Raw genomic sequence first — 144,179 nt, forward strand, 5'->3', positions numbered from 1 at the left:
ATGGAATTTGAATATTCTGATCAGGAACTACAAAAAGATGCTATAATATCACAACAAAAAGCATTTACAATTATTAATATAAAACGAAAAACAAATGATTACCATAATAACAGGTTATAGCACGAGTAAAACAACATTATCTAGATAGTTAACATTTTTCCCCCTCCAAATAAATTGATATCACATGTATTGTGATTTGATATTCACGAACATCTCACTTCCCAATCTCAATCGTGGTGCTGAACAGTTTTAGGGTTGTCCAAATGTATACAACAAACATCTACTTGCTGTGTTGGTCAGTGGTCGGATGTTGATGGTGATATAATTCCAGTTGTTTCTAGACCTAGATGCTGATAGAATTTGGGATGTAGTCAGGGCTTGCCCATTGGTAAGGATACTTTCTAATTTTATTCCTTTCCTCAATTTTTTCAGCAATTTCATGCAGATCCTTTTGGAACCTGAAATATTGTGTAATTTGAATTTGTTTTGTATCACAATTGATTAAACATTACCAATTAACTATGGACTGGAAATTGTAGCGATATTTTTTTATCTTATCGTAATAATAACGTTGAAATACATTATGAAAATTATTGACATAGATTCGTGTAGCATTTATGTTTGTGAAATTTTGGCGACCAGTACAATATATATGATGTACCTTCATCTAACTATTACAACAAACATCAACCTGATATACAAGGTAATACATTTTAACAATCAAAACGATCCATTTATCGATTCAGCTACCATTACTAAGGATTCTCGTATATTTCCGAGAGCGAATTGACCCTCTTATCTCCCTTGCAATCACAACTGATTTCGTCTTCACATGCTGTACATACTATACGTTCCATGAAATTACGGAAATTTCGTCATTTTATTACCTTAAATTTAGCGGTAATCTTATTTTTGTACTAGAATAGGATTGCGCTAATTCCAGTTTCTGTATGTTGCTTACAAATCGACCATTGCACAAATCATTCAGAAAATGTAAATGGGCTATATCAATTACGTTTACTGTATTCAAACTGCGATAGGCTGTCAAAATGGAAGTACAGTACTGCTGGTCATCTTGAAAACAAATACTTACTGTGTTACCGCTGCGTCGCAAGGGAACGGAATAATGTCTTTGTCAAAATTACCCAAGAGTTTGGTGTTTCTTGTGCTTAAAAACTTCATTATTAGCATTTCAAGAAGGCAAGTAACTTTTGGTGGAATTGCGTTGATGATGGCTGTCGCAGTCAGTTCAGCTTTCTTTGTTCAACATAGGAAAACATTCAGCATTTTTATTTTACGAATCAGTCATTATATCATATAACGTGCAACTCTATTCTTTGTTTGCTTTTCACAATAATTGGTGTACATACATTGTAACAGAAAATACGTCCTCCGAAATCGGATTGAGATCACAAAAATAACGATAATTGTCTAAGGGGCCATTTTGAAGTGTAGTGTCTACTCAACCCTTGTGCAAAACTGAATATGGGAAATAAGCAGTTTTGCAATGCCGATCAACGAACCAATCCTTGTAGAAAAAAAACAAACAAACAAACAAACAAACAAAACAAAACAAAACAAAAACCAAAAAATCAATAGAAACTGTTGCATCAAGAAAATATTGCACTATAGATATTGCTAAATTTAGAATATCATGACTCTCGTCGCAATTGTGAGACAGAAAATGAAATTAATCATTATCAATATCAATACTAGTTCGAATAAATGCATTGCAATATGGCATGCGTATATGTCTTTCTAAAAGATATTCTCTATGTATTGCTAACTTTGAGCTATATTAGAGTTCATATTGACGATGTTCATAATACAAGCAACACACTGTTTTATTAATATCAAGCAAATGATTATCATCTTGCTATAAATCACAATGAAACAATTTTGACTGAATCATTTTTTTAGTTACTTGAACAAAGTATTGATAGTATTGTACTGAAGTACTTCACCAATCGAATTCCTTAAATTTATGCAACAAGCTCTCTGATTGGCAGAGCCAAGTCTAGATCGATTGTGGGTGGAGCCAGGTGAAAAAATACTGTGCAGACATCGGACGAGAGGTTAATTGGAAGAGTCCAAGTCACAGGTGGCTTCAGATCAGACCTAATTGGGTTGTCCCATTTTTTTCGTTCTATACCCAATGATACCTTGCTTTTCCATCGATGGTACAACGAGAAAACGAAAGTTACTCAGATACTGAAAAAAACGAGAACAACAAAATATATATCAACTAATTTACATACAAAATATATATCAACAGGGTAGATCACTGGGACCGGAGAATTCATAACATCTTAACAGTGAATATAGTCATATAGTCATTCTGTACTAGTTTTATTTATTTATTTTATTTTTTGAAAGGGGGGGGGAGGGTTGGCTCAAAATATTTCGGTTTAAGCCCAAGCTCTATTATATTTAACAAAGAATTACGAATTACCTGCTGATATATGCCGATAATTCATACTGCATTAAAAAATAAAGGAATTCTGTGGTCCCATATATTTTTTATTTTATTTTTTATCTTTCCATCGAAAATTATACATATCCGCAACATGTGAAAAAACTTTGAAGTTGGTTGGGCGGAATATATAGAGCATTTACTACTGCAAGTTGAAAACAATAAACGGATTCAAGAGGATCGATATCTCACAATTTTGACTGAATCATTTTTTTAGTTAAACCATGTGTATAACTTTCATGTTTTGTCCGACAGGCAGTAATCGCCAACATTCTATGATTCTTTTGACTTAGATGAGTTAAGTAAACAAGTTCATTCTCATTTTACCAAAATTATAATTTCGAAAAAAATGCAACGAGTCACATTTTTCAGTCAACTTTCTCCGTTTTCAAACTGTGAATGATGACGTAAGATAATTAGACAATAGACTTTACTTAACTATGAAATGTTTCGACTATAAGAAATTCAAACGAATTTGTTTACAGTGCAATGAAAAGTCCATTTTCCACAAGCAAAATTGGACTGATAATAAAAGATACAGAAGAGTCTCGACATATGTAGAAAACCGTACCGGATCCTGAGGTGGAGTGCCTCTCATGCCAACAGGGTAGGCTGGCTGGAAGCCGTACTGATCGTACTGTGGAAAGTTAGTGACGGCATGTCTCACGCTGCATATGTATATAATGCAGGTAACGATTTCTATCAGTTGACCACATGTAGATATGGTCTCACCGTTGTCGTCCATTGGAAGACCCTGTAGAGCATCATTTACAAATTTCATTGTTACTGCAAATTAAAGATGTTTACAAAATCTTCCCCATCCTTCAAAAATAATGTTTTAAATTGACAAGCAACGAAAACAATTTCCTTTCTCTAGCCTTTGGTAGGTGTATCCACACTGTTACCGGTGTAAAGTTTCCTCGTCTCATCCTTGGGGTGCGAAGGGGATTCTCCTAACTATGGCGTTACATAAATAATACTTAGAAATGTGCTAACGGAATCATTTAGGCTAGCAGGGTATAAGAAAAAAAACTTTCGTTCCCTTAACTCAGATATTTTATTCCTCGAGGAAAGATGAAAAGGTGCAAACACTCGAAAAAAACCTCGTGGATCATCAAGGCAACTTAATTATCTTTCCGCTCGGATTAAGGTTTTCTCAACATCAAGGAAGTATACAATTCTATTTGTTTTTGTTATCATGATGAGATTCAAACTTATACCAGTATTTCACACATATCACCGACTCATGCCTGTATTTCACAACCACCACCGACTCATACCTGTATTTCGCATCCACCACCAACTGGTTCTCTCTTGGAAATGATAGCCAAAACCCAGTTCTGTAGTTGTGTATCATCACTCACACGATGTCGTCCGTTGTTGCCATAATCTGCATATGAATTGGACAAAAGACACACAAGTGAATTTTTTTAATATAAAGTTGGAACTAACGACAGAATGAGTTAATTTGCATAAAAAGTGTTTCCTAAATGATGCGAGGGATTTTTAATGTATAGAAGGTGAATTTGGGAAATAGAAATGGGCCGAAATAGATATCAACACTGATGGAGAAATGCGATAACCGCACAAATCAATATTTTCCATACTTTTGCATTATTTTAAACTGACGTCAAACACGTATTTATACGTTTGAATAAAAACGCGATATTACTCCGGTATATAAGAGTAAGTAATCTAAGTAATCTTTGAGATTATTGATAATTACAAAACAGAAATAAATTCAATCTAACAATCATATGCATTATGTTTACATTTGAATATGTATATGTTTTTCTTTTTACCGACTCTTAATTTACATTAATTTTATGATACGTTAATTGGTTTTGACGCTAGGGGTTTTTTTCTCAACTTACCATCATAGTGTATCTCAACACATGTCTTCACGTACTTGTGAATAGCCTCATAGACAAGTAGAGCATCGTCACGGTAATAATACCCAGGAAGAATACCGTCATCTATCACCTAAAACATATGTTAACAACAGTGAGATCTGTTTTCAATTACCTGAAAGAAACACCGCTTAAGGAGAATCCTTAGTTATCCTGTTTGAATGTGACATGAATACCTAATTTGGAAAATCTTCCTTTCAAGAAATTATTTGTTTTTTTATTCGTAAAAAAACTGAACCGTTAGTGCTGTATCAGATACGTTGTAAAAATTTCGAATAATATTTGTATAACCTTATCACTTATCACATACTTATCATTGATGTTTCAATTTTTTGACAAAAACTAGGTATTCGTATTGTTTTCAGTTGCCAGGTACTGTCATGCGATTCAATTTTTTTCGTGTGGTATTCTGTCGCCGCTGGAATGGTCATGTTTCGGTTACTAATAGTTAAAAATTGATTCCGTAGTAATCAACTTCAAATAACCGTGATAATGTATTGCATAAAGGCATGGTAAGTAACCAGCTTCCCGCCAACTTGTACGTGTATGATATTGTACTCCATTGATCGTTGATTCCTTAAGACATACGACCTCTAGCCGATGTAGGCAATGATTATATAATGTATCAACAGACGAAATCAGCACCAGGTTTGAAGCAATACCCCGGCAATATCATCATAACACAATGATAACATTCCAATGTTAAATAATTACTCCGATTCTACTACATATATCAATTAAACTAGGGAACAGCAGTATTCACCATTCATGCACAAAGGACATATTCATTTATAAGTAATAGTTATACATTCGATTGTTGTGTTTTTCAGTTTTTCTTACCCCTCTTTTTTTAAGATCAGTCGGCAATATTCCATCCGTATCCATCCTCCACTCCACTAATCTGATATATAAAAATTGGAAATGCATAAATGTTCAAGAAAATAATCATGATATGCTTCTCATGATTTTTCTCCAAAACTTTTGAAAAAAAAAAAAAAATGAAAACCTGTTCCAGCGTTATCAATATTGAATATTGGAATTACATTCCAGTTTGTATCTATGTGTATGTATCTGTGTTGCATACTGAAAGCAACGTGCCATAAAACGAGTCAAGTTTTTATATTCTATAGAATGAACATTGTTACCGTCGTCTGATGATCTCGATCATTCCATCTCTACCGATCGACAACGTCTTGTCAACGATTCCATTCTTGTTGATCAGCAGACTTCTCGCTTCCCTACGAATGAGATTGCTTATATCTAACTTTGAAATATGTTGGAAATGTGACTGTTTTACTTAGTGGTCTTTTATATTTCGTAATATGGCGTATTTCTCTCACACAAAATATTTGCAAATACATGTTCCTTTTACTAAATTCTTCATCATTGGGGAATTTAACTTATGTAGCTTAAACCTGAAAATAGTATATTGGATTTTGATCCCTTGAGCATTGATGCCAGGTTCTAACTGGCTTATCCATTTTTTTCTTTCATTTTGAGACAATTATATTTGTATATTTATAAAATATAGTATTACATATATATTCTGTGTTGGTAATGCGCTTCATATCACCAACGTTATGTCTCACGATATGTACTCACGGAGTTTGTACAGCACGCTCACAAGATGAATAATTATGACAAGGTTTTCCATTCTTGATCGTGTAATTTAGATGAATCATAAACACATACTTTCAAATTTATTCAAGTACCGATTTAGGCATATGATATAAATTTACATTGAAATGTTTTTGTAAGAGCACATGCATGTATACGCTCAAAATAGATTCAAAAGTTAGATAGTAATTGATTATTCTAAAATTCGAACAACTGTCGAAACAAGAAAAGGAATGCTACCATTTCGAAAGAAGTCTGAATCTTCAATTTAAAATGTTTTCGCCTGCTATGAAAACATAATAAAATGCAAAGCATAAGTGTTCATGTAAACTTTTAAGAAATACGGCATTTACGTGTTGATGGCCAGGAGGTAATGAAAATGTGGAGCCAGGATTTCAAACACCGGGTGGGATGGAGCCAGATTCTGGTGTGTCACAACATCAACACTCTCCATCAGCAGATGAGTGACACCTACGACAACAGTTGAAATGCAATCCTTTTAACATAGACATTTAATGCTAATCAACAAGAGTAGGTAACGCATGCCATTTTGGAATATCTGATTTTATTCTCCGTGTACTAAAAAGTCTGTGGAAGTCACTGTGGTTTGTTTTTATTTTAACTAAGTTTCGATTCTTAATTATAATTTATGTTATCAATATGTCTTTTTTTCCATTGTTGGCGAATGAAAATAATGATATGCTTCACCTAGATGAGAAAACGATTCCTGAAAAGAGCTGTCCGCGTGATTGAACCACAATTTTGCCATTAACCAGCTTGGGTCGTTTGGCAGGAACAACTGAAAAAAATTACATTTTTTGATGATGGATGTTACGCCAGCATAAAGAAATAAAACATTGCATTCATTATTCATATACTTTCTTTCATTTGGTGAGCAATTTAAATACATGTTGCTGCATATTATACCAAAATGCGTTAGATAGTTTTTTCGGATTAATTTACATGTATATTTTAAAATTAGAAAGACAATCTCTCAATATTTTGATGATATGTATAAATATTTAGTATATCTAGTATTTAATTTGTTCCCGACGTCCACTCGATAAACTAAGTACATTCAGATTTTTACTGAATAATGTTTTGTTTACTCGTTTTCACTGATGAAAGATATGATTATTTTTGTGGAGTTCGGATAAAAAAAAACCAATTCATTCATTTTCTTGGTTTATAGACACAGGTAAATTCTTGAATAAATTAACCAATCAGAATTCAGGACAACTCTTACCGGGTTAGATTCCCCTGACTGATGCAATTGTATAGCGATGGGCATCAATTCTTTGTTAGCATCCACGAGGAACAAGGCGATAGGAGCACAAACCTAAAAAATCCAGTATTATCATTAGACCCAACGCATGGTGAAGTTTTACTTTTGTCATTTATTAAAGTATAACCAATACAATGTGATAAAACAATGCTTGAATTTCGATGATAAAAAATATAATACATACTCTATTTGACATGTCCATACTGATATATAAATAATGAAAAAGTCCGTTTACTCCGAGTTATATTTTTATCATTAGTGCTGATGTCAGTGCAGTGCAGTGCAGTGAAGTGCAATGTATTTATGATGACGTCTTAATAATGAAATATTTTATGCATGCTGTATACGACATTTCTATACCAGACAAGTAAGATATAAGCAAAGAAAAGGGAGACTTCTTACTCCAAATTGACTGAACATTCCGTCAAGAATTGTGTAATTGACGATGAAAAGTCTATTTTCTTGTATGGCAGTCTCCAGGGTGAAATCTGCCCTCCCAGATCTTTGTTGTAAAACTGTCTTAAGCGAAGCCTCTCGGATATTAAGGTTTTCGGTCATCTTTCTAAAATAGAAAGCTAGGGTTTTCAACTTTTAACGATATAAAGCTTGAAATGTCTGATGCTGGTTAGTTCTCTTGTATGTTCCCTTGTTTTATACTACGTTCTCTTATGGGAACTTGACAAGATTGGCCAAGGTTAACAAGGCGGGTTGCGGCGACGAATCAGAAGACATATACTCTTCGGAAACATCTGGCCTTACTCCTTGTACGTTGTAAATCTTTGTTTCATGATTGGCCCTAGTTTTAATGAATTTGAGTTTGGATTATGATTATATTGACATGTTGGTATTTTGGTTGTTTTATCGTAATGCTTGGGTATAGCTGTAGAGTGATTGGTTTGCATATTTGTATGAATGTCGTTCACAATGCAATAATACTTACTTTGGTAGCTCTTTGCAAAGTTCAATGACGAATGGGTTAACACCAGTTAAACGTTGTCTGGCAAAAAACGCATCATCTCGCCAAATTTCAGCCTGAAAACACAGCGATTCGTCCAATTGAATATTTTTTTTATCTTACATGTGTACATGTTCTTATCTTTTTCAATTAGATTGATAAGAAAATATGTAAATCCAAACTCATTGACCTGGCATATCGGAACAATAATGGATACAAATTACTGTTGCACATAATTCATTATCATCGATTAAACATTTTTACCGGAACTGTAGGCATATATCTTGAATACAGCAGTGATTTTATGCAATTCCAATACATCGTTCCATATTACTAATTATTGTGGAATTAATGAGAATATTTATCAATTGTATGTTTTTGTGATTACTTTCTGCTTTTGTTCAATAAATGTCCTGTAATTACCGTTGAAGGTTTTCGAAAGATCAAGCCGTACACATTAAAAAGGTCTGGCAACTTCTTCCAAGCTCGAGTGAAAAATCTATCGATGGCGTAGCCAATGGCCAACACAAGTAGCAGACCCCGTATGCGAAACTATGTTGAAATAATAACCGGTTATTGAATTAATTAAGCAGCAATATTCAACAATACCTGTTACTATGTGGTTGAAAGGTATGAAATAATTTGCCGTTGTATCAATACTCGTTTAAGGTTAAGGTATAAATTATTTATATATATGAAATACTAATTCAAAATAACCAGATGTAATTAAATGACTGGTAGATAACATGTACATTCAATAAAATATATTGATAAAATTGAAATAAAGAAAATTGATAATGTAAGAAATATTTACGTATTCAAAGAGGCTAAATTTTTCTTTCTTTGGCAACGTTTTCACCTGTCAAAAACAAAAGAACAAAACCTACAACATTAAAAAAAGAAAAAAAATATAATTAAATAATTAATGATATTCTTCATTCGCAAATGAAAATGGCGGAATAAAGTTACCGGTGGAATATGATAGTTAGCTCTCTTAATGCAATATTTATGTGTCGATGACGTTTGTTTTCGATTATTTTCTTTTCTGCGTATTAGTGAGTATCTAAACTTTCAAATATAAAGTGTTTCAATTGTATCTTAGATCACATAATTTGGTCTTTAAAGAGTACTTGTTTCTTGTTAAATTTACTGCCATCTTTCAATATGAAAAAAGGCTGATTCTCTTTCCGATAATGGTGTTAGGATTTCAGCACGTAACTGCATCCGGCAAGAAATAATTACTGAACTATCAAGCTCATATAATTATCTGATCGATTTTGTCACATGTATGGATGCTAGATATCTCCTCCGCTAGAAATGAAACGGGGTATCTATGTGTCAACTCAATTATATCTATATATGTACATCGCATCCACAAATATGTTGTGTTAATCTGACCTTGTAAAACTTAAAGCCCCAACACAACATCTATCTTTCTATGTCAAATATTGTTCATTATTGAAATGTCGCGTCCGGAAATATAGCCATCTCTAATGAACCAAACTTTCTGATTTTACTCTATTTACGCGATCCATACAGCTACAATCTTGGTCAATACCTTTGAATCTAACCCGTAAACAAAACTTCTGTATTAGATACTTACATGGGATGGAAGGCCATGAACATACTCCACCAGTTGGTAATCCTCCTTTGCAGTACGGAGATCATCTAAAAGGTTGTACAAAAGACTCACAAATAGATTACACCTTTCAATAATAATTTAGAATCAGACGCAGTGGAGTCATTAAGTATTAATTAAACTGCAGCCTAAATCTTTTTCGTCCTTTTAGGACTTGTCAGTGATCTTAATGGTCTAAGTTTTGAAACATTAGGACGACTGAAGAAAAATATAACCACACGTAACATCACAATTTAAGTGAGAAGGTTTACTAGCACTCGATTTAATGAATTTCGTAATTTTTTATATCTGATATCTCAAATGAAAAACAAAAAATTGTAAATATGATAGGTATGATAGAAAGTGTTTTAAAGGCAATATATTCATATAATAAGGTTCCATACATTACCAAACACCATACCATATACATTGCTTACCAGTAGACAAATCCCTAAAATATAATCAAATCATGCTATCCAAAAATCATCTAATACCACCCTTTTTCATCCACATATAGTTCCCGGTTCTTTAATTGTGTGCTTTATCTCCTAACACTAAATTACCTATGGAATCTGGACTATCCGGAGCCCCATTGCGAGAAGTCCAATTCACTGTTGTTCCTCGGCGTCTGGTTGTAATTGTCTGAAATGACATTAATGATAACTTTTCTCCCTTTAAAATCAACAATATGTTTTGTACAAGAAAACTTTAGCCACTGTAAAACATTTTGCCACACCTTATCTTGAGCCAGATGAATGTAAGGTAAATGTAATTCATATATTTTAATCAGTTTAGGTCGAAGTTAATGTTTGGCGAAAACGTTTCCACTAAACACTATCGGTTTTGCTGCGTTCCCATGTTTTAGTAATTACGTATATAATGTACATCTACCTTGTTAACACATGTTTATTGATTGGTGGAAAAGAGAAAAAGTATATACATATGTATACATATACAAACAGTGTATGCCAAAAATGGTTGTTGAATAACATCTTAGACAGTAAATAAGATCCTAACAAAGAATAATAATCAAGTAAAAACAACCAAATGATCGTGGAAAACGAAACGATCTGTAGGACCTGATTAAAAGAGAAAAATGTCTGTGTCCATTTGAATATTGATTCATCCGTATCAGAATTATGCCAAATATCCATTACTGGTATCTATCAATCACCTTATCCCAGCATGAATACTGTAAAGTTTTGTGGTTTTACCAAAATTTTCAAAGACATATAAATTTAATTTTCATTGAAATCAAAAACAGATTGATAAAGTTTCTATCAATTAATTTTCATGTTACTGTGACTTTACAGTTTTTATTGAGCTTTACTTATTCACAAAGTGCCGATGAAATATTAATTGTTTTGTTAAACCATGAAAATTGAACTCTACAAAAGTACATTATACAGATTTCCCCTAACTTTATGATTTTCTCAAGATGACCACCTTTATGGGATTAAATTTCTACATGATGGTCCTTCCTTCCATTGCATCATTACCAACTGCAGGATTAACATCAACATACTAAGCATGCATAGGTGATACATCTATTGTGTAACCTCAAACTAAAGTCATCTCGATGAGAAAACTATTTCATTGAAGTCTCAAAATACCTTCTGTATGTCATTGTGGTGTACGCTTCACAATTGAGACCAGTTTTTGAAGTCTTCGATGTCAGTTTTGTATTTTGTGTCATCTCACTAATCACACCAATGATTAGTCACAAAGTTACACCTGTAGTGTATTTTACTACGTACTTCTGTCTGATGTCACATCAGTCAGCAGTTTTTACATGTCAAACCCTTTACTCGGATACAGCTGTGGCGAGTTTAATGTTATAAGACATACATTCAAATTTAATAACTGTGATATATAGACAAAAGTGAATGAACGGGAAGTCAGGCCATTTGTAATTGGTCTAAAAAGTTGGCTGTAGTTCAAATTTGAAGGATAGATGACATAGATAACACTATACATGCATATTTACATGTGTGCTACATTCTCACTATGTAAACCTCGTAAATTATGTTCCGGGTTATGACACAATAGGTACCAAACCAGCGCTCGCTTGGTTATATTTTAATTAATCGAAGTTCGTTCTCCTTTCATTAATTCGCGACGTCAATATTTTTTAATTTATGTATTTTTTCTTAGTTTCGTCCTTAAAATATCTTAATCATAAGATGAAAGCAAAATAAAAATTAAAAACGAGATGAATAATCCAGTATCAAAAATAATATTTCACACTGAGATAAAGTGGTTCATTGCATTGAAAAGAATTACAAACTAACATTAAAACGTATAGCACGTGAGACATTGACAGAAATATCTTATCAAACAACGTTCAAAGCGAAATTGAAAGAATAATGTACTCATATATCAACATTGAACAAGAACATACATATCTTATACATAACAATAAATAAATATATACTTACGCTCATACTTGTTATAGAAAGCGTCGCCAGTGTATGTAAAATCAGCAAATGCACGGGTATTTATAGGTTCTTGTGGAATGTAAAGCTATTTGGGGAGTGGCTGTAGATATTATTTTTCACGCTTGTTGACTTTGCTCACTTATGCAGTTAAATGCAATAACATAAAGGTATATATATTTGTCACGCATTAATAACAAAGTAGGATATAATGTTTCCTAGAAATTCTTACTACATTCTCGGGTCTGGTATATTGCTTCACATCTCAAGTGTTATAGAGTTCGTATTCAGGATCAAACACATTCCGTTAAATAGATAAAACGAGATGATACATCATTGCATAATTGTCCTGAGTGGATTCTAGCAATCTAGTGCATCATCATCACTAGAACTGAACAAGAACTAGACCTTCAACATTTAACAGAATTATACATTTCAGTATCAAAGAATAATACCGAAACGTATATATTCGTGATTCCGATGTAAAGACCAAATTTAACTTGACTTAATTTGAGATATTCCCTCGTCTGATAGGTATACTATTCGAAGTGTCAGAACCAGCTTGTGTGTCCGATTAATTGGTTACTACTTTCGAAAGCATGACATTGCCTGTATTGTTATGGGCTTGCATTGTTTTTGTCGTAGGTAATGCAGAGATGTTTTAATAATGTACTTTTTCAGGGGTTGATTTCGAGCTCTATTACAGGACACCAATTGAGAGATAAGTCTTGTCTTGGTCGTTGGAAGGTGTTTTGTTGGCACGATCTGCTGCATCCTCAAGTGGAGGATTCTGGATTCAATTTCTTCTTTCTGGGTTATTAATGTTACAGGCAATCAAGTGGTGCCACCAGTGTTGTCGCCATACTTACCACTTTGCTTAGAATAACATGCGACTGGTCTCATACGTCGATTAGCGAAGCCTACAAGATCTCGTCTCCAGATGACCTTGACTGTTCAAAGGGCGTTAAAATCAGCAAACAAGCAAGCAGCAAGCAAACACACAAACACACAAACGTTAAAGAAAGCTATTTGTTTAAGCTTTATAATTCACATACATGTATGCTTATTTGTGAGATTATTTAAATCTATATTGCTTCCGAACACTTGGCCATAAGTTAGGGACCAGTCATATCTTAGACTGGGCTTGATTTTGTTCGCTTTTTTATTTAAGAAGAAATATTCAATGAAAATTCAAAACTCAAAAAGACATATAGGGAGGTTTGAATGTTTAGGCGTCTGACGAAATTATACACAGTCGATAAGAAAAGAAATGTACAAAACCGTAAGAGCTTTATCCTCTTTAAAAGACGTGCTCGAAAGGGCATCCCCAAACTATATGAAAAAGATTGATATCAACTGACTTCTATAAACAGATACATTATCATATCACCAAAACATTTTGCTTGGTCAAAACGTTGAACTAATCAATAAGTTGTATTGGGTATGAAAATGTCAATATCGGGTGTAGCCATCAGGCTTCTGGTACAATTCCTGTGTCCGTTGTCTCATAAAACTGACAGGAAGCCGAAGCTTGTTGTGAGGAAACATCTTTGATTTCCGTGCATTGGCATTGTTTTGTGTCCGAGATTTGCAAACATGCTCGACCGGGTTCATGTCTGGTGGCATCAGGTAATACCAGCATCTCTCTCACTTCTTGTTGATATAGTCTTGTATAAGACGGTCTCTGTGTGATTTGGCATTGGCATCCAATAAGATAAGCCGAACAGCCAATTAATAGGCATCGAAATACGAAACAACTTAAGGTTGAGGGATCTGTTTACGGTACTTCCGCCCATCAAGTTCCATCAAGGACATGCAAGTCTAGAGAAAAGTAACCCCAAATAGTAACACCGCCACCACTCAATGCTGTTGTGTCCAGTATGCGAACCTGATAGTATGCCGTAGTTACTGGTCTCCAAACAAGATTCCGCTGTCTGTCGGATTAACTACCCATCGACTTTCATCAGACTGGAGGAATCTTCGTAAAGACATAATTTTCCATGTCCGGTTAAGACGTTTCCATTGCAGTCCTTCTTGTTTGTTTCTTCCTATCAACGTTTTACAGGTGGCGAGAGAAAAATCGCATATTTATCAAACGTCTGTTTACGTTACGATGCCTGCCATTACGATAACTGATGTTCGACTTACCCCTGAACCTGTTGGCAGTGGTGAATGGGGCTTGCCTTACCCGTCTATATAGAAGCCTTCTGCCAGACCTGGAACGCTCGTCAGCATGCCCGATTTGGTTCAGACGCTAAATTAACAGAGATATAACAGAATGGCTGACATTGAAATGTGCAGCTACTTGCCTGTATTAAATGACGGTTTGAGCATGTGTATGATTTACCATTGATACATGTGCAAACGCTTTTCTAAGTAGCAAAGCAAACTTGTAATTTTGTTATAGTACTGCTTACAGCCAGTTTAATCATGGTTATCGTTCAGTTGGACGTATGTCTTGGCGGCATACGGCACCAAACACAAAAAAGACACGGCAAGGATCCGGAGTTTTATGTTTAACAAAGGGAAAACAAAGTTTTTATTAAATTGATAGTATCTAAATGATGGTCAAATGTACACTTTGAAGGTTGGTTTAGGATGTTCATATAAATGTCTTTTTAATCGATATATTCATATAAATGTTTGGTTAAACTTATAATTACTAATGTCCTAATACTCGGGCTTATTGTTTGTATTTTGCATGGTAATGAAAACCTGCTTGATAGCGTTTTCCGAAACAGAAATTTCCAATTTTAATATGTCTGGTCGAGAATCGCTTTTAGCATGCATGTGGGATCGACAAAAAGCGTGCATTTCAAAGATGTTTGAGATTACACAACGATTGACGTCTTAAAATGTTGAACTAAATGAAAAACATTTGATATATATATCTGATATGCACATTCTCAGTCAATGTATGCACTTTTCCACGAAAGATGCATCAAATTACATTGCTAAATAACCAAAATTATATTAAATTACAGTGTAAGACGTGTGACAAAAACATCTCGTACAAATTGGAGATGTTTACTGTGTTCACATAATGCAAAATTGTCATGATGAAAAGTACCTCTAAACCAAAACCCATTTAGAATAGAGCCATACAATGCCTATACTGCATCATACAACTTTAATTTGACCTTATTGTAAAAATAAAACAGGCCATATAATGTGATCTGAAGACCGATCAAAATAGAAAACGAATGCAATTAACATCGACTCACAAGATAAAGCCTTTTCCCACCCGATATCCTATACAGTTTACTGTGAAAGGCTGGTGATTTTCGCGGGTCAAAATTTTCAAGATTTTTTTTAATAGATCGGATTAATATTTCACATTCTGGATGTAAATGGACATTTCTACACACGTGTCTCATCATTTCACTGATTAATTTTTCCCGATCTCTTTAAATGTACAACGAAGTAACAAAAATGCCCCCCCCCCCCCCCCCCCCCCGCCCCGCGAAAATAACCGGCTATATGGTATACAAGTTAAAGTCTGACACTGTTTTATACCTTGTGTACCTTATGTGCATGAAAACAGAAGTTACTCTTACCTAGTAACACATGTGTGAACCAAGTGTACTTTTCAGAGACGGGGAATAATTCTATCAAGTAGGTCAACTGCCCTGAAAAATATGATTAAATGTACGACATAGATATATGCCGGTATGGATATTTCGCGTCAACATCTAAGAAGATTTCGGTATCTAGAAGAATTCTCGTAAAATGTGCATTCTCGAATAAGTAATATACCAGGAACACACTCAAGCGAAATACCTACCTGGTCCCAGAAAGACGTGTTCATTTTTGACATATAGTGATTGGTAATCAAAATATTTTCCATAAAGCCACAATGTATTATTTGTATATATGTAGGTAACTCGATTAAAAACATCATCCATTTCTTGAAAAACGGAGTTAAAGTCGGTTCCAATATATATAAGTTCTGCTTTGCTCTCTAGATCTTTAAGTACGTCATCAACTTTATTGTATATGATATACTACAGTAATAAAACAATACCTAGATGAACAAAGAGGATTAGAAAACAAGTACATAACTGCTTATATCAATTAGTCTCCTATTATTATAACTTGGCGACGACAGGACGATGTTGCATGTAATTTCTCTTTTATAATACTTGAAACAAAATACTATCAAGGAAAACACAGAAAATTTTGTAAATAAACGACATTCAATTTAACAATATCATTCATGGGTATTGACCCTTCTTGAAAGCAGGGTTTTTTTTCATTATTACATATTTGTAAAGATATATCTGTATCTAAAGAATTAGTTACGGCGTCCTCGGACAACGCTGGGTACATGATATACCAACACAGATGTAAAAACATTTACACTGCATTCAAAAAACTACTCTGGGCTATAAATTACATGACCAAGCACGATATATTTACTATTTCGGAGAATCATTGTTGAATTTCTCGACATGTCGGGTGAACTGCTATAGAATATCAAGGAAGTGTAATCGTATATACTAGATAATCCTAGATTCTATTTGTTATCATATATCAATTTGTGAATGAATACTGCACAGAAATTGCTCATCCATGGTAACATTTGTATTTACGAGACAAATATGAAAGTTATGTAAGCTTCATTGACAGATTCAGAGCTGTGTTTTACGATAGCTTAGTCGGTTAGATCGTTGGTCCACGTAATCTCAAGTGAAGATCCGTGGTGCGTGGTTCTACTCTCACTACTCGTTTGTGTTTACCAGGAAACTGACGTCTGTGCTGATGTCGTCGTGTCCATGGACAAGACACTTTCCCCTAATTGCTCCGGATGGCATGCGATGGAACTTCCGTATATTCAGATTCCATGTCATTAATAGACAAAGAAAACATAATAGATGATAAAGTTTTCCCCTGTAACAGGTCGATTTGTAAGTCGATCATTGGAGACAATTTACTATGCAGCTTTACACAGGACTTGGCAATTTCATATATATAGATATAACAACATTAAATAAACGCCCCAGAACACCAGATTTCCACAGTGTAAACCATAATCTATTATGTGAAATGATATCAAAAGCTTTTCTGTACTCAACACAGTAAAGCCTTTTGTTGTTTTACAAAGATTTTGTAATTAAACTATGTAGTACAAAAATCGCATCTCTAGTACCGCTACCGGATTTAAAACCGAACTTAGCATCTGATAATACATTATCACTCTCACTCCACTTAAACAAATGTTTATTTAAAAGTGACGCAGACAATTTGGCAATATGACTGATCTATGTAATACCCCTATAATTGCTCGCATCATTTTATCGCTTTTCTCAAACAAAGGTATAATGATCCCTTCTGACCACGTTCAGTATGGAAATAGCCTACATGTAATGTGGTATTAAATAGTTTTAGTAAAACTGGTGCAAAAACTTCCTTCTATTCAATAAAATATTCATTTAATACTATGTCAAGTCCTGATGCCTTGTCCCTAGATAGCCCCTTAATTGTAACAGTTCATCAAGACTAAAATCAGGATATATGTGTTCATTATCTGTAACATGTTGTTCGGTGTCTTCAGCGGTATCAAAGGACATATTAGAAATTAATTTGAAGTATTCTGAAAAAAACTGATCTAGACTTAAACTTCCAGCTTCCAAACTCATGAACCTTGAAAAATGATAATAAAAAGATTTTGGGTCGTTATTTTTTAATATGTTTAACATATCACCTACCATCTGAAGATAATTTCGCTTCATTCTTGCTTCATACAATTTTGTAATTTTTCCTGAAGCGAACTAAAACTTCTCTACCTTCATACGAGTCACATCGGTTAAAAGAAAACAAGGCTCCTCTATACGCCTTATGTAGACGTTTACATTGATTATCACACCAGGGCTTATCTGGTTCTTGAGTCTTAAATTTAGACCATTGGTGGCGTGAACAATAACATGTATTTACAATTCTATAATTAGAACAAAACCGATCAAATACATAATGGATGTTGTTTATCAATGTCCGCTTGTCGATAACCTATGTACAAGAAGTATTTTATTATAGGATGAGGACCTTTATGATCAGACGAAGAATTGGATAAACCCGTATTGAAAAAGCGCTGCTTCATGTTTGAAAAAATAGTGGATAAGCAATCAAAATAGATTTACATAATTATTGATTTAAAAAAAAAAACTCTGTACGCCAGAGCTACAGATCGAGAATCGCTTTTAGCATGCATGCCTGACGTGGGATCGACAAAAAGCGTGCATTTCAAGATGTTTGAGATTACACAACGATTGACGTCTTAAAATGTTGAACTAAATGAAAAACATTTGATATATATATCTGATATGCACATTCTCAGTCAATGTATGCACTTTTCCACGAAAGATGCATCAAATTACATTACTAAATAACCAAAATTATATTAAATTACAGTGTAAGACGTGTGACAAAAACATCTCGTACAAATTGGAGATGTTTACTGTGTTCACATAATGCAAAATTGTCATGATGAAAAGTACCTCTAAACCAAAACCCATTTAGAATAGAGCCATACAATGCCTATACTGCATCATACAACTTTAATTTGACCTTATTGTAAAAATAAAACAGGCCATATAATGTGATCTGAAGACCGATCAAAATAGAAAACGAATGCAATTAACATCGACTCACAAGATAAAGCCTTTTCCCACCCGATATCCTATACAGTTTACTGTGAAAGGCTGGTGATTTTCGCGGGTCAAAATTTTCAAGATTTTTTTTAATAGATCGGATTAAAATTTCACATTCTGGATGTAAATGGACATTTCTACACACGTGTCTCATCATTTCACTGATTAATTTTCCCGATCTCTTTAAATGTACAACGAAGTAACAAAAATGCCCCCCTCCCCCCCGCCCCGCGAAAATAACCGGCTATATGGTATACAAGTTAAAGTCTGACACTGTTTTATACCTTGTGTACCTTATGTGCATGAAAACAGAAGTTACTCTTACCTAGTAACACATGTGTGAACCAAGTGTACTTTTCAGAGACGGGGAATAATTCTATCAAGTAGGTCAACTGCCCTGAAAAATATGATTAAATGTACGACATAGATTATGCCGGTATGAATATTTCGCGTCAACATCTAAGAAGATTTCGGTATCTAGAAGAATTCTCGTAAAATGTGCATTCTCGAATAAGTAATATACCAGGAACACACTCAAGCGAAATACCTACCTGGTCCCAGAAAGACGTGTTCATTTTTAACATATAGTGATTGGTAATCAAAATATTTTCCATAAAGCCACAATGTATTATTTGTATATATGTAGGTAACTCGATTAAAAACATCATCCATTTCTTGAAAAACGGAGTTAAAGTCGGTTCCAATATATATAAGTTCTGCTTTGCTCTCTGAAAAAAATCCTGTGCGCCAGAGCTATAGATTGTTTTCACGAATTTAATTTCTCCTTCCTACATCTAGTTATTTATCTATGTGATTAATTCTATATAATAATCGTCAAAAGCAGAGCCACCATAGCCTAATCCAGACAGATGCTTTAAAAACAACTAGAATGTAGCATATCTCTTACATATAAGAATTTAAAAATTGATTCGAATTGAAGAATCTATTTTCTGAAATTATTCTCGGAATGAGAAATAGATATAACGGAAAGCATGCATAAACTCATGAAGGAATACTCTTATAATCAGCACTTTGCCGTAATAGAGAACAGCTGTTAATGCTTATGAAGATGAACAGCATTTCCCTATTCTTCCGGAATATTTGCCAGTCATCGCATCCCATATCCGTCAAATTAGACAAACCGGAAGTACGTAGAAATGTATTATGGCGACAGATGAAAAGGTACAAACTTCATTTCAAAGATAGCAGTGATAGTATACTGGTAATGCGGGCGTATCAACTTTAAATAACAGTACAGGCCTCTACCTTCAAATACGAACTTTTGAAATACCCAGAGAAGCAGAAATGTAATGTGATGTGAAACCGTAATGGCAACCATAAATTATGCCATCACAAATCCCAACATTACCGGCGAGGGACAGGGTGCCAAACACAGAAGAAAATGTTCATTATGTCAACTTAATTTGAAGTCTGCCGATGATTTCACGAGACATTTAAGAGATTTTCATTGTTCAAAAGAAGGTGGTTCTTTTGTATGCAGGTATGGACTGAATAATGTATGTCCCTCCCTACCGTTAGAGGGGGTGAGTAATATGGACTACGAAAATCACATAGCTCGGGACCATGTTCATTCGTACCAACAACATGGTATAGGTACGTACAATATCAGATACCCGAATCAGCATCATAATGATGGTGGTGGTGTAATACTCACATATGACAAGTTTGTTGATTAAAAGTCGAAGACTTGTACAGGTTGAGAACATCAATTTACTTTGGATGCAATTCAAGTTATGCACCAGTGTCAACAGGTTCCCTGCGAACGCTATTTAGTATACAGTATATCGCCCGTATATGGGCGTGACGATTTACCCAAATATACCCATATACACCCAAATATTTCACAAATATACCCAAATAAAGCCAAATCTTACCCAAATATACTAAAATCTTACCCAAATACATCTAAATAAGGCCAAATTGTATCCAAATATACCAAAATCTTGTATAGCCCAATATATACCAATTTGGCTTTATGTGGATGCATTTGGGTAAGATTTTGATATATTTGGGTGTAATTTGGCTTTATTTGGATGTATTTGGGTATATTTGGGTAAATCGTTGCGCTGCAGTATATCACCCAAGTAAAATGCCAGTAGCTTTCTACTGATTCAGCATTTTGATAAAAAGATCAGGGGTCATAGGAATTGGATGTTCTTTATAGAGGATATTTACCGGTAATGCTTTCCTATTTAATATCATAGATATTTCCAGACTATAAGAGTATGACAGATATCTATATTTTTCACAATTGCGAAGCATTTTGTTGATGCCAGACAGATATGAAATTAACTGGAAGACCATTAAATTTTCCTTTCATTCATTACATATTTAAAGGAAAAAAATGAAGAAAACTGATCCAAACATAGAATTAAATTGGATGGTGGTAAAAAAAAGTTTTGGAAATATTAGTGTGCTTTTTGATGACATCAGATATTCTGACATTACAATTGACAACAAGATGGTGACATTTTTAGTTATTATATACCAAAGAAGTTAAAACCAGGAAAAAAATTTGGAATTTTTTAATGGAAAATAAACTTATTCAACCAATGCAATTTACTTTGCTTCTTAAATAACAGGAACCATGTATAAAACAGCAAAGAACCCTGTTATTTAAGTACTAAAATACATATCATTCACATGTAGAATGTCCAGTTTCTTTGCAGCCATAACAAATACAGTATAACCCAGGTATAATGTCAAACTAGTAACGCTAGCAGCTGTTGCACAATTTTTGTTTTATTAACACCATGTTGTAGAAATTTGACTGGTATACAAGAGGAAGTCCTTATTAAACAAATTGATTTTCATTAGAGGAGTCAAACATAATAAACTCAGATACCATTGGCTCTGCTACAAAGACATTGAACTGAGAATCTCTGGCTTACTGGCTCACTCATACCAAGTGAACAAAGGAAACAATCTCTGTGGTTGATAGTATGTAGCTTATGTCTTATCAAGGTCACATAATCACCTCTTACACAGATTTTATTGTTCAGGATAGATATTAAAATTATGTGTTAAGAGATTGACAGTGAATTATAAGATCTTCAATAATTGATGAAAATAAGGTATTCCATCACTTATCTAAGGATACAGTCATGCCTTGCCAATGTACGTAGAATGATAGGTTTGACTTAAACATTGAACATTAGGTTATCATGATATTCTACAAATCTTAGTTGTGCACTATCACAAGTGAGATGCTGTTATCGACCTGGGTGTAAAATTAATTTGTAGCGAATGTTGACTACATCAGATGTAGGTGCTTGCAGTTATCTCATTGTAATGCACATAAAATATAAGAAGTTGGAGTGATCTGGTTCCAATTGACTAAGAAATTTTGACAAATACTTTATAATTGTCAGACATTTTGTAACATATGTGAGCACTGTAATTTGAAGAGCAGTCATATGCTATGGAACAATATCATTTTAATTGCATATTGATATATTTGATAGTAAAAGATATTTTTTTAATATATCAACTTCATACATTTACCATTATGTAAGAAGTTAGTTAAAGGTAGTAAATTATGACATCTATACACAGTACCTGCATCAGAAAAGCTAAAAGTTTGGTTATGTTGACTAGGATGAAAGATTGTACAGGAGTTGTAACAATGAGATTATATATTTACTTTTGTTACATCTATACTTAATGTACATTTTAAAATGTATCTTTACTTCGAATACATTCATATTTTGTTCAATTAAAAAAAAAACATTTTTGTACCTTCAGGCCAAAAAGACAGTGCAGGAGTGATGGCATCATATGTGTCTGATCAAAACAAAAAGGAAGAACCAAGTGTGGTCCAAGATCAGCACAAGTGGACAATATACAAGTCATGTGTGAACCTTCCAGCAGCACTTAATGACCCTTTGCGTTCAAAAAGGGAATATGACTTTTTCACAAAAACTTGGGGCCAAGATTTTTATGAAAAGACAGATATTCCACCTTCACCATATTTGGTTCACATTTCAAGAGAACATTTCCAGAAGTATAGACATAGAATATCAAAGGTATTACATCACCTGAATAATTAGTGTATGTGATCATATGATCAGAAACAAAAAGTGAGGAAGAGTGTGAAAAATGTAGTTAACTGTAAAGACCACAGATTCAGCTATTGAAAAATTACCTCTTTTCTTCTTCTGAAGATTTCTGATGTCATATTCTAAAGAGGAGAAAGAAATCGGTGAACTTTCTTTCACAGGAATCAGCAATTTTATCTTTGAAAAATTTTAATCACATTAGTCAGATTTGCTTAACAATATACACTTCTCAGTCTTGTTTAGAAATGAAAATTTGTTTTAACACTAATATAAACTCACATTTTCTTTAATTTGTGGTGGCCTACTTCAGAATAAACCTAGTATTAAGAATTATGAAAGAGTTATGGAACCAGGGCACCTTGATCCCAATCTATATTAATGCATTACTTTTGGATAGTTGATTTTCCTAAGTTGTCCAACACCACCAACTTCTTGATTAAATAGTAATATATTAGATATTGTGATTTTTATGCTCCAATTTAATACTTAACTTGTTGGATCATTACTTTACAGAGATACAAGAAACATGTCCATAAAACTACTCAGTTCTTTCAAGAATCTCCTGGTGGGGAAACCTTCTTACAACAGCTAGGTAAGTTGTAAACTTGCCAGTACCAGTACCATGGAAACTGCTGTTTGGAATGAAATAGCAATGTGCAAAGAGATTTTTGGAGAAGCTTAATTGATATGAGAAAAATGTTTGCTAGCCATGATATAAATTCTGCTTTCTGACTTTTGTAATATTTATCACAGGGTTAAGTTAAGTACATTTAAGTTAAATGACAGGAAATTTGAAAAAATCTGACAGAGTTGTTAGTATGCTTTTTGCTTCATTATAATTCATTTGTGTTTGAAATTCATGGACAACTCATACAACCATTGGCTGCTATATTTAGGGATACATGTATCAGTATTAGGGAATAGGGTGTGTGTGTGTGTATATGAAATATATGTAATATGTTGGCACTGATGGGAAATATAGTCGATTTGTTAACATTGGGGGTAAGTGCAAAATGGCGTAATTTTATAAACAGTGTGAATTGTGGTACATTGGATGTCTCAGATGGTATATACATTTTAGTACTTGTCTACAATAACATTCATTTACTGTTAATCTTGTTTTGGCAGAGAAGAACAGAGCTGAGTTGCAGCAAATTCCAAAAGTAAGTCGTGTATTTTTAAGTCAACAAAGGAACTGTAAATGTTTTTTGTCATGTCTTTATTACATGTGTATATTGACATTGCATATATATGTCGATTCAGAAAAGACATGTTTTACTGTAACACAAGCTAACGTTGGCAAAATGGCTATAAGGTGTATATTTTTCACTACAATGAAGATGCTACGTAAAATTAATGGATACTTTCTGTCCACGAAATAGTGTGAAAATCATAAAACCAAAGATTGTGAGTAGCATAGTGCTAAATAAACACTGGACAGTATTTATGTCACTAAGCATTAAGAAAAAAGGTTTCACCACGTTGTTGCTTTAATGATATTTGGTGACAACTATTGTATAAAATGATCCAGTAGATAACAAAGTCCTTGTTTATAGTTTTTAGAACATTTTCAGAATATACCTCAAAACATGATATTCAAACACTAGAATTTCTTAGATTGCCATTATGGTTTAATATGAAAATAAAGGTAGGCAACTCTACTGTATGTTATCAGACTTGGTTTGAAAGAGGGATTAGATCCCAATGTGATATAGCTGATAAGGATAATAATTCTCTTGACTCTTAAGAAGCTTTTTCCACGGTGTATGCTTTTTGACCACCATGTATATTGTTTTCTGGTTGGAGCACTGTTGTGATGTCTATATGGCATTCATACACTCACAGTGCTGTAGGGCTTTTTTCAGCCTTGTAGATGTGTACCTATTACATTTAAAGTGATAATTAAAACAGAGGACTGAAGAGATATGTATGTCATATCTATAGATGTTATAGACTTGCACAACAAAAGATGTTACTTTAAGGTGGTTTCAGTACATAATTTACACATAGGACATTGGTAACCAATAGTTTTAACAAAAATCAATATTTCAGATAATTCCTTCTGTACAATTAGACAGAGGAAACTAATCTATATTTTTTTAATGTGAACATGCTGAAAGATTTTGGAACTTACTTGGTAACTGGATATTTTTGAAAACAGTTGTGTTCATAAACTTTACAAAAACAAAAGATTCTTTTTGGTAAACATGGTAACTATCAAGCAAAAAATCAAACTGTGTTGATTGTAAAACATTACATTAACAAACAGCATGTAGAAGGTGACATGATATATAAGTGTTAAGAAAAATATCAAGAATTACTTTAACACTGAAATATATATATCTACATGTCATGGTAAACTACCAGGTAATAAGATTCCATCAAAGATGGAGATTATTATCAAATATAGTAAAAGACTGGTACACTTAATCAGTATATATTAATGTCAAATACCTGCATTAATGTGAGTCAGACCTCATAATTCTGTGAAGTCTGACTGAATACTGTATGTTCCATATCATGTACTATATAACAGATCTGGAGAATGACTTGTTCATTTACAGTAAAAATCTATTCAGTTTAGGATGTGAAGTAATGTAATGTGTATTGTTTGTTATATATATGTGAAAGAAGCAAATAAACAATATTCAAGGGAAAAAATGTCATAAATAAAGATAATGGACTGGATTGATAAGAAATAACTTTGTGTCTTACCACAGTGTGTAACTTTATCATCATTATACTTTCAGCTTTTCCTTTTACCAAATTTTGAATTGGACAATAGTGATACATTCAATGCTGTATTTCCATGGCAACAAATTGAATCCAAAAATCATTCCAAACCTTCTAGTCCTTCTTCTGGACCACAGTCATCCAAACTCCTCCAGGAAAAGGTGAGTCACAGATATCTCACTTATATAGTTTGTAAATAAGGAATGATTAAAATAGTATTATAAATATTTTCCATTTATCTTGCTATATAATGAACATTTATCATGTTTATAGCTTCACGATTTCTACATACATTTCCTTTTTTTCTGAATGGTAGAACTGATGGCATTTGGATACATATATTACTACAATGTAACTATTTTCAGAGAAAGCTCTTTATGTAAAATTACTGTAACAAGGTCTGATATAACACAGATACAGGAATAATGGAAACCTTCTTATTACATAAAAAATTATCACACCCATGCCAAGTTTCATTTGATTACACAAATCTGAATACCTGACCTGCAAACAATTAAACAGTATGTGCCACTTTGTATGTCATGAATGTAGTTTTTGACCAGTAACACAAAAGAAAGTTTAATTTTATCATAATTCTTTACGTTAAGTGTATAATTGCTGTCTTTTTTGTTTCAGTTAAGTCATTACTTAGACATAGTTGAGGTACACATAGCCAAGCAAATATCGACCAAATCAGATGCGTTCTTCCAGGCCATGTCTCGTCAGGACAAACTCCAGGAAAACATGCTGCAGACATGTCAGACTATCAAAAGACTGAGGTATGTGTAGATCAGCTCTTTCAGTTTTCAGACACCAGGCATTCCTCTGTCAGATTATTAATCAGTTGAGATATGAAGAGGAGAGCTGTTTTAGTTTTCACACCCCAGGTATTCTGTCATATTATTTAATAGGTGAGGTAAGAGTATGCTAGCTGTTACAGTGTTAAAACACTAAGTATTCTTCTGTCAGACTGTCTAAAAGGTGAGCTGTTTTTAGTGTTCAAATACCAGTTATCCTTCTGTCAGATTATTTAATAGGTTAGGTAAGTGTATGCCAGCTGTTATAGTGGTCAAATACTAAGTTTCCTATTGTCAGACTGTCTAACCAGGTGAGGTAAGTGTATGCCAGCTGTTATAGTGTTCAAACACTAAGTATTCTACTGTCAGACTGTCTGACCTGGTGAGATAAGTGTATGCCAGCTGTTACAGTGTTCAAACATTAAGTATTCTTCTGTCAGACTGTCTAACCAGGTGAGATAAGTGTATGCCAGTTGTTATAGTGTTCAAACATTAAGTATTCTTCTGACAGACTATCTAACAGGTGAGCTGTTTTAGTGCTCAATCAAACACCAGTTTTTCTTCTGTCAGATAATTGAACAGCTGAGGTATGTATAGGTTAGCTGTTTTAGATTTCAAAAACCATGTGTTCTTCTGTCAGACCATTAAACAGCTATGGTATTGTAGGCATGGTCGTTATGTTTTTAAACACTAGATATTCATACCTGTGTTCAGAAAGTAATTTGTATGTATCTCCAGGGATAGCAAATTTTCACCTCTGCTAGTAAGTAAACTTTTTGTCTCTGCTTTAATACTAACATTTGTATCTATAATTGAATAATATTTGAATCTCATATTTGCTGAAATAGTTTCCATCTGTTAGAGAAATAATAACATTTACATTTCTGCTAGGATGAATAAATGAACATCCCCCTGATGTTAATTCTGAACATTGGTCATCTTTTCCTTCTTTCCATTCAGAGACAGGGTGAAAACTATTGACGAATATCTGGTGAAAGGATCTTTAAAGATAATCAAATTATATCGTACAAGAGCTAATTATGCACAGCTGTATAACAAAGTAAGTACAATCCCATAGAAGATAATTAAACTAATAACCTGACCTTATACATGCCTGCATACATGACAAAAACCATTGTTATTCTTTGTAAAGTTAGGATCTGTTAACAAAGTTTTATTGAGAAAAAAATCGTCTTGATATATTTATCATTTTTGTCATAAAAAGCAGCTTCCAAACATTTATGGTTGCCTCAAACTTTAACATTATGAAATATCAGTGAGACTCTGGTTGTTTGTAATACTTTCCACGTTTGTATGTTGTATGTTATGTACAGTAGGTCACTGTAATAAGTATCATACATCATGTAACCACCATATATCATACATTGTTATATATGTAATTTATATCATAACTGACAACACATGTCAAACAACAAAGGAGTACAATATGCAATATACTTTACAACATTGTTAACCTGTTGTCATGAATTTGTTGATTTCCAGCTTAAGATGATGGCTACAGTGCATCAAACTCAGCCCACCATACAGATGCTTTTGTCCACTAACGAGTTTGTGGGCGCCCTTGATCTTATCTCCACTACACAGGAAGTTCTGTCACAGGAGCTAGCTGGTGTCCACAGCTTTAGGTGAGCTATGCCTATCTCTGACACCAACAATTTATTCCATTTTGAAATTTCGCATATGACATTATTTCAGAGGAGTTCCAAAATCTCAATGATATTGAAAATATAGAATATCTTTCATGATGATGCAAAGAATACCGTTATTTTTGAATAGGTACAAAGCCAGATTAAAAATTAATCAAACCATTGATAATTACATAGAATTTTACTGCATCAAAACAATCAGGTCATCATTACTATTATGTTTGGGATCCTGTCAGCAATTTTTAATGGACTACTAAATATGAAAAAATAGTTTTCTGCAACAATTTATTCAGGTTCAGCCAGTCCTACCATTTCAACCGCTTATGTGAAAATAACTGAAGACATATTATTTAAATTTCTTGTGTATTGTTTATCAAATGGCATCAAAATATGATAAAAGTAGTTTATTGATATGTTATACCTGTTTTGTGGCAGACACCTTGGTTCCCAGCTTGCTGAGATGGAGAAGGTGATTGACCGAATGTTGCAGGAAGATTTTGCTAAATATGTGTCTTCTGACCTCAATCGACCAGTCACAGACCCTGAGCTCCTGCAGGAGGAGGTAACTTACTAAAAATGGGTAGCTTGTAAGACTAGACATCCTTTGCTGATATCTAAAGCTTAATTTTTATTATCAGATATCTTTATCAATATCACTAACTTTTATAATCGTAAGATCTTAAAAACAGAACATTATCTTTAAAAAAAATTTGAGGAATTAAAAATTTTGATTTTTTTGTAAAACAGAACATCACTCCAGAAAAACTATTATAAAAAAACCATCATTCATATTACATAAGGTTCTCATTGCAGATGTCTTTTATTTGTGTTGTTTGTTTGTATATGACCAACATTGCATTGGAAGTAATGATTGATTTGGTATTTCACTTCACATTAATCTTTATTGTTTCCACTATAGGCTTTTGTTGTTATTGACAGGAAAAACTTGTATCCCTGGTGTTTGGTATGATCCGGCGTGGGCGGTATAATTTTGTGGATGTGTACCGAGAGGAGGCTTTAACAGCTGTACGCGCCACAGTTAAACAGGTAAGGGAGACAACTCATTTAGTAAACGGCAGGGATTAATTAGTAGTTCTGAGAATTAAATAGAGCAATTGCCAAACTGTGTATGTGGGCTCAGATGTCACTCATTACCAGATTTGACAGGAATATGAAAGTGTCACTTCGGGATGTGTTTTAATGTTTCAAACTCAAATTTTCATATAACAGTATAACTTATGAGAAATGAAAAAAAAATATGCACTACCAGATTGGCACACAAAATATAAGTTTTTGAAAGTAAAAATGATATTGAGTGTTAATAACTAAAAAAAACATGAGGAGAATTTCATGTTACTTAATTAACATAGAAAGTAGACAAGATTAATTCCTCAAAACAGCTGTTTACTTCATGCTTTAAGATTGCCATTTGTAAATACTTATTTCTCTTCTCAGACTGTAGTTGAAGCTGTGTCATCAGCAGACATAGATGCAGATGATAATGCATCGAGGTAAGCAGACTTTCTAGCCATAGAAAAACTTCATCATATGGAAATACATTGTTTATCTGTAATTGCAGGAAAAACATTAATTTGTGATCTAAAGGTTTTATTTACAAATACATATAAGTAGTGAATCATTGGTAATTATCATTTCTATACAGTACAGGAATAATGGTGTAGTATGTACAGTTTAATGGTTTATACTTTGATGTCTGGTATAGTTTGGGAGACCAGATGCGACTGCTTGATTACAATCAGTGGATGGAATGTCTGAAGCAGATCTTCTCCAACCTCTTGGTACATCTCAACCGAGTCAAGACATTCCACGGTGTCATTACTGATGTGATTGGTATCACTGCCCGCAAAACCCACGTGCCTAGTCCTCTGCCCTCACCTACTCACAACCTGGAGTCCCTATCAGAAGCTTCCCATCTCCATGTATCTGTGTATGTTTTGTTCGTATGATAATGCTTCCTACTCATTTTTATATTTGTTTGTTTCCAAAGTCTATTAAAATAACATGACATCCCTTGTATTTTCTCCATTTGGAGCCAGTGAAGATTTTTATCAATTGATTTGTTAACTGTGCCAATCTTGATTTTAAAGTGATATTTCATCACCATATGTTAAGTGATACACATACTTTATCAGATTAAATTGAACATTTATAGTATTACTTTGATATAAAATGGGTTTCTGTAGACTACTACAGGTATAAGGACTACAGTCACAGGATTTCAGCAGTAAATAGTTGTACTGTGTAGTCACTAAGGTATCTCTGTCCTATTAGACAATGACCTTACATGTAGTCCTGCTGTTATGAATGTATCTCTGTCCTATCTGGTAATGACCTTACATGTAGCCCTGTAGTAATTTTAATGTCTTTTTTAATGTCTACCAGGAGTGAGGATGCTGCTGATTTGATGATTAGTGAAGCTGACTTTGTGACGGTCAGCTCCAGTCTGTCGGATTTACTGGTCAACACATGTGATTTTTCCCATGACCGCTGTGTCAAGGTCATCGTAGCTCGGTCAAAGGTATTTTGTGTTTCTATAATATTCGAATAACTTTCTGAATTGTGGTTTTGTCTTTATCCTTTTGGATTTAATGCATATAATTTTAGCATAAAGAGAAGTTTTTGTTGAAGTATATGTATCAACTGTTTATAGTTTATAAGTCTAGGAGTAAAAATATGTATTGAACTTCCTCCTTTGTTTTTTCATGTGCTTTTGACATCAGGATATGATGGCTCAGTCTGCTGTATAACTTCAAATGTGTTTCACCTATCCAGTTGTTCATTTTGGTACTTTGTTAGAAATTTTGTTGAGTATCAGCTAGTGTAATTAATTGACAGTTACATAACATTTTGTTAAACGTCTTCGGAACACCTTTGATAATGTCCGTCATGTAACAGGATGGTTTTCTGGAGAGGTTGTCGTCCCAAGAATTTGTCAACTTATCCCGAGTTGTAGAGGGATTTGTAAACGACTGTGAAGGTGTGTGTGGCAGACGGAGTGCTTCTTTAAGACTTAGCCTTCAGTCACAGGTATGTGATAGTCTAAAATCTGAATGGTAATATATTTGTAGTTTGATATAGATTTGATTAAGGTAAGCAAACAGTAGATCATTACCTACTACCATGCCTCCTGGTGTCCTGCTCTAGAGTGCTTGATTAAGATAGACATTGGTAACCTTGGTGATGTAAAAATTTCAATGGCAGGTAGTATCATTATGATGTATTAGTTACATTGGCGTAGCTAATTACCTGTAGGTTTGTTAGAATGTAATCACAAGTTAAACATGAATGAGGAGTAATACTCATTTTAGGGATATTCCTAAGGAAAAAATTCTCTCTTGTAAGACTGAAGATCATAACAATAAATGTATAGGATTTGAAGCTAGAAATACAAATATTTATTATAGCGATGGTAGTAAATTGCTTTCTCTTCATATTACCCCTATTGGTGGTCTAGTTTTGTTTAATTGTGAAAATGCATTTTCATTTTGTAATTATAGTATTAAAAGATCAAAAAGCCAGGAATAAAATTTAAGTTTTTTATGATTCTCATTTTTTTTTTCAGGCCTCAAGATTTGTTAATCGTTTCCATGATGAAAGAAGAACAAAGTTAAGGTGATAATTTTTTTTCTTTTATACATTTGTGTTTTTAGTTGTCATTATTTTTTCTCTTTTGAAATTTTTTCAGCTTAAATGGGAAAATGACAAAGAAAGAAGAAATACATCTGATAAATGTGTTGTTAGTTTCTATAGAGAAATATGTTTAACAAAGTCTGACGGCTTGTTTTTTGTTTGATTTTCATTATGTTCGTAACATAGTTTGCACATGTTTTTGCGAATTTAGGATGATCCTTCCTGAAGTGTACACCACTGTTATTTAAGACATCATATCAGAGCTGTACATCCTAGTACCTGCGTATAGTAATTTTAGTGGTGTGCATCACAGACTATAATATAAGACTTTATACTTTCATGAGTGACATTGTTGTAATTCAAGACTTGTAAGACGTGTACATCAGTGTAATTTAAGACTTTAATGAACGAATCATTGCCCTGAAAAGTTAGGGAAGACTGATAGGACACTGCTGCTCTTAAAACGTCACATCCTTGTAATGTTAAGAAAGTTGATTTTATAGTTGAATGTATGTAATAACCAGCAGACCTTTAGGACATTATACCAGTTTATTACAGCTTTTAACTTGTATTTAGCTGAGATTATGTGAATATCTGTCTTATTCCAATCTCAAAATTTGAAGTTCTGAAGCTCATTAAGGAAATAAAATATAGGGGAGGTGTTCATTTTGTTGGTGACATCACTTATAAAAACTGTTGACATTTGTTTCAGTTTGATATTGGACAATGAGCGCTGGAAACAGGCTGACGTTCCAGCTGAATTCCAGGAACTAGTTGACCACATCAGTAAAACAGGTAGGATGGAAAATATTACTGTGTACAATATGTAGATTTTTACATAGTGTTCTCCATGATAAATATAAACTTTACTTTACAATTATGGAAAGTTACAGGCTTATTCATGTTAATCCCTCCTGTAAAGGATAGAAGCGTGCAAAGGTGTTACCAGATCACCAGTGGAAAACCCATGTGTTGGGCAGATGACTCCGTTGCAAAATAATAACTGTATATTCTTGCTTGCTTCAATATTTTGTCGGAATTAACATAGTAAGAATTTGTAAGTGATATATATTATATGTTGTTGGTTACAGAAAAACTTTGCCTGGTTGAGAGGACAGCTGATGCAGGTGAGATAGTATTATGTATTTGTTATCCCTATACATTTGTATTTAACGTCAACTAAAGTTAACTAAGATGTTAAGTTAATTAATCTTGAAAGTATTGTTGATGTTTTTCAATTCAATGCCTTTATTCAACAAAAAATATCTTAGGAGTTTAAACTTTTTTTTTTCAGACAAAAAGCCATTCAATACCTTGACAGTAGATGGGCAGAGTTACTCAGTTGTAGGGTGAGTAAAATACTAATTAATATACAATATTCATTAAGTGGAAACTTTTGTCATTTTTGTGGCCATAGATAAACTCTGACAATAAAATGTAACAAATAAGACTAGATGAAAGGTCTGTGTATATATTTATGTGGTATCCACAAATGTTTTTAGAATGGGAAGGATGTCTTGTTCCTAAACCCTGAAAAAATGTTCCCACAAACATTTCATGTTATGCAATAAAAAGGTGAAATAGAATGTGTAATTCTAGATGATCTGAAAGTTGGAAAATTGACTAGGTCTTGTTTCTCTGCAGGAGTAATGAAAATTGTTTTAGTCAAGTTCAGTCTGATTATGTTTTGAGATACAATTTAGTCTGACTTGTGTTACAGGACAGTGCTCATGTTACTGAAAATGATGGTAGAATACTGTCAGTGTGTTGATGACATTCCTACTGCTGCCCCAGACCTACTTACCCGTCTTATAGAACTTATCAAAGTAAGTACTCCCATGTTCCCTGTGATCTATTTACCCAACTCATATCACTTACCAATGTGCACCCATGTTCCTTGTGACCTATTTACTTGTCTTATTGAACCTATCAAAGTAAGGACACCATTCACTATTTTTACAGTCCAGGTCAAAGTCGAAGAACACTTCAATTAACTTTAACCAAAAGCTATGAATTGATTTAAGGAAACTTTGTCTGCACTTGTAATTTAACATATGTTATTGTTACAAAAAAATGCAAATATATGATGATGTTCATTATTGTATCATAACCTGAAAATTTCAAATTATTGGAAATCAATTTATTGTTGTTAATCTCTAGGAAAGATGGTCCTTGAACTTATATTTTTCATACTTAGAGTTTCACATTTTATCATTCAAAAATCAACTACCGGTAAAACAATTCAAATCAATATAATAAACTACATCTACCATTCATATTTTCAGATTTTCAACTCCAGAACCTGCCAACTTGTGCTAGGTGCTGGGGCACTACAGCTAGTTGGACTGAAAACTATTACCACAAAAAACTTAGGTGCGTGTTAAGGATGTCATTATTAAACTAAGACTAATATACCTTTTGCTGGTTGTGTATTGTTATTAGATAGAGTATAAAGATGGGTATCTCACTACATACAAAACTAATGTACGTTGTGATTTGTTGTTATTTTCAGCCCTTGCATCTCGTTGTCTCCAGCTGGTTGTTCATTACATGCCCTTGGTGCGTCGACATTTTGAGTCACATCTGCTGGACAAGAACAAAACTATGCTTAAACATTTTGATCAAGTCAAAAAGGTCAGTCTTGCTATGGTATCATGTTTCACAGAATGATATACACTTAATAACTAGTCATGTTTGTGTAATGATTGTAGAGATGTGTTGTTGTTATCTAAATCAGTATCAGTGTGATTTATTGATAAAAATAAGTTTGGATAATATATTTTTCCATCTGTAAAGTCATGTCAGAACTTAATATTTCTTAAATGTATAGAAACATTTCTGGGTAAAATTGTAGTTCATTAATACTTCTACTCAGTAGTAGACCCCTACTGGAGAATTAAGTCTTTTTGATGATAATGGTATTTATATTTCAAGATAATAATCAGGATTTAAGTGTTTTGTAGAATATAGTTAAGATAGAAATATGCTTTATGATGCTATTACTTATAACTGCCCTCTGATGCTGTTATTTTGTAATTTTCATCAGTTGTTTACCCTGAAGTAGATGTAATTAAAGTATTCCAGTGTAACAACACCATGACCTATTTGACCTTTTTTTTTAATGACAGGATTACCTGGACCACATCAATGAGATCACAAACAAGTTGGTTAGTGTAATGGAAGGTGTGGTAGAGTCCCAACTTGTCAAGGTAAATAGATCTATCTCTTTACCAGCTACTTCTTTCTTATCTTTACCATTGCTTTATATTTCCTACTTATAGCCTTATTCTTCTAAACCTTGTTATAGGAAAACAAAAACATAGCTTCTGTATCTGACTTCATGATGTTAGATATGTGAATAATTTTGAGCCCTCTGTGGGACTGGATTCTTGATACATAGGAGGAACAGAGAATTGGACCTGCTCTATTTTATCGCTCATGAATGTAAAAGGAGATTTCCTTCCATGTTCTCCCGATAGGAAATCTGAGAGACCATTCTTCCATGTTCTCCCGATAGGAAATCTGAGAGACCATGCTTCCATGTTCTCCTGATAGGAAATCTGAGAGACCATGCTTCCATTTTGATAGTGCTTGGGTTATGATTTTTCTCTTTTTTTTTCTGTGTAAATTCTATTTATGCTTTGTTTCGTTATGTTGGTCCTTCCTGGTAGCCCATCTTCATATGACTTGTGGGATTTAATCTACAAAGATATGTCTTGTCCTGTCATGTCCTTGTCCATCATTATCTTAATCCTCTTTCCTCTTGCCTTTCTTGACAAGTCAGATTGAATGATGGAAATAAACCTTGGAAGACTTAATGGCTACTTCCCTTCCATCTCAATTTTGCATTTCCATGTCCTTTCTGTTTTCTCGTGTTTCATCCCCAGCCCCCTGTTTTTCCTATCTCCAACCCTTTCTAACCTATCCACTTACTTATACCCCTGATTGTCTAGTAAGACCAGATAAGGCATCATGCTGCCATATGCTGTTCAGTGTGATGGCACTATGATAGCACCATCAAGTGGTCCCAGTAAATGTTGACTTTCTCTTTATTCCTATGCCCTTGGCAGGTGAGAGAACAGAATATCCAAATCAAAGTTGCCCCTCCTGTCCTTTCTCCTTTGTTTGAACACCTACATTTATCTTCCCTGCTAGTTCCACTACCTGTCACAGATAACTCTTTAGAGATTATATCACAGCTTATTTGTTATAATGTTAACACTTTCCTAGACAAAATCAATTTAATTAAAAAATGCTAGTATGATCTTTAAAGAATATCAACTATTGTAATTTTATTTCTTGATTTAGACAATTTCTAAGAGAAACATGTACCTGGTGATATATTTCTTAAGTTCTTTGTGAATTTCACAGTGGGAAGTGAAAGCCCCTATGCCGTCAGCCTGTTTCCGGTCCATCTGTAAACAGATTACCAAGATGCATGAGGTGGTCATTGACATCCTGCCGGAGGACCAGATCAAGGTCAGTGTGGTGTTTTGTAGAGCTGTATGTAATGACATTTCTGTATAACATTTCTTGGAACACCTGAATTAATTTGAATTTGAAATTTGTTGTGTTGTCTTGCTTATGAACCCATTTTTTAAAATGAGGTGACCATTGATTTAGTTGGTTGGTAACTATATTCTCCATAATTGAAAGTAGTCTATTTTTGGCTATTCAGATTGTCTATGACTGGTCTGTCATCTCTATTACATCTGTTGTCAGTCCATCTATAAGCGATACATGTTATCATCATTACTTGAGAAGCACTGGATAGATCATATTTCATGTATAGGTTCCCCTTGGTCCATAGTTGTGTTCTTTTTCTTTGGAACTGATTTGGTACAAAAAGCAAAAGAACTGACTGGTGGCCATCTTGGATTTTGACAATGAATGTTTGTTATCTCTATTCCTTGAGGAGTATTGTATTCTGGATTTGATTTGAGTTATTTATGGATATTGTGATGCAATATACATCACATTAGTATGCAATTATATTATCATTGAAACATAATGAATTGTATAAAATTAAACAAATATTGCTTTAACAGTTGGCAAAATAAACAGATTTTACACTACGGCTGATATTGTATAGGATGATTGATGTAGTTCATCAATTACATAATCAGTTGAGTTTGTGTTAAATAGTCGTAGAAAGTGAATGCATTGCTGGGAGCAGTGATGTTATATTTTCTTTGTACCTCCGGAAAATATTAAGGTAGTGATGGCTGACTATGAAAAGTTACAATCAGTTATTGCATCAGATGAGTTGAATTTTTTCTCATTTCTACTTATGCCGTACTAGTCAGTTCAGGGCAATACATCCAGGTTTGCTGTTCTTGTATTACATATCCATCCATGTAATATAGGCACTCTTTCCAGTAAAATATACAAAACACACATTACTAAACATGTTCCTTCCCAGTTGATGTCATCACATTATACAATGTATACACACATGTGTACAAATAATTATCTGCAGTAACTGTTGATATTTAGTTTTAATTTTTTAAGGCAGACTTTGATTACCAAATCTAGGTACGGAGAATTCATATTCTATATCAACTTGTTAGTTTATTGCATAATAAAAAGACATGATATTTGTGTAATATGGTGTCCTTGGTAGTACATTGTTGATATCTGAAGCTAATATTTTTTCAACACTTGAAATGAGAAAAAAATACTGTTTCATATGTCTGGATGAAGGATGGGATATTTCACCCTCAAGGTCACAAAATGTGGTAAAACCTTCAACAAAGCCTTGGGTCTTACAACATTTTGTGACCTCTCAATGGAATTTCTTTATTCTACACCTTGACACATGAAAGAGTCTTATAATATTCGATCAATGTCCCTTTACCAGCATGCAGTCAAGGATAGTTCATGAAAGTCTTATTTCTTATGAGATTCCACTTGGTCCTCAGTTGTGCATTTCTGTTTTTGGGGCTTATCAGGAAAACAAAATGGCTGACAGGTGACCACCATGGATTTTACAGATGAAGATTATGATTCTTATTTCAAAGAAATGTTCAAATTTCACATAATTAAGAGCGTAAAAGAAGACAGGCTGGGAAAAAAAACCAAACTTTTAAAGAACACTGAACTGTTTTGATACCTGATATTAAAAAAATGAATAAAGGGTATACTATATTTACAGTGTTTATGAAAACTTGGATTTTTGCTCATAAAAAATAACTTTGTGACAGTGAGGGACCCTGAAACAGACAGCTTTGAAATCTTGCCTGAAGTTAGTTTCTTGTGATTTGTGTTTTCAGACCTTATTCCAGAGTATAAACCAAGTCTTCATTAGACTGGCTAGAATACAACTGATCAAGCTGGATGTATGTAGTAATGGTGGCCCTCAACATGCGTAAGTAACATCTCCGTCTGTAGGCCCTCGCAATGCATATTAAATGATATAGACCAATTTAAGATTTCAGATTCGTAAAGTCACTAAAAAAATTCATGTTCATCTCTTCTCCTTTGCAGATTGGTTACCTCTGACTTGGCATTTTATTCGGGGACATTTAAGACATTACGAGGACTAGAAACATTAGCCAACAATACAAATTCAGTGTGGGATACAAGCTGACCCCCTCACAACGGTCCATCTTTGACCATTTGACCTCTACAGAATGTGTGCAATGTTTACAAAGGGTTTTAAAGAACTCCTTGTCAATGATGAAATAAATATTCAGAAATACTTCAAATTTTCTGTAGGGAAAATTTATTAAGAATGAGCTGACCAAAAAAATTATGGTTTCAAACTTGATTCATTTCTGTCTATTTGTTTAACATGTGAGGCACCTCATAAAAGAAATTTATCACATGCTAATAATGTAAATTTACTATATAACTTTATGTATCTATAATAAAATCTTTCATTTCTGTGATGTCACTGAACAGTTTGATGAAACTGTATTTTACAATACTGGAAAAAGATGAGGTGTGTTCCTCTTGTTCAAATGTTGCTGTATACAAAATTTACAAGACGTGTTTTAACACTACTTTGTGTGATGTTGATGAAACAGACCAATGCTTGTTTCAGCATATTATTTCATGACATTTTCAATGAACCAGTGCCCAAAAATGACTATAGGTTTTTTTTTGTAAAGTATCAGGTTTATTTGATGAAGGGTAAAGAATGTTGGGAAAATATTGTTTTTGTTGTTGGCAGGATATTTGATCCAGATCATCATTTCATTTAAAGACACTCACATATTTGCCTTTTCTGATTTATCATTAATTTTTCTGTACTCTATGGTAAGATTCTGTTGAACACTGTTAATCCATGATAATAATGTCATGGAAATTAAAATTTTGAAATCGTCTCTAAATTTAACAGCAGTTTTTTTTTTAGCAAAATAGAGAAAGATACTAGTTGTTTTTTCTAGTCTATGTTAAAATAATGTACTCAAAGATATAGGAATTAAATATAGCCTGATGTTCACGTAATATTCCGCATATTACTATATAAATACAGCATTATTATGGTGTTAGTTCATTTTACAATATTCAGTATTACTGTCATTTTTTAAAAGAGTCTGTCATCTTACTGGAAAGAGAAATAACAAGTCTTTTTTTGATTCTTCACAACTTTTGATCTGTCAAATAGTAGGATTAATAGTTTTCGGGTAAATCAGTGTCTCATTTGAAAGGTGTTTTGAGACCACGGTTTTTGCTATGAGCAAATAATTTCAGAGAGATCAATTGAATTTGTTGTTGGGAATGTGAAAACTTTATAAAGTAAATGTGTGCTTGGTGGTATAGATTCTTCTTGAATGACCTGCTGTGGGTATTACATATTAACGTTTTGCTCATCCTATCACATTTTGTCTTGTCAGGTGCGTTCTGTCTGTAGTAGATGTCATCATTGTCTGGGTTTTGGTCATTGCTGATACAAAGTTCAAGTATGTAAATGTCTTAAAAATGTTTGTGTTTCAGAATTACAATATTTAAAGCCGAACTTGTGTCTCAGAGTTCCAAGGTCAAGGTTGCTGTCAGTATTTATAGAAATTTGCTTAGGTGCAGGACATTTATTGCTTATTGCAAACATTGCTATTAATATTGATAACAGCAAGCTAATGACGCGGGGTCTCCAGGACCTATGATGAAATTGTTTACAGCTTCTAGCTTTTGCTGGGAAATCAGTCTAGCAAGGGGATCTTTCAAAGGAAAGCAGCTTGTCTTATTAGCACTGTTTGCTGTGTAGCGTAACCATACTGTAGTTACAATCAATAGGTTATAAACTGTCAGTGAAAGTTAAAAATAACCACAGAATATTCCACGAAGTATAACTGGTCATATGTACCAGTATTGGATGTATTTAAATGGTAAACTGATTAAACCATAAGAATTATTTAATTTCTCATCTGCTGAAGTTATCACAATATACATTTATTTCTACGTATAAGCAATGATCTTTAACCATTGAGGGTATATCTACTTAACATTTAATTTAAAGAAATTTACAGACTGGAATGGGGGTAGGAATTAATTCACCCATAGATGGGAGCTATTTCACCGTAAGATAAGAGCTGTTTGACCATTAGACGGGAGCTGTTTCACTATTAGATGAGAGCTATTTCACCATAAGATAAGAGCTGTTTGACCATTAGACGGGAGCTGTTTCACTATTAGATGAGAGCTGTTTGACCATTAGACGGGAGCTGTTTCACTATTAGATTAGAGCTGTTTCACTATTAGATAAGAGCTGTTTGACCATTAGATGAGAGCCGTTTCATCATTAAATGAGAGCTTTATCATCATTAATGAGAGCTGTATCGTCATTAAATGAGAGCTATTTTATCCTTAGATGAGAGCTGTTTTATCACTAAATGAGAGCTGTTTCATTATTAGTTGGGAGCTGGATTATCATTGGCTGAGAGCCATTTCACTAGTAAACAAAACAATTTTCATTGATTATAGATTTTGCTTTGTTAATTTCTCAATGTATTAGTAAAATCAGTTGAGGAAATATTTTACCATTCAGTTATATGATGCCACCAATGGACCGTAACAGCTATGTCACAAGTGGTATTTTGTATTAAAATGTGTTTGATAAAACCGATAAACTTGGAACATTGTATTGCCTATTTATTTCTCCTGCAGCCAACATTTAACATTGGATTGAAGCATTCATGGTGCATAAGTATATGTAGAATGATGGAAGGTATGGTTTAAAAATGAAAGAAAATGGACTTATCATTCTTAGTTCATTTCACTCTTGAAAAAAACAACGTATACAGTTCATATTGACATTTATTTCACCTTTGGAAGAAAATTGTCATTTTGATGGAGAGTTATAACAGTCATCAGAGAAACAATTAAAATAATTTTGAATGAGAAAAGAGTGATCCCTTTAAAACTTTGTTTTTACCGAGTATTTGGTTGATTCATATTCTCGTATTGATGCATAAAACATTCCCAATGTGCAGTCTTTGCATCTGTTATTTGAGGTGTTGTGGATTCTAGTGCTCGTTATATTCTTGCTACTTTGGTTTACAAGATGATTTATTTTTGTATTTTCTGAGATACAAGACAAGATAGCTATATAGCATGTGTTCATTATTGGAAAGGACTTTGCATTGAAAATGGGATATTGATCTGAAATACAAAGTAAAATTTTTTGAATTGTCATTTTTCATGTATCATTATCTAGTCGAATTATTTTAAAAATAATGTTGTCACACCCATGTTTTCAGAAATATTTCTACCATTACAACATTGAATTAGATTATTTTCACAAATGTCCTATACTCTGAGGCATCTGAATGTCAAAATAATGTAATGATTCACAGGTGCTATTAATTTATTATTTTTTATTAAGTATCATAATATTACACCACACAAAGGTTTCCACATGATATATCAAGAACATTCATGTTTATTTATGCTATGACAATGGATTCAATATCTGTAATTTTATGTGGTGTCTGCAGATTTCAAGATTTCTCTCCCCTGATCTATCATTCTTGTAAACCCCTTTGTGTTCTTGCGTTCACCCCAATTCTTCCTTGATAGATTCTATCCACATTGTTAGAATGCTACCTGACTACCTAACTTTGTCTATAAAAGGTCCCTTATTCAAACTGTCCCTTTTTTGACCTCTACTGTTCTCTATCAAATGCCTCTTTCAGGACCTATTATGCTGTCCTTTTTTCCTGTAAAGCCCCTATGTTCTTGTCAGGTAACCATTATCACATAGGCTGTTTAAACTTACTGCATGAATTCTTTTAAACAGTTCCAGTTATCACAGTTTGGGATTTTGTTAAAAGTCCTGAAATAAGAGAATACACTTTATGTGACACACAACATCTGAATTATATGTATAGAAACACCCTAGAGTTTTTGATCATTTATATGCCTTCCTACATAAAGAGGGGACACAATTTTTGTTCAACATCCAGCTTGGCATTATCTTGTTTTTTTTTTTTTTTTATTTAGTGTGGAGTTTCTGTCCTAGAAATGAAGTTTATGAATTATTTCAAGCAGACAAACCAGAGACCATAAAACTGTATGTACATGAACAGCTGACTGTATGACCTTTACTTATACCAGATGATGTTAAGAGTATTATGTTATATTACTGAGTAATAACCCAATATAAGCAGTCACATGACTTGTTGGGGTGTTGTATTACTGAGTAATAACCTGTTAGAAATTGTCACTTGACTTGCCCGTTATAAGTATCATGACTTGGCGGGATGTTGTATTACTGTGTAATAACCTGTTATTAGAGTCACATGACTTGTCCGGGTGTTGTATTACTGTGTAATAACCTGTTATTAGAATCACATGACTTGGCGGGGTGTTGTATTACCATGTAATAACCTGTTATACGTGTCTTATGGCTTGGCAGGGTGTTGTATTACTATGTAATAACCCGTAATAAGTGTCACATCCCTTGGCAAGTGTTGAAGTACCTTGTACAGGTTATGAACTTAAGGTGACGGAAAGAGTCCACGGTGTGGTGTAATATCAGTAGACACCTACATATGATGTAGAAGACCTGTCATTAATATGTAGGATTAAGAAAAAAATCTCATGTTGCACATGCTTAATTTTTAGGCTGACCAGAAGAATAAAATGAGGGGGAAAATGGAAATTGAACTACCATGTTTTCTTTACTAATAACAAGGACAATATCAATTACATCTTTATGAAGTTTCAAACATAATACAAAATTGCTGTAAGTTCTATCACGGTAAGACTTTTTTATGATCTAGTGTTAAAGTACCATCTCTATAAGACTTTTTATGTCTGAATTAAGTAGAAAATTTAAAACACCTTTTAACAAATCCCACAACACTTTAATGTTCCAAACTTCGCCCTGATTGACCAAGGATGTATTTGTATCCATTGATACATCTACTTCTATAATGTTCTCTGGTACAAAACTTATTTATTTTATCTCTATTTTTTAATATCTTTTTTTTTTTGAAACATAATGCTGTCTGTTTGAATTTGTTCTTTGATATCTCTGTAAATCATTTGTCTTTGAATTAACCTGCCAGCTATATAAAATGTTTCTTGTCTGTAGGAAGACACATATTGATGGTTCACCATTATGTCCTCTCTTTGAAAATCTGTGATATCTGTTTGTTTTTCTTGTAATTCAGCCCTACTGAGGCTCTATCATTGTGGGTAAACTCTCTACACCAGCAACCGGTTTAGTTATTATGTTCTGTGTATGACATCTCTTGTCGTATACTGCTGTTTGGACTAATTATTCAAAATGTATATTTTAATCAGAAGTATGTATGCAAACCATATCATTGTCATGTTAACATCCAATTTGTTTAGTTTGGTATACATATTGTATAAAATTGTAAATATATGAAATAAATTATTTAAATAACACATCATAATGTTTGTATATATTTTTATATGTGCTTTATGTATGTTATTATTTAACCAGTATGATACACTAATCATTCCTGCATCATGAAAATTGCATGTTATCCTTTGGCAAGACACTATACCCTAATTGTTCCAGATGGCATGTGACGGGTCTCTCATATGTTGTTCAGCAATCTAGCCACCAGCTACTGAAATGAGCCCCTGCCTCAAAATCATACTGGCTATTCACAGTGAAAAACAAAAAAAGTCAAAAAAACACTTGGACATGTTCAGACATCTCTACACTGGATGTGTCTTGTTACTCAACAATTTGAGATTTAAAGTATTTGAAACCGGTAATAGCATTGAAAAAATCGCTAATCGACAGTCAGAACCATTCGAAAGTATTTCTTTCGTGTGATACATGTCCAAGACTTTCGGAAATACATGTTCTTAGTGTTTTTATGCGACCCTCCATCCTTTATTCTATAGTCACATTAAGATATGGTAGAATTAAGAAAATTATACCTATGAGGAGTCACTATATGTCTTCGTGTCAATGTCATACCTAAGGATTCGGCTGGTAGTTACAGACATCGTCAAAACATGGGCGACAAAATAACAACAGGTGACTGTAAAAAATCCAAATCAAAATCCAGGAAGCGAGATTTTTGAAAAATCTTTGAAAAGATTACCCTAAAGTGCTCCGGAAGGGAAAACGTCTTCTGCTTTTTCGACGGCTCACGCTATAGAAATCTTAGTTCATTCATGTAAGTCATCATACTTTCACGAAGTATCATATTCGCCCTATATACACCTCTTAATTTTAGTCTCAACTTCATATCAATGTGGAAAAGTCATCGAGGGTGCTATACAAATGTAGTTATTATACTACGGAAGTAGCAGAAATCATAATTTTTATAGGTATATTCGCCCTATATACACCTCTTAATTTTAGTCTCAACTTCAGCTATACCACAATGCTCATTTAAAACCTATGGAAAATCCGATTATTTTGAAGGCATACTAATACCACAGGAATCGAGGGTGCTATATGTCAAATTTAGTTATTATACTACGGAAATAGCAGAAATCATAATTTTTATAGGTGTACTTTTAATGAATGATTCCCGACCCATTTTCTCAGTGTGTTAGCTGTATTTTACACATAGTACGTCCGATTTCTGTACTATTACACATATCACTTAAGTAATACGCTGGACAACACCGGACATTCGCCGCGAAAGACCCATTTTCATATTCCACCAAAAACAAGCCTATAAGATTCCTTCATTAAATTTGGAACGAAAATGTATTTCAGGTAGATTTCTTCAGATGATTGTTTACACTACTTGATGACGTCGATTTTCTTCGCTTAGTCAGTCTGTTTACTATACATTTACATTGAGTTACTACATTTGCATTACTCCCCCTGCCTCTCAATTCTCTATCTGAAATGCTTGTATTCATTAATATCAGTCTAACAGCGCCCTTTGGTTTTAACGAACGTTTGTCCAAGGCAATATCAGTTTCCTTAAAGTATTAACCTTATGCAACTTTTGCTAATTAGCCGTGTGCAGACCAATCAAATTAAGGTTTAATATTGCAACAAAATATCTTTTTTATTTCGATAATGATTGGTATACTTCTACTTATGTCCACTTATACATAACACAATCCTAAAATCCAGCATAATAAGGGTAAACAGCGACTGGACAACCTTTCCCTGGTCTGTACCATGTATACTGTAGATTTGATTACAAGTATGTCATGGACGGGTTACCATACTTTGCGTATACAATGAAGGTTTCGCTCCATATGTGTATAGGAAACCTAGGAAGGTCAAGTATCTTCGGAAGGTCACCATAGATCATACATCTCCAAGAAGTTTGTGGAGTTGATGGTGTGTAAATTGTTTGGATATGTTTTCTCTAGAATTTCTCGAAGTTTTAATTGCAGTTGTTCTGAGTATCATCGTGGCAGCAGCCTGGTATTTGCACCAGCAACACCTGAAGTATGACCATTTACCTGGACCTCCGCGAGACAGGTGAGTACAAAAACATAGGTAGATATATGTTTACCTTACAAACAACTTAATTCTGATATCATCACTGAGTCTCTCGAGGAAAGTGGGTTTAAGATGGAAATAGTAAAATGGACAAATACCGGAGGGGGAAATACTAAGGAGTCTCGGAAGGGAAAAAACTTAAACAAACAGCATGTTATTATATATTCTAGTACTAATGACGATATGAAAGAACCCCTCCTATACGGAAGTCTATTTGTGTCATTAAAAAAACAGATCAACAAAAATTCTCGTTATCAAGAGTTAACTATCTCGTTAAAACGCATTAGTTGAAACGAGTTTCTAATCTTGTATCTCGTTGATATTAATTTCGTTTTCACATTTTAGTTACGTTTGTATCTCGTCTTAACACCTTGGTTACACTTGAATCTCGTTTTTACGGGTTAGTTACATTTGTATCTCGTTTTAACACCTTAGTTACATTTGTACCTCGTTTCAACACCTTAGTTCCACTTGCATCTTGTTTTGACGGGTTAGGTACATTTGTATCTCGTTTAAACATCTTAGTTACATTTGTATCTCGTTTTAACACCTTTTGTATTTCGTTTTAACGCGGTATTGGTTTAACCGTGGTGCTTAACGAGATCAAATACGTTTGTTGTTAAGTTTTAACGCTTTAGCTCTCTCTTAATACTGCATGAAATGTGATAAAGCGGTAATAAAATCACAATAAGCTGTAGGCCGATAGATGACGACATAGGGGCAAGCAAAATACTTTCCACTCTCAGACATATTCACCAACATACACCTTCACGTGTTCACTATAGACTTGCCATAACTTAACAATATAACATAACTTTTGAAGTAGGTTCCCTAGTCGGCTCGACAATTTCCAGAAATGCCATTTAGTAAAACATTTCAGTGTTTTTTTGGAGACTATTATTGTCGTCAATCATAATGAATTTAACCCTTTACATTACAAGTCATTTAAAACCGGTGGTCATATTCATTTTAAGACTAGCCATCCCATTTCCATAAATAGTATATTCACATAACAATATGTATTTATATATTGGAGTATTGACTTAAATTGTTAAGATGCATATTTTGAAGTCAGCAATTACGTTGTTTCAACCATGGGCCTAGGGCTTGAGATAAGGGGGCCAATAGGGGAAATTTAGCAAATTCATTAAATATTGTATTTTGTTGGAATGAAAGTATTATGACCCAATATAGTCGGAGACATCCCTGGGAAGAAGGAAAGAATTTTGTAAAAACTGTGCATTTAACATCCTTGGGAACAGAGGGTGGAGCCAAACCACATCCATCTATATCCATTTTTTTCTTCAACTTAAAACTCGATAACTATCACATTAAGACTCGATAACTATCACATTAAGACTCGATAACTATCACTTTAAAACTCGATGACTATCACGTTAAAACTCGATGACTATCACATTAAAACTCGATAACTATCATATTAAATCTCGATAACTATCACATTTAAACTCGATAACTACTCGTTCAAATACATATATATTTTTTGTCTTTTCAAATTGACCCAGCAAGCTTTCGTACTTTATATATATAAAGATGTTCTTCATTTGTAAAGATACGCTCTGTTGAACATTCGTTGTATTGTTAAAGTAGGCGTGTACTACGCGATCGCTATCAATGTCTGTGAATGTGATATGTTAACGTTTTCCTCGGCGTCTAAAGCTGATAGTGTTTCTTGTTGTGTGTGCTTTTTAAAATTTATGAAAAGTTGTGATATTGCGATCCTATCTATGGCTGATGTATGTATATCTATCGATGTCCGTGAATGTGATGTGTTATCGTTTTCCTCGGCGTCTAAAGCTAATAGCGTTTCTTGTTGTGTGTGCTTTTTAAAAGTTATGTAAAGTTGTGAAATTGCGATCCTATCTATGTCTGAATGTCTGTGCTTTCTTATACAAAAATATATAGACCATGACTGCTACACGCATACCAGTTAGGCATGAAAAGTACAGAGCTTTCTTTCTTTCAGATGTTCTCACACGAAAATAACACTATATTGCTTGATACAAGCATTATGTACTAGATCTGATCGCAAGAAACACTGTCGGGAATGAACCATATTTTTATACAACATGTTTCTTCTTTATTCACAACTATAAAATGCAATGAAATAAAAATCTTTGATTAAAATTACAAAATATATGAAATAAATAATAAGAATAGAAAATAAATTATTCACAGGTGGTTTGAGTAAACAAATAAAAAAAATAAGATAAGACAAAGGTAATTTACTACGTTTTTATGCCAGAAGAGTATATATTAGACCTTCTCAACTTATACAAATACAAATCTTTTCATTCATTTTGACAGTTTTTGGAGCGGCCATCTTCCATCCATACAGAAAGTGATATCGGATGGTGAAATTTTCGATGATTACATTCTGGAATTGTAAGTCAGGAAATATCGAATCGATGTTAACACTTCTAGTATTTATGAAAAAAACCAAACATGATAGATTTATTTCACTGGAATCATCATATACAATATTATGAACTTTAATGGTACAATAAATGACGTAATAGAGGCTATGAAATAAATTCATGATAACTTAATAGTTGATGAATGAACATACAATCAGATTAAAAATTTGATTTAAATCAGCCTTTACATAGCTTCCTTTTTACTAGACACTACGCACTTGTAAACGAAGCCATCTACCATGACATTTTAATCAGATTGCAAGTAAGTCGTATTTCATGATGATTTCCAGAATGAAATCGTATGGGAGTATTCTTCGTTTGTGTATGTGGCATCAGACATTTGTTATCGTTGCTGACCCTGAACTTGTTAAGGTAAATTCGTTTTGCTAGTGTCTTTAAACAAAAAATCTGATATTTTTAACAAACTCTGATGTCTTCAACAAACTCTCTGATGTCTTCAACAAACTCTCTGATGTCGACAACAAACTCTCTGATGTCGACAACAAACTCTCTGATGTCGACAACAAACTCTCTGATGTCGACAACAAACTCTCTGATGTCTTTAACAAACTCTCTGATGTCTTCAACAAACTCTCTGATGTCGACAACAAACTCTCTGATGTCGACAACAAACTCTCTGATGTCTTTAACAAACTCTCTGATGTCTTTAACAAACTCTCTGATGTCTTTATCAACACTCTGATGTCTTCAACAAACTCTCTGATGTCTTTATCAACACTCTGATGTCTTCAACAAACTCTCTGATGTCTTTATCAACACTCTGATGTCTTCAACAAACTCTCTGATGTCTTTAACAAACACTCTGATGTCTTTAACAAACTCTCTGATGTCTTCAACAAACTCTCTGATGTCTTTATCAACACTCTGATGTCTTCAACAAACTCTCTGATGTCTTTAACAAGCACTCTGATGTCTTCAACAAACTCTCTGATGTCTTTGACAAACTCTGATGTCTTTAACAAACTCTCTGATATCTTTATCAAAAACTCTGATATCTTTATCAACACTCTGATGTCTTCAACAAACTCTCTGATGTCTTTAACAAACACTGATGTCTTTAACAAACACTCCGATATCTTTAACAAACACTCTGATATCTTTAACAAACACTGATGTCTTTAACAATAACTCTGATGTTTTTAACAATCACTGATATCTTTAAACAAAAACTCTGATATCTTTAACAAACACCGATGTCTTTAACAAACACTCTGATGCCTTTAACAATCACTGATGTCTTTAAACAAACACTCTGATGTCTTTAACAATCACTGATATCTTTAACAAAAACTCTGATATTTTTAACAAACACCGATGTCTTTAACAAACACTCTGATGTCTTTAACAAACACTGATGTATTTAACAAACACTGATATCTTTAACAAACACTGATATCTTTAACAAACACTCTGATGTCTTTAACAAACACTCTGATGTCTTTAACAAACACTCTGATATCTTTAACAATAACTCTGATATCTTTAACAAACACTCTGATATCTTTAATTAAAACTCTGATATCTTTAACAAACACTCTGATGTCTTTAACAAACACTCTGATGTCTTTAACAAACACTGATGTCTTTAACAAACACTCTGATGTCTTTTACAAACACTCTGATGTCTTCAGCAAATGTAGATAATGAAAAAAGAACAATGGTCTTGATGACGTATAGCTGTCAGATTTTTTTTTGTATCATTTATATAAATATTGTACATAAAATACAAATAATTGTTAAAAAAACAAATGATGACTTTTGTTTTGAACAAGTGTTCTGAGGAAAAGTCATATGTATTTATCAAATTGATATGTGGCATTTTAAATGTATTAGATAATGACTTGATGGTTATTTCAGGAAGTTCTTGTAACAGGTAATCACCCTAAATCGAAAGCAGTATACTCGATGTCAAGACATTTGTTTGGCGCAAGGTATGTGTAATTTAACGATTTTGCAAATGTATTTCTGTTTCTATTTAAATTAACGATAAATTACCTCGCTTATTTCTATCTCCTTCGACCGGACACGTATCGAGAACACTTCATTTTGTTTCTTTCCTTGTTTATTGGTCAAAAATCAATAATGATCTTTTCTTCTGTTCTTTGCTTTCATTTGTTTTGGGGTTTATCGTATTCAGCATGCTGTGTTGTTTTATTTAAGATATCTCGGGAGAGGCATTGAAAGTGAGACGGACCAAAAATATTGGATAATGCAGCGCATGCATCTGGATCGCTGGTTTAAACCTCAGTACGTCGCGGAAGTCCATATCACTATTAATTGAAATATAACACATGGCTGTTGTTACATATATCATGTAGTATCATGAAACTGACAACGTCATTCCAATTGCTATTTTTTCACATTCACCAAATGACTAAGTATGATATCATACGGTGGTCAGTCGTAGAATGACTTTTCTCTGCCTAATCATTTTACTTATTTAATGTAATTTTTAAGATGCGTTCTGTGTACCCCGTGCAATCCCTGAATAAAGCAAGGTTGTAAGGATAATTGTTGGATGTTAGTTCCTGACCTTTATCATAACTATGCGTACCAGATCTTAATTTTAATCAATAGAATCACCATTTCCAAACAGACTATTCTTATATTTTCTCTGGAAATCAATATGATATCGAAGATCGACCTTACTGGTTAAATAATTGGGCCATTTCACTTCCCTTTCTGTCAAATTTTACGATTTTTTGTAGTTATTTGCGGCAATTCACCTCCGATTATAATGAGTTTGCTGACAGTCTTGTGCAACAGCTGGAGCAATATGCAGATGGAAAAACACGTGTCCCTTTGGAAAAGCTGTTGCATAAAGTCACTCTACATCTTCTGTCAAAGGTAAAATTTTTTGCCATTCCTCGAACTCCATGTTTAAGCTCTGGATTTATAGTCAATGAAGCGGTGTATGAAATACCTTTGGTGGTGATATTTTTACTGAATTGCACCAAAGAAAAGACCCAGTATGTGTATAAGTGAAACTAGAATGACCTTTTGCGTTTACCTTTAACTGCCGTATTTTGATGAAAGAGTTTTCGATAAACATATCGGGAACCGGAATGAGTAAGTTCCGCGATATGTCTTCTGTACTTCATATCCGAAATGGATATTGTGAAATTCAACAGCATTTGTAGGGAAATGAGTTTATATTAGATCTAAATTAAACTTCTGTATCTCCAACCTTGCTTTTTACATGTCGCATTTGATAACGTCACATTCCTTACTTGGATTTATCAAGGTTTACATGACGCTGTCGTCGATGAAGCAAAAGACGCTTTCTCTTCCAGAACACCTAGTCTAATTCTCCTTGTACTTTTTCAGGAGTCTCCGTGTAAATCTTTCCATTGTTTATATTTTGCCCTAGTTTGATTAAATTTGAGTTTTGATTCTGTTGATTATTGGTATTTTTTTGTTGTTCCTGTTTTTCCGTCCCCTATGTAATATTCTTATTGTGTCATATTGTTGGATATATTAGTAGAATTAATATCAATGATGACTAACTGTTAAACATAATGTTTTGACAGGTAGCATTTAATTTCGACCTTGGGAAACTTGATGAAACAGCTCACCCTTTTTCATATTACTTGGGATTTTCTCTTTCTGGATTTGCAAAGAAGGTGGTGAACCCACTTTTTAGCGTAAGTTGTTTTGTTTTCTAGTCTCTAAACCCTAAAATTGTGCAGTATAAAGTGTAAGTTCTGTATGAAAAGAAAAGAAGATTTATTTCTAAATAAAAATTAATGTTCTAGTGTGTGAACCGTAACGGAAAATAATCTTTATTCCCGGCTAAAGTCTTTCGGAAGACGATTTTCCGGACTGCCAATTTCAGTAAACCGGTTAAATTAGCCGGAGTTAACTCCCTTGCGTACATGACTCTACGGTCATCACTGTGATGCGGTTGGTTGTTATCAGAATTTGTATATATATTTTACTGTAAATTCAAGTATTTATAAATGTCTTCCATTGTCTAATAATATTTTGTTTTCGTAAAAGATTGTAAATGAATTCAAATTTACAATATGAGAGTTGCTATTCATCGGAGTCAAATATCACCAACGATTCATTGAATGTCTGACGGTATCAATAGTAATCTTTAACTCGAATACATGACATGCATGGCTCACAGTATATGTATGTTTTGACACAATCAGTCTACAATAAAATACGAAAACTAAATATAAAATGTGTAAATACATCTAACGATCTCAACACTAAAATACTGTTAAACCATCTTTTCCCCATCTTTAAATAAACATCTATAAAATATTCCATAAAAATCAATTACACTTTCCTATTGTTATTTCCAGAAACATTTGTATTAAAGTCAAATATTTGGAACTCAATAAGTGATGGGTTATTTGCAGGTGAACCCTTTAACATGGAGATATTGCATGCAGGTTCACAATGCAGTTAAAAAACTTAGATCCCATGCTAGCGAGCAGATAATATCGAGGAGGAAAACAAAATTAAGAGGCGACCACGTTCCTTATGACTTGCTTGAATGCATCATTGAACTGCAAGGTAACATATGTAACATATGAGTGGGACACAGTTCATTTAGGAGAAATTAATTATTTATGTCATTGACATTGCTATTTTATGGGAATTATATACCACCACAAGCATGACTTTTGCAATTTATTATTTAGGTAATCATTTGAGACGAGAGAACATTTCAATAGAACAGGGAAATATCTGCCTAGCTATTTTTTCATGTTTCCAAATTTATTCGACCTTAACGTTCATCAAACACTCATTTTGAAAGATCAAACAACGACGCTAAGAATAAAAAGGAATAAAAATGGAAATGATATGTCCAGTTTTCCCTTCTCGGGAGTTACCATTGTTGTTCCCAAAAGTTCCCAAGGCAATTGGTGCAAAAGGCAATCCTACACCTGGTTAGTCCGAATTCAGTGATCTCATTGAATATGATATGATATTTTTCTGAATCTAATTAGTACAAAGCTTCCTATAGAAAATAAATATGTTGAATATTTCTTTCCAGAAAAAAATCCATCCGATATTACAGATGAGATTTTGTTGGACAATTTTATCACATTCCTCATTGGAGGTAGGTACCATTGATATGACGTTATGGAACTTTATTGAATCAATACAGTTAACAGATGGATAGTTATATATGGTAGATGAAATATTTGAATGTAAGTAAATGTGGAAGTCGCAGTTAGCCAGTGAATGTGGAGGTCACAGTTAGGCAGTGAATGTGGAGGTCACAGTTAGCCAGTGAATGTGGAGGTCACAGTTAGCCAGTGAATGTGGAGGTCACAGTTAGCAAGTCAAAGTGAAAGTCACAGTTAGCAAGTCAAAGTGTAAATCACAGTTAGCCAGTGAATGTGGAGATCACAGTTAGCTAGTGAATGTGGAGGTTACAGGTAGCAAGTGAATGTGGAGGTCACAGTTAGCAAGTCAAAGTGAAAGTCACAGTTAGCAAGTCAAAGTGTAAATCACAGTTAGCCAGTGAATGTGGAGATCACAGTTAGCTAGTGAATGTGGAGGTTACAGGTAGCAAGTGAATGTGGAGGTCACAGTTAGCAAGTCAAAGTGAAAGTCACAGTTAGCAAGTCAAAGTGTAAATCACAGTTAGCCAGTGAATGTGGAGATCACAGTTAGCTAGTGAATGTGGAGGTTACAGGTAGCAAGTGAATGTGGAGGTCACAGTTAGCAAGTGAATGTGTAGGTCACAGTTAGGCAGTGAATGTGGAGGTCACAGGTAGCAAGTGAATGTGGAGGTCACAGTTAGCCAGTTAATGTGGAAGTCGCAGTTAGCCAGTGAATGTGGAGGTCACAGTTAGGCAGTGAATGTGGAGGTCACAGTTAGGCAGTGAATGTGGAGGTCACAGTTAGCTAGTGAATGTGGAGGTCACAGTTAGCTAGTGAATGTGGAGGTCACAACCAAATATGAGCGTTAGATGAAGCTCACTGTTACATGATAACACCTGACCTTGTTGTATTGTCTGACATTAGTTGTTTTATCAGACACTGTGGCTTACGGATGGGTACATCATTATTAGGAGAGCTTTACGATACATAATAATTTATTATATAAATATCCTGGTAGTCTCTAAAAAGATACACTGGTGAATAGCACCTTTTAATAATTTAGAGTTAGGTACAGTAGAGCGAATCGATGACATAAACTGCACCATACATTTGTTTCGTCTAGGATTCGTCAGTGATGCTAAGGGTCTTCGTTTTCAAGACTATGAGACGACTCAGGAAAATCTTAAGTGATTGAAAGAAAAGTCAAAATCTAGACGGGGAGGTGTAGCAGCCCAATAAATAATTAAATTTCGTAATTTTCATATATGTCAGCTTATTTTAAAAGTACAGGGTTATATTCTGAACTGTGCTATTATTCGAATGAATTAAAACGTGACATGCATGTTCCAATTGTCCTCAAGCTGACATTATAGCTTCAGGGCATCATCTGCATTGTGACGTCCCTAAAGATACAGATAAGGAGGGAAAATTGACAATTTCAAATTGGCTTTTCAAATCGCACTTTATTCGTGGTTCGTCGTCCATCCGCACTGGGTTGACCTCTCATATCTCAAATGTAGGTTCACCTGTATCCCTAGCTGAGCCCCTTTTATTGTGGGACTTATCAGAAATACAAAATGGCCTATAGACGGCCATCCTAGATTTCACCATGTAAAGTTTGTTATTGAGAAGTATTGGGTAGATCTCTCTCAAATTTCAAACGTAGATTCCTTTGGTCCCTAGATGTGCCCATTTTATTTGGGGACTAATCACAAAATTTGGCTTCTAAGCGACCATCTTGGATTTGGCAGTTTAAGACGGAATGTTCAAATTTCTAAAATAGAATAAAGAAAAGAAGGGAAATGGTCCAACTTTTAAAGAACAGATAAAGATCAAACAATGGTTGCGCCAAGATTCCTTTGGGATCTCTTGTTTATATATTGCATACTGATATAATGATGAATGTTTAGTAAATATGTTTTACACTTTTCTTACAGGATCTGAAACTACAGCGAATACTCTCAGTTTCATGGTATACCTCTTGTCACAGAATCCTCATTGTTACAAAAAGTAATTCTTATTTTTTTTTAAAGAACTTAATAGTGTCATATTGTCAACCATAAATCTTATTAATGATAAGAATCCACCTAACCACCTGGCTCGTCTATCTTTTCTACAAAAACCTTTGTCAAAACTACTACCATTCTTAGCACTATCGAATCTAGGTTACAGTCTTAATGTGATAATGTTAACTCCAAAAACTGGAATTTATAGTATGTGGATTTTAAAGAACTCTAAAGAGTTTTTGACCAATCTTCAACACCCTCTTCTATTAACATTTCTTCCCTAAGAACATTAGATTTTTCCGCTACGTGCTTTACTATACCCCATTCTGAAAAAGAACGCATTTGTTCTCTTGTAATGAGAGGGTTTTTTCCAATAAGGCGAAGGCGGTACAAATACATGGTTGTTAACTATACTTGAGAATAGTTCGTGAAGAATACAAATGTATCCAAATCAAAGAAGAAATGCACGAAGGACGAAGTAATTAACGTGAATGAGTTTCCAGTTGGCAACATCTTCGTCGCGTTTCTTGGTAAGATCTTCCAACAGATTATTCGCATTCCAATGGTGATAAACTGTGCCCCTCTGTTGGCTGACTTAATTTTGTTTTCATACAAGGCTGAATTTATTATTAAAACAGAACCTTGCAAAGTCGTTTTCTTTCATTTAAGATATATTGATGACGCTTTGTCTTTAAATAACAAGAAATTTATTGGCCATGTTCATATGGACAGCTTTCCATCAAGCTGTAAGAGGCGTTATGATTTCGATTTTTTAGCAACATACCTGCATCCCCAACCTATGGTATGTATATGTCGCAGTTGGATCGATATTCAAGGGTCTGTTCCCATTGTCAGGATTTTTAGATTACCGTTGGTTACATTGTTGTATGCTTAGTTGTAATTTAAGAACGTGACACTACTTACGCTTCCGGAACACCACTAGTTTTATTATTCTTGTACTTTTTCATGAGTCTCCGTTTAAAGCTTTCCTTTCTTGATATTTTACCCTAGTTTTATTGAATTGGAGTTTCTCATAAATCACCATAACTATAACTATTGCTTAAAATTTCGTGAATATTCCCGAATTTTTACTTGGTCCGACATACAAATATAACAAAATAATACACCATACAAGAAACAAATATCTGATGGTTTTATCATTAGCATATAATAAGAAACATAACTTTAACGGTAATCATAAATGATGCATGATTTCGATATCCTTTTTGTATTTTATTTTCAATATTTTTGAAAACAGAACTCTTTGAAAATAAAAATATTAGCATTAAAACTTTTTAAACCTTTGACTTTATATGGTGTCGTTGGTCTGGGAACGAAATAACATGCATTCGTGGTTAAGAAATTATTTTGAACGTTGTGAACACATTCTTTTATCAGGAGTACATTGTCTTATAAATTCAGAGAGAGCAATTAATTCGTTTTACTTATGATATACATATGTACACATATATGTTTGATACTTTCGTTACACATTATACTTATATTCGTTTTTTTCCTTTGTTAAATAAATACATCTAATCACTTAACCTGCCTGATTTTCAAAATGTAAGTTTAATTGATTACAGTATAAAATGAAATAATATATTTTTTTATGAATCCTATCCTAAGGAACTACTGATATCCACATAGAAATCATATCAACCTTTCTTTTTGAACGTATGCATTTTTCGCTTGCTAAAAATTGCTTCATTTCCGTATTCTTCCATAGATTACAACAAGAAATTGATGACAATGTTGCAGCCGTTTCTGTATTGACCCCTTCAGAGCTTGATGACCTGCCCTACCTTGATATGGTCATGAAGGAAACACTTCGACTTTATCCCATCGCGAAAGCAACGTACAGGGAAATGGCACGAGATTGTAGCCTTGGGGGATATCACGTTCCTGTCGGAACAGATGTAGTGGTGTGTATAACTTCAGAAGTGTAACATGAAAAATTGTACAAATACACCAAACTTTACCGTAGTCCTCATGAACCTTAATCAAAATTAGTTTTATTCATTTTTATTACCTTTGGCCACTGTTTAATGTTTTATCATAAAAATGTGCTCCTTTCCTCTCTGTTTCTTCAATACTTTTCTACCTTTACACAGAGGTAAAGTAGTTTCCCCTTAGTAGTGATGATGACGCTTGGCATATAATTCTTACCGTCCAAAGCAATACAAACTAACGTGTCTCACTGTCGTATATACGGTTTACGGTTTTCTACATTTCAACTCAAAAAATGGTTATGGTAGTTGTTTGTAGTCCAATTCCCTCAATTTTTCCGAGAATATTTCAAGTTCGAGGTTGTACATTGTTCTTTAATGTTTGTGTACAGGACACTTGTAGGGCGAGCAGTAGGAATATTGCGAAATTATTGTATGATTTGATAATATCAAGCATCGAACTTAACTTCTTTATCTTTGGGGGTGATATGAATCTTTTTACTAATCAGTGGCTGGGCTGAATGTTTGTTATACGATGATTAATGAAACTGGTAAGGCGAAGACATCGGGTATGTATGTAAAGAAGGAAACCTTGTGATCTCAGGAAGATTCAAATTCAGATTTTGGGAGAGTTGAATGATTACTGAAACTAAGTTTGGTGGAGTGAGGAAGTCGCTGAGTTACGAACAAGTGCAAATGCATGTAGTGCGATGTGCAAATATTACAATTATTAGGACGCTGTTGTGACGAAATAAGCCATTGTAATATTTGATTCACAAGTTCCTCTTAGATTTTGTTTGTATGGTAGATGAGGAGCTCTGTGTAACATTTCCAGATAGTCTATGTATATACGCTCTATAGTACATTCATTTTTCAATGCTTCCCTCCACTTATCCTTGACATCGAGTGTTTGTACTGATGTAGATCTTCCCGATGTGTCCGATAGTTACCTCATTATTTAGATGACTATTGCTTAACTTAATAATGATAGATGAACAAAATGTTTTTATATATATACATACTTGAATTTCCCCCCAAATCGACCAGTATAGTTCTAGGTGTAAGACTGAATAGCTGTGTCAATAGAATCGCCTCTGTCGAAGTCATTTCGTTCATACCTGCTTTATGTACATAGCTAAATCTGGCCAAAATATCATTACAGGTCAGTTTTTACGCCACAGGTAGATCTTCGAAGACTCTGACGAATCCGCATTTGTTTATACCAGAACGTTTTGAGCCTACGGCAAATGAAAGGTAAATATTTGGAAGAAGAACCAAAACATTCAGGAAGATGCATATTATCTTTGTAGATTGATACACTCTAACGATGTCTTGTTATTAAACAACATGTAAATGGTGATTTCTTTCAAAAGTATTTTTCTACATTATGATTTCAGAGTAGGAAGATACGTATCCACTCCATTTTCAGTCGGCCCTCATACTTGTATTGGTAGGAAATTTGCACAGGTAATCCAGTCTGTTGTATAGAGTTATCAGGAAAAAATAGCAAAATATCACGTGGAATTTTCCGGAGATATAGACAACGTTAGTTTCTTATGATGGTGTACAATATTGAAAATCTATCGCCAGGCGAAGCTTAACAATTATGATGAATTGACTTTACATAATATGACAAATGTATGAATTGCTTATGTTTTTGTCAGCTTCCACTGGATACGTCTAGAATGTGCTTCCCAATAGGAACTAGAAAATACAGATTCCGTAATATGCGGATTAATATCTCTTATTCACTTATATACAGAGCAAGCCTTATACAATATTGAAAAGGTCTTCCTATATATTTAACAGATTGAAACAAAGATCATGATGACTAAGATCGTCCAAAACTTCGACTTCGAGCTAGTACCAGACCAACCCATGGGGATTATCGATAATACAACTCTACGACTTGCAGGAGGTGCCATTTGTTATCTGCGACCAAGGAGAGACACATGAGATGATTTACCATATCCCCGCAAAATGGAAAAAATAAAATAAAATAAATCACAATACATATCGCTTCTTGGATGCTTAATCAACACAATTATGACCGGTCATCAGATATTTAGCATAAATTGCTCATATTGGAAATGTACAGGAGCTCGTCCCAGTAAATACACTTAGGATACTCGTTGGAGTATGTTAGTTCTCGTATCTGATGATTAATACTCTGAATTAATGTATTTTCGTTGGGCCCAATTTTTGTGTTTTTCGACTATAATCTATAATCCGATGAAACTAATAAACTTGTCAGTAATATATATCACACTTAAACTAATAAACTTGACAGTAATATATATCACACTTAAACTAATAAACTTGTCAGTAATATATATCACACTTAAACTAATAAACATGACAGTAATATATATCACACTTAAACTAATAAACATGACAGTAACATACATCACCCTTAAAATAATAAACTTGACAGTAATATATATCACACTTAAACTAATAAACATGACAGTAATATATATCACACTTAAACTAATAAACATGACAGTAATATATATCACACTTAAAATAATAAAATTGTCAGTAATATATATCACACTAAAACTAATAAACACTGTAGTAATATATATCACACTTAAACTAATAAACACTATAGTAATATATATCACACTTAAACTAATAAACATGACACTGAAAAAGAAACAACCTGAACAATAACACATAACCCATAAACACTAACAAACTAGACTGTAAAACATCACACATTTAAGCTAACAACCTTGACAGTGATATACAACCCATTGAAACAAATACCTTTAACAAAAATATATTTATAATACATTGAAACAAACTTGACAGTAATAACCGATTGAGGAGACAATAGAAAAACTACATACCTTTCTGAGGTGTCTCTGGCGAATCGTTCAGGTGAAAACTTTGTTGGGTTTCTCATATTTTGTTTGGCCCTGGATGTTGTATAAAAACTGACCTATCAAATGAGTTTAAATGATTTTGCATATGGTATTTAAATAACAATATTTAACCAAAGCAATATACTTGTTGACTTACTATTTGAACAGAATAACCGTCATTACATTATACTCTTGAGATTTTTATGTCGAATAAGAACTTCAAAGTATAAATAATTTAACATTCGAGAAAATATGAGACTAAAGATGCAATTTACTGCCAACATTAATTTCAATATATTTTTAAAAATGAGCTTAATGTTTATATATCAAAAAGCTACAAAAATCTGATGAAATTAGTTAAACTTACCATCATGTCGGTGTCGGCTGGGATAAGGTGACCGCACAGTATGCAATCCTTCACTGTCTCGCGAAATGTTGTCTTAGCTACAGGGTAAAGTCGTAGAGTCTCCTTTAATACCATGTCGAGATAAGGAAGTTTCTCAAGTTCATTCAGAGTGATCACCGACACTGCTCCTATGTTTTCATCTATCTCTCTTTGAAGCCTCGTAAAGGAACAGGATATTGTGTTAAATTAAATCTAGATATATTGGGGAAGTCTGTCTCTGTTAGAAAATGGATATTCGTCTCAAATTCTACATAAAACTATTTAATACTGAACATATCTTTTAAACTTTATTTTTTACTTGTCTTTTGAATATTACTATTACAATTGTCTTTTTATATGAACAATTTCAGGAATGAACGTAATGGGACCCTGTCGGGTGTCTTACTTTTCGTAACAATCTGGATTCTGACCAAGAAGAAGAAGAATAAAGCTCAATGCGTTAGCCGAAGTTTCCTGCCCTATTTAATATAAATGAAATAATGAGATGGTATTTTTCAAAACTGATCCATCAAACGGTATTTCTTTTTCAAGATAAACTATTCATACTGCTATGCAATAAGGAAACAGTATTGATATTAACGGAAGCTTCGAAGTGAACAATATCTTTTCAACAATTTCATCGAACTTTAAAACATATCGAGAACTATTCTTAACAAGGTTACATATGAACTACATTATGTAGATAAATACGTTTACCTGCAATCAGGAACGTTAAAACATTGTCCACCAATATTTCGTCTGTCATTACAGATGGGTGTTTTTCTAAAATATAACACGAAAATATAGATTTGTACCAAAATATTTTTATCTGATACTCATGTACAAGACTTCCTGAGATTATTGAGCCCCTAAGCATCACTGACAAGTCCTTGTAGGACGTAACAGCTATAGGATGCATTTTAATTCACTGCTGGGCACTTATCCAATTCTTAATTTGGAATGAAATGTGCTAATCACTCGTGTTTTCTTTGTAACATTATCATTAACATTCGTTAAACGAACAAATACATTTGATCGGTACCTTTAAGTTCCATTATGTACTCTAAGAGATCATGGGGGAAGTAGTCGCCGTTCCTTTTTAAGACTTTTCTATTATTCATCTTTTCTTTTGCACTTTGTCTGACGAAGTTTATAGCTTCTCGCACATTTTGTCGAAATTTCCATTTTAAAGGATTTATCTTGCAATAAATTTTCAAAAAAGTCATGAGACTACATAAAACTACATAAAAAAAAATTTGAAATGATAACACTATGTACCTCTACAACCGTTGTCAACTATGAAGCTTTACTCATTTGATGATTTTTAACTGATGCATAATCAAATACATAAAACACTTGATTTGAATACTTAACATGATGTAATTTCAGTGTTGAAAACATATGATGATTACATTGAAATAAATCACAAATTACATTTGAATTTGAACTATCTTATTAATCAAACTATCTGCTAAATGTTGTTTCGTGAGAGAGTATAATTGATACAAAGTAGAAATGAAGATGCCACTGTTTATAGGTTTCTTCGCAGCATTTTGACCAAACACAACTCCAATATTTAAATTCAAAACCACAAAATTCAGAAAATACCTGGCGAAAGAGAAACAGGAGATAAAGTTTAAGAAAATGAATGCAAAAGCGTATACTCACGGCAACTAAAGGATTCGAAACAGCAGCTGCAAATCCTGACAAAGCAGTCTTCATTTTGGTAACAATAGGATGATTTTCACCAGTCCTATATTGACATTGTTTGATACCTGCATGTACCAACCACCGAGTACAATTTGTTGAAATTAGACAAAGGAAAACCAGAAAAATGTAATTTAATCCCAACACATTTTGACAATGACGTCAAGAACACTGGCTAGAATCCAAAAGGCTGCCAAATTTTGATACCTGGATTTCGTAAATAATTTAGAAAATGACACTAAATGATCACCTTCGTTTGTTTAAATCTATATGAATTAGAAAACATGTAAACCTGTCGTATTTAAACACTGAAGCGGTATTTCCTGTTTATACTTATGCGAAAATATGTTTTACTGTTACACAGTTATCGACTGATCAGTTATGATATACTGTCGCAATTCCAAAACATTGAATGCTTACCTCATTATTTAACTTTTAATTTAATTTTATATCTTATATTATATATACAGAATAAATATATTGTAGATTATGAATACCAGTATTTCTGAAAGGAAGCTTCATCAATGATTTTGACACAAAGACAACTCTTAACCGTGTAACACAGATGAAAGCATACTCTTCTTCAACACTAATATTGTCAAACATGATGGTTATGACATACCAAATAGTGACATATCCTGCACACGAATTAACCTTGTAGAACAGATGCGTCGTGAGTTTGTTAAATGTATTTAGAGTATGTATCTCGGTCTCTCCGTCCGCGGGTAATTCAAGTAGCTCCGTATAACGATCGGCAAACTCGTTGAATTCAAAAACGAATTGTCGAATGTAGCTGAAAGTTTATAGATACATACTAATAGGATGCTATTCACAAAATATTTTACTTGGAAACATATTAATATAAGTTATTTAAAAAGATATGTATTTGTGTTCAGTTAACCTGTCGATTATAAACAACAAAAGTAGATAGGTTTTAATCAAATACTTTCTTTTGTCCGTCGTTTTTATATATCTATTCTCAACGCATACACCAGAGCAGTGTGTTTTTTGTATGTCTTAGAGTTGAATGTGTCTTACTGTGGTTTGAACCATTGGTCAAGATGCATTCGTTGCATAATCCAGAGCTTATTATCATCTTGAGATAAAAGACCCTCGTTCACAAACCTGAAATTATGAAAATAGACAGGATAATGACATTTACACAGAAGCGTATTTATATAAACTTTATTTATTTTACAACAATTGCGAAACAAGTTATTTTAAGAAATTTTCGGATAGTGTAATCACAGTATGGGAATATTATGACATGTAAATGACAGCTATTATATAAGATATGTATTATCAATAGTAAATAAATTGAACCTTTTAATTATTCACGATATCATTCACTGTGATCAATTTTATGTAAGTCTTTTGCATAAAGACGTGATTTCAATATGTCATAAAGCTAAAAATGATAAAACAATAATTAACGTGTAAAACGTATATCTTCATTCTAGGTTAATAGTTTTAGAATACCTTGCTCCAAATACACCAATGGTTCCAGCATATATCCTTTTGGATTTCGGGTAATTTCCAGTTACTAGAACATTCTTGAATGAAATATACTTTAATTGAGCAAATGAAAGAGGATAAAATCAACATTATATTAGTCTTTATTATCGGTATATCTGGATGATTAATTTATCACCTCATGCTCTTAAGAGCAACTTGGACTTTGTTTAAAAAGGAACTCGATTATGCGACCATAAGACGGTCCGTGATCTCTGAGACACGAAATTGTGAAATAAAAGATCATACCAGATGTCTCAGACCTTCACCAAAGGCTGTGATAGGACGGTACTTTATTAAATGAACTTTGATGATATCCTTTTTATACATATTTGTACGATAGAAGGAATTGAACAATTTAATTCAAATGTATCATAACCTTCTGTTCCATATCTTTATTAAGTTATTTGTATCTATTAATTAATGTTTTTACCTTAACCCGTAAGTTCTAGACCTGTAAAATAAGATATTTGTCAATTCGAAGATTTTTGTTTTAACACCATTTACATATTTAAAAAGAGTCTAAACAATTCTAAATACAACGTATATTGTTACAGACAGAACCACCTCAAATTCATTCAGCACATTTTATTACAATATATGAATTAGCATTCACCTAAACCATGGATGATAATTTTATACATTTAAGAAAAACCTATTGTTTTGATATTGTCTGAAAAGAAATAAAGAAATGAATTTTGTTCCTCATACAGTAAATGACATTAGTATTATTATTATCAACAATTTATCAGATACCTTCATATGTTGTTAGTACTGCTCCTTAATAAACTTACACTTCTATCAAATAGTCATCCATGATACCGCCAACAGCAATCACCTTTGCGATAGATGGGATATGTCCACTCCAAAAACTACAATAGATACAATAGTATGATACATGCTCTGATAAGAAAACAGATTAATTATGCATGGACAGAGTGTCATCACGTTCTTTAATAATATCTTGCTATCGAGTACCATATTTTCAAACAGGTAGAATCATCTCGATAAAAATATGGACACATATTACAAATATTTCCTCGACGCAGAAACAGCCGATATCCTTTCAGCAAATGTTTGATGGGAAAAATTGTTTTGAGTTATAACAAAAATACATTTGTGGCTCAGGCGTCGCATGGGTAATTGATTTCATTTCAAAACATTTTATTAATACAAAGTATTAATAGGATTAGACAGCAGGCTAGTGCCTATATAAATCTTCTCCTGGGACAACACAGGTGGTCAATTACAGTTACACTGATCAGATTCAAACACACATACATACTCCCTCTCTTTCACACTCACAAACCTACATACTTACATGTACATGTATAGCATACAGTAACTTACAGTGGATACATACATACAAACACACATATAGACATACATATATACACACACCCTCACACGCACTTACACACCCTCTCTCCCATACACACCCTCACACACACATAAAGATAAATACACAGAGAAACCTTAGAAGGGAGATAACTCTTACTTAATTTGGTATATAATTCAAAACACAAAATAATCTGATCTGTAAAATTTAGAAATATTTTAACTGAATTAATACACTTTCGGTACACTTGCTCCTCCATACTGACAGGAATATTGGGCCATGAGTGTCCATAGTAATAAAGTTGACCCTCATCCTATCTAATGGAGAAGCAAGTATACCTTAACGTGCATTACTGTAGAATAGAATTATTTTTTCCAAAATATAGAGGATTTTCTGCTTTAACATTAGAGAGTTATATCCCTGTTTTAGGAATAAATGATAACTAGAATATCAGAATTCTTCAATATCTAACCAAGTATACAAATTCATATTCATAATTTATAATTTTAAAAACTTTTATAATTTGCAAAATCTTTTTGTGCCAATAATATAGCTAATTACAGAGGCTAATATTGATTTATTAACATTAATATCACAATCTTGGCAGCCGTTAAGAATAAAATCTAATCCATAATGAGGATGATCATGTTGATATAGAGAATGATACAAATCTTGACGGTAAGTTACATATCTTGGACATTCAAAGAAATAATGTTGTACAGTTTCAAGTGGTGCACCACAAGCACATGAGGGGTATTCTATCAAGTGATTATTATGTAAATCAAAGTTAAGAGAGCTAGCTGAGTTCCTTAGCTGACAGAGGATAATATTGTATTTTCTTTGTCCATATTCTTTAAAAACAACACTAACATTAGCATTACTATTTACATATAGATTTCTATCAAGTAATTTCTTAAACTGGCCAATGGAGTGAATGTCAATCAAGGAGTCACCGATTTTATTGAATTCACAGATCATATCTGGGGAAAAACTATTGCAATAACTAACAGTGCGACAATATGGTTCATGAAAAAATTCTATTATTTCTAAGTTGGTATCTTGATTCATTAGGATTGTTTAAATATGGTTGTATGATATCATATAAATAATCTGGTGATTCTTTGTTTAAAATCTTGTACATTAAAGTCATTTTATGTTTTTTCCTTCTGTCACCTAAAGAAACCCAGCTCAGTTCTGAATACAGTTTTTCACTGGATGTACCTCTGCGTAACCCAGTTATAATCCTGGCTGCCTCAAGATTAATTGATTCTAATAGGTTCTTGGCATATTCTGGACAGTTGTCCCACACGGTATCAGCATATTCAAGAATTGGTCTAATATGGGATATATAAAGTATGGAAAGAGATTTTCTGTCAATTTTATTTGTTAAGAGTCTTAAAATATTCATTTTTTGGTTTGCCTTCTTGTATATGTAATCAATATGTTTATTCCACTTGCCATCACTACTAAAGAAGAGACCAAGATGTTTATGAGAAGTTGATGTTAAGACAAGCTCATTGTTAAAAAAGATGTCTGGATGATCTGGTTCTGATTTTCTAGAAAATATTACGGATTCTGTTTTAGCTGGATTAAAGTTTATATCCCATTGTTTAGACCAGTTATTGATATGATTAAGATCATTACTCAGTAATTCAGCTTCTACGGGCTAGTATTAATTATTCTAAAAAGTGATGTATCATCAGCAAATAATTTTATACAGCTTGTTACACAATTAGTTATATCATTTATGTATAGAAGGAAAAGAAAAGGCCCTAGGACTGATCCCTGAGGAACCCCTGCATGGACATATTTAAAAGTAGAAGCAAAACCATCAATTACCACTCTTTGTTTTCTATTAGAAAGATCATTTTTAAACCAGTTCAGGACATTTCCTTTTATTCCATATGATTCAAGTTTATGTAACAGACCCTCATGCCAGACCCTATCAAATGCCTTACTTATGTCACAAAAAATAAATCTTAATTCTTTGTTATTATCTAAGTTACTTATTATTGTGTGATATATGGAAAGCAGTTGATTAACAGTTGAGTCATTAGGCATAAAATCAGATTGGTGTTTTGATATAATTTCTGATTCATAAAGATGATTAAACAGATACTTAAAAATATTTTTTTCTATAATTTTACTAAAACATGAGGTTACAGAGATAGGTCTAAAGTTAGAAACATTATTTTCAGTACCTTTTCCTTTGTAGATAGCACTAACATTAGCAGATTTCCAAAGAGAGGGGATAGTACCAGTCTCAAGAGATTTGTTACATAGTATAGTAAGAGGAAGATAAATAGAAGGAGCAAGCATTTTAATGATTTTAGGAGAAAGATTATCTGGACCTGGTGGTTTCTTATCGCTAAGGGCAAAAAGTTGATCTTTTACATCTTGTTCAGAAATAACAATATTGTCAAGGACGAGATGAGTGTAAGATAAAACTGGAGGTAGAGGCTCAAGATCTACAGAGGAGGTAGAGGTAGAAGTAAAATAGGTATTCAAACATTCAGCTTTTGCAAAAGGATGACTAATATATGAACCATTATCATTTAAAGGTGGTAGAGAAACTGATTTATTATTAGTTTTGAATACTGAATTGGCAATCTTCCACCACTTACTTGGATGAAGGGTTTTATCGCTTAAACTTTTCTCTAGATTTTCATAATAAGTTTTCTTTGCTTTTCTAATTAAGTCAGTTACTTCATTTCTTTTTAATCTATAAGTTTCCCAGTGATGTTGAGATGAACTAGATCGAGCTTTTTTATGAATACGGGTAATTGATTCATGTAATCTTTTGATAACTATGGTATCCTGGATATTAAGTATGAAAGAAGAAAGCAGGCCGTGAGTCAATAACATTTCAGAGAAGCAAACCACAATATCATGAATCAGAAAACTTCTCCACTTATTGAAATTAACGAAAGTTCTCAATTACCCTCAATTATGGAAACAAACTTTGCGGTATCAAAAACTTATGACTATTGTTCAGTTGGGAAACAAATCAATTCAAAGGGAATTATACGTGTGATATCGTGTACACAAGTAATCTATAAACAATATTGAAAATAAATAAGGTTGTTTGCTCACCGCTGATGATACTGGTTTTATATATCTCTATTTTTATCTATAGGAGTCCCTTGCTAACGCCATCAAAGATAGCATATGAATGATACTCACCTGTCCCTTGGGGGGCCCGGCAAATGGTCATATTTTTATGTTCTCGATGAATATACCAAGATAGAGAGACGAGTGCACAAAGGCAAACAGTGACTACAATTCTAAAAATTTCCGTTAAAAGACACATTTTCTTTCGTATGGCACTATCTAGACAGAGTAATGAACTTTATTGCGACACGTCGTCACAATATATAGGTTTTAACGAACTATGGAAGCTCTGAATGACCTAATAGTTCGTTGCTAAATCTAGAATCTGACCGCGATATTATTTTTTGTTATAGAAATTGTATTTCAATTGATTCCTTTTACATTTTGAGAAAAGGAATTGCATTCAATGATAAACAGTTATATTGTTGATTTTGATGAGGAGAGAAAATTTCTCCACTATCAAATTTAGTTGTTTATTGAGATTTTCAATGGATACAATATTAAACTTTAACTTTTTCTAAATATATACTTTATGTCTGTGAAATTTCAAATCATGATTACGTCAAAGTGAACTATCATTAGATTATTTCTGTTAAAAGAGTAGAGACCCTTACATGTACATATTTCTTTTCGTAAAATGTAATATCATTTTCTTTTTTGAAAATGTACTGAACCCAGGCAAATTTAATATGTATCAGTTAAGTTGAATTTCTTTGTGAAAGAACCAGGTCAAGGCACCTTTGTTTTTGTTTCTTTTTCTTTTGTGAAGAGGCAAGATGAGATTTATTATCTTTTATACAGTTAAACATATCTTTTTTGTGAGGTGTTTTGCACAACAATAACAAAACAGATTTCGCCTAGTGCATTTTATATTAACATTACCACATAACCATTTCAATATTAGATATGCATGAAAAAGAAAATATTAATGATGTTGGAATTATTCCAATTCGTTTAGTACTTCAATTTTACTTCCACAGCAAGTAGGATAAAAGTATATAAAAAAACACCAATATGAAAGATTTTGTGTGATCTCTACACTTGTAAACATATATACTAGAGAATTGAATTGTGACACACCAACTTGCTTGTCTGGATACATTTATAGTGATATTATCAAAATTAAGTAGAGGTTATACAGTATCATGACAAAAGATGACACATTTATCATAAAAGGAAGACTGAATATATCTACTATATATACTGTATATAATAAATATTTTTAAGAATCTCACAATACTTTTTTAAATTTGGGGCTCGTTGCTAAAGAAGAATAGTTATTATATTTTTTTAATTACTATGTTACAAAAATAGTATTCTCTTCTTTTCAGCTCTCTGGCTTACATTGCACTTGTCACTCTACAAGGTGCGCAACACTGACCTTCAAAGGCCAACATGAAAAGTGCGTGCCTGACCACTGTACCGAGGTCACCCTATAAAAGACACGACCACCCGTGCCCTACGCTTTTTTGTCATTCGAAGGTGCGCTTGACAGACTGAACACGCTGTGTATGTCATTAGTACACTTAGTATTTTTGTTTGGTTGTACTTTGATTTCTTTTGACAGTTTTAGACTGTTTCGCTTTGAGCGTTCGGCCTACATGTATGGTTCGTGTAAAGGCGGTGCAGGGTAAACCTGTGTCCACCCCTTCTAGTAAGAGTACAGTAAGTTTTGAGAATGAGGATAATATTTCCCTCCATCTGGCGGAGGAAGAAGCCGTTGGCTGTGACGCTTTTTTCGTCCGTGCGGTACAGCCTTCCGAGGACGGGGTCCCGGAAACGGAGTTTTTGGTTGATGTTGTAAGCGGCGAGGCCTCTTACGTACCCGTTGAGGGTAATGCTGGAAGGAAGCGTGTCGCTTCGGCAGCGCTGGGGGGACCCGCACAGAATGAAGGTAAGAGTATTAAGGTGGGCACGTCCGCCAGAATTAAGGAATTGGAGTCTAATCTCGAGCGCCTATCTAGGGAACGTTGTTCCGTAGTATCTGACGATAAATTACCGTCTGTCACAGTTTCCTGTGACCCTGTGCATGTAAATACGAGTCCGAGTTCGGTTACGGTTTTGACAGCAGGTTACCGGAAGGTAATAACGTTGTTAGTTTAGGGCTAGATGAGATTTATTCTGATACTTTCCCGGCTGCAGAGGCCGAGGAGCCTGATATTTTTGGCGAAGTGAAATATGGACGGGAGGTCCATGAGGGCGTGGAACGTTTGGTTTGCTTGTACGAAAACAGCAGATACTGCTAAAATGATGGAGAAATATCAGTTGCCAAAGAACTGTGATGGTCTTACGGTGCCACGTTGTAATAGAGAGATTTGGGGTAAATTGAACAAAAATTTGCAGACGAGGGATGCACAATTACAGGAAGTGCAGAAATCCCTGGCCACAGGGCTTATACGTCTGGTTAAGCTAACCCAAAACTTAATGACTTTGCCTCAGTTTAGGGAGACACTTAGGCCTTTGTGTGTTGATGCATTGTCCTTAGTTGGGAATGCTTTTCAACCATTGTCGGTTAAGAGAAAGTATGGCATGAGGCCAGCCTTACCGGCGTCTTATCATGCTATTTGTGCTAAAGACATGCCGGTGTCTAAGTTACTGTTTGGCGATGAATTAGGCAAAAACGTTAAAGAACTGACAGAAACATCAAAGGCATTTTATATGTTTTCTGACAACAATAAAGGTAGAACAGCATGAAGCAACCAGAAAGGCCGGGGCGGACGTGTTCGTCCTTTTTTACGGCAGGGCCAGAATTATCATGGCAGAGGCCGAGGGTACAGGAGACAGAATGCTCAGTACCAGCAACAGAGTGTGAGTCAGGCACAGGGGCCCCGGAAGTCGAAAGAATAGATTTTAAGGAGAGTGAGAATCTACCTTCAGGTCGCTTGAGCTCAAAAGTTTCATTTTGGGAGTCCATTACGGATGATGAATGGGTGTTAGGAACAGGTTGGGGCTCAGATTAGAGTTTGCGGAGACCCCAGTACAAACTAGTCTTCCTGGTTCTATATCCTTCAATCCACAAGAAATGGAGTTGATTGATAATGAGGTACACGAGTTGTTGAGGAAAGGAGCAATTTCGCGCTCATTAAGTGAGCAGGGAGAATTTATTTCGAATATATTTTTGGTACAGAAGAAGAATGGCAAGTTTCGCACTGTTATTAATTTGAGGAAGTTGAATGATTGTAAAGTTTATCATCATTTTAAGCAAGAAACACTATAGGTGGTGGTTCTTGAGGCAGTTGAGAGAGGAGACTTTTTTTTACCTCTATTGATTTGAAGGACGCCTATCTCAGTATTCCAGTTCTTGAGCAGTTTCGGAAGTATTTGAATTAAGGTGGAGAGGTCAGCTCTATGAGTTTGTTTCTATGCCATTTGGGCTTACTAGTGCCCCAAGGATTTTCACCAAGGTGTTGAAACCTATCTTTGCGAGGGTGCGCACTTTAGGCATAACAGCGTTTTACTACATAGATGATTCTCTACTGAAGGAGAAAAGTAAAGAAGCTTGTGAAGTTAATTGTAAAACATTGGCTAGTACTTTGGTGGAGGCAGGTTTACAGGTTAATTATGAGAAGTCTGTGTTGGTGGCAAACAATATCATTGTCCATCTTGGTTATGTGATAAATTCTATTTCGTTCACGGTGTCCCTTCCTGATGATAAGATGGGAAAGATATGTTCAACATGCAAGGTCATATTGGAGACCAGGTCAGTTTGAGAGAGTTGGCAAGTTTGATTGGTTGGTTTACATCAGCTTTTAGGGCGGTGAGACTCTCTGGGCTTTATTATAGGGTCACAGAGAGAGAGAAAACTTCGTACTTGCAGGGAAATGATAATTATGATGAACGGATAGTTCTGTCACCAGAATGTAGGAGAGAAATAGAATGGTGGATTGCAAATGTTAGGCATGTGAGTGGTAGGAGCATTAGACCAGAAGACCCATCTGTCGTCATGGAAACAGATGCTTCACTCTTAGGTTGGGGAGCAAAACTGGGAGAGTTAACAACCCAGAGGGTTTGGTCTTTGCAGGAACGGCAGTTCCATATCAACTATTTAGAGTTGAAGACTGTATGGTTAGCTATTCAGGCCTTGTGTTCGGACATGTGGAATACCCATATTAGAATCAAGTCAGATAGTACTTGTGCTATTTCTTACATTGATAAGCCGGGTGGTATTTCACCCCTGTTGAATGATTTGGCCAAGTCAATATGGATATGGTGTGATGGAAGGAAAATTCATCTGTCAGCATGTCATTTACCTGGTGTGGAGAACGTTGACGCAGATTACTTGTCCAGGTCATTAGTATCGTCAGGGGAATGGTCATTGCATGTTGATATATTTGACAGGATTTGTAGGCACTATTTTACTCCTGACGTTGATATGTTCGCTAGCAGGTTAAATTGTAAGTTACAGAGATTTGTGTCCTGGATGCCTGATCCAGATGCCATGTGTTATGATGCATTTATGACGTCATGGAGTGATCTTACACCTTATCTTTTTCCTCCTTTCAGTTTAATAACCAGGGTCCTACTCAAGGTGAAGGAGGACAAGGTGAGTCAGGCAATACTGGTGGTTCCTTTATGGCGCAAGCAGGTATGGCTACCTATGCTGTTAGACGCTGTTGTGGCTGTACCAGCCAGGCTATCCAGGTGGCGGGACATGCTGCTATCCCCAAAAGGCGAACCTCACTCTGATCCCTTCAGAGGAAGGGACTTTTGAGACAAGCTGCCTTGTGGGTCGTCTCCTCCTGGAGGAGATCGACAACAAAACAATGCGATTTGGCCGGGGGAAACTGGGTATCTTGGTGTCGTGAAAGGCAAGTTGGTACCAATTGTCCTTCTGTGTCGCAGTTGATTTCTTATTTGACACATTTGTTTAATATGGGTAAGTCCTATAGTGTCATTAATACCCACAAGTGTATGTTAGTTCAGACTACAGCATTGTTAGGGAAGTTTATGAAAGGTTTATTTAATGCTAACCCCCTAAGCCTCGCTATAAATCGACATGGTATATCTCTGTTTTGTTGAAACACTTAGAGACATTGTATCCACATGCAGGGTTGACCTTACCAGTGTTAACTAAGAAATTAGCATGTCTGTTGGCTTTGGTGTCAGTACAGAGGGCTCAAACTTTGGTGAATTTAGACATTGAATACATGCAAGATTTGCTATCCTAGAGCTTATGAAAACAGCTAAACGAGCAAAGCCATTTTATAAAGTTAGTTTGGAGAAGTATTCTAATCCTAGGCTATGTGTAAACAGTATTTTGAGACAGTACATTAAGGACACTGCTAAACTTCTGAAGTCTAATAAGTTAATAGTCTCTTGCAGACAGGGTACCTCAATGTCGACATCCACTGTGGCAAGATGGATTCGTGGTATGCTGTCTGAAGCTGGGGTGGATACAGAGACATTCCGGCCACATTCAGTTAGAGGGGCTGCTACATCGGCTGCGATGGCAGGAGGAACATCTCTTCAGGCCATTCTTGAGACAGCATGTTGGAGCTCGTGTGGAACATTTAGGCGGTTCTATTTGAGGGATGTCCAGGATTTGGAACCGTCTCCGTCGTTCGCGGATAATGTGCTCAGCAGGAAGTGACTTTGTCATCCCTATGCTATGTCTGGGGTTTTCTGTCTGAGATCTTTGAATTCATATTTTGTGTAGTTCTTATTGAAAATTATAAAATTTTTGAATGAAAAAAAAATCTTGAGTTTTCTTGGTTTGTGTCGGTTTAATGATTTTGTTGTCAAACACTTTGAAGGTGCAATGTAACCGGACAGCCGGAGGGCTGAATGGAAAAGAATCTCCGCCTCATCCAAGCATCACCATGTGATGGATGAGCGGGATTTTCTGTAATGAAAGCCCGAAGGCTGGACGGTTACATTACCCGCCACAATTGCAAGGTATACCTCCCCTGGGTTGGGGTGGTTTGATTTACCAACAAAATGGTTGGTCTTTGAATAAGCGTAGGGCATGGGTGGTCGTGTCTTTTATAGGGTGATCTCGGAACAGTGGTCAGGCACGCACTTTTGATGTTGGCCTTTGAAGGCCAGTGTCGCGCACCTTGTAGCGTGACAAGTGCAATGTAACCGTCCAGCCTTCGGGCTTTCATTAAGGATATTTAAGTACCAAATTCTTTATCTAGTAAGACTTCTCTCTTTTCGTCAATATTTCATTTTTTGTTTATCTAAAGTTTTGTAATTCCATTTATTATTATAAATAAATGAAATAGAAACTTTTAAAAAAGATGTTCCCGGTTCTTTCATCCTCGGCCAAACAATCGTTAGATATTTTAATTAGTTAAACAAATAACACATTAAATACATCAATACGAAAGATTAAAACATAGTCGAGTCCGATATCTTTCGACATTGCCCTCATATAACCCTCACTGATAGCCTAAGTAAATATGTTCGGTTTATCGTCCATTCGGTCCTCGTCCCGAGATTATATCTTATAAGTCTCTCTGTGTCATCTCCGAAAATAGTTTTACGATATCCCGAGTATTTCAAACTGAACCAAACATTGACTTTTAGTACACATAATGTGTTAGAATTCAAATAAACAAGGCACTCCTTAACAATCTTTCATAAAGTTTCTCATATATGTGATGTTAAAAGTAGGTTTCACTATATAAGGTCCATTAATATAGTAACAATGGTTAAGAAAAACAACAACAACAACAACAACAACAACAACAACAACAAAATACTGAAGTGCCAACATAATGTTTATTAAAACCTGCATCCGATTAACTATAAGCAACATATGAACCAAAGGACATGTAGAATAAGACTACGTGCATAGCAAGGATGCCCCAAGTAAATCCAAATGAGGTCATACTAACGACCACATCGAACAGTACTGTTTTCATAGTGGTATAACAAACGCAGATACACCGTTATTTTCATGCTTGACATTTTGATTAAGATAAGATGAACTTGTGGTTGAAACTAAAATTTCTTTTGAATACATCTTATCAACCTAACAGTTTAATGAGCTATAAACTGCACATACATTGCTTCGAAAATCTGAAAAGGAATATTAAGACAGGCGGTCATATTGTTTAAAGTGTATTCTAATATTCACTATTCAATACCGTAAAGGACAATCCTTCATATTATAATATTTACAAGTATATACATCTTACACATTTGTTATCTTACGAATCGTAATATGTTTGATTTTTTTCCCAAATTGACATTTTACAATGTCTTCCTTTCTTGCCCTAATGGTTAAGGAAACGGTACAAAAAAATCGAAATATACGGGATTAAAGTTTAAATATACGGGATTAAAGTTTAAATATACGGGATTAAAGTTTAAATATACGGGATTAAAGTTTAAATATACGGGATTAAAGTTTAAATATACGGGATTAAAGTTTAAATATACGGGATTAAAGTTTAAATATTCGGGAATAAAGTTTAAATATACGGGATTAAAGTTTCCTTTTATTATTGTAGCATTTTCTACATGTGACAAGCATTAATCATATTTATATGTTTCTAAAGTTAAAATAACTTTACCTAGACGATAAGAACAGATTTTGAAATCCAACAGAGATTATATTCTTAGGTCGGTAGTGGTGATCATTATGTGTAATACTGTAAAATCGTCATTTTTCGTGGAGTTTTTATCTAAGTTAAATTCGTGATTACTCTTAACCAATAACTTATACATTCATGAAATTATCAACAGAAAATATTATTTTACCGTATCATTCTACATTACATTCTACGTTAATATTCATGATTGGTTTTGTATTGATTCGGCATTTAATTTTGTGCACGGTAAATTAATGAAATGTCAGATTACCTGGACATTGAAACGATGCATCAGTGAGAAGTCACCTTAACAGGTCAACTAACCAAAACTAAAACATTATCTACACTGTAAATCCCTTCCAATGATAGTTCACCGAGTCCCACAGACACCGCCATCACTCATGTCTGGTGATATGACTTGAATTAGACATTTCATCACTACTATATAAGTAATATCCTGCTGTGTAATGTTTAGGAAAAATCTGACTTCAACTTCACATTGTGTCTACAATATAATCGCATCTAAAATAACAAAAAAAAAAAAAAATCATATTCTTCTTTCATCTACGAATTTATTAGTAAACCCTTAAGACCGATTCGAAATTATTTACGACTGTTTTCAACTCACGAATATCAAATACAAATTGAGAAAAGGACAAGTTATACTCTCTGTGTGATTTCCCAAAATCTCTCCCAACTATATTTAGACCTACGAATTTGACAGTTCCAAGCTCACTAATAATAGACCATCATCGTCTCTGCCATTTGTAAAAGAATTTGTGTGTGTGTGTGTGTGTATGGCCAATACAACAACCAAGACAATCAGTACTGTGCATTGCTTTGTCACTAAATCCGAATAAACGAATAAAAGCAGCAAATCGAATTTTAAAAATATGGAAAAAATGTAGCAGATGCAAATCTCTGTTTAAGAACATATTATATTTTACACCGAGTATCGAGAAAAGAAGCTGGTATTGTCGTCATCCATCACTACACCTTCACCGTAAAGTTGATATCATCTTAATATTACTTGATATATTCTTTGCATCCACTTTAGGAATCAATGTCACATTCGTTACATCTTAATTGTTTTCCTTTGGCTTAAACAGCACATGACGCCACTTTTCGCGTGGATCGTTGTTTGGTCGATCAGTTCATATGGTTGGTCGGGAATCAGTTCGAAGTCGAAATTCTGCATAATCTTGGCAATGATGATTTTCATTTGGATCTGTTAAGTAAAAGTAAAAAATAAAGAAATAACAATGGTCATGCTAAATGAAATATGTTGTGATAAAAATATTTATATCTTTATCATTGTCATGTTTTAGACAGCAGACATAATCTCACTTGATAAGCATATAATAACAAAAAAGCAGATATACTTTGAAAACAAAACACTTTCTTTGAAAAGAAGATAGTAAAATAATAATGAGAGAGAGAGAGAGAGAGAGAGAGAGAGAGAGAGAGAGAGAGAGAGAGAGAGAGAGAGAGAGTACACTTCATTTAAACTGACAAAATTATGATATCCAGTGAATATATGAACAATAGGATCAGGTATACGAAATCCTTAGTGTTTTTAAATGTTCCGAAAGAGTGTGTGTTTTCTGCTTCATTGACGAATTCTCTACCATGGAGATCAATGTGACCTACTTATAAGAAAGCGAGTATATCAGAGCGAAACTAGAATCCCCCTCCCCCGCTCCCTTATCACCAGTGGTTTTGGGGATGCCTCCAAGAGGTCTTCATTTGTTCACCTGGGTAACTATATTGAAACCATTCTTCCGAAAATAGTATCATTGCATTGTCACCCCCTAAACCTTTTCATATCAATTTTCAACTTAATCAGATAATATCTAACATTTATTTGTTTTTATAGTTTAGTTTGTTAAAGAAAAAGCTTTCATATGCCTATTTGTCCAATTCCATTTATCAGTAAAGTTATATTAATGCAATATACGGAAATGTAATGAGATTGGTTACAATCCTGAACCTACACTTGTAATATTTGAATCCTAGTAGGTTTTGAGGATGATTATTTATATGAACATATACTACTGTTCTAATCTTGTTTTGATGTCGTTTATCAATAAACTATTGTTTCACCTAAACTAAATCCTTATTCACTATCACGTGTTGCTAGTATCACAGGTTAAATTGCTAGACATCTGGAGATCATTTCATCGAAATTATTTTTCTTCAATTGAGGAAAAGGATCACAAAGGAAAAAATATTTTTAAATTCTATATCTTGTACCTCTGCAAACTTCTTTCCGATACACGTATGTGGTCCAGCTGAAAACGGTGTCGAGGCATACTTGTGTAATCTGTAAAGGAATTTATCATAGCATTATCATGATCTATAGCAATGAAATGCATTCAATACTAAAATATTACTGCAAAAGACTGAACATCTAAATTAATTATTTGGTCATTTGACATTAATTAATAATGAACATGAGCAAATTATCCGGATTGAGTTGAATTCATAGAGGACGTACTTCTCTGGGCTGTTTTTATCAAATCGTTCTGGTAAAAACTTGGTTGGATCTGTCACATTTTGATTCGCCCTGGATGTCGCATAGAAGCTGATCTATATAAAAATAATATTTGTATAGTACATACAAAATAAAGTCAAATGACACAAGTCGGTACTTAATAAACATTTTAAAAAAATCAATTCGATCAAATAAAAAATCGTTTTTCTGGATAAGAAGCATTTTCATTATTATTATTAATGATTATTATATTCGAAAAAAACCTTCGACCTTCAGACAGCAAAGTGATCCTTCTATCAATTCATCAGAGTACATCTTTTATTTGACTGTCGAGTATCTTAGAATAACAAATCATAGTAGACATCGAATATATTGAATAAACATTTTAACATATTTATTTGGTGAAACCCGATTAACCTGCTATATTATTATGTGTGATGTTGTACACAAAAGTATACTTCTAGAACTACATATTATTTACAATAGGCTTACGAGCATATCGGTCCCCTCGGGGATACAGTGACCACCGAGACTGCAATCTTTGGCTGTTTCGCGAAAAGTCATCTTAGCTACTGGGTAAAGTCGTAGAGTCTCCTTTAATACCATGTCGAGATAGGGAAGTTTCTCAAGTTCATTCAGGGTAATCACAGACACTGCTCCAATGTTTTCATCTATCTCTCTTTGAAGCCTTCAAAGAAACAGCATAACTTTCCTAATTTGATTCAAATCGATCACATACATGTTATGCGAAATAAACAAATTTTTGCGGGAAACATTGTTTTGTAACCTAACGCCCTGAGTTTGTATTCTCTTATATACTGTATTAAAGAAAGTTTAAAAATGTTTCTTTGGTCTGTTTTCGGTAACATATACCTGTAAGCAAAATTGTGAAACACGGTCATGTAACTTACTTCTTGTAACAGTCTGGATTCTGTCCGAGAAGGAGTAGCATGAAGGCCAAGGCGTTTGCCGTCGTTTCTTGCCCTATTTAATACGATTGAGATTGAAAGGATTCCAAAATAATTTCGAAAAAAAAAGAGATTGTATTTTCATCGTTATTGTATTTCTGCAGGATGAAGTTAACAGATCTTAAGTTGGTGATTAAAGACTCCAATGAAGGTTCGGAACAAAAACCAAGCACACTAATTGACAACAAAATGATGGAAAGTCATGAAGCAACAGATGGGATCATTTTTGTTGAAATCCAAATTTCACCTTTACACTAAAGTAAGATATCTTAGCAATGGGAAAAACCCGTTAAAATTATTCATGTTTTTCATTTACGGAATCACGACGTCAACAAAGTCGCCAGGAGCAAAAATAACTTGATGACGTCATATTGAAAGATCAAATTCGGGTCGCAAGGGAGCAACAGGTAATGAAGTATATGATTTATACATTTTACATTAGAATTCATTTGACGTCATTTTTGTTTTAGTTTATGCACCTTTAGAAAAAGTAAAATTTCGTAGTATTGCTATCCTACACTGATTTTGTTTGGTATAAGCTAATTAACTTTTTACCTGCAATGATGAATGTCACGACATTGTCCAATAACTCTTCATCCGTGAAAATTGATGGGTACTTTGCTGAAACAAGCATTACAGACTCAATTTCTCTAGTCTTTAGCTTAAATATCGGCTGGTACACATTTATAAAATATTCTTTCTTGGAAATAGGAAATAGCATTTAAAACACTAACCTAAACAACGTACAAGTTGTCATAAGTTCAAATACCTAATTTCACCATATCAACGAACAAGTAAACGAATCAAGGAGTGAATGTTCGAAGCAAATACTATTTTCAAGGTAATTGCAAACAGAAAACGAAATGTATTTCAAAGGTAATAATATCAATTCAATGTATATAACGCAAAGACAACGAGACCATGTAGTAAACGTGTGTGAAGGAATCATCGCTACAGCGAAGAAGAAGAAAACGAAGAAGAAGAAGAAGAAGAAGAAGAAGAAGAAGAAGAAGAAGAAGAAGAAGAAGGTTAAGTTATTATTGCGAAAACCGTATTGTATTGCATTTTATTACCTTTTAGTTCCAATATGTACTCCAAAAGATCTTTTGGAATGTAGTCTTCTTCACGTCTCGCTTTATCTCTATTCATCATCTCTTTCTTGGCAATGTCTCTGATAAAATATACAGATTTTCGAGCTTCCCGACGAAACTTCCATTTGAATGGATTCATCTAAATAATAAGACATTAAAAATGAAAAAATAAACTGAAACTCTTCGCAAAAGGTTCACACAGATAATACCCAGCTGATCAGCAAAATAAGTTATGTTTAATGAAGAAAATTTGACCACGAGTAACAAGCTGCAAATATTTGCAATTTGGTTTTTGCTTTTTTTGCTACTGAAGTCTAAACATGAACATCTTTTATTGGAAAACTATTAATGACTTGTTTCTGATTTGACTAAACAAGTGAGTTGTAGACCGACATATGCAAAATGCTTTGAATAGTTTATGGTATGAAAAAATTGAGTGAGAAAAAAATGACTAATCAATGGATGATACAACAATCTAACCCTTTGAGAAAGGTGCACACATATATCCCATCATTTCCTTACATTATCTTATTTTGAATTTGTTTTTCATCGTGTCATTCCTGCTTAAATGAAAGTTTTATGTTACATCTGTGCACGTCTCGGCTACTTTAGACTAAATCGAGTGTCTCAGTGATTCATTGATGTCTTCAGGAACGGAAGTGCAGTAACAATTCCGATACAAATGTCTATTGTTCGGGTTGCATCTAATGACATGCTTTAAAGGAAAAAGTAAAATGGTTTCAAAGATCATTTTCCCCGAATAAATCTTACAGTATGAATATTTTTCATTTCATTTTTCTATTTATTTCTTTGCAGTTCTTTGACATAGCGTTGCAAGTGAGATGCAATTCCGAAGGAATCCGATATTGATGGGACAAGGTTGATTTGAGAACAGTGATTGCTTAGAAAGATTATTTGAAATCTGAAAATGATTGATTGAATAGTCGAAAATTCGTAATAATTAGGTTTCACAGAGAAACAATAAGAACAAGAAAGGAATATACTTTTAAAGTGTCCCGGAAAAATATGATCTGATTAGTATTTGATTAACGTAACAATTTTATACATACGGCTTCCAAGGGATTTTTCAGTTGTGTGGCGAAACCTAACAAAGCTGTCTTTATTGCTATTAAACAGGGATTACTCTTCCTATTTAATGGCCCAATGTCGATGCTGAATGCTATCTGAAAAAGGAACAAACGTATTTGGCTATTGACATTGTTTTTTTCTTATTCCACCCTGTTGCTTTTAACCTGATCAATTGAAGCTGCTCTTAAAGGAAATCTTCATTGTAACGAAAGTATTAATGTCGTATGTTGACATTTTAAATGCGTTTGATAGGTAAAGACCTAAAAGTTACATACAAAAATCAAGAAAAAAACCAACATGGCAACATAATCATCATTATAACTCAAATCCATAAAACTAATGCAAAATATGAACAAAAAATCTATACGTACACCTCATGACAAAATTCAAGGAGAATAAGAACAAATGCTCTGAAAGAGTAAGTGTCTTTTGCTTCATCGACGACACCCGTCATTTAAACCTTATTCAATCTAAGTAAGTAATGACAAGCTCACACCGAGATAAAAATTATAAATTTATGTTTTATAGGATTTTCTTACCGCTGATGAAGATCCGAGGTGCGTGATAGGATGCTCCTTACTCGTGTTGGTTTGTTAACTAGAAAGCTAAGGCACAGATCAATCTGTGCTGACTTGGATTACTTGGCTAAAACTATTTACCCTTATTAGTTTAATGTGACATGCATTTGTTTTGATGATATGTGACATGCATTTGTTTTGAAGATATGTGACATGCATTTATGTTGAAGATATGTGACATGCATTAATTTTGATGATATGTGACATGTATTGATTTGGATGATATGTGACATGCATTTATTTTGAAGACATGTGACATGCATTTATGTTGAAGACATGTGACATGCATTTATGTTGGATGTGACATGCATTTATTTTGACATGCATTTATTTTGATGATATGTGACATGCATTAATTTGGATGACATGTGACATGCATTTATTTTGATGATATGTGACATGCATTTATTTTGATGATATGTGACATGCATTAATCTGGATGACATGTGACATGCATTAATTTGGATGATATGTGACATGCATTAATTTGGATGATATGTGACATGCATTTGTTTTGAAGATATGTGACATGCATTTATGTTGAAGATATGTGACATGCATTAATTTTGATGATATGTGACATGTATTGATTTGGATGATATGTGACATGCATTTATTTTGAAGACATGTGACATGCATTTATGTTGAAGATATGTGACATGCATTTATTTGGATGATGTGTGACATGCATTAATTTGGATGATATGTGACATGCATTTATTTTGATGGTATGTGACATGCATTAATTTGGATGACATGTGACATGCATTTATTTGGATGATATGTGACATGCATTAATTTGGACGATATGTGACATTCATTTATTTGGACGATATGTGACATGCATTAATTTGGATGACATGTGACATGCATTAATTTGGATGATATTTGACATGCATTTATTTTGATGATATGTGACATGCATTAATTTGGATGATATGTAACATGCATTTATTTGGATGATATGTGACATGCATTAATTTGGATGACATGTGACATGCATTTATGTTGAAGATATGTGACATGCATTAATTTGGATGACATGTGACATGCATTAATTTGGATGATATGTGACATGCATTTATTTTGAAGACATGTGACATGCATTTATGTTGAAGATATGTGACATGCATTTATTTGGATGACATGTGACATGCATTTATTTTGATGATATGTGACATGCATTAATTTGGATGACATGTGACATGCATTTATTTTGATGATATGTGACATGCATTTATTTTGATGATATGTGACATGCATTAATCTGGATGACATGTGACATGCATTAATTTGGATGATATGTGACATGCATTAATTTGGATGATATGTGACATGCATTTGTTTTGAAGATATGTGACATGCATTTATGTTGAAGATATGTGACATGCATTAATTTTGATGATATGTGACATGTATTGATTTGGATGATATGTGACATGCATTTATTTTGAAGACATGTGACATGCATTTATGTTGAAGATATGTGACATGCATTTATTTGGATGATGTGTGACATGCATTAATTTGGATGATATGTGACATGCATTTATTTTGATGGTATGTGACATGCATTAATTTGGATGACATGTGACATGCATTTATTTGGATGATATGTGACATGCATTAATTTGGACGATATGTGACATTCATTTATTTGGACGATATGTGACATGCATTAATTTGGATGACATGTGACATGCATTAATTTGGATGATATTTGACATGCATTAATTTGGATGATATGTGACATGCAATTATTTTGATGATATGTGACATGCATTAATTTGGATGATATGTGACATGCATTTATTTTGATGATATGTGACATGCATTAATTTGGATGACATGTAACATGCATTTATTTGGATGATATGTGACATGCATTAATTTGGATGACATGTGACATGCATTTATTTGGATGATATGTGACATGCATTAATTTGGATGACATGTGACATGCATTAATTTGGATGATATGTGACATGCATTTATTTGGATGATATGTGACATGCATTTATTTGGATGCGATATGCGATGGGCCACCTGTATATTGTTCAGTGGAAACGTCACAACTACGTCAAGAAGGCCTTTAGTCAAAATAAATTAGGCCATTCACGCGACGGCAAACAAACGAACACACTCACCTCGTTGACAAACTTCATTCAACAGAAGACCTTGGATTGCAACATCAACCCACACTTTTATATTATACGAACCTTGTACAAAACATGTGTCGTCAATTTATTTAACGTATCAAGCATGTGTATCTCCGTCTTGCCGTTCGCATAGGTTCCTAAGTGTTCCATGTATTCATTAGCAAACTCGTTGAACTCTGGTGCAAATTGTCGAATATAACTGAAAGAGGTTGATGAAATATGCAATTGTAAAAAATGTTCTTAGACAAGTTTGTGTGAAAAGATAGGGTTTTTCAATGTAAATTTTATTAAGTAGCTCAAAATTTCAAATATTGAAAAAAATCAATATTTCTAATTAATTCTTATAACGATCAAGTTATACTTTTTTAATCAATCGATGAACAACAATGTTCTTCTTCGTGTATAAACCGCGACATGGTAAATAACTGACACTTTCTAGAAACAGTCTTTATCTGCACGAGACGGAACACTAGCCCTTGACTTCAGTAAACATGATTAGGTACATGGTCTAATCTTAACCCAGCTATCATTCTAATTCAGAAAATCGTGGCATTGCCACCAACAGATTCAAGTACGCACATCTCATAACATTGTGAAAATAACGAAATAACACTACATTTCGACTTTAATATAGTAAAGGATGTTTATAACGAATTCCATTACCTGGAAATCACTTTGATTTATCAATAACGAATTATATTTTTTTAAATGTCGAAAATTCGAGTCAATCAAAAAGAATAAAATCTCTCCATATACAGCTTTAATCTTTAAAATAGGTTAACAATTTCTCTATTATAAGAATCAAATGCGATTGATAACTTTAATATTAAGTCTTCCTAGTAATAATGATTTACATAAGTCAGGTAGGATTTGATTGATTATGTCGACTTGACGTTTACGAGGGATGTGACTCAGTGTCTAGACTTACTGCTGATTCAGACTATACATTTTGGTTCGCGTTAATATTATTTGAAAAGCGAAATTACTTTATTTTAAACAGTGTTATCACCATACCTAACAAATACTATGGATTAGTATCAATTAACATATATTTTACAGGGACTGGAAACGATATTCCACTTTGTACTGGTATTGAATCGCTGTAGATGTGTTCCTTACAATCCTGTTTTGATGCAGATATAAAAATCACATGGTTTTTCATCCCTCTATATGTTAAATCATATACATATGTATGTACGCCATTATTTCAGTAATCAGAAATTGGAATTCGGGATGTTTCAATGGGTACGTCACTTCAAGCAGAAATCACTACTAATCATGAATCTATAAAGGAACAAGCTATTGCTTTTTCTATAAACATGGAAACCAATAACTGCATATTTTGATATATAAACATATATGCAAATAGCCCACTTTACCACATTGCTCGCAAAAATCCCAATGTAAATAAGGCATATATTTCAAAGCCAGATTACTGTCCCAAGAAACAGAAGCTCATTTATCCCACACCTGTAACAACAATATTCTGAACTATGCATAACCTGCAATAACTTACCTGATAAATATATCGCTGTTATTCGTGAGTCAGTTCCACATTTATACATACAGAAAGGTGTCTACACATCCAATTTTCGTCTGCTTATATTTATTCATATCCAATTGTAAAATTGTAGTCTTTGAATTAAAATTTGTATACAAAACGCATCCCCTATCCGCTTACACTCAAATTTGAAAAAAAATCCGCTTTGGATTAGGAACTTTTAAGGGATATACTTTTTTATCCAACGTTGCGATCGACAGTTCTCAAGTGGATTTTCAGTGATAGCAAAAATCGTGATCGGATATAATTGTGGTTTATTAAAACATTGCCGAATCATTGCATTGATCATATGAAATAACTTACTGTGGTTTGAACCATTGGTCCAATTGCATTCGCTGTAGTATCCAGATTTTATTATCAATCTCTGTTTCCAATCCATTCCCAAGAAATCTGAAAAGTACAAAGTACCACTATTTTCAATTTCACTATTGTGTCTTGCTACTTGCTACTTTGGGGATCTTTTATACTGCAAATATCGTAATTTCACATTCATCAGTCTGATTTATAAAATTGTTAATATGGAGTTATTAGGAATAGGACAATGCTAGTTTGTATCTATGATCGTAACTGGTCCCACAGTATGGTATTGTCAAAACGTTTTTTCAGCATTTAATTTCTACTGCACGGTTGTTCCCTTTATTGAATTGACTCAATCGCTTAGATGAGGTTTTAGCTTAAAACAGCAGGGTACCTAAATGATAATGCAAACATGATATATATCAATTAATGAAGTATTTTCTGAACAGCATTATTGTCGATGTAATTGCAAGATGTCTATCTGGCTAATCTTCCACGAAATCGAACACTAGAGTTTCATGGGACTTGCCAGTTGGTAACTTGCAACTATATTAATTATAATTACATTCAGACAATACTTGATTGTTTATATGATTCTATAACATTTGTACTAAAACATTACCTTGTACCGAATAGGTTGATTAACTGTGAATATAACCGTTTCGATTTTGGGTGATTTTTCGCCACCAGAGTATCCTAAATAAAAACCAAACCCGTATTAGATTTATAATTTATGTATAATGATGTCTAATCTAAATTCAATCGACATGTTTTCAAGCATCATAGTTGTATATAAGGATAAAGATACACAAATAGAAACAAGTCTCTATATTAATGCCTATTGATTATCATTATAATCCTTATTTCTATATAATATTAATCTCCCAATATCAATGGAAAATTATTACCCATTAACATAAAAAAGAAAAGAAGGTAAAAAATTTGGTGTAAGAAATCATCTATAAAAAGTCCATTTTCAAATAAAATATGTGAATAAATTATAAGGATCAGCTCTTTTTGTGTTAATAATTTTTAAAAAATGGAGCATACTCTTGGCCTAGACTGCTTCGCGGTATATTAAGAGTACACTCTTTTTTATGAGACAAAAAAAAAAACATTTGAAAACTTGCATTCTGTCTTACCTTAATACATTCCGGATCTAAAACGATGACAAAAACTTGGTTCCATATACAGATACGGAATACCAGCCCGTAAACCTTGGACCTAAAAATAGATTTCATATTTTCCGAATTAGGACAAAAACCAAAATAAAATGAGTTCAATATCTAAATATAGATATATATACTACTTACATTGATATATATATCCTTAATTTTTAAATTCAATGTATTCTATAAATTATTGTTCTCTTTAGATATACTTTTTTGAAAATTATATATATCCAAAAAAATGATATATATATAAGAAGTCGTATAAACAAAAGCAAAAAATGGAAATAAGTAAATTGTCCAGCTGTACATAATTTTAAACTTTGCATTTTGCTGTGACGATTATGATGTGTTTTTATCTAACAAGTACCTACAGTCCATTGAATCCCTTTTGTCAAACACATCTTTCCAAACAAACAAATAAACAAATCAAATTAATTCTATCTCAGTCGATTTTGAAGAAACAATTATTAATCTAATACTGATTTGAATTGGATCATTTACTTACATTTCTACAAAGTAGTCGTCTATAATACCACCAGCAGAAATGACTTTTCCGATGGACGGAAAATTCCCACTCCAGAAGCTGCAAGACATATTAGTGACATTCATTTTCAATAATTTTGAAAATAATGTTTGCCTCTAGGTTTAATTTCTCATTAGCTTCAAGAATATTTATCAGAACTACAGCATTAAAAAAGGTACCACTTCAATTTGCTTTGTTTGAATTGACAACTTTATCAACTTTGTACGAACATGATTTTCATACTGTGTGTCTTGATACGGTAGCGAGGAGAAAGTCAAGGACTATGATATCGCATTAAGAGAAAAGTGGACAAACATTAATTATTTATAAAGAAAATTATTTTCTTTCGTCAGGATTTATTCATATTTAGAATTATTAACATAAAAAAATCGAAATGAAAGATATATAAAAGAGTGCAGGTGTATGCACAATATCTCAGGTGTAAAAAAGTATGCATGCACAACTTTTTAGCGCTGAACCACTGAGATGAATTGAGGATGTATTGTTAATATGTTAATACAATGCAGATATCACAATCGTGGTACACAGCTGTTCACTTCTTTTTTAGTTACCACTGGGTCTTAACTTAGCAACCTATGTTCCTATGTTATCAACCAGGGACTCTAACGTAGCTATCTTTGGGACGTCATATAGTAACATCAGGACCCCTTTAGTTACCCCTAGGTCCTAGCGTAGTAAACTAGGGTCCTATGTTATCAACCAGAGACAGACTCTAATGTAGCTGAATTTGGGACGTTATTTGGTCACACCAGGACATAAATGATTTACCTTCTTGGTCTAACGTAGCGCCCTAATTTATCGGCCTATTATCCTAACATTATATGAAGCATTATCTAGTTATCCTATGGCCATAACTAACAAATATGAATGGACATGAGAACCCTAAGTCATGGTCCAAAGTTAGGGAGTGAGGTTAAGATCCTAGGATACCAACGTTTAAGCAGTGTCATAAAGGGAAAATATTCGTTTGGCCTAAATTAGCATGCGTAGAGACCGTTAAGTTAATCACTACAAATGCTTGTCTGGGTATACACAGAATACTGTTTCACTGTGTATTTTAGGCTCATTATTTGGTTTAAACTAAATAAGATCATTTTAAGACATACAACGTATAATCTTTACATTTAAGCTTAAACGTCGACCTGCACCATCTAGTTGCATGCATGATAAAATGTCTTCTCTATTCGAGACCACAGGTATACATATATATCTATTTCCTTGTTGCGTTAAGTATTGACATTACTCACCTGTCCCTTGGAGGTCCTGGTAGATGATCATACTTTTGATGTTGACGATGGATATGCCAAGCTAGAGAGACAAGTGCACAAAGGCACACAGCAATTACAATTCCAAAGATTTCAACAAAAAGAAGACTCATCTTCAGCAGGATGATTCGGTGGCTAGTGGATGGTCTTACACAAATACTGGTTTTGTTTTATCACAGCGTATAATCTTTACATTTAAGCTTAACGTCGACCTGCACTATCTAGTTACATGCATGATCAAAATGTCTTCTCTGTTCGAGACCACAGGTGTACATATATATCTACTCCCTTGTTGCGTTAAGTATAGTCCTACTGCATGTTTCCATAAACTCTTCGACCATAGGTCAACTGAGTATAAAACGCCACATCCGGGTTCTTCAGCAATGGCGGTCGTTTGTGTTATGCTTAGTGTAAGTGACTTGAATTGACATCTATATACGTATTTACAGACAACAAATTACGTCCAGTACTGTAAACAAATTGATCTGATACTAAAGCAAATGTTTCTTATTTCTTATGAAAAAAAACCCAGTTTGTACAATAACATTTGACCCTGACATTTAACTGCCAAGTCCTAGGCCTTTACGACATCAAAAGCATAGCAGTTTTTCTAGATGATTTCATTACCTCAATCATCGATTGTAGCCAGGAAAAAAACGAGTATGTATGTGCATTCTGGTCCCCAATCGACAATTAAGGTACAATTCAAAATACCTAGGCAAGTTGTTTGAAGCACAGGGGTTTGTTAAAAACTTTAATTACGGATCACCACCACACGTACATCGCCACCGGCACCGACAAAAAATGAAAAGGTAAAATAAGTGTTGAAAAACTTTATTTGAAATTTTGCGATACTGGCAGATATCTCACATACTGACTAGCTTCCTCCTTTGTGTATGTTAACGTGTGGTTGGCCGTACGTTTTGTTGACATGTCTGTTCAAGGCTGTAAAAAATATCAACATCAACATACACTTATATATGTTACAAGGTGGTAAAATAAATCACAGTTGTGGTAAAATGTTTTACTTAAAACCATGCTGTCACATTTCTAACAGAATTGTTCTTTCAAGTAGAGTAGGTATTATTACCTTATTGTTTACAAAAAAAAATGAATAAAATGTATTGTGTATTGTCTACAATGTGGTTAATGTTTCCTCATCAGCAAGGGACAGATATACAAGATTGGATATAACTTGCTGCTGAACACACTTTTAATTGCATTAATGTATATTGTTACCTTTGACAAGTGAACTGTATATATGATATCAAGTTGATCAATTGGTCTCCATTTCAACAAATACATATAGCAGTAAGCTGACTTGTTGCCCCCTGTTTTCTTGTCACAGCAAACCCATACAGTATGGGGCTCTGCACTCAGTCACTGGGAAGGGACACATCTGGCTTTCAAAAAGCAAACAGAAGACTCAGAGGATATGGGGTGGTAAAACACTTCCTTTAACCACTGGAAGGCAAAATACTCGTAAGCTTTTCCAATTTTATTCTAATTAAGGTGAATGTTAGCCTGCTCTTCGCGTTCACTTGTCACCAGGAAAGATGTAATATCCGTGATACATCTGGAGGCCACAAAACCATTCCCTGTTTCTCATCTACCCAGTTGTCAAACATGGATCAGGTAGTACAGTACCGTCAATACATAACAACTTATGATAAACCTTTTCGTTTTCTTTTGAAAGTTCAATAGATGACTTTTTCAGTGGCAAATTCATAGATAGTGCAGCAAAGCATAACGTAGCCAGTTCTGATCTAGTGCCATTACGAGATAATCCTCGATCACATAGGTCTATCTTCCAGTGTAAAAAGTCATCTAGGCTCGATGCAGTGATGTCCATGGTGTAAAATATGTGTAAGTATATAAATATAAAATATGATGAACAATATAAATATATGTGTCACAAAAGTTTCAGTGAAAAAAAAAATATGGATAAGCATTCAGATGTAAACGTCAAATCCTCAGGCCGCCATGTTTATCGCGACGGAATGTTTATATCCAGTTGACTTTTCACATGCATATATAATGATCTAAAACAAGATGGCGGACGCGTGTGTGCAATAGGACTATTGACATTACTCACCAGTTTATATTGTTACATGTCAAACAATGTTATCAGTTCGGAGCCGAGTACGGAAACATTCAAATGCCTAATACAGATTTATCATCATCGCTTTGACAATGAAATTTTAGGGAGTGAGGACTTCAGGTTACAGTAGTAAATCAAGATCCTAGTATACCACAAAGTGTAAGCCCTGTCATATAGAAAAAAATATTCGTTTGGCCTAAATCAGCAAATGTAGAGACCTTTAAGTTCAAAACTTCAACACAGTGAAAATAGAAAGTAAATTTTAGTGGTATCTGACTTCAGTGTTAGGTACAAAAAGGACATCTGTTAAAATTACTAACGCATCGAGCTAAGTATTTTCAATAATATTGCGATCTTTTTAAAATTGATATATATTTTGAAGTAAGTAAGATGCCATATGAGTTTATTTTCATATATACCAGTATTTTATTCAGGATTTCCAATTTAACATATTTATCATATTTAGCATGACCGGACTGACCCTATAACTTACCCTGTAACAGAGAGCAAAGGAACGGGTGAAAACTGCAGAGATTTCAATGAATATTATCATTCTTGGATATCCATCGAATTCCATAGTAAAAGATGTGTTTTTTAAACCTTATTCCTATCATGCTTACTTACAAAGGGATGTTTATCTTGAGAAGATGGCAAGTCCTCACACGAGCCACCATTTAAAGTCCGGTATTTTTGACTACGTAATAGTGCTTAATGGTTAGATCGGTATTGTTGTCGATACAGTTATAAAAGCTTTTTGTGAGCAATCTGGAATCTATTTCGAGTTTTTCAAGTGAATTAGAGTTCATAACCACTTAACTAATTTCCATTACTTTCTGATAACCAATTTCAATCAGAATTCACACATCTATTCTGTATTCTGACTTACGCTATATTTAGAACCTTTACAAGAGAAAATGAGGAAAACTTTGGTGAGTCTGAATGTATAATGGTTGGGTAAAATGAATCTTTAATTTTGAAACAACGCGGATTCTGATCTGCAGGAAGGATGGTCATTGTGAGAAACATGCGTGCAGACGGAAAACATCGCCTGTTTCTTAACTGGTTATTTGATGAGAAAAATGGAAAATCGATCATCTTTTCTGTTACTTTACAACTTTATACAAATTTAGTCCTATCAAGTGGAATGTTTTTGGTGTTTTGGGCTCCAGACGTTACTTACATTAAGAATTCTCATCTTAGATCGGATCTAAATTGATCGTATATATAACTATATATTGTCACAAGAGTGATCCTAACTCTATGATAAAGCCCTAAGGCTCCTTAAAATTATACACTATGTAAGACTAAAAGAAGGTTTAGAAAAATTGGTAGAGGGCATACTTCGATTATCTTGCAAAAATGGGGATTTACTTTACTAAGTCCCAGTACCATAAAAAGAAGAAATATATCTAAGTTTTTTCATGAACTGTGCTATGAATCTGTGTTATATCATTGTCAACAAAATCGTTTTGTGAATTACTAATATAACAATGTGAGCGATGCTGAACCCATTGGCCTCTTGTCTTCATGTCGTCCCTATAGAAAAAGTACGGTTATCTCAATAGAGATAGCTTAGACGCGGAAGGAAACTGATAGGCGAATCCGGAAGATGAAACGATTTCTTTAAGCACAATGGGATGATGAAAACTCCAAAGAGTTCCAGATCAATTGCCTGATATGGAATGTTTTCTTATTACATCAAAGTGATTGCCATTCTCTATACTACAAATAGAAATTCAATTTCTCCCGTATGAATAGATTGTTCAATAGTAGTTGAATGCCATAGGTCCAAACATCATTTCGTTGTATTTCTATCAATTTCTGTCAATTAAGAAAAAGAAAAATACCACTCAAATGTTGCACTTTGTTTGGTGATTTTAATAATACGAATATGGAAACAAAATGAAGAAGATAAAAATATATGTTGTATGAAGGCACGCGATTAGGTATCGACTATTTAGGATTATGTAGGCATCTGTTTTATTCGTTTTAAAGCTAAATCCAACTTCATTGCCCTTAATTTGTTGCCGTTAAGCCGATACTGTTCTTCTTGGACGGAAGAAACACTTGACTCCATCTTTCGCTTGTACAAGGACGTTATCAATCAGTTGACTGCTTTGACCAGGAGACAGTTCAAAGTCGAAATTCTGCATGATCTTGGCAATCACGAGTTTGATCTCTATCTGTTGAGTTGAAGTAAGATATTGATTATAAGTGTCATGATAAGTATTATACTAACAGCAAGTCAAAGCTATATACACACACATTCACAAATCCACAAACAAAGCAGTGTTGAACATAAATGCTTTCAGTATGACTTTCTGATAACGTTCTATATACTTGGGAGCAAGAAGAAGAGAGACTATTAGTATTAAAAAAACACCGCTGATATACGTCAGCCATCTACAATGAGTTCACAATTGAAATTGTAAACGGATGTACATCATGCTTGGAAATGCCTTAAAAATAATAGAGGAGAAAATATCAAATATATAATATGTACTACAAACCAACCGATACATACACGATCTGAATTGCATCACTCGTCCTATACTACAAGAAGTATGTAATACCGTACAAATGTTTAGAAGACTCATGAAAAGTTTGGCATCGAAAAACCCCGTTAATCTCCAAGTTAGATACAGTAGACCTAAAAAATGAATTAAACTGCAGCATAGAGCTGTTTCATTCTTCTATAACTCGCCATTGAGGCTAAGAACTCGATATTTTTAACTCCGGTGTAAAACGAGGAATGAAGAGACGTACTAGCCGCACAATTCAGTAAAATTTGTCAATTTCATATATTTGATAATTTTAGAAGAATGAATTTCTACATACATCAATATACCACACAAAAGTTCGTTTTTTGTTTTCCATATTATTCTTTTTAGTGAAATCCGAGTCCCTATACGTGGGTGCCAATGTGACAGAGGTCATTCTTTATTCCAACACCTCCGATAGAATTCGAACCCCTTACTACTGGATTACAAGTTCTGGCGCTCAACCGAACGAACTAAAGAGAAGTTTTCTCTAGCAGAGCGGTATATTGTGGCTACTCATACCTCTGCAAATTTCTTCCCGATGCAGGTATGGGGTCCAGCTGAAAATGGCGTGTAGGCATACCTACTAAATCTGAAAAGAAACAACATTGAGTTTGTTAATATTCAACAGAAATACTCATCATGACGTAATAAGAAATCATAGTAGAAGATTATCTTAATGATTAGTTAAACTATCTGTGATTAATTTGAATTATCAATCATTTTAATACAGAAAAGATCATGGACGTACTTCTCTGAGCTATTTCCGTCAAATCGTTCCGGTAAAAATTCTGTGGGGTTTGTAAAATTTTGTTCCGCCCTGGACGTCGCATAGAAACTGACCTATAAAACATACATTAATTTAGTCCATGTTGTAAATAGACTTACAAGAATGTTAAAAATTCACCAATAGAGTAGGTCCACATGACAGGTTACTGTTCATTAGAACTTCTGTGTGGAGCTTTCGTGGCGATGGAACTCACAATGTATAAAGAAAAGAAGATGAAGACAGATTATATCAACCAATAAGCGTAAACCGCAGGTATAAATATCAGGTGACAACCTTACGTCTTCTTGATCCACAGCTCTACATCCGATATAGATCTTCTTACCACTAATGCTGTATGTCAAGACAAAATTTCCGTTGTCGACAGAATAATATGAAATTACGTATGATACTTTTTCATATGGAATGAATTGATTATTTCGTTATTGATGATTTAGAATAAATGCTACTCTGTACATTATTTTATATCATTTCATACTTACGCACATGTCGGTTCCCTCGGGTATCAGATAACTTCCCATGCTGATGCCCTTCGTTGTCTCACGAAAGGTAACCTTAGCTACCGGATAAATTCGGAGAGTCTCCTTAAATATCATGTCGAGATAGGGAAGTTTCTCAAGCTCATTCACGTTGATCACCGACACTGCTCCTATGTTTTCATCAATCTCGCTCTGTAGCCTCAAAAAGCAATATCAGACTCAATTATTCCAATCACAAACACTTCTACCCCAAAAAAGCTTTTTTTTCAATGTTAAAAAGGCTTTATTTGCTATATAAGATAAAAAAAAATCCAGAGCACGTATCCTCAACAAATGGCTCAATATTAAATGACCGTTAAACCACGTTTCCTAGATATATTTCAGTCATTTTCCAATAACAAAGCTTAATCTTAAAGAGACATTGTGCTACGCAACCGTTTTATCTTACTTTTGGTAACATTTTGGGTTCTGTCCGAGAAGGGAAAGGATGAAGCTCAAGGTATTAGCAGATGTTTCCTGTCCTGTTAAATAAAATTAAAAGAGGTGAGAGATTATGATAACATCTGCCATCAGCACTTTATGTATTTATTTGTTTATTTATTGTTTCTGTATATCGGTATAATAAGCAACATTTAATTCAATGTTTAGCATTTGGTATAAATCCAGATCTATTTACCTGCGACCAGAAATGTCAAAAAATTATCCACTAATATTTCGTCCGTCATTATTGAAGGTTGATCTTCTGAAACAATCAATACAAAATGTTTATTCCCTAATTTTCAGGCCCGTTCTTCAACGCGAATGAATGTTTTTGAAATTACAATTACTGAATACAGCAGCAGATATTGCAATAAGCTTGGTCTTTATGTTTAACAAAAGAACAAGCGAATAAACTAAAGAAACAAATGGAAAAAATTAATTCGTGAATAACATATTCAAGGCATAGGCATGCAGGAAAACTAAAACGAAAGAATGAAAAACTAAACCATGTTACTAACGGCTGATTATGTGATCGCAATATATGATGTAATATGTGGGTAAAATGGTCAAAGGATGCAAATTTCGCATAACCGTAAAACAAACGTGTTGTAAAAGTCGTAATTTAAAGTAATTACTGGTAAAACGAGGGCAACATACGAAATAAAATAAGTTTAAAGAGAAATTCGCCTTAGTATGTAATCAAAATAAAATTCTTCTGTCTCTAGGTAAATTCGGGTCAATTCAAATTAAGCCACGTACTGGAGATGGGAATCAGGAACAAGTCTATCTTCTACATAGAATAATGGAAAAGAATATATTTTGTTAACGTCATGATGGCGACCGTGCTTTTTTTCTCCATAATTCATGAATTTGGATCATTCAAAATTTGTTTTATTATGTTCTTTGACCTATTTACATTGATCAAAGAAATAATGAAATTAGGAACAATCCCTAGACGATTCAATCAACTGTGAACATCAAGAGTTTGGAGGGAACTGGTGTCGCAGTCTAGATATGGAAACGTCACAAAAGGGTTAGCTATGCATTTGTTTGTTACGTTGTAATGATATATGTGATACCCTTAACGTCAAGTTCTTTCCAAGCATTAAACGTTTACCTAACAGGTACCTTTCAGTTCCAATATGTACTCCAAGAGATCTCTTGGAATATAATCGCCTTTAGTTTTCGCCACATTTCTTTCTGAAATCTCCTGTTGAGCGTGATCTCTGAGAAAATTAATTGCTTTACGGACACTCTGACGATATCTCCATTTAAATGGGTTTACCTAAAATGAATAGGAAATGAAGTCAATAAACTTAGTTTGCACATTTGAAATATAAATTGATATGGATAAAATTGACGTGTTTTTTATACGCATTTGATCGATTATAACATTAAGAACAGTATTAGTCAAGGCAAAACGACATTGTTTCAAATAACAAGACTAAATGTAGAAATAAAGCAAAACGAGACGATACATACCTTGAAATGAAACAATTAAAATCCGTACAACGTTGTATGTATACGTACAGCTAAAAGGGGATTTTGCAGCGCATCCGCTAATCCGGACAGGGCTGTCCTCATGTTTGCGAGAAAGGGATGATTCTTTCCACCCAATGGCCCCATATCGAGATTGAATGCCAGCTACCAAAATCGATTAGAAAGTGTTCACTGATACACTTTATCGTGATCCTTCCAACACGTATGATTATACATTATACATAAAATTATATATTAAATATGATATCTTACACCCTAACACACTTCGTAAAACATAAATATAACATAGAATATAACGTTTCAATACCACATGTGTTTGATATATGAGGATTATAGCTGACGATAACATATACAACGCATATATATGGAGCTTAACATATCTATATAAATGCGATAAGTGTCGCACCTTACACAACAAAAACATTGTCAGTTTATTAAACGTATTCAACGTATGTATCTCTGTTTTGCCGTCTGCATTCTTTTCCAGCTGTTCTATGTAACGATCAGCAAACTCGTTGAATTCCGAGTCCTTTTGACGGATGTGACTGAAAGAGGTTAAAGAAACTAAATATGACCCTGATTTGTGATTTTGAACAAAGAAACTAGTCCCTAAATTAATGTTTTACCGATAACTAAGTAAGAGAAAACTGGCTGCAAAATGCTACCTCAGAATATCGTTAAGGAGACATATTGATTATGCCATTTAACGTTAAGTAAGATTGAATATCGAAAACGTCAACAGAAATATTTGTATAGGAGGAATATCTGTCAAATTTTAACACGAACGAAATTTTAGTAATTGGCAACGTGAAGATAGAATGTAAGAGTTTATTTGACATAGAAGTGTTTTATGGACTTATACTTATTAATGACAAATACACCGCACGTTGGTGTCTAATACTGATACCAGTGACTGTAAAATGGTAATGCGCGTTGCAAATATATAGCAAAAGATCCGTAACGCGGATCACCAAAATACTAAATGATGATGAAATCAAACCAAATAAAATGTTGAAAACGTAAACCAATATATTCAACATTTACTTCTAAATGAAAGACAAAGAGGAGCCACCCCGAATAAATCGTAAGTACATTTTTTTCCTTTTACTTCAGGAAAGATACTGCAGCAACATTGTTATAGCGTTGTTAGGAATTGAAATGATTGAGGTTTTTGCATCAGTAGCGACCAAACATTCACGCTCGACATCCGCTATTTCAACCCTACATATATCCTGATTCTAGAATTAGATTGGCTGTATAGGATGGTGAAGGTAGTCAAAAGTGTGCGCTAATATTAAGGGAAGTAACTTTGCCATGGTTAACGCTTTCTTATGATGTGTATGAAATAAATGATAACTATTTATTTTCAGAGTGACAAAATTTCGGATTGGATGATAATGTGCTCCACGATTTTTGCCTTGATTGGTTTCAATGATAAAACTTCGAAAATTAAAACATGACATGCAGATTTCCGACAGGCAACGTCGACTTGACTAAACAACCTCCATTTGTCTCAAATATAGAGAGCTGGTTAAAAAGGCAACGCATTCAGAAAATAAGAAGCGATATAATTGCTTATAAGAATGTTTCATCTTTATCAGCCTACAGTGTATTATGGTCTAAGTGTAAACACTTTTTGATTCTTTTTTGTGTTTTTTGTATGAATTCAAAACATGGCATAGGTCATTTGAAATCATAACTGACGAAAGGGCTAATAGTAGCAGATATCTGCATCCCTTTTGCTTATATATATATATATATATATATATCTTGAGTTCATATCTATAAATCTGACATAAAAACACCATTTTTCTATACACTTATTGCCCTATTCCTCATTTGCTTTTAGATGACTTACTGTGGTTTGAACCATTGGTCCAGGTGTGTCCTCATCGATGCCCAAAGTTTCCGATCTATCACTGATTCTAATCCTTGTCCAGCAAACCTGTCACATGGAAAGCAATATTATTTTGAAAAAAAAAAAAAAAAAAATGACGATTTTTTAAAATAAGATTTAACAAGTATAAGTATAAACACAATACATATGTATACATTAACCTGTTCTTATCTTGTATTTCCATTCGTATTCATATCTCGCAAAGCATTATGGATCAAATATAATTTTATGTAAAATATATAATGCTCAACCAGTTATAGGTTTAACAATGAACTATTTCAACTTCAGTGGGATATGTGTAGATGTACTTACCTTGTACCAAACAGGTTCACGAACTTTGAGTATAATCGTTTAGATTTCGGATGGTTCCCTGTTACCAGTACATCCTAGACAATTAATCACATTCTTGTTCAAAATTTGCACTGGACTTTGACATATTTACATCTTATAATTCACTCACTAAACGAAACACAATGCTAACTCCAATCCATTATTTCACGAATACTGTGATTTTTTTTCTTCTATTATTTCTTTATTTCTCTCTTTAGCTTAAACCACAACCGGGGTATTTTTCACGGGGGTAGTTTTCCATATAGTAACCTTTGAAATACCAATCCACTATGTACTGTAACTGAACAATGAGTTAATTCAAACTTTGTTACTATGATTTACCTTGATATATTCCGGATCTAAAACTATGACCAAAACCTGGTTCCAAAAGTATATTCGGAATAAGAGCCCGTGAATCTTGGACCTGAAAAGAAGCGTAAAGATTGTACAAAGGACACACAAGTGAATAGCACCTTTTAATAATTTGAAGTCAATTACAGTAGAACCATCATAATGCTGTTTCTTCATTAAAATAATTATTACATAATTCGAAAGGGAAGATAATTTCCTTGTAAATCGAGTAATATTAATGATTAAAAAGAAACCTTACCCCCAAACCGAAGCATCGAGACGATGACGTAACTTCACAGACCAGGGACTTTAAACTTTTAACTTGAATTATGTTGATTGATACGTTTATTCGTCTGTTTATTGATGTATTAGATTTTGCAATTACGTTTTAAAATGCTTTTCATCAGTTTGATGTAAGTAGGAAATAACTATGTATTTCTAAATCATCCGGATGAAAGCGTTAATGCTGAGCATTGAAGCCGACCCCCTCTGAATCCATATTTACATAAACGTTTCATGGATATATTTATATGATAGAAGATATGCATTTATCGATAACTTAAGCTCTTAAATTCCTGACGAATGGACCGTCGACTATCACTGCCTTCAATAGCCAACGAAACGAACTGTAAAAAGTAGGAGATGCATTATAACCATTACGGTGTGACTGGAAATTTTATCTTAAGCAGTAAAAACAACGTAACCAAACATTGCTATAGGATACACCATGTCACTGTGGTATTTTACACACCTAGCATTAAAAAATTAAAAGTTACAAAATGACCACCAACCGTTTGTTTTTCAAATCTGAACACAGTGTATGTGAACGTCCTTCTGCTCAGTTTGAAAATAACCATCAACAACTGTACATAACAATATTGGCTTGATAGATGTTCAGATATTAGATACTTGATATTCACGCAGAATCCTTTACTCACATTTGCAGTAAATAGTCATCTAAAATACCACCATCAGCAATCACCTTTTGGATCGATGGAAGGTTGCCACTCCAGAAGCTTCAATAAAAGGTAATTGATATCTAGTTTTACAACCAATCTCAATAGTCAGTAAATTTTAGTACATTGTACTAAAGAATATTGTGAGCAAAATTTGTCTGCGAACGAAAAGCTTTCTTTTAAAACCAAGAAATCTTTAGCTCGACTTAAATAAATGATTTTAAAAGTAGCATTTATTCAGCTAAATGAACTTCTTGTTGATCTCATTGTCATTGATGTATGCAGTACCGATCAAACATTTATTTAATTTGAAATAAAACATGATGTTTGCAAACACAAATTTTCTCGAGACTCAATATCATGCTCTGTAGATATCAAACAAAGTTCACGGACGATAAAATTCTCTAATTGAACTCCCGTAGGTCTGACTGTTGGTAAATCAATATATATAAATTGTTCTCGTTTTTTTGCATAACATATAGACGTAGAACAGGTAGCTTACACATATGCCGAATTACAAACGGTCTAGGTTGAGTTGTAGTGTAAGCGATCACAAATCGTATCATTGTCGGCATATTTACTTGTCAATGATTTATTATGGCGTATAAATAGGAAAAGTGTTGGGCTTCGATTAATTGAATTCATCCTCACCCTTGTTTATACTTAAAAACAAAAGTCTAATATCATGGATTCATTGACCACATACAACGTGCCTTCGGAAATGGTATTATTAATTGATGCAATCTACCGCACAGAAAATTGCAAAAGACACACATGTGTATTCTACCATATAATACAAATTTAGATAAAATACGGTAGAGCCAAACAATGAATTTAACTCCATCATACAACTGTTTCGTTTAGAACTCATGATGCCTAAATGTTAGACCTAGAAGGTGACTAAGGAAAACCCGATGTGTCATGTGTGGAAAGGAATGTCACAGATTGATGGAGAGGTGCACTAGCCTCATAATTCAATACATTTAGTAATTCTCATGTATCCAATTACTTTAGTAAACGAATATAAGTAATGTATTGTATGTTATATCAGTGACATACAATGTTAATCCTTAAATTTTGGCATGCGTGAATGGATTGCCTAACTTTTTGTTGAAATTTGTATATGTACACATACAGGTAAACACATATGTGTACACCAGGTAAGTAAATATACCCCTATGACCCAAATTATCGACGTCCCGTTCTAAAAATAGACCTGGTGGTATACGACAAGTTAGGAGAATGACATGACCTAGTTTATATACCCAGCATTAATAGGGGTGTGTCCCTCTTAAACCTATAGTAGTGCTGAAGTCGGTATCTATATGTATAATTATATATTACATGGGACCACTTATTTTAAAAAAATACATTCATGGTCGCGGAAGAGCAAACAGCTAGCTAATGTTTATGATCATATTAAGTATGTACGTTGCTATATACGTTTTGTTATTTCATTCCTCTTATAGCACATTAACACTTATTTCATCTGTCTTACTTAATCTTTTGATAAAAATGACAGCGTAAGAAGGGAATGATCTGTCTCTTTCAAAAGACAAGTGTCACGAATCTTCATTCGTTGTATATGGAAAATTATAAAATCACACATGAATCACCTGTTTTCTTCACACGACTAGCATGTCGAGGAAAAATAAGAATAAAGTATTCCAGTACATGCAAAGAGGCATCTGAAGTGAATAACCCTATAGAACTGATCTGTCTGTGCCGTCTTTACTGTGAAACAAAACACCAGTTATTTCTTACTGGGAACTTAATAATTTACAATATTTATGGAAGATAATTTGAACTATTTTTTGAAATACTGACCTGTCTCTGGTAGGTCCCGGCAGGTGATCATACTTTTGGTGTTGTCGGTGAATATGCCAAGCAAGAGACACAAGTGCACAAAGGCACACAGCGATCACTATCGCAAATATTTCGATGAAAGAGAGACTCATTTTCTAATGCGTCAATCCAGTGGCGGGTGTTTTCTCTCAGGCAAGACACACATACACAGTAATTATTGTTATCAAACTAGTTTTTGTGTGATATCACTACACACATAAGAGCCTTCAGTATATAGAAACGTCATGTATTATACACGTGTATGAGACGCTTTACAACTTACTGTAGATGTTCAAGTAACCATGTATTTACATTGTGATACTGGCCTAATTCAGGTCAGATAGCTTGTACATCGCAGTTTTTATTTCACAGTTCAGGAGAAATCAAATGGAATACACAGTGAACGCGTCATACTTATTTTAATCATATATCTTAATATACAATTTTTATGGCTTTATAGCATTACTGATATTATCATATTCTTGATATTACTTTACTACATGTTACAATCGTAGTATATTATTACCGCAAACAAACATTGGTTCTGAATCAGATGTTTTATGTTGATCAACCTATATCCATATTTTTATAGATTCTTAAAATAGCAGTATGATAGGATACCTGTAGGCGATGTAATGATCATCATCACAAACGTGACATCATCGTCATTTTTCATGAGCAACTTACGAAATAAGACTCAATTTGGTGGTATAACTAGCGAGCTGCCTCACAACATTTGCATATACATTTATACATAATTCCCAGACACTCTTTAAACCTTTAAGATTTGCCCGAAGCTCCCGATATCAACCGAGATATGTTATGGAAATACCGATATTTATCTTCGTTATGGTTTGTACTCGTTTAGTTCGAATGCAGTGAGTAAGTGTGAACAGCTTGTGAAAACTTCTGGGTTTTACATAATAACGATAACGATAGGTTTATAGGCTATGCCAACTGAATCAAAACTAGAACATCATCTCTTCAGAAACCTTGTCTTTATTATCATTTTTACAATATTTTATTATACAAAATACTATGAAATACTAGCGGGAAAACGTTTGGTTCATCTACTTAGAAATAGGACATACTAGTTAATGTCAGGTCTAAAGATCAGAATACCCAGAAAATTAACATAAAACGTGGAAAAGTAATTATCAAGTTTCATTTTTCAAATTATTTATCACTATTATTTTCATACAAACATAAGTGCATTGATATCATTTACACCGTTTCGTAATATACGTAAATCTAATCATAAAATTATATATGTCCACATTAAATGATAAATTTTATTTCTTTGATAAAACTTATCTAAAACACGGGTTTCATAATTTATTTTACATAAATTTCCTTAAACGTAATTGTCCACACAAGTACTAAATATCTTATTTGCCATTAGAGTAATATACCAACACGTGTATACTTTTGATATAATGTTCTATAATAGATATGAATTATATGATAGATAACGCATTCATATCCGTATTATAGACCAAACGTATCCATAGATAAACACGTAAATTAATATTCAATGATAACAGTGCTTATAAAGATAAACAAGTCACCAAAACATTAATTGTAATACTCTGACTGTGTCTTAATGTGTAAGAATCGCTGGCATTTCGTCCAGTCTCATCCATACCAGATAATTGCCACAATATTTTTTCTAATTTTACTTTTTAATTAGATTGGAATTTTTTAGAGATGTACCCTTCCACATTAAGACCCCCACGCGTTAACATCAGGGCCAGCAAGAGTGATAAGTATAAACTATAGAACTTTATCAGAAATTATTGCTGCTGTGAACATTTGTACATATAATAACATATTGAGTAAATGTCTAGGCTTTTATTTATTGTTTCTCCATTTTTCATAACTGGAAAACGCACACCACATTATTTCAATCTTTAGCTACATTCAAATTAAGCTCACATATCGCAAATGAATACTATGACCTTGAGTAAACAAAAAACAAACAAAACAAAAACAAAAACACAAAAAAACAAACGGCATCTTAAGGAAATATTTAAACAAACACCTTAAAAAAAGTTTGGTACAGTTAGTGTCTAATTTAATTAATTACATTTGTGAAACTTTAGGCTTTGTAATGGCACAGTCTCAATTTCAATACGAACTGTTCTCCTTCTATAACGCTATAACGCCATTACAAAGGATATGTCAATGGAGACCTATATAAGAAGCTATCTTATATAGTTTTGCTACGGTTTATAATTATGCTTTAGCATATTACTATCAAAAGCACATGGAAATGGTAAGAAACAAAAATATAATCACATAAACATAAAAAGTATCAAATTAACCTGAACGTTAAATCGTTGAGGTTCGAAAGACCATATTCGGAATATTTATCTGTGTTGGCTTTTTCACAGATTATTTGAGGTAAATAAAAAGAAAAAATCTGTTTAAAATTTCAAAATGTAATTTAAGGTAGATGGTATGCGACGGGATTCGGACATAGTACATCTGAACTAATGCTCCTCAGTCCTATACGGACTCATGAATACCTAGAGATGAGTGTAGCTATATTTGCCACAGCCTTATCGTTGACGTCACAATCATAGATACCGCCATCGCTGCTGAACACCATGTCTATGATGGCGCCAAGTTGCCGTAACTCACTTCCGGTGATGCGATGGCTTGTTGGGGTCAGTGAGGACAAATTCTCCTTGCTCGTATGATGGAACACAATGACAAACACATCTCTGTTCACTGAAATATTAAACAGTTATTCTTAAATGTATTTGGTTACATATGCACTTCACTTTGTGATAATTTCATTTGAAACAGAAGCACAATAGAACATTACTAGCCAGTTAGTTCCAAGGATTATTATCATATTATCGAGCGACTAGATCCTGCATATCTAAGTATGTAATAAAACTTACTGGCATGCCTGACTAAGTTATTTTGATATAACCATACATTTAGTCATTTTCCGACCAACTGAAGACAACCATTTCTTACGTCACAATGTCTCGTCACCAATATTACATTATGACGTCAATGATTAGATGCATTCTAAAATGTGTTTAATATTATGAAACGACTTTAACATTTAACATTTTAGAGAGCCTGTGATTAGTTCCAACAACGAATACGAAAAAAACTGTGATGGGTTTGTTTAAGGAATATGGTACGCCTTCCAAACGTATTTATGACTATTTGTCTATACAAGGATGTCATACTACAATCAGATTTGGTGTATCAACTTGCATGAGATTTCATGAATAATTGCATACATTGTGATTCGGGTACTTGTATATTAAAGCTGTGGCGGATAGTAAACTTTGGTTCAAAAGCAAGAAGTGCATGTACTATTAGATCATACTGTAAATGTCTTTATTAATTTCTTCAACATCAATAATCCACAAAATCAATTGCTGTTGAAACGATATTTTCTGAACATCCACGAAATTACAACACAGCCTATAGATACGATGAGATATGTATGTATCAAGCGTGCTTTAGTCGAAACGAAGGATTATTCCTAGTTATATATATATATGTATATATAAAACTAACCTTTAATACCGGTAAGTGCATCCTTGATGTTTGTTCCCACCCGGGACATATTTAAGCACAGGACAGCCATCATTCCTCGAGGAATATCATCCATTGTCTGGCATTGTTTAACGATCAAATTAAGGTTTTCCGTGCCCAGTGTTTTATTGAGCTGTCCCGTCAGCTCTCTGATTACCATATCAACCATTGAAGAACCCATCCCACTGTGTTTGTTTCGTATTCCAAGCACTGAAATTAGTTCATAAAGGAGACATTTACCATGTAAATTAATTTCTTTGGTTTGTATTTTTGTCAGCAAATAGAAAAAAATCGCCAACTATCTTTATCTCCTCAATGTGATTTTGTAGTACTACATTTCTTATATGTTGTGGTTTTAATTTTTAATCTGATTGCACTACGCAATTAAAATGCTTCATGTCGAATGTTAAACTTTTTATAAATAAATATAATTCCATGCACACATCTGACAACAATCCTACAAATACTTTAAATGATTTTTACTTAATTAGCCGACACTTACTAAAATGAAAATGAATAATTAACAAAAATATTTATCATCTTAAAACTAAAGAAAGCAATCGATACAAAAATCTTACCTACGTCTTTTCTTGGTGAGTGGACCGCTTCAGCAAGTTTTTTCTGGGCAGTTCGCAAATTCTCATCCTTTGTACCTGAAGTAAAATAATAATTTATCACATTGCCTTGTTATTAAGTGAATATACCCATGTCATATTTTTGCATACCACACATTTACAATATAGCGTATTGTGACGTCACATTAGATCATAAAAAGACGTCACACACTTACTGATTGCAATGTGACGTAACAATGACCATAGATATAGAGGGACATGGCGTGAAACTTTAGAAGTAAAATTTCTCTTTTTCTGCAATATTTCCTTGAAAAATCGATCATGTGATAAAATGGGTCTTAAATTCGCTTCCTTTTACATATGATTTTTAAAACTCGTCACGAATTATATATATATAAATTTTTACTCATAGATTACTTATCGTATATGTCTGGATGGTATAGCAAGCCTTTTTTTTCCGTTCTCATAGATTGATTATACATCTACTAAAGTAACACTATTCCTTACCCAATTCGTTTTCTAATGACGTAATTTGTTTCTCTTGCCTTCTAATTTGTTTTGACATATCCGAGATTTTCTGTGTAAATTCTTGGTGATCATTATTCATTTTTTCTGACAGTATTTCCATTTCAGCAGTTATGTTTTCGTTTTCCTTTACTCTTTGTGCTGTAGCTACCAGTGCTTGGTCACGGTCACGATTCGCTGATTCCAATTGCGCCTGTAACTCGCTATTTTTCCTCTTCATTTCTTCTATTTGTGCATCTGTTGACTGGTAATAATTTTCAAATGCTGCTTCTTTGGTTTGAAGAAGGCATTCATATGGATTTATTTTGGATGTATCTTCAACAACATTACTGGTAACCAGATTTTGAACATGTTGCTTATTGGGTCCAGCTCGTATTCCGGAATTTTTAATATGTGACATTAAACTGGTTTTTTTCTCCTTTTCCAAATGCTGTGTATCAGAGGTTGGTGGACATTTTGATTTACAATTGACCGTGTTCTTGATCAAACATTTTTCTCTGCATTCTGGACACAAACGGAATAACAATTTTCTTTGCCAGTCCTTACAAAACCGATAAACTTTGTCCATTTTGTTGATAGTTTTGTCCATTTCCGCGATGTTTTGTTTTGCTTCGAGTTTGATTTCCTGAAAAACAAAGAAACAAAATAGTGTAAACAGGAACTAAACTCAATCGATATCAAATCTACAATACTAACATTTCCCTAAGACGAACTAGAGGTCCGTGTGTTATTCATTCACTATACACGGCGAATAACAATGAAATAAAACTTATAATAACGATGTAATTAGGTAAATCAAATATTTTTTTCGAGTTTTTCTAGAAAATTCTTAATATTTGATCAAACGTTTACATCATATACAGAAAATAATCATTATAATACTAGGGTAATGACAGTAGTAATTTGAAATGAATAGCTAATTTGTCTATCAGTCTCAATAGGTAAATGCATATTTGAAGCTCTAAGCTGAACGATGATTTGTGTCTCGTTTGGCATAATTTCCACAAGGTATTTTTCCTGTTCAAAATTTGTTGTTAAAATAGAATAGGTAAGTCCTCTTGAAGAAATTCTATATCTTTAAACCGTTTTTGGATAAAGTGATCTTGTAACCTATGATTTTTTTTTAGTTCAAATAATTTGTACTAAGCGTATATGTTTTATGGCATTTCCAGATAAAAAAACTGAGCATTTTTAACAATTTAAATTCAACAGTACATTTGTTTGTGGAGTAATTTGTTGTTGAGATTTTATCGGCATTATAACTACATTAAGCTTTATGCAACTATAGTCGATTAATATAGCATTCCGTTGTTAACCAAGATTTCGAAGTATTTCGTCTTCTGTTGATTTCTGATGGAGAAAACTTCTTTTCCCTCAAAAATAAGCTTCGCCGACTCTTTGAACAATGAAATGACTGTATTTACCATATCATTTATTTCGATGCATGTGACTAAATTACATGGTTTCCTCGAAATCACATCCAGTATATCAACGATTTCTTTCAACGTACAATTTTCGTTAATATAGTGGCGAATGCTTACGCCTTCCATTTAATTTGTTCGTGTCCGTTCTTTTTAAACAGAACATATACCGTACAAGTCTTAAATGAACATCCGAAATTGACATATAAAAATTAAAAAAAAAAAGAGAACATTCTCATAAAGGTCTGATCCATACAGACTGCCTTACCAACTAATTTGTCGTTTCCACCGCGACCATTGGCAATATATAAAATTTTTTTACAAAAAGTGGCATATGCAAAACATAATGTTACTCGCATATCCGGGCAAGAATGTAGGTAGAGGAATGGTCGGGCACAAGAACGGTTGTTGGGCCTTAGGGGAAGGTTGTGAACAGATCGAGGTTGAGGCCATAAAGGAGAAGAGCATAACAAATCCTTATGGACACCCGATATAATGTCACTTGTGTATATACTTTGCTGACCATCTAACCTTGGTTCAGCTAATACGGACGACTGAGCACTGTCTTTCGCTAAACATACTTTACCATTCTTGCGAATTTTTTATCCTTAATCCTAAAATTACAGCGTTCATGATGCATGTTTTACTGTCATCAACATTATAAAAACTCTGAAGTAAAATTACAACTAGTAATCCATGTAAAACTGCGTGTCCAGTGATTACCACAAATATGCCGTGCACCAAGCATTTTGTGAAACTTTTTAATCTTTTTTTGTAGAAAAAAAAATGTAATATTTAGATACAAACATACATTGGTGTTAAAAGTACTTGTCTCGCTGCAATCCGTGCATATATCAAATGTTTTAAACATTCGTGTATTTATTCAAAAACTTTCCTTTTCCCTGCCGTATCGCTAAAACTATCGTCTAGACACATCATCTCCTAAAACAACATCATTCCCCTCCCTAAGATTGTCTACAATATAAGAAATCGGCTTATACACTGTCAACAGGAAAGTTTCGTCTTTTATATCACAGTATGATACAAGTTCCGCATATAATTAACTTCTTGTAGCTTTTGTGTAGTTTGCGTAATATGTATAGGCATAAAGTTCATTTCTCCTGTCGGAGCTGAAGCATGTCCGTAAGGTGTCCGCCATATTGTACAACCTTAGTCGATGGACCTCTCCATTTATACTTTGTTTATACCAGGTCTTTAGTAGTTACAATGGATGTTATCATATCTATAAATGGATTTTTATAAAAGCCTAAATAGTCATGGCGGATTCAGGAGAATGATTACACGGCAAATTGTGAACACTGTCCCACATAGTTTATCTCTTCCATCCAAGACACTTCAGTAGAGTTAGAGGTCGAATTTGAACTAGGGGGAACTAAGATGAAACTATCGTACCAATCTAATCGGTGAAAATAATTGTTTTAATTTAATCAAAGTGTTTCCTATAGTGTAGACGAAGACGTTTTCAAATATCATCTCTATCAAAAACCATATGAAATTTGACCTGGACATACTTTGGAAATTAAAAGGTGTTAAATGTTATCAATATTTTTTGTTTGTTTTTGTTTGATAATATTGATATTTTGTAATATTGATAGTGAAAGCATATCTTACGTGTTTTGAGTTTCTAAAATGTTGTCACTGTTTATAAAACTCAACTGAGACGAGAAAAACAATGGAAATGTACTTGATCATAACCGCGGTATAAAAAAAAGCCAAACTTCACAAATTGTTATGAAAATTATAATTAAACACATTGTACTGGCAATACCCTTCAGATATCCGGACTTACCTTGATCACATCACCTGGGGATTGTCCGTCCCACTCTCCGATCAACTCCCAGTCGTCCAGATTGTTTGAATCAGCCATGATGATGTGTATATGAAATCAATCAGTCTGAGATATGATTTCTTATTTCATGGACTTTGATAAAGGCACACCTTCATGTAGTAGAGTTTGTAAACAGCAAAATGGGGTTTTCCACTTTCGTTTTGTATATCTGTATATAGACATCACATCTTAGTGGAAATCCGTGTTTTGCGTGCAATTCTTCAAAACGTTATGTTGTCAAATACGTTTTATATAAATTTAAGTGGTATATAGTATAACTTAAATATATGAACGTTATAAATCCCCAACAATTCTATAACCTAATGACGTACGGTTATCGATTTAAATAGCCTTCGTGCAGTGTCAGAAGGGAGGTAACTCTAACATATGTAACCATATTTTTCACCTCAAACATATAGACATTTGGCCTCGCGCTACCGAAAACGAAACTTCAAATTTTAGAATTTTAAAATTACGGTAAGGAAAGTGAAATAAACAATGTTTGTACTCGCTGTAATGTGTATTTTCATTGTAACAAATATATGTCACCCTGTCGCATCCTCCTTGTCTGCATTCGTGTCTGAGACGTTTTATTTCAGGTAAATAAAATCCAACAGGTTTTCACTTTTTATTGTTATAATAAACAAATGTCTGTTTAAAATTCTGTTCAGACTGGTGCATGAAGAATTATTAATTCATGGTATACGATATATATACATATATCTATATAGGCTGTCATTGTGATGTGAGGAATTTCATAGCTGGTTCCGTAGATCGTGATTTCGAAGTTCGGGGCCCAGACAGGGCACACGTCAAAAATGTCTGCCTGCGTTAATTGTGTTACAATGTCCAATGTATACGTATGGGCCTATTGTTCTTAGATAAAAAAAACTTATTGTGAATACGTGAAACTATCTAACAGAAATATCCGTCGTTGTGATGTATGTCCTTATACTATATTTTGATAATTTGTAATGCTTATGTAAGCCATATGGTTTCTACTCAAACACACACACATTAGAAATTAAGCATCTTTTCAATAGCTTTGTTAATCTGACCGTCTCTTTATTATATCTTTTCACCGGCCAGACCTGTCGTTAGTACATTTCATACAAAGCATGGATGCTGAGTCAAATCCTGGTCCATGGCTTGGTGAATTTATTCTATTGAACTAAAGTATGTTTATACAAGTAACAAGTTGAAATTCATGTATATTGAACAAAAGGTAAGTGAATATGATATATGTTCAATGTAAGCTTGACAATTTCGACTGACAAGTCACGTTTTAGAATAAATAGAAAGTATTCTAGTGGTGGAGTCTTATATAATATTGTATGTCCAGAACATTTTAATGTTACCCGATTACAACAGATAGAACACCGTGATGACAAAATAGTTCGGAAGCAGGTAAGATTAATGAGTACATTTTTATTTTAGGAACAGCTGATAGACCAGAAACTCGAGTTGTAACATTTCTGGAAAATCTTTATAAACAATGCTTTTGATTTGTCTCCTTTTGTAATTTTAACTGGTGGCCTGAACGTCGAGATATTAACTGTACCTTTACTTTACACTTCTTTGCAATATTGCTTTTCAGTTTTAACTGATTAAAGCAACAAAAGACTTACACAACAGAGACAAACATACCAGGTCATATACTTGTTTATTAGTCTCTTTCATTATATCCGTACATCTTCTTTCACCACGGCTATACGGCAAATATTAAATGACCCTGTAATACTACTGTTTTTTAAAATTAATGTAAAATTATTTTTCACCGTTTTAGTAATCTTATATTTCTTAATATAACTAGGAAAATGTCAATTTTTACTGTGACTGTTAATACATCTGGTCAACGTTTTATTGATTAATTCAAATCCAAAATATTATTGTTCTATTTATTGTCATTACGTGAAAAACATACATACAAAGACAAGGTCAAATAATGACACTATACATGACTTTATCCAACATCATACTTCAGTATAGCATCAATATATCTATTATATATTTAAAATATCAAGGATTGATACAAGATGCGTTTGACGTAACTGGACTTTGTGTGGTTCATGCTCTCGTGTTTGTAGTAAAGTACATAAGTATGCCTTGTAGTTGTATTGCTTCTTTGTATCGTGTGTTCTTGCATACACTATATATTTGTGTATGTTCAGTTATGGACTAAGGTATATTATATTGAAGACCGCGGTTGAATCTAAAAAATAATAGAACATTATGTTGTGATGAAGTACGCTTCAATCACAAAAAGGCTCTAAGTGTATATTATTTTGTTCTTTCAAATCACCAGAAATGCTGATTTGTAAGCAAATATCGTATGCCAACTTGAGACTCCCTATATGTCTATAATTTTAAATGCTGTCTCCGACATCTGTAACACCAACCTATTGTACTAATAATGAGTGGTGGTTTTCAGTCAATGCAGATGTTTCGCTCTCGCGGTAAATATACATACTCTGTCAAACTCGTGAATTATCAATGAATTATTCGCAATCGGATACCAATAAACTGGAGCCTGCGTCCTTATATCATGCCATCACCACGAACAGAAACGTCTAATCATTGAGCAATGCAGACATATGCTTCAACAGAATTAAATGATGACTTTTCCATATCTCGGAATAAACATCTTAAAGTCATTTAACAATAGCAAAAGAAAAAAATTAATACTGGCAGGTATCAATGAGAAAAAATGATGTTTTAAAAGCATTTTTTTTAAATGGTGCATTTATATTTACTGCTAAAATACATCCAATTACCTAATAGAAAAACAACTATTAAAAGCCCTCCTTCAGCTTCGGTTTTTCTTCTGTTTCAGGCACTTCCGAAAATAAAATTTTAAAGTCACTTGAACGGAAGTATTTTGTGACACTTTAATGGTAGCTTAAGCGGTAACGTGTGACGACTATTTCAGTTTTAGTGATAAATGCTGTTGTTGTGATGTCATGTTAATGCCTTGATACTAGGATGATGAGTTCTGAGGCAGTGATGTCACTTCTAACATATGCTGAAGCGGTGACGTATGAAGAGGTGATTTACTTTGTCATAGAGCCGATTACCAGTCGCCATATTCCCTGTATTAGAAATAGCACCATGAATAATTGCAGTTTAACTCCAGTCGATCAATGTTCAAAGATTTTTTTTTTAATTCTTCAAAATGTACTTAAGATATAATCAATCACCTGTCTTTTTTCATTATATGCTTCTGTTAATTGAGGCCCTGTATTGTGAAAAGACGTTCTTCTCATGTTGATCGGAAAACCAAAGTCATTTATCGTTTTTAATAAACAATAGAATCGGAGTTAAGTACTAAGTACTCACAAAAATTAGTACATTGCCTCTTAATTTAATCATGTCTTGTAAATTCCATATATCTGATAAATTTAGAAGAACACGTCCATGTGTATGTTTTCTTCCCAATCATCGCTGGTCTTTATAGAAGATTGTACTGTGATAAGAAGGTTTCCAACATCTGACTGGATGTCACTCATGCATTTCTGGATTAAAAATTCTGGCGTTTAGTACATTATGGTGATACATGACTGGCAGATACATTTAAAAGTACATCATAACTCATTTGGTTCACAATGTTGATATAGAACTTAACACAAAAAACATCCGGAGGAATTATTTGTTGGATTCATTGAGACAGCTGTGTAAATCAACATGTTACATATATAATGTTTATGTTGAAACCTTCTTTTGATCTTTTCCAATACCAATATCCATAAAAGATGTTATGACTTTTCCTTATTCTCTCACGTAATACGGACTGACACCAGCTACATAAAATTGATTTATACCGAGTGTCGTGTACTTATTTAACTGGAACCCTATGTTTTATGAAGCGACAACAAGGCTAGAACATGCAAATATATAAATACGGGCTTATGTTATATTCATATATGTCGAAAGATTGCTTGGTTCTCGTCACGGACAAATGATCAAATAATGATATTTATGGAGACGTACCTTTAAAGTACAGAACAAAATTTATATCATTACGAAATAGTCTGTGGAAATAAATAAAAAGCACTGACAGAATTCTTAATCTATTGTTTGATTTCCCACATACTACAGTATCGCAATTACAATCAAAAAGTAAAACAGCTGACGTTAACTCGCATTGACTGCCTGTTGTTAAGTGACAGGTCAGTTGCAGCAAAAATTATTAAATTTTTTACGCTGATGAATGTTATTTATCAAAAAGTTTTTTTTCTACAAAATGATAGTAATACTTTAATCAGATGTGTAAGGATCTATATAACAATTCCTATGTTAATGACTGTAGCCACTTAATAGCAACTGATCGTTACTACGTTAGATCATCTGACCACACTTAGGCATTATCAAAAGTTTACTTGCCAAATTATACGTTATTTAATATCCAATCCATGTGTCAGCTGCTTCCGTCCATCGCTATATTGATTGTCTGTTACGGTTTACTGTATGAAAGAGCTGGTATTACAAAGCTTGTAAACGATTATGCCAAAAAGATAAACTCTCAAATTTGATAGGTCGATTGTACACTACTCATTTTTTGCTCGATCACTTAATTCATTTCATCAAAAACACGAAGTCACGTTTGGACGTTATCTGTTTCCTGACTCGAGGTAACAAGATGACGGCGTCGAGAGACTCGCAGGTATTTTGAGTTCATAGAACTACAAAATGTGTTATATAACCCCAACGAGTGATCAATGACAATGTTAGGTAATCGCAAAAAGAAGGCATAATTCAGATAAAAGTATCGAAATGTGAGATAGCCTGGACAGGGTGACCTGTTACGGCTCGACCTATTATTGTTTTCACGTATATATCATACATATATATTTCTTATATTACACTGATGAATGCATCAATCATGCACCAAAAATCATTTCCTAGCACAGAACTTTATATATGTTAATATATTTATATATTTACAAAATGTTTCACCCCGACCGCTATATCATGTATCACAGGATCCCAATTATATACAGTTATATATAAAGGCTAATTACCAGTTAGTTTGCATCAATAATTAATTAAATATTTATATTCTAATACGTATTAATACGTTGATTAACCTAGCGACTGTACAACAACTTTTCTTTGTGCATCTTGATTAAATTGGATTATCTGACCACAATGGGACATTATTTAAATTGCTGAAATATACGTTATTGAATCCCGATATTCAGAGACGTCTGCTCAAGGTCCGCCATTTTGTAAACAAAAAAAGTTTGAAAGACTCAGAAGTATTAATCAATAGTTAACTATTTTGATAACGCCAGAAATTTATTGACTACATTTTTCTGCAGTATCAAGGAACTATCGGGTTATTTATACGTTACCTGCTTAATGTACTATGGATCAAATAATGGATAAATTAACGGTACCGTAACTGTATAATTTAAAACAATGCTTTGACTATGGAACTTGGGAATAATAAAACATTTACCAAAATTATTTCCTTGCATTCTTGTTTGATTGTTTCATCATGACTTTTGTATCATATGTCACAGGAACCCAGTACTGGGACACAGTAATATATAAAAACTTATCAACTTTTAGCTTGTGATGATAATAATAATGATAATGATAATAATTGCTGAGTTCAAACTCATGTTGATTAACATTGTGAGACATTTCCTTCTCTGATGAAAACGTCTTCCTGGATAAGCAAAGTTTGTGACATTTTTGTTAAAATGTTAACAGAAAGAAACAATTTATTTTAATTGCATGTAAAAACCCTTAAAGACAAAAATCTTTATTTGAGGTAGGGGTTAATAAAGTATCTTTTTTAATATCAAGGAAAACAATGAAAATGTTCAATTGATTATCCACAGTGTCGGAGTCTAGACTAAACATGTTCTTAATGAAACGTAACACTGTGTTGTGTGATGTGTTCGATATTGTGAACAATACCGTACATAATACTATACGTTCACTTGACTTTATGCATAGCTAATTGCTATGATTTTCTTCTTTTCATAAACAATAAATGTGTCATACTCCAGTTCTACATATCTACATTTTATTAGCTTTGAGAAATGCATCACAAATGATTAGCAATTGACCAACACAAGACACAATTTGATATCGCTGACGGAAAATTCTCGAAAAAAAACCACACTGATCAATGGTACATGTTGTACAATATAAAGATCTGATCAATGGCAGGTGTTCTACAATAATGTGATCTAATAAATGACACATGTTCTATAACAAAGTGTTCGGATGAATGGCAAATGTTCAACAATAAAGTATTCTTATGAAGGACACATGTTCTACAATAAAGTATTCTTATGAATGACACATGTTCTACAGTAAAGTGTTCCGATCAATGACACATGTTCTACAATAAAGTGTTCCGATCAATGACACATGTTCTACAATAAAGTGTTCTGATCAATGACAAATGTTCTACAATTAAGTGTTCTGATGAATGACACACGTTCTACAATAAAGTGTTCTGATCAATGACAGATGTTCTACAATAAAGTGATCTGACGAATGGTACATGTTCAACAATAAAGTATTCTTATGAATGACACACGTTCTACAATAAAGTGTTCTGATTGTTCCGATCAATGACACATGTTCTACAATAAAGTGTTCTGATTGTTCTGATCAATGACACACGTTCTACAATAAAGTGTTCTGATTGTTCCGATCAATGGCACATGTTCTACAATAAAGTGTTCCGATCAATGACACATGTTCTACAATAAAGTGTTCTGATCAATGACACACGTTCTACAATAAAGTGTTCTGATTGTTCTGATCAATGACACTCGTTCTACAATAAAGTGTTCTGATTGTTCTGATCAATGGCACATGTTCTACAATAAAGTGTTCCGATCAATGACACATGTTCTACAATTAAGTGTTCTGATCAATGGCACATGTTCTACAATAAAGTGTTCTGATCAATGGCAGGTGTTCTACAATAAAATTATCTGCTCAATGGCACGTGTTCTACAATAAAGTTATCTGCTCAATGGCACGTGTTCTACAATAAAGTTATCTGCTCAATGGCACGTGTTCTACAATAAAGTGTTCTGATGAATGATACATGTTCCATATTAAACTGATCTGTTCAATATAAGAAGTTCTACAATTACGTGATCTAACCAATGAAACAAGGTCTACAATAAATTAATCTGATCAATGACACATCATGTTCTACAATAAAGTTATCTGATCAATGGCACGTGCTTTACAATTGAATTATTTGATCAATGTTATATGTTCTACAATATAAAGATCTGATCAATGGCAGGTGTTCTGCCATAACGTGATCTGATCAATGTTTCATGTTCTACAATTACGTGATCTAATGAATGGTACATGTTTTACAATAAATTAATCTGATCAATGGTAATATTCTACGATAAAACGATCTGGTCCTTAAGTAAAAACCCGAAACGAATCGATAATATAAGGAGTTTTCGCGATTTTTTTCACACTTTCGATTCGGTGCGGGTTTTTATTTATCTCCAATGCAACCGGAACTCCTCTAATTATCCCCCTTTTCCGCGTACCCAGCCGCTGGTGGCTCTGTATGATAACTTCCGTAAAGAAAGACTGCTTGCCGTCTTGAAGATATATTTTTCCGACTTTAGATATAAAATTCCGAGCGATGCGTGCATATTGAAACATAAATCATGCCAGGTTGTGAAGAAAACAAAAAATTGTGAATTAACGATAGGTAGGCATATAGCGAGAATATTTCGGTTGTTTTTAAAAAGAACGGGGATTCCTCAGAGGGAGTCGGCGGTGACCTAGATAATCGATCGGGAAGTTGCCGACCTTTTAGTTTTTATTATGCTATTGTGTGGTTTGTTGTTTTAAGTGCTATTGTCAAAGTATCAAGAGCCCACAAGTTCATGTGTAGAGAGGAGAAAATAGCGAGGATGTGTTCCGTTCAAACTGAAATTTTATTTGTTTCAGGAATGAATGTCTATGTAATTAACACAATTGAAATTTAAGTAAGAGGTTCAATAACACTTACTAGAAACTTGATTTTACAGTTCTAATGCAGTCATTTTATAGATACATTCTTCTATCTCCACCAAAAAAGTTATGGTTAACTTCCAGAAACTTGGTAAATTGGACTAGTTCCAAAACGGATCCGGACACAAATTCAGGAATGATTTTTGCCTTCTTTTTTCACTTATAAATCAGTAAAAAAATACCTGAGTCTATTTAACAAGCACAAATATATTTTTTGAAAAGTATTGAAATCAAAAATTTTTATATCTATTTTTAAAAGATACTGGTACAAAATGTACAATTTTGTGATTACCTTGTTCCCATTAAAATAAAATCGGGGTCAGGACTCAATTTCTTTGGTTTCAAAATTTCCTATTCAGAATTTTCAAATTTCGATTTACAAAATATGAATTACATTCACATGACAATATTACAAGGTATATTTTTCTTAAGCTACCTAGAATGTTTAGAACCTTATTGAAACAAGAGTACCGAGACTGAAGGCGATTTCTTTGTTACTGTTCATAAAAATATTTAATCATATCAAAACAATAAGCTCTGTTATTTGATCATAGTTTTGATCCATATAAATATATCTGGCTCCTAAATTTATCATTTGGCAAAAATATAAAGTTTAACGAAATGTTTGATGCGAGAATTTTGAAAGCTGGTGTGACCCCTGTAACTACCGGTTGTATGGTAATACAGTTTATCACGTCATTATTTTCATTATTTATAAGTGTAAAGAAATATATTTTTATTGATAAGAAAAAAGTTTTTTACTGATACACACGGTTGAGTGCTCTTACGTATTTGATTTGTGAATTTAAATTGGTTATCAGTGTTAAAAACTAACTTTCAAATAAAAAGCAAACTAAAGCACAACATAAAAGTCATTGAAGTTTGTCGGAGTGCTATGCCTGGATGAATACAAGTTATTGGATATTTCATTTGTACCAGAGGGGACAGAAACTTCATCTTATGATCAGCGTTATCCAACCTTAGATGTCACAGAGATAAATGTATGGGTTTGTATGATATGTCATAAGAAAAAATCGATATGAACATATGTACAAAACAAGCAAATGTTTAGTGTTGTATCATATACATAGAAAACGGAAAGTCCATGTTAAGTTACAATACAAACAATTTATATCACACCTTTGTTAGGATACACTATGAACATTTGATCAATAAAAATGTTCCTTCATATGTACAGCCCAAACCTAGAGCAGCGCCCAAGGTTGTGTAGTCGCTACCTATAGTTGTCCACCATTAATGTTTGTGGTGCCCTTCTAGTAGATAACAGAGTATCTAAAAATGGAGATTGTGTTATTTGTATATTTTTGATAAGGTAGTGGAACAGCAAATAAACTTCTAGCAGAAAAAAGGAAAGCAAATATTTTAAGTAAAAATTAGCGTCAACAAGTAACAATACTTTATGTGTAACAATTAACAAGAATTGAAAATAAACATTTTTTTTTCATATTTAGAAGCAGGCTCAAAATTAATAAAATGAATTCATGTAAAACATTCTGCTGGTATGATATATTTTTGAGGGATAGTATAACGAAATATGTTTCTTGCATGTGTTCGAAATCGATTCTTCTCTGTCAATGACTGGTAATCTGTAACAAAGCCGAGAATGAGATGTTACAGAATGTCAGCCCGTGACTAAGATGAATCTAGCACAGTACGAGAATATAGTGTATAACACTGCATGATTATTTGTGTCAGATTCTAACGAGTTCCACAGTGAACAAAATGTAAACAAGTGATACACGTATAATTCAGGGTAGATGGTAATAGGTTTTTAATATTATAAATATCGTGGTTAGGGCTAGGAATAAGCTTTCTAGTGCAGATATTTTCCAGTGGTTGCAAGAAAACTTCAAGAGATCTTTATTGATACTTTTTTTGTGAATGTATGTTTAGTCAGATGCAGTTCGATAAAATGTCTGCATGAGAGTATTGTCTACCGTTATTTTATCAAACAAAAAGAATCACTATTTCTAAGTAATGGTATCAATTTAAAAATAATATTACATTGGATTGAAAGTTGAAACTGTGACATCATTCCTGTCATCAGATAAAAATAGACAAGTGAGATAATGGTCTGAAACAATGGGATATTAATCCATTTTTGAAATGTTGATAATTTAGCGGCATTTGAAAAGTGTTTTTTTTCCTTTACAATACTACGAAATAAATGATAATCTCAATCAGCGATAGGCAGAGAAATCTAGAATCGGTTATTCTAGGGAGGTGTTGGTGCCTTGAACTTACTTGCATAATCCTGGAACATTGATAACATTTTCGTTTATCGCTGAAATAGTGTAGCTATGTCTATTGCTATTACACTACCAAACACCAAACAAAGAATCACTATCGCAAGAACACCTATTCCCGCTGAGGATTTCCTTCCGTCCCAGGAACTGGTGAATTTCCGAAGGTAGATTGACGTTTTTTCCTTAGGAACAACAAGAGTAGCCTTGAGCTCGTTTACCATTTCTAACATTCTTTCAGGATGATATGATGACGTCGTACAACATAAACAATTTAAGAAAGATGAACTTGCATTTGAATATGTTTCGCTGGCTGTAACGTCATAAACTGTATTTGATGACACATTGATAGTGCTTGTTTCAGTTTCCAATACAGTAAATGTTGCTGAGGGAGTGGTATTACTTCCAGTACTTTCCGAAGTATTGACGTTATGTGTTAAATTTCTTGAAACAGAACTGATGACGTCACAAGTCGCATTGTTTTCTGTGTCAGAAATAGTACTACGAAAACTTTCCTCTGAGCTCGTGAACATCGATGTTTCTGAAAAATGATTTTAAATTATTTTGATTTTAAAAAGATGATTTACAAGACTGATAAATAGCGTTGGATGTGTATCCAACGTGTCATACAAATGTCGATCGTAAGTAAAATGGAATTTCAGGCATATCACCTAATGTACATACCAAGCCTTTTCGAATGAAATTGACGCTAATTATATAACATGAACATGTTCGAATATCATGGACGCATCATCTGATTCAAAGAAGATGAGTAATTACCGTGAACAATTGGCATTGTTGAACTCTCAGAACTGTCTGATGTCTTGGAGTGATCCTAATAGAAAATAAGTATATATCAATCAGTTTGTACTTCTGAAATGTACGCTTGTATGTTATAAAGAATTATTAACCATGTTTGCTGAACCGTCTTGCTATGATTATCAAAATAGATGAATTCTAGATGCTTGCTTTATGAGTCAATTTCATACTATATATCAATCCCGGTAGTTGATGGACAATAACAAACATTGAAGCATCCATTGTTTTTAAATGATTTTTCAACTACGTTTTGAATGAGACAAAGTTGGGACGGAAGATGAAATAAGTTCATATGTAATCCTAATTTGGGTTTTATTTTTTCCTAATGTTATAAAAATTTACCTGTGCCTCGTGACTAGTAAAATTTCCGATGCCGATTGTTAACGCTGACATGGACCAAGCTTTCTCGCAAATTACGTGACCTCCGAACGGTGACGTGTGCTCTATATATACAACACCAGAATTCAGATTCTCTAACCATGCTGTGGAAAACATTGATTGTCCTATTCTTATCCATGGAATAAATGTGTCTGAATAATTGAAGGTACTGACTTCTAGTGAATTCATTACAAGCGCAATGGCACAAAAGTCAAATCCTGATGGAATATAAACAGTGTACTGTCTGACGTAATGAGAGACTGGTGTCGGGAAGAGCATTGCTGGATCACCATTTCCAAAACCAACAGGGAAGTGAGCAACGAGTACTGGTTCATCGGATATAATGTGAACGCGTTCACACGTCATTTGGTATAAGTATATTTGATGCGGAACAACAAAATGATTAATAACAGGTCCACATCCAAATATTGAAATGTTTGCGCCACCAGCTGCGGCAACAAATTTTATATCATCGTGTAAATAATCTTGAGAGTTTCGGCGAACGATGATATATTCGTTTCCCCATGCGGTTAAAGGCGGTACAATGTCCGCTACTTGATCACGACCTCCTCCTCCATTTTGTACTGCGGTTAAGGGACTACTAGATATAACAGTAAACCTTTTTCTGTTTGGAGATATAATTTTTACTCCACTCAGGTCAGAAGTTGACTGGAGTTGGAAAGTTTGTGATTCTTGTAAAGTCAAGATCATAACGTCACAAGCACTATAACTATTTCCGTCAAATACTATCGAAGAAGCAAAGTACTGAGGAAACAATATTTCGATAGCTGTATTGTCCTCCATGGCGACAATGACAAACTGACACAAACCGTCGGAATAACAGTATGTAATTATGACATACTCGGTACCAAGTTGAGTAGCGTTTCTCGTAAAATACATATCCGCGCTGTTATAAGCAGTTGAAAGTCCCGTGATAATCAATTCGGTGTCATTTGAGTGGAGGAGGATACCTTGACCACTTTTGCCTGTTCCTTCTACTTCGAATTTTGCTGTATCGATATCTATGACAATGATCTCTTTTGGTCCCACATACTCTTGCCTCATGGGGAATGATGGTAACCGAGGAGCAGATATATTCACCTGTACACCGGTACTGCATGGATTAACAATGTTGATATAAAGCTTGACGTTATTAACACCATTCTCAGAGAAAGCAATTGCCATCGTTTCCAATGAGATAGCTGTGGAAATCAAGATAAACTGAGTTAATGGTATTTGAAATATGAATTGTCATGAATAGTTATATTGATGTGGGTGACGAAAATCTGTCATCTAGATAAAGCACTTGTACAATTCAAAAACTTTATATCAATGTGGATCTGTATTTGTTCTGTTTTTGTATACGTAAGTCCCTGTACGTGGTGCATATGTGCAGGTAAGAATTATGGAGACCTTTCAAAACGAACCAAAAACATAAGGAGAGCTAGCTTACATTTAGTGTTGTAAGCAACACACGTCCCCTGCCGTACCATAATTTACATTTTTGAAGCAACATTTTACATACCTTGATTGGAACATGACACGGAAATTCTAAGTAGTATGTAGCCCAATATCTTGTACATGTCGATTTCTTTCAGAAGTTTGTATGTATAAAATTGTATTGATCAGAAATAGATTACTGATAGAAGTACATTCTTCTTTGCAGAAATTGTCAAAATGGAAACGAATGTGCGCGATAAATGTCTATTTTCAGGCCTGGTCAATGAACATTGTTATAAATGTAGATATTGTGAATTGACAACTCAGTAATATCATAATTCAATTACAGCAAGTGAAACGCAATCAGACTCTCGATCTGATCATAAACTGATATAAATTGCAGTGTATCAAGTTTCAACCTATTCGGTCATTCCTAACTCAAGTTGCCATCAGGAAATAAAACTTTTTTAGCAACAGTGACCTTTGTAGCTGACCATTTGACACAAAAAAGCAATCCCACACTAGGTCTCCTGCTAACCTAAAATTGTATCAAGTTTCAAGTTAATTGGCCATCCCTAACTCAGATTAGTTACCTGCGCATGTACATTAATGTTGGTCCATTAAACTATTAATTAAAAGTATACATTGTAACAAATTCCCAAACTTACGACACGGTTGACGAAAGTCGCATAATCATACCTAAAATCTTATTTCCGTCATTACACAATTAACATTGTACAATACTTTCATATAAATATATGTAAGTGGCATGTGTTTAATTTCCATCATCTTCTGACTTGTTACAGTGGTCGTTGTCATAGACGCGTGTACGACGAACTCAAAAGAGTTCTATTCATGTTGAGTGATATGAACATTTCTGCTGATTTTTCAAAAGTGCAACCTTGTAGCCTATATAGAAAGGGTGGTAAATTGTCCTTTAAAAATCAAATCATGATAACTATTCAGATGGACAGTACATTATGTTTTAGATCATGGTTTAAATAATGCTTTTTCAGACAATATAAATTTGGTACCGCACTTGTGTCTTTTAGAGGTTACACTTTTCGAAATTTGATGTCGTTGTTAATGTTGCTCCAAATTCCAGTCACGGGACTTAAGGCTTATTGCATATGGATCAAAAACGTCACTATCATGTCGGGTGCGATACGTATCAATCATATCAGTGTCTATTAGGCCTGAAAACCGGGTAGGGCATGATTACTTTACGGTTTGGAAGTAAAGGTGGTTTATTTTCAACAGTAAAATACTGGAAAGCAAAATTAACGATTATGCATGGGAATCAAAAAATATTTTAAGCAACAGTATCCTAATCGACCTTCCCTAACTCAAGTGAACATTTGGAAACCACAGACAGACAAACAGACAGACAGACAGACAGACAGACAATGTCCCCTAATAAATAATAAAATAACAATTTATTTATGCATCATATGAGTTTATCTTACCATTACGCATACAAAACCACAGGAAAACGCAGGTACTGATATAGAGTGCCATTGTAGTCAGTCCTCATTCATGTAAATATCATTCACAATTTACGATGTATTGGACGGTCACTACGCCAAATTTGCTGAGAAGTTCTGTGAAGAGTAAAAAATATCAGTAGGTTTTCATATGTAAAAGCATTTAATTGTTTTCTTTGCTGGTTCTATATTTTTATATTGACACTCATGTCTGATATTGAACTGCGAACTATGTATATTCATTGTAATTTCCTACCTTCCGATAGAACGTAGAGTCAGATACAATATATAGACTGCATCAAACAGCTGTTTCGTCAGTGATGTTCCATGTTTAAAGTGTTGAAAGCTAGTAGGCGACTGAGGTTGGTAAAAAACATGCCAAAGGCAACATTTAAACAATGCAATTTTTCAAGTGTTATATACGTTTTTGTGACAGAGTTCAACATATTCGGAAAAAGATTTTTAAACCAGAACAAACTACTTAGGGATTCATTTCCATAACGATAAGTTCCTTTTTGTTTCAACCTCAAGCATCACCGAGCTACCAAATAGACGAAACAGATGGATGGTGCAGTTAATACTCACATGCCACATATCGTATATATATATCTATATGCTTATTGTTAAAAAGGTATTTACTTATACACTTATGTGTCTTTTTTGCTATACTATAAAGAAATTAAGAGAATATACTTGTATTATCATTTAGTATGACTAAGAAATAGATATATTTGTTCTTCTTTTACATCAATAGAAAACTATTTGAAATGAAAGAAATAATCGTGTAAAATTAAAGACTTACTTCAATACTCTGGATCAGCTTTCAGTAAGATCGTTCCTATGCGTGATACTTGAAAATGATTCGTTTGAGCACTCATTTTTGATATATATCGACAACGAAATAAATAATTAACAATGCAAGAGATTCACATATTGATTTTTAAAGCCTGTTTGTTATATTCTGTTTGATTAATGTACCGTTGTCTATATGGAAGTATTTAACAACAATTTGGAAACGTACATAGTTGCTTTTCAAAAGCACATGAATTGAAAACGTTTTAGAGCGTCTGCTTATCTCATAGTGAAAACGTATATATACAATAAAGTGCCAAGCGATCCTGTGAAAAAAACATGGCATTTAAAAAACAATTAAGAAATGGGTATGAATAGTGACATCAATCAACCAATAGTTACCACAGTATAATAATATAAAATTAATGAGCCGTTGTATATAATTACTTATACTGGTCTGGAATCGATGAAACGTCAAAATCAAATATCCAGTCATGGGGTAAGAAAATGGAAAGGCTCCCCAGAGATTTTATAGTATTGTATTTTATTAAAACTGGAGAAGGATTTTATAATGACACACAAGGGAAGTTTTGAGTTAGATAGAGTAAATATGAATAATGAACTGCTTCATACAGTTGTTTTCTCAAGGATTCGTGAGTGATGCTAAGGGATGTTACTAAGTGGAAACTGAAATTGATCGAAAGAAATTAAAAAAAAAAAAAAAAAAAAAATTGTGCGATGCAGCAGCCCATTACTCAATCTATTTCGTAATTTCGTATGACTGATAAATACCATCCATATAATAATTAGTTGATTATTTTAATAAAAGTTTTTTTCGAGAATCCGTTCAAACATGCTTACTGTCATAGACAGTACCTCCTCCTAATGTCAACCATACCTCTGTACCAAGCCCCAAAATAAACGACACAAATATATGATTCAGGTATGGAAGGCTTTATTCACTGGTGAGCATTTTGTACAATATTTGACATCAGTTATTTACTTCATGTAAATGTCAATGTAAATATCATATATCCCATATGATTGTTGTAATTGCAATACTTTGTCTGGTTGATAAATAAAAATACGGTAATGAATTATGACATGTCATTCTTATAGACACGTATACAAATGGTTGAAGAATGACAATTCTTAACAATGGAAATTCAATACAGAAATATGAATTATCTATATGAGGACTTTATAATACTGCACCCATCTATGACACTGTTCATTTTATGATTATGTCTACTGAAATAAATAATTTACGATCGAAACAGAAACCTTAAAACAAAAACACAAAAATAACCCACGTATGTCCTTGGCAAAATCCATAACTGATTATGCCCGCCGTCATTTTGATACGAAGTTCATGCTACAGCAATGTGCTGTACGTGTTATGATATAAAAAGCATTGATTCGTCCGTGCAACCAACTAGCAAACCAAAGTCGGTATATAATTAATAGAATCTTTCACCCCCTTTGGGATGAGACAGGGGGATCTCAACCCGAGGGGTGGATTATTAAGTTGTCAAACACGAGGTTTGCTGAGTGTTTGACGGCTTAATAATCCCCCCGAGGGTTGAGATCCCCCTGTCTCATTCCAAAGGGGATGAATGATTATTTTTCTTTTACCCTGTTCCCCCGCTGATTGTAAAATACGAAATAGAATGTTTGTAAACAAAAACTCGTAGACAACGTATGGATATAATGACGAGGCCGTCTCAACCACGTCACGCTTAATTGTGTTATCCCTCACAAAATAATTCCCATTAACGGTACAGTAAAACATAAAAAGGCATAATATTAATTATAAAAACAACATTAATGTGAAAGTATGGATGAGATGACTTCAATATATACAAAATCAACACATATTATTAAATCGTTATTTTACTATGACGTCATTTACATGTCTAGTTCCACTTCCGGGTCAAGATAGTGACGTCACATTATTGTTGAGAACGCGCAAGGATCGCGTGTAGCTTGTCTCAACCCTAGGGTGAGATAGAAAAATTTCACACCTGTAAAAACTGTGGATATCCCTGTCCGGGGTAAGAGAAAAAAATCCTTCACTTGCATTCGGGATATTACGTTTACACAAGGAGAAATACGAATGAATGCACTTCTTATTTTTCTTCTTCTTAACGGTGTACGTGATGTTGATAGAGTTGTCATGAAAAAAAACATACATATATAGACATGATGACATCCAGCAAATAACATTTTCTATCACTATTCACCGGTTGTGTCATAATGTGATATCTCTCTCAAATTTCTGGATATTTCAGGTGGTCCTCTTTGTTAATCAACTGTTATCAAATTTGCTTAAACCAGCGTCTACAGGTAGGTGTTTGTCTTCAAATTCATTAGAAATAGAAAATATTACTTTTCCTACCAAACATCAAAAGTCAAAGGCTATTTAGTTTACAGTCGATTAAAATGCATTTTCAAGGTCAGGCTGTCACAGACCCAGTATCATACTACAGAATTTTCGCTATACTCCATATTTGTAAATCATATTGCTCTAAACAATAATTATCCTTGAATGTTTGCGTTTTCGTAGCTTTTGGGAAAATGTAGCCACATCAATTACGATTACACTTCCAAATATCACACAGAGAATGACTATACAGCAAACTCCAATTACCGCCGAAGAACTTTTGTCATCCCAGGCACTGGTAATTTTAAGAACATAATTTGACGTGTTCTTCTTTGAAATTGTGAGATCCTTCTTAAGCTTGTTAATCATCTCCAACAGTTCTTTAGATGACGGGCGAGTTGAATACGATGTTTTTGTGCAACATGAACAGTTAAAAGACGATTCGCTTGAAATTGGATTCTGGATTGTTGTCACTTCGTAAACTGTCTTAAACGAGACACTATCCATTACATCTGTTGATGTTTCTGTGATATAAGAGAAAAAAACATTTACCCTTAAATTAAGGAAATCGCGATATATAATTATTAAATTAGGTTAAATAGAAACTTGTAATGTTGAACGGAATTTCCAAAACAAGGTTCAATAATTTATTCATTGAGCTAGTTTGTAAAAGAAACCCTATCAGGCGTTGTTCACTGAATTTTTTTGTTTATGAACCTGCAATGTATACTTGACTAGTTTGTGTTTGAACGATAATTTGAAACTATATTCGTATAATAGTATGAAAAAGATACTTAACCCTGAATAGTTTGCTTTGAGCATCCTTCATGAAACGTTGTTGAGAAGAGTTCCTGTGGAAAATTAAAAAAAAAAGACAAAAACACAAGTACATCAGTTACCTTGATAGTCTCAGTGACCTTGTTTGGGGGTATTTTTTAATAACAACGTCATTTGGTATTTAAACAACTTTTCATTTTTTCTTGAAACCATACAGTTTCAGATAATAAGATCGATCAGTCGATTGAGGATTCCTTAACTATTTTTATATAGTCTTAGAAGGACAAATATTTAAATGTTCACTCACGTATGCAGGAAATCGGGAGAATAAATATTCATGGGATCAACGAAGATGAAAACACAACGAAACTTCATCATTTTACAACATACAGTTTATATACTGTACGTATTGTAAATTCGTACAATTTCGTTGGGTCCAAATTTTTTGGTTTTCCGGTGAAAGATATAATCGTTGACACTCGATTTCGTGAATTAGCAATTACTAACTCCTTTAATGCTAAACATATCTGGTATTTTCAAAAGGCTGTTTTTTTCCATGGCCATGTTAATTTGTACCAAGTAAATCAACTAAAACTGAATGACTCTACAGTAGGCTAAACAGTTTATTTTATTTATATTTTTTATTTTCATTTCATCATTACTCTTTATTATCATTTCATTTAATAATTTCATTTGTAAAATTCAATATTCCCACGTGTTCATATTTTGATTGTTTCTACGTAATGCAGTGAACTGTACCGAAAATATTCCAATGTTTACCTGCTGTTCGTTTACAGACATATTTCCCAGACCAATTGGTATGGCAGCAGCAGCCCAGGGTCGTTCACATACCAAGTGACCTCCAAATGGTGAAGTGTGAGTCATTTTCACAACACCTGTTTTCAGATCATTTAACCAAGCTGTCGCATATACTGATTGTTCAATTTCTTCCCATTGAGTAAACGATTCTGTGAAGTTTCTTATGTTGAACGAACTTGTGTGAATAGTCTCCATAATGAGTGCTATATCACAACGAGTGAATCCTGATGGAATATAAACAGTGTATTGACTGACGTAATGAGAGACTGGTGTCGGGAAGAGCATTGCTGGATCACCATTTTTTAAACCAACAGGGAAGTGAGCAATGAGTACTGGTTCATCGGATATAATGTGAACGCGTTCACACGTCATTTGGTATAAGAAGGTCTCGAGTTGCTCGATTTTGTGATTAAAAACAAGTCCACATCCAAATATTGAAATGTTAGCACCTCTAGCTGCAGCAACAAACTTAAGATTGTCATATGACCACTTCGTTACAATGCGTCTAGCTATATTGTATTCCTTCCCCCAAACAGCTATAGGAGGCACCATTTCCGCTATATGATCTCTGCCGTGTCCAAGTTCTGCACGCGTGAAAGAACTTCCAGCTAAAACAGAAAAACGCTTTCTATTCGTTGACACAATTTTTACCCCACTTAGATCAGAAGTAGACTGGAGTTGGAAAGTCTGTGCTTCTTGTAAAGTTATATTCATGACGTCACAATTACCATAAGTCTTCTCGTCAAATACTATTGAAGAAGCAAAATATTCAGGAAACAATATCTCAATAATGGTATTATTTGTACTTGCAACGATAGCGAATTGACAGGAATAACTTTCAACACAATGTGTAATGATAAAATACTCGGTACCAAGTTGCGTAAATGTTCTAGCGAAGAACAGACCGACGCTTATGTCGGCAAATGACTGTCCTATGATGCTTATATCACTATGATTATAACGTAGCAAAATGCCCTTGTCAGATTTGCCTGTTCCTTTGACTTCGAAGTAGTCTTTGTCGAAAGTTAAGGTACGGACTTCATTTGGTTCCACAATTTCTTGCTTATTTGGAAACAAAGTGATGTAAGGAGTGGATATATTCACAAGGACGCATGTGTTTAATGGATTTATTATGTTGATTGAAAGTTTTTTAGCACGGGTAACATGGTTTTCCGAGAAAGCTAGTAATGATGTATTCATTGAGACAGCTGTGGAAAACAAAACATAAATATAAATAATTGATATTACAAGTGTTATATACCATTGCTATATATCATTGCTGATCTTGATATGATAACAATTGTCGTAAGACTTTTTAAAATTTGCCGAATCCATAAAACTTAACTTTATTTTACAAGTAAAAATACTATCTTTAGAAAGTTTGAATTGCAAATTTTCTTCTTCTTTTGTGATGTATTTTCAATACCACATGTTTAACAAAAGCGACACCTTATGCAGAGAGGGAAAATAATTCATCTTTTAATGGTGATGGAATGGCGCAGTAAACCACAGGTCTTACGTCACCTCGCTTCGATCTGGGCCAACAAGAGTGATTTGTGTAAATTCGAATAACTTCTTTCACAACAGTTGTAAAGTACTTTAAAATTTGAAGCACAATTTTACCTACCGTTACACATACTTGCCAAATGAAAAGTCAAATACCAGAATGATAAAGCCATTGTAGTCCCTGTATAAAGAAGCGTAAAATATTGTCAATAATTGTACTAGTTAACTATCATCAGCACCTAGTTCAAATGCTATCATAAAAATACTGTAAATTTAATTACCGACGAATAGGCAATACAAATACTTTTAATGCTGTGATTCAGAATCTTATTATAATAAGAATTCATTTACAATTTATAGATCAATCATGTTCTATCACCCTTTCTTGCTTTGCCTAACAAGAACACGCGGGGTGAAGAAAGTCTTTTGGGTCAGAAAAAGGCTTCCTTCACATTGAAAATCAACCCGTAATTGTGAAAATGAAGATGTGCTGGGTTTGGCCTCCTAAAGAGTTTTAAGACTGTGGTTTGTAACAATTGAATCCGACTAAATAATGAGAAACTACCTGGAAATATGACCGATCCCCCGTTTCAACATGTTACAAATAAGAAAAGAAGTATTGAATGCCCCAAAATACGTGACTACGTGATCTAATGTACGTTAAACAGGAATTTAATGTATCGTTATCGTCCATAGTGATCTCTCTCCCAAATCATCAATATAATTTTAAAATGAAAAATGCTCACTTTTTAACGTATTTTCCTGTACAACATACTTGCTCTAAGACTATCTCATGTGTGAAGGTAACTGATTTATAACCAGTGCCTATGTAATATCCAAATCAATATTTTCTAGAACGATAACGAGGCAATTTGTTGTAGTCTAAATCATTATTTTAAACTCTCACGCAGACGTCCTGTATATACATACTTTCACCACTGCTTACTTGATTTGGTTACTGTGTTACATATGTTGATTACTGTGTTATACATGTTCTGTAAATTTTGTAGTAAGATTATTATGTAATTGTGAAGCGCATTAGAGTATTTTGTCAAAATAGATAGTGCGCTATATAAATGTTGTATATTATTATTATTATCATATTATATTTGCAAAACACAAAAAAAGGAAAGACAAACATTTCTTGATATTATTCTGTGCATTTTTAAATGTCTCTGGTACCTTTCTTTATTTAAACAGTACTTTCAATAGAGTAAGGTTTGCCTGGAATTTTATATTGCGAATTTACCCAAAATGGGACATATCTTAATAAAAATCTGTAGAAAAGATAAATGGTAGTTTGCATATCTATATATTACACAAAATTATTTTAACATTCGAATATCAATTTCAATATTTTTCGAAATATTACAGAATTTAAGTGTTGTGATAACATTTCCCGTATATTCATTTTTTGAACTTTTAAATACAGCGTAATCATCAACATATAAGGTACGTATACAAAGATGTTCTATTGAAGGCACTCTCCCACAACGGATTGACAAAGGAAGAGCCAAGGTCGCATTCAGTACCAATACCAGCCTTCCGAGCTAGATCCAACACCAAACGCTTTTATAAGTCAAACTAAAATAACACTTAAATGACATCTCATGTCATTCGAAGTGTTTTCGAGACGAAGAAGAAATATCCTACGACTGATATAAATAATTCCAGAACAGATAAAGATTACAAAAACTACTAATTTTAGGCCTGTTTCTCTTCTCCCAGTTTAGACCAATGTCATTTCTCCCATTTTAGGCCTGTATCATTTCTCCCATTTTAGACCTATACCATTTTAGGCCAGTTTAAGGCCAGTATGATTTCTCCCATTTTTAGGCCGGTATCATTTCTCCCATTTTTAGGCCTGTATCATTTCTCCCATGTTCATTTCTCCCATTTTTAGGCCCTGTATTATTTCTCCCATTTTAGACCTATACCATTTTAGCCAGTTTAAGGCCAGTATCATTTCTCCCATTTTTAGGCCGGTATTATTTCTCCCATTTTAGACCTATACCATTTTAGGCCAGTTTAAGGCCAGTATCATTTCTCCCATTTTTAGGCCGGTATCAATTCTCTCATTTTAGACCTATACCATTTTAGGCCAGTTTAAGGCCAGTATCATTTCTCCCATTTTTAGGCCGGTATCATTTCTCCCATTTTTAGGCCTGTATCATTTCTCCCATTTTAGGCCTGTATCATTTCTCCCAGTTTAGGCCGGTATTATTTCTCCCATTTTAGACCTATACCATTTTAGGCCAGTTTAAGGCCAGTATCATTTCTCCCATTTTTAGGCCGGTATTATTCTCCCAAATCATGAATATAATTTTAAAATGAAAAATGCTCACTTTTTTAACGTATTTTCCTGTACAACATAGTTGCTCTAAGACTCTCTCCTGTGTGAAGGTAACTGATTTATAACCAGTGCCTATGTAATATCCAAATCAATATTTTCTAGAACGATAACGAGGCAATTTGTTGTAGTCTAAATCATTATTTTAAACTCTCACGCAGACGTCCTGTATATACATACTTTCACCACTGCTTACTTGATTTGGTTACTGTGTTACATATGTTGATTACTGTGTTATACATGTTCTGTAAATTTTGTAGTAAGATTATTATGTAATTGTGAAGCGCATTAGAGTATTTTGTCAAAATAGATAGTGCGCTATATAAATGTTGTATATTATTATTATTATTATTATTATTATTATTATTATTATTATTATACTTGCAAAACACAAAAAGGAAAGACAAACATTTCTTGATATTATTCTGTGCATCTTTAAATGTCTCTGGTACCTTTCTTTATTTAAACAGTACTTTCAATAGAGTAAGGTTTGCCTGGAATTTTATATTGCGAATTTACCCAAAATGGGACATATCTTAATAAAAATCTGTAGAAAAGATAAATGGTAGTTTGCATATCTATATATTACACAAAATTATTTTAACATTCGATATCAATTTCAATATTTTTCGAAATATTACAGAATTTAAGTGTTGTGATAACATTTCCCGTATATTCATTTTTTGAACTTTTAAATACAGCGTAATCATCAACATATAAGGTACGTATACAAAGATGTTCTATTGAAGGCACTCTCCCACAACGGATTGACAAAGGAAGAGCCAAGGTCGCATTCAGTACCAATACCAGCCTTCCGAGCTAGATCCAACACCAAACGCTTTTATAAGTCAAACTAAAATAACACTTAAATGACATCTCATGTCATTCGAAGTGTTTTCGAGACGAAGAAGAAATATCCTACGACTGATATAAATAATTCCAGAACAGATAAAGATTACAAAAACTACTAATTTTAGACCTGTTTCTCTTCTCCCAGTTTAGACCAATGTCATTTCTCCCATTTTACGCCTGTATCATTTCTCCCATTTTAGACCTATACCATTTTAGGCCAGTTTAAGGCCAGTATGATTTCTCCCATTTTTAGGCCGGTATCATTTCTCCCATTTTTAGGCCTGTATCATTTCTCCCATTTGAGGTCTGTATCATTTCTCCCAGTTTAGGCCGGTATTATTTCTCCCATTTTAGACCTATACCATTTTAGGCCAGTTTAAGGCCAGTATCATTTCTCCCATTTTAGGCTAGTATCATTTCTCCCATTTTTAGGCCTGTATCATTTCTCCCAGTTTAGACCTATACCATTTTAGGCCAGTTTAAGGCCAGTATCATTTCTCCCATTTTTAGGCCGGTATCAATTCTCTCATTTTAGACCTATACCATTTTAGGCCAGTTTAAGGCCAGTATCATTTCTCCTATTTTTAGGCCGGTATCATTTCTCCCATTTTTAGGCCTGTATCATTTCTCCCATTTTAGGCCTGTATCATTTCTCCCATTTTAGGCCTGTATCATTTCTCCCAGTTTAGGCCGGTATTATCTCTCCCATTTTAGACCTATACCATTTTAGGCCAGTTTAAGGCCAGTATCATTTCTCCCATTTTTAGGCCGGTATTATTCTCCCAAATCATGAATATAATTTTAAAATGAAAAATGCTCACTTTTTTAACGTATTTTCCTGTACAACATAGTTGCTCTAAGACTCTCTCCTGTGTGAAGGTAACTGATTTATAACCAGTGCCTATGTAATATCCAAATCAATATTTTCTAGAACGATAACGAGGCAATTTGTTGTAGTCTAAATCATTATTTTAAACTCTCACGCAGACGTCCTGTATATACATACTTTCACCACTGCTTACTTGATTTGGTTACTGTGTTACATATGTTGATTACTGTGTTATACATGTTCTGTAAATTTTGTAGTAAGATTATTATGTAATTGTGAAGCGCATTAGAGTATTTTGTCAAAATAGATAGTGCGCTATATAAATGTTGTATATTGTTATTATTATTATTATTATATTATATTTGCAAAACACAAAAAAAGGAAAGACAAACATTTCTTGATATTATTCTGTGCATCTTTAAATGTCTCTGGTACCTTTCTTTATTTAAACAGTACTTTCAATAGAGTAAGGTTTGCCTGGAATTTTATATTGCGAATTTACCCAAAATGGGACATATCTTAATAAAAATCTGTAGAAAAGATAAATGGTAGTTTGCATATCTATATATTACACAAAATTATTTTAACATTCGGATATCAATTTCAATATTTTTCGAAATATTACAGAATTTAAGTGTTGTGATAACATTTCCCGTATATTCATTTTTTGAACTTTTAAATACAGCGTAATCATCAACATATAAGGTACGTATACAAAGATGTTCTATTGAAGGCACTCTCCCACAACGGATTGACAAAGGAAGAGCCAAGGTCGCATTCAGTACCAATACCAGCCTTCCGAGCTAGATCCAACACCAAACGCTTTTATAAGTCAAACTAAAATAACACTTAAATGACATCTCATGTCATTCGAAGTGTTTTCGAGACGAAGAAGAAATATCCTACGACTGATATAAATAATTCCAGAACAGATAAAGATTACAAAAACTACTAATTTTAGGCCTGTTTCTTTTCTCCCAGTTTAGACCAATGTCATTTCTCCCATTTTAGGCCTGTATCATTTCTCCCAGTTTAGGTCTGTATCATTTCTCCCATTTTAGACCTGTATCATTTCTCCCATTTTTAGGCCTGTATTATTTCTCCCATTTTAGACCTATACCATTTTAGGCCAGTTTAAGGCCAGTATCATTTCTCCCATTTTTAGGCCTGTATCATTTCTCCCATTTTAGGCCTGTATCATTTCTCCCAGTTTTGACCAATATCATTTCTCCCATTTTAGACCTGTATCATTTCTCCCATTTTTAGGCCTGTATCATTTCTCCCATTTTTAGGCCTGTATCATTTCTCCAATTTTAGGCCAGTATCATTTCTCCCAGTTTAGGCCGGTATCATTTCTCCCATTTTTAGGCCTGTATCCATTTTTAGGCCAGTATCATCATTTTATTTTAGGCCAGTATCATTTCTCCCAGTTTAGGCCGGTATCATTTCTCCCATTTGAGGCTAGTATCATTTCTCCCATTTTTAGGCCTGTATCATTTCTCCCAGTTTAGACCTATACCATTTTAGGCCAGTTTAAGGCCAGTATCATTTCTCCCATTTTTAGGCCAGTATCATTTCTCCCATTTTAGGCTAGTATCATTTCTCCCATTTTTAGGCCTGTATCATTTCTCCCATTTTTAGGCCTGTATCATTTCTCCCATTTTAGGCCTGTATCATTTCTCCCATTTTAGGCCTGTATCATTTCTCCCATTTTTAGGCCTGTATCATTTCTCCCATTTTAGGCCTGTATCATTTCTCCCATTTTTAGGCCTGTATCATTTCTCCCATTTTAGGCCTGTATCATTTCTCCCAGTATCATTTCTCCCATTTTAGACCTATACCATTTTAGGCCAGTTTAAGGCAAGTATCATTTCTCCCATTTTTAGGCCTGTATCATTTCTCCCATTTTAGGCTAGTATCATTTCTCCCATTTTTAGGCCGTATTATTTCTCCCATTTTTAGGCCTGTATCATTTCTCCCATTTTAGGCCAGTATCATTTTAGGCCTGTATCATTTCTCCCTTTTTTAGGCATTTTAGGCCTGTGTATCATTTCTCCCATTTTTAGGCCTGTATCATTTCTCCCATTTTTACTGGCCTGTGATGTTCATTTCTATACCATTTTAGGCCAGTTTAAGGCCATATCATTTCTCCCATTTTTAGGCCGGTATCATTTCTCCCATTTTAGACCAGTACCATTTTATTTCTCCCAGTTTAAGGCCAGTATCATTTCTCCCATTTTAGGCCAGTACCATTTCTCCCATTTTAGGCCTGTATCATTTCTACCATTTTAGGCCGGTATTATTTCTCGCATTTTTAGGCCGGTATTATTTCTCGCATTTTTAGGCCTGTATCATTTCTCCCATTTTAGACCAGTATCATTTCTCCCATTTTAGGCTAGTATCATTTCTCCCATTTTTAGGCCTGTATCATTTCTTTCTCCCATTTTTATGTATTTCTCATTTTTATGTTCTCCATTTCTCCCATTTTTAGGCCTGTATCATTTCTCCCATTTTATGCCTGTATCATTTCTCCCATTTTAAATACCATTTTAGGCCAGTTTAAGGCCAGTATCATTTCTCCCATTTTTATTTCTCCCAAGGCCTGTATCTATTTTTAGGCCTGTATCATTTCTTTTAGACCTATACCATTTTAGGCCAGTTTAAGGCCGGTATTATTTCTCCCATTTTTAGTTCAAGGCCTGTATCCATTTTTAGGCCATTTTAGGCCGGTATCATTTCTCCCATTTTAGGCCAGTAACATTTCTCCAATTTTTAGGCCTGTATCATTTCTCCCAGTTTAGACCTATACCATTTTAGGCCAGTTTAAGGCCAGTATCATTTCTCCCATTTTTAGCCAGTATCATTTCTCCCATTTTAGACCTATACCATTTTAGGCCAGTTTAAGGCCAGTATTATTTCTCCCATTTTTAGGCCTGTATCATTTCTCCCATTTTAGGCCTGTATCATTTCTCCCATTTTAGACCTGTATCATTTCTCCCATTTTAGGCCTGTATCATTTCTCCCATTTTAGACCTGTATCATTTCTCCCATTTTAGGCCAGTATCATTTCTCCCATTTTTAGGCCTGTATCATTTCTCCTAGTTTTGACCAAAATCATTTCTCCCATTTTAGACCTGTATCATTTCTCCCATTTTAGGCCAGTATCATTTCTCCCATTTTTAGGCCTGTATCATTTCTCCCAGTTTAGACCTATACCATTTTAGGCCAATTTAAGGCCTGTATTATTTCTCCCATTTTTAGGCCTGTATCATTTCTCCCATTTTAGGCCAGTATCATTTCTCCCAGTTTAGGCCAGTATCATTTCTCCCATTTTAGGCCTGTATCATTTCTCCCATTTTTAGGCCGGTATTATTTCTCCCATTTTTAGGCCTGTATCATTTCTCCCAGTTTAGACCAATACCATTTTAGGCCAGGTTAAGGCCCGTATTATTTCTCCCATTTTTAGGCCTGTATCATTTCTCCCATTTTAGGCCAGTATCATTTCTCCCAGTTTAGGCCAGTAGCATTTCTCCCATTTTAGGCCAGTATCATTTCTCCCATTTTAGGCCAGTATCATTTCTCCCATTTTAGGCCAGTACCATTTCTCCCATTTTAGGCCTGTATCATTTCTACCATTTTTAGGCCGGTATTATTTCTCCCATTTTTAGGCCGGTATTATTTCTCCCATTTTTAGGCCTGTATCATTTCTCCCATTTTAGACCAGTATCATTTCTCCCATTTTAGGCTAGTATCATTTCTCCCATTTTTAGGCCAGTATCATTTCTCCCATTTTTAGGCCTGTATCATTTCTCCCAGTTTAGACCTATACCATTTTAGGCCAGTTTAAGGCCAGTATCATTTCTCCCATTTTTAGGCCGGTATCAATTCTCTCATTTTAGACCTATACCATTTTAGGCCAGTTTAAGGCCAGTATCATTTCTCCCATTTTAGGCCGGTATCATTTCTCCCATTTTAGGCCTGTATCATTTCTCCCAGTTTTAGGCCTGTATCATTTCTCCCATTTTAGACCTATACCATTTTAGGCCAGTTTAAGGCAAGTATCATTTCTCCCATTTTAGGCCTGTATCATTACTCCCATTTTTAGACAGGTATTATTTCTCCCATTTTTAGGCCTGTATCATTTCTCCCATTTTAGGCCTGTATCATTTCTCCCATTTTTAGGCCTGTATCATTTCTCCCATTTTAGGCCTGTATCATTTCTCCCAGTTTAGGCCTGTATTATTTCTCCCATTTTAGACCTATACCATTTTAGGCCAGTTTAAGGCCAGTATCATTTCTCCCATTTTTAGGCCGGTATTATTCTCCCAAATCATGAATATAATTTTAAAATGAAAAATGCTCACTTTTTTAACGTATTTTCCTGTACAACATAGTTGCTCTAAGACTCTCTCCTGTGTGAAGGTAACTGATTTATAACCAGTGCCTATGTAATATCCAAATCAATATTTTCTAGAACGATAACGAGGCAATTTGTTGTAGTCTAAATCATTATTTTAAACTCTCACGCAGACGTCCTGTATATACATACTTTCACCACTGCTTACTTGATTTGGTTACTGTGTTACATATGTTGATTACTGTGTTATACATGTTCTGTAAATTTTGTAGTAAGATTATTATGTAATTGTGAAGCGCATTAGAGTATTTTGTCAAAATAGATAGTGCGCTATATAAATGTTGTATATTATTATTATTATTATATTATATTTGCAAAACACAAAGAAAGGAAAGACAAACATTTCTTGATATTATTCTGTGCATCTTTAAATGTCTCTGGTACCTTTCTTTATTTAAACAGTACTTTCAATAGAGTAAGGTTTGCCTGGAATTTTATATTGCGAATTTACCCAAAATGGGACATATCTTAATAAAAATCTGTAGAAAAGATAAAGGGTAGTTTGCATATCTATATATTACACAAAATTATTTTAACATTCGGATATCAATTTCAATATTTTTCGAAATATTACAGAATTTAAGTGTTGTGATAACATTTCCCGTATATTCATTTTTTGAACTTTTAAATACAGCGTAATCATCAACATATAAGGTACGTATACAAAGATGTTCTATTGAAGGTACTCTCCCACAACGGATTGACAAAGGAAGAGCCAAGGTCGCATTCAGTACCAATACCAGCCTTCCGAGCTAGATCCAACACCAAACGCTTTTATAAGTCAAACTAAAATAACACTTAAATGACATCTCATGTCATTCGAAGTGTTTTCGAGACGAAGAAGAAATATCCTACGACTGATATAAATAATTCCAGAACAGATAAAGATTACAAAAACTACTAATTTTAGGCCTGTTTCTTTTCTCCCAGTTTAGACCAATGTCATTTCTCCCATTTTAGGCCTGTATCATTTCTCCCATTTTAGACCTATACCATTTTAGGCCTGTATCATTTCTCCCAGTTTAGGCCTGTATCATTTCTCCCAGTTTAGGCCGGTATTATTTCTCCCATTTTAGACCTATACCATTTTAGGCCAGTTTAAGGCCAGTATCATTTCTCCCATTTTTAGGCCGGTATCAATTCTCCCATTTTAGACCTATACCATTTTAGGCCAGTTTAAGACCAGTATCATTTCTCCCATTTTTAGGCCTGTATTATTTCTCCCATTTTTAGGCCTGTATCATTTCTCCCAGTTTAGGCCGGTATTATTTCTCCCATTTTAGACCTATACCATTTTAGGCCAGTTTAAGGCCAGTATCATTTCTCCCATTTTTAGACCTGTATCAATTCTCCCATTTTAGACCTATACCATTTTAGGCCAGTTTAAGGCCAGTATCATTTCTCCCAGTTTAGGACCGTTTAGTTGTTCCCTGTCTGGAGGGGTTTTTGTTTTGTTTTTCATCTGTTTTGTTTTGTTCCAGATCTTAAATTCTGTGGTACAAACCCCTAGATGTATTGCTTTTCATCGATTTATGTACTGATATGCACCGATGATAAGAATACAATGTTAAAAATGCATGAACTCATTAAACTTTATCGGTAGAAATAGAAAACCCTTGTAGTAACATATCAACAAATAATGATAAAGTCACCTTCATGTAAATTGCGGTGGCACCATTGTTCTGAGGTTTCCTAGTTAAATTTTTATTGGTCCTAGATTTTTTGCGTTTATTTACTGTAACATCAGTATAGTAATGAGTATACTATTTATATATATATCATCAATAGCTAAAACCTGATTGTGGTGATAATAACAGTTTTTCTGTAAGTTCGTTCAATGTTTTACCTGTGTAACGGTAGACTTCCTCTGCATCAGCGACGATACCTGCCACGTAAATCATGATCAGCCTTAGCAAGTAACTGAGGAACAATGAAACTAAATGGCAGAGTAACAAGCATTGAACATATCTTATTTCATGTTGGCCATGGCAGAAATACGTCCTTTCCTATGAGATTTCCGCAACGACCATACTGCTTTCCCATAGCATTCATCAACAGACAACACCAGAAATCCTGGGTGGTGAGTTTGTGTCAATCGTTAACAATCTTCTTGGAATTCGTGATATTTTCCTTCAACAATCCAACACGGTCAGCTTTCAACGTAGCTGGTTGATAAACTTATAATCATGACTTCTCTTGCATGGATTTTAAAAACAAAATTCTAAATACTTACAGCCTGCATTCCGAAACCTAGGTTATTACATGAATCGATAGTCAAAGGCTTGTATATATAATGTAGCGCCGAGTATTTTTAGGTTTACATCCGGGGCATACATTGTCACGTGGCCGTTTATTTTCGTTTTTTTTTTTTTTTTTTGTGGTGTCATGTGATTAGTTATCACGTGATCGTCTTGTCTTACTTTTGCTTTACCTGTAATCGGTGTGTTTGTGACGTATTGTGCATGTATTGTCAATCACCTGTCCATCATTTGTGCTGACTCGACAAGTTTTACTGACCCCTGACGTGGTAGGAGACACGTTCTCCACGCTGATTTTTGGCGCCTTCTTTTCCTTTTTTTTCTGTCCTGTCCTTGTGTCGGCACTTCTCAGCTACCCGAGGGCCGGTGCACACATATTTGTTCCTCTTCGCTGTGCGGCTATTAATCCGCATTATTAATCTATTTCCCTATAACCGGGTTCCCCAGCACCACATGCAGGGTAAATGGATAATTTAATGTATTATGTTTGTAAATAGTTGCTAATAATTAAAACCTAATTATAATGCTTGAGTAAAGTTAATACTTTAGCTCTAGAGTCATATAAACTTATTTTTGATACTTATAAAATAACAGCTAAAAGTAGTCGTTATTTCCTAAATATTTCTTGGTTATATTCCTAAGTCTAATATTAGCTATGAGCCTAATATTATTCGAAATGTCAGTGTAATTATCTTTATTCGTAACCTTTCCCATGCTTCTCAGTTCGTGTAGAAAGTCGGTGGAAATTTCGTCAAGTATCGTCTTTATAGTAATGTGTATTTGAATGAAGGTTATGTGCGTTCATGTGTGATTTGTACTTGTATGTTATTTTAAATATATTTTACAGGGATTTTAATTCCCGGATAAATAAATAAATACCTCCACGAAACACACGGGCTTGTAGTTGTCGTGTCGCTCCTGGCGAAAGAACCCTAGATGAATGTTACAATAACGATTTCCGTGAAAATTACCAACGATTGACACAAACTCGTCACACAGGATTTCTGGTTAATAAGTGAAATAGCAAAGCTGTATAGTCCCCCACTTCGCTTTGGGAGCTTAATAAGTGCTTGGTTAAGTAGAATCTGAGATGCTCCTTCTTTCCAATTTCGGTGGTTATAAATAATTAAGATACAATTTTAACTCGCTTCAAGATGATTCTTTATACTCAATACAGACATCCTAGACATCACAGATTGTTTTTCCAAACACTAGAAGAGAAACATTTTATGATTCTTATATGAGAATAACATAGAAATGCTAGATATCCTAGCGTTGATGAAGAGACTCTCTAGTATGGGAATACCAATAACAGAAAAGACTCTATGCTGTGATTGTACCACAAGCAGAACAGACTCTCTAATGTGGTAATACCACGAACAGAAGAGACACTTTAATGTGGTAATACCACAAGCAGAAGAGACTCTCTAATGTGGTAATACCACGAGCAAAAGAGACTTCCTAATGTGGTAATATCTCACAAAAACAAGACTCCCTTATTTGGTAGTACCATGAACAGAATAGAATCTCATATCTCATGAGACATTACAACGAAAAGAAGACTCTCTAATGTGGTAGTACCATGGATAAATAGTACTCTATCTAATGGGTATAACACGAACAAAAGAGATTTTTATAAGGTTATCATGTAAAGAAGACTCTCTAATAAGTTAATACCTCGAATGGAAGAAGAGACTCTCTAATGTAGGAATACCACGAAAAATACAGACATTCTAATGTGGTAAAACCTCAAACAGAAGAGACTCTCTAATGTAGGAATACCACGAAAAATACAGACATTCTAATGTGGTAAAACCTCAAACAGAAGAGACTCTCTAATGTAGGAATACCACGAAAAATACAGACATTCTAATGTGGTAAAACCTCAAACAGAAGAGACTCTCTAATGTAGGAATACCACGAAAAATACAGACATTCTAATGTGGTAAAACCTCAAACAGAAGAGACTCTCTAATGTAGGAATACCACGAAAAATACAGACATTCTAACGTGGTAAAACCTCAAACAGAAGAGACTCTTTAATGTAGGAATACCACGAAAAATACAGACATTCTTATGTGGTAAAACCTCAAACAGAAGAGACACTTTAATGTAGGAATACCACGAAAAATACAGACATTCTAACGTGGTAAAACCTCAAACAGAAGAGACTCTCTAATGTAGGAATACCACGAAAAATACAGACATTCTTATGTGGTAAAACCTCAAACAGAAGAGACTCTCTAAGGTAGGAATACCACGAAAAATACAGACATTCTTATGTGGTAAAACCTCAAACAGAAGAGACTCTTTAATGTAGGAATACCACGAAAAATACAGACATTCTAATGTGGTAAAACCTCAAACAGAAGAGACTCTTTAATGTGATAATACCACGAAAAATACAGACATTCTAATGTGGTAAAACCTCAAACAGAAGAGATTCTTTAATGTAGGAATACCACGAAAAATACAGACATTCTTATGTGGTAAAACCTCAAACAGAAGAGACTCTCTAATGTAGGAATACCACGAAAAATACAGACATTCTTATGTGGTAAAACCTCAAACACAAGAGACTCTTTAATGTGGGAATACCACGAAAAATACAGACATTCTAATGTGGTAAAACCTCAAACAGAAGAGACTCTTTAATGTGAT

General features: G+C 33.8%; 6 protein-coding genes and 1 pseudogene across 6 annotated transcripts; 2 read left to right on the forward strand and 5 right to left on the reverse strand.

Annotated features, from left to right (window-relative positions):
* Nucleotides 1-343: 343 nt before the first annotated feature.
* On the reverse strand, nt 344-10,512 carry LOC132555077 (polyunsaturated fatty acid 5-lipoxygenase-like). The gene is made up of 16 exons (XM_060219416.1): nt 10,422-10,512; nt 9,844-9,908; nt 9,055-9,099; nt 8,664-8,792; nt 8,226-8,317; nt 7,688-7,847; nt 7,247-7,339; nt 6,709-6,799; nt 6,354-6,471; nt 5,529-5,621; nt 5,224-5,284; nt 4,348-4,456; nt 3,754-3,863; nt 3,045-3,227; nt 1,094-1,257; nt 344-458 (listed from the first exon to the last, which is right to left on the reverse strand). The coding sequence occupies exons 1-16, from the start codon at nt 10,510-10,512 to the stop codon at nt 344-346; spliced, it is 1,719 nt and encodes a 572-aa protein (XP_060075399.1).
* A 9,756-nt stretch (nt 10,513-20,268) lies between these two features.
* LOC132555114 (vacuolar protein sorting-associated protein 54-like) lies at nt 20,269-38,502 on the forward strand. The gene is made up of 25 exons (XM_060219457.1): nt 20,269-20,554; nt 22,706-22,986; nt 23,533-23,611; nt 24,148-24,182; nt 25,770-25,913; nt 26,389-26,531; nt 27,510-27,609; nt 28,053-28,195; nt 28,652-28,778; nt 29,156-29,263; nt 29,672-29,727; nt 29,940-30,164; nt 30,620-30,755; nt 31,133-31,264; nt 31,800-31,849; nt 32,580-32,662; nt 32,959-32,994; nt 33,162-33,216; nt 33,588-33,693; nt 34,153-34,240; nt 34,380-34,501; nt 34,996-35,076; nt 36,239-36,346; nt 38,140-38,234; nt 38,354-38,502. The coding sequence occupies exons 1-25, from the start codon at nt 20,269-20,271 to the stop codon at nt 38,454-38,456; spliced, it is 2,922 nt and encodes a 973-aa protein (XP_060075440.1). The 3' UTR covers nt 38,457-38,502.
* A 7,119-nt stretch (nt 38,503-45,621) lies between these two features.
* LOC132555078 (cholesterol 24-hydroxylase-like) lies at nt 45,622-59,210 on the forward strand (the record flags this gene model as incomplete). Its single annotated transcript, XM_060219418.1, has 14 exons — nt 45,622-45,752; nt 48,102-48,179; nt 48,502-48,583; nt 50,090-50,163; nt 50,393-50,479; nt 50,941-51,079; nt 51,763-51,876; nt 52,603-52,759; nt 53,244-53,309; nt 55,237-55,309; nt 57,035-57,230; nt 58,417-58,508; nt 58,652-58,721; nt 59,064-59,210. Coding segments are annotated over 14 exons (1,506 nt in total), but the record flags the coding sequence as incomplete, so codon positions are not given.
* A 606-nt stretch (nt 59,211-59,816) lies between these two features.
* LOC132555079 (cholesterol 24-hydroxylase-like) lies at nt 59,817-64,058 on the reverse strand (annotated as a pseudogene).
* A 12,733-nt stretch (nt 64,059-76,791) lies between these two features.
* On the reverse strand, nt 76,792-89,047 carry LOC132555080 (cholesterol 24-hydroxylase-like). The gene is made up of 14 exons (XM_060219419.1): nt 88,917-89,047; nt 87,631-87,708; nt 87,096-87,177; nt 86,576-86,649; nt 85,960-86,046; nt 84,156-84,294; nt 81,340-81,453; nt 80,252-80,408; nt 79,734-79,799; nt 79,122-79,194; nt 78,703-78,898; nt 78,214-78,305; nt 77,970-78,039; nt 76,792-76,944 (listed from the first exon to the last, which is right to left on the reverse strand). The coding sequence occupies exons 1-14, from the start codon at nt 89,045-89,047 to the stop codon at nt 76,792-76,794; spliced, it is 1,512 nt and encodes a 503-aa protein (XP_060075402.1).
* Nucleotides 89,048-92,964: 3,917 nt separating this feature from the next.
* Nucleotides 92,965-102,313, reverse strand: LOC132555117 (cholesterol 24-hydroxylase-like). Its single transcript, XM_060219460.1, has 14 exons — nt 102,183-102,313; nt 100,338-100,415; nt 99,391-99,472; nt 99,031-99,104; nt 98,680-98,766; nt 97,228-97,366; nt 96,852-96,965; nt 96,450-96,606; nt 95,518-95,583; nt 95,290-95,362; nt 94,845-95,040; nt 94,327-94,418; nt 94,098-94,167; nt 92,965-93,218 (listed from the first exon to the last, which is right to left on the reverse strand). The coding sequence occupies exons 1-14, from the start codon at nt 102,311-102,313 to the stop codon at nt 93,066-93,068; spliced, it is 1,512 nt and encodes a 503-aa protein (XP_060075443.1). The 3' UTR covers nt 92,965-93,065.
* An 18,840-nt stretch (nt 102,314-121,153) lies between these two features.
* LOC132555081 (uncharacterized) lies at nt 121,154-122,796 on the reverse strand. Its single transcript, XM_060219420.1, has 2 exons — nt 121,576-122,796; nt 121,154-121,249 (listed from the first exon to the last, which is right to left on the reverse strand). The coding sequence occupies exons 1-2, from the start codon at nt 122,794-122,796 to the stop codon at nt 121,154-121,156; spliced, it is 1,317 nt and encodes a 438-aa protein (XP_060075403.1).
* Between the last annotated feature and the right edge of the window lie 21,383 nt (nt 122,797-144,179).

This window comes from Ylistrum balloti, unplaced genomic scaffold, assembly GCF_031769215.1.
Source record: "Ylistrum balloti isolate Yb309-2 unplaced genomic scaffold, AGI_CSIRO_Ybal_v1 Utg370452, whole genome shotgun sequence".
Taxonomy (NCBI): Eukaryota; Metazoa; Mollusca; class Bivalvia; order Pectinida; family Pectinidae; genus Ylistrum; species Ylistrum balloti.

Bases quoted from the DNA above. Each gene is read 5' to 3' on its own strand.
- LOC132555077 (XM_060219416.1), bottom strand. From the start codon at position 10,512: ATGTCATTTCAGACAATTACAACCAGACGCCGAGGAACAACAGTGAAT. The intron at 9,909-10,421 runs GTAATTTAGTGT...ACAACCTTTTAG, and splicing joins GGATAGTCCAGATTCCATAG to ATGATCTCCGTACTGCAAAG. The intron at 3,228-3,753 runs GTATGAGTCGGT...GATGCTCTACAG, and splicing joins GTGGTGGATGCGAAATACAG to GGTCTTCCAATGGACGACAA.
- LOC132555114 (XM_060219457.1), top strand. From the start codon at position 20,269: ATGGCAACCATAAATTATGCCATCACAAATCCCAACATTACCGGCGAG. The intron at 33,217-33,587 runs GTGAGTAAAATA...CTTGTGTTACAG, and splicing joins CAGAGTTACTCAGTTGTAGG to GACAGTGCTCATGTTACTGA. The intron at 34,241-34,379 runs GTGCGTGTTAAG...TGTTATTTTCAG, and splicing joins TATTACCACAAAAAACTTAG to CCCTTGCATCTCGTTGTCTC.
- LOC132555080 (XM_060219419.1), bottom strand. From the start codon at position 89,047: ATGAGTCTTCTTTTTGTTGAAATCTTTGGAATTGTAATTGCTGTGTGC. The intron at 78,306-78,702 runs GTAAGCCTATTG...ATTTTTATATAG, and splicing joins CCGAGGGGACCGATATGCTC to ATCAGCTTCTATGCGACATC. The intron at 76,945-77,969 runs GTACAAGATATA...TTTACTTAACAG, and splicing joins TCGGAAAGAAGTTTGCAGAG to ATCCAAATGAAAATCATCAT.
- LOC132555117 (XM_060219460.1), bottom strand. From the start codon at position 102,313: ATGAGTCTCTCTTTCATCGAAATATTTGCGATAGTGATCGCTGTGTGC. The intron at 96,966-97,227 runs GTGCGACACTTA...CGATTTTGGTAG, and splicing joins CAATGTTTTTGTTGTGTAAG to CTGGCATTCAATCTCGATAT. The intron at 95,363-95,517 runs GTAAATAGATCT...TTTATTTAACAG, and splicing joins TTTGACATTTCTGGTCGCAG to GACAGGAAACATCTGCTAAT.
- LOC132555081 (XM_060219420.1), bottom strand. From the start codon at position 122,796: ATGGCAATTGCTTTCTCTGAGAATGGTGTTAATAACGTCAAGCTTTAT. The intron at 121,250-121,575 runs GTAAATTTTTAT...ATTTTCTATTAG, and splicing joins TTACTAGTCACGAGGCACAG to GATCACTCCAAGACATCAGA.